Genomic DNA, 144,179 nt, shown 5'->3' on the forward strand with positions numbered 1-144,179 from the left:
AAGGAACTTCAGCGGAGACGGCAATGGCCGGATCCCCAAAGGAACTTCAGCGGAGACGGCAATGGCCGGTACCCCAAAGGAACTTCAGCGGAGACGGCAATGGCCGGATCCCAAAGGAACTTCAGCTGAGGTTGCAATGGCCGAATCCCCAAAGAACTTCAACTGAGAAGGCAATGGCCGGAACCCCAAAGGAACTTCAGCGGAGACGGCAATGGCCGGATCCCCAAAGGAACTTCAGCGGAAACGGCAATGGCCGGATCCCCAAAGGAACTTCAGCTGAGACGGCAATGGCCGGATCCCCAAAGGAACTTCAGCGGAGACGGCAATGGCCAGATCCCCAAAGGAACTTCAGCGGAGACGGCAATGGCCGGATCCCCAAAGGAACTTCAGCTGAGACGGCAATGGCCGGATCCCCAAAGGAACTTCAGCGGAGACGGCAATGGCCGGATCCCCAAAGGAACTTCAGCGGAAACGGCAATGGCCGGATCCCCAAAGGAACTTCAGCTGAGACGGCAATGGCCGGATCTCCAAAGGAACTTCAGCGGAAACGGCAATGGCCGGATCCCCAAAGGAACTTCAGCTGAGACGGCAATGGCCGGAACCCCAAAGGAACTTCAGCGGAGACGGCAATGGCCGGAACCCCAAAGGAACTTCAGCGGAGACGGCAATGGCCGGATCCCCAAAGGAACTTCAGCTGAGACGGCAATGGCCGGATCCCCAAAGGAACTTCAGCTGAGACGGCAATGGCCGGATCCCCAAAGGAACTTCAGCGGAGACGGCAATGGCCGGAACCCCAAAGGAACTTCAGCTGGGAGGGCAATGGCTGGATCCCCGAAGGAACTTCAGCTGAGAGGACACAGCTGAGAGCTCAGTTCTCTCATGTCCTAAGCGCCAAGAAACCAACCTGGTGAATGCTGCGCTATACAAGAAATTTTAACATAACATAACATAACAGAACTGCACTCTGAAGTTAATGATGGAATGGGAGGGTGTGAGACTGCAATACATTCCTCCTGACTGCCTTCTTCCAATGCGTGCTGCAGTGAGCGAAAAACAAACATGTTAAGGACCTTAACAACCTTACACTGCCATGCGTGAGCCCCCAAAGGCTCAAGATAACGCAGCCGTAAGACTGCTGGCTCAGGCAGCTGAATAGACAGACACAATAATCACAGCTGTGTGGAGGGGAAGCACTTTCTGTGGTAGCACACAACCTCTGCCCAATCAAAACATGCACTCCTGGCCACCGAGAGAGAGGGCCAAAGCCCCTGCTGAAAGCTCTTTTTTAGGTTGATCACATAAGGTCTGGCAAGAGCTGCGCTGTTAAGCCAGACTTAAAAAGTAGGATTGGTGAGAGGATGTAGCCTTAGGGCTAGAGCAGTCGACTTGGAAGCTGGGGAACCACGTTCGAGTCTCGGCAACGACGCTGAACATCCTGTGATTCTGGGCGAATCACTTAATCTCCCGGTGCCCAACAAAAATGAATGTGTCCTCATGTAACGCAACTGGTGCTCGTGTAAAGCGCTCTGATACCCGATGTCTCAGGTCTAGTTAGCGCTATATAAAACAATGGGGGAAAAAGATACAGAAGAAAAAGCATGAAAAGAAAGGACGGAGTAGAAAAACAATGTAAAGTATGCAAAGAAGTTTCTGTATCATGACCACGCTTTCTCATATTTGTGTGGACATTTCGTTTTTTTCTACATTTCTTTTCAATTTTTTGCACTGACAAGAAAATCATGAATCCAATCACCAACTGAAGGTGCAAACGACAATCCGCCTAGGGTTCAGAACCGAGCACCATTCTCCGACCCAGGGAGCCGGACTTTTTTAATGAAGAACCAAAGAAACCCAGGTGTAGGTTCACATGTGAAAGGGGACAGAGCATGTGCCACACCCACCACCTGCAACAGGAGAGCCTGGTTCCAATGTCCACACAGAGCCCTCTGGAGGGACCAAGGGACATCCTGTCTGCCCTCAACAGCAGAGTCACCAGCCTTCACTGAACAAGAGGTCCTAACACATCTCTTGTGGGGTACACACCACCACCATCAGTGTGCAAAAAATACACTCCATTCATTTGTGTTTCACAGATTTATTAAAAGAATAGTCTACATCAGTAGCATACACCATCTGTCTCCTTAGATAGATCCTACTTCCGGTGTCTCTTTATATTTGTTCAGTGTCTGCAGGGCCTTCACCAAGCCAAGGTTCACCTGCTTTGCTCACACAGTGGGAGGAGCCTCATTATATAGCCCAGTGCAGGCCCATCAGGCCTAGGTTACAAAAATATGCAAAAGAAAAAGTGAGATAAAGAAGAGTGTAAATTCCCACCAAGTGGAGTCTTCTATGTTCTCCTCAGCATCGACTCAAACATTGGACTCCGGCGACTCCGCCTGGACCTTACGGAGAGACTCCACGCGGGCCCCTTCCTCATTCACCCGTAAAGTTTGGTTAATGACGAACTCACTCTCCTGTCCGACTTCAGTCAGTCGTAAATCAAATTCGGTCACAGTCTTGTTGTCGGACATGCCTTCCATCAACTGCTTGCCGCCGTCCTGTGGACAACAAAACAATGTGAACAACAACTGCTCGACTTCCTGTGAGAGGAAACCAACATCACCCCCCTCGCATGAGAGGTAAGGTCTAAGGGAAAGGGGAGACCCACAAAAAACACATCCTGTGAGAAACAAGAGCCACACCTTGTACTTCCTGTGAGAGGAGACCCCCACCACTCACTTACTGTGAGACTAGATCCACACCACCCACTTCCTGTGAGACTAAACCAGGGTCGAACTGGGATAGAAATGAGGCCCAGGGTCCAAAAAAAGTGGCCCTCATCAGTGAACTAGATAGCTAAATAAGTGTAAACACATGTTGAATAAGAACTTTGCACGGTATGGAAGACTAAATGCAACAGTAAAAATTGCCCATGAGACCAGCCACAAAAACAGCCCACACTGACCTGTCAGACCGGCCCATCGAACACTGCCTGATAGCCCTATAGGCCAGTCCAACCTTGGACTAGACCCATACGCCCCATTTCCTGTGAGAGAGCACCCCCACATCACACATTTCCTGTGAGAGAAGACACACACTTTGTACTTCCTGTGAGAGAGGAGACCCCCACCACACACTTCCTGTGAGAGAAGACCCACACCACACACTTCCTGTGAGAGAAGACCCACACCTTGCTCTTTCTGTGAGAGAGGAGACCCACACCTCTCACTTTCTGTGAGAGAGGAGACCCACACCTCACACTCCCTGTGAGAGAAGACCCACACCTTGCACTTCCCATGAGAGGAGACCCACACCACACACTTCCTGTGAGAGAAGACCCACACCTTGCACTTCATGTGAGAGAGGAGACCCACACCTTGCACTTCCCATGAGAGGAGACCCACACCACACACTTCCTGTGAGAGAAGACCCACACCTTGCACTTCCTGTGAGAGGAGACCCACACCACACACTTCCTGTGAGAGAAGACCCACACCTTGCACTTCCCATGAGAGGAGACCCACACCACACACTTCCTGTGAGAGAAGACCCACACCTTGCACTTCATGTGAGAGAGGAGACCCACACCACACACTCCCTGTGAGAGAAGACCCACACCTTGCACTTCCTGTGAGAGGAGACCCACACCACACATTTCCTGTGAGAGAAGACCCACACCTTGCACTTCCCGTGAGAGGAGACCCACACCCCACACTTCCCGTGAGAGGAGACCCACACCACACACTTCCTGTGAGAAATTCGAGACCCACACCACACACTCCCTGTGAGAGAAGACCCACACCTTGCACTTCATGTGAGAGAGAAGACCCACACTACACACTTCCTGTGACAGAAGACCCACACCTTGCACTTCATGTGAGAGAGAAGACCCACACTACACACTTCCTGTGACAGAAGACCCACACCTTTCTCTTTCTGTGAGAGGAGACCCACACCACACACTTCCTGTGAGAGAGGAGACCCACACCTCACAATCCCTGTGAGAGAAGACCCACACCTTGCACTTCCTGTGAGAGGAGACCCACACCACACACTTCCTGTGAGAGAAGACCCACACCTTGCACTTCCCGTGAGAGGAGACCCACACCACACACTTCCTGTGAGAGAAGACCCACACCACCCCCCTCATATCATACACTTTGCACTTCCTGGGAAAGAGGAGACCCCCACAGCACACATCCTGTGGGAGACAAGATCCACACCTTATACTTCGTGTGAGAGGAGAATCTCACCACCCACTTCCTGTGAAACAACACCCACACCACCCACTTCCTGTGAGACTAAACCTGGGTCGATCTGGGATAGAAATGAGGCCCGGGGACCAAAATAAAAGTGGCCTACGTTAGTGAACTAGATAGCTTACTAAGTGTCCCAAATTTGCAAATGGGAGCAGCTTTGAACTGTTAAAGGCAGGCTGCATAAGAGGTTTGCAAGGTATGGAAGACCGAATGCAACGGTATAACAATTTGCCATGAGACCATAAAACATGCCCACGAACAGGCACAAAAACAGCCCACACTGACCTGTTCGACCAGCTCATCGAACACTGCCCGATAGCCCTATAGGCCAGTCCAACCTTAGACAAGTCCCATACGCCCCATTACCTGTGAGAGGAGACCCACACCACACACTTCCTGTGAGAGACGAGACCCACACCACACACTTCCTGTGAGAGAAGACCCACACCTGGCACTTCATGTGAGAGAGGAGACCCACACCTCACACTCCCTGTGAGAGAAGACCCACACCTTTCTCTTCCTGTGAGAGGAGACCCACACCACACATTTCCTGTGAGAGAAGACCCACACCTTGCACTTCCCGTGAGAGGAGACCCACACCACACACTCCCTGTGAGAGAAGACCCACACCTTGCACTTCATGTGAAAGGAGACCCACACCTCACACTAACTGTGAGAGAAGACCCACACCATGCACTTCATGTGAGAGAGGAGACCCACACCACACACTTCCTGTGACAGAAGACCCACACCTTTCTCTTTCTGTGAGAGGAGACCCACACCACACACTTCCTGTGAGAGAGGAGACCCACACCTCACAATCCCTGTGAGAGAAGACCCACACTTTGCACTTCCTGTGAGAGGAGACCCACACCACACACTTCCTGTGAGAGAAGACCCACACCACCCCCCTCATATCATACACTTTGCACTTCCTGGGAAAGAGGAGACCCCCACAGCACACATCCTGTGGGAGACAAGATCCACACCTTATACTTCGTGTGAGAGGAGAATCTCACCACCCACTTCCTGTGAAACAACACCCACACCACCCACTTCCTGTGAGACTAAACCTGGGTCGTTCTGGGATAGAAATGAGGCCCGGGGACCAAAATAAAAGTGGCCTACGTTAGTGAACTAGATAGCTTACTAAGTGACCCAAATTTGCAAATGGGAGCAGCCTTGAACTGTTAAAGGCAGGCTGCATAAGAGGTTTGCAAGGTATGGAAGACCGAATGCAACGGTATAACAATTTGCCATGAGACCATAAAACATGCCCACGAACAGCCACAAAAACAGCCCACACTGACCTGTTCGACCAGTTCATCGAACACTGCCCGATAGCCCTATAGGCCAGTCCAACCTTAGACAAGTCCCATACGCCCCATTACCTGTGAGAGCGCACACCCACACCACACACTTCCGGTGAGAGGAGAACCACACCTTGCACTTCCTGAGAGAGGAGATCCACACCACACACTTCCTGTGAGAGAGGAGACCCCCACCACCCACTTCCTCTGAGAGAAGACCCACACCTTGCACTTCCTGTGAGAGGAGAACCACACCCCACACTTCCGGTGAGAGAGGAGACCCACACCAAACACTTCCTGTGAGAGAGGAGACCCACACCACACACTTCCTGTGAGAGGAGACCCACACCACACACTTCCTGTGAGAGGAGACCCACACCACACACTTCATGTGAGAGAGAAGACCCCCACCTTGCACTTCCTGTGAGAGGAGACCCACACCACACACTTCCTGTGAGAGAGAAGACCCACACCACACACTTCCTGTGAGAGAGGAGACACACACCAAACACTTCCTGTGAGAAGACCCACACCTTGCACTTCCTGTGAGAGGAGACACACACCACACACTTCCTGTGTGAGAGGAGACCCACACCACACACTTCCTGTGAGAGAAGACCCACAACTTGCACTTCCTGTGAGAGGGAGACCCCCACCACACACTTCCTGTGAGAGAAGACCCACACCAGCACTTATGAGTGCGGAAAATTCACACATGCCTCGCGTGTCACCTACAACAAGCAAAATCACAGGCTCTCGCTCTCCCATCACAGAGTCCAGGAACTGGTGCCGAAGAGAACAAGCATTGGCAAAGCCAACAGAATCGGACTTACCAAGCTGGTGCACTGCTTCTTTTTATTATGTTTCTTCATTGCAAACATATATCAGAAACACAAAAAGTATGCCATCACCTAAGCGTTGCTGCCATATGTTTGCAATAAAAAATGTAAAACATACATATTCACCAATGCAGCTGTTTTATTAGTTATGTCTTTAAATAACAACCCTTTCAGATGCACCGCACATTTTGTTATTATTATTGTGAAGGAGACAAGAATAAAACATCACCCAACCCAAATCGCCACAATGCCACTTAAAATGCTACAATGTCACTTGCAATGCTACAATGTCACAAACACTTACAACAGGTACAATAAGTAGTCATAAATTAAATTAAATTACATTTAAAAGGCAGACATTAAACCATTTTTGCAATTTAGCAAATAAGGGCACTTTAATTCATGCCTCTCTCTGCCACTCAACTAACAGACATCCTCAACAACACGGACAAGGCCACGCCTCTCTCTCTGCGACACAACTAAAAGACAGCCTCAACAACACAGACAAAGGCCACGCCTCTCTCTGCGACACAACTAAAAGACAGCCTCAACAACACAGATAAGGCAACGACTCTCTCTGCGACTCAACTAAAAGACATCCTCAACAACACAGACAACGGCCACGCCTCTCTCTGCGACTCAACTAAAAGACATCCTCAACACCACAGACAAGGCCACGCCTCTCTCTGCGACTCAACTAAAAGACATCCTCAACAACACGGACAAGGCCATGCCTCTCTCTGCAACTCAACTAAAAGACATCCTCAATTACACAGACAAGGCCATGCCTCTCTCTGCCATGCAACCGAAAGACATCCTCAACAACACGGACAAAGCTATGCATCTCTCTGCCACTCAACTAAAAGATATCCTCTGCAACATAGACATGGCCATGCCTCTCTCTGCGACTCAAATAAAAGACATTGTCAACAACATGGACAAGGCCACGCCTCTCTCTGCGACTCAACTAAAAGACATCCTCAACACCACAGACAAGGCCACGCCTCTCTCTGCGACTCAACTAAAAGACATCCTCAACAACACAGACAAGGCCATGCCTCTCTCTGCAACTCAACTAAAAGACATTCTCATCAACACGGACAAGGCCATGCCTCTCTCTGCGACTCAACTAAAAGACATCCTCAACAACACAGACAAAGGCCACGCCTCTCTCTGCGACTCAACTAAAAGACATCCTCAACACCACAGACAATGCCATGCCTCTCTCTGCGACTCAACTAAAAGACATCCTCAATTACACGGACAAGAACATGCCTCTATCTGCCATGAAACTAAAAGACATCCTCAACAACACGGACAAGGCTATGCATCTCTCTGCCACTCAACTAAAATATATCCTCTGTAACATAGACAAGGCCATGCGACTCAAATAAAAGACATTATCAATAACACGGACAAGGCCACGCCTCTCTCTGCGACTCAACTAAGAGACGTCCTCAACAACACAGACAAGGCCATGCCTCTCTCTGCGACTCAACTAAAAGACATACTCAACACCACAGACAAGGCCATGCCCCTCTCTGTGACTCAACTAAAAGACATCCTCAACAACACGGACAAGGCCATGCCTCTCTCTGCGACTCAACTTAAAGACATCCTCAACAACACGGACAAGACCATGCCTCTCTCTGCGACTCAACTAAAGGACATCCACAGCAACAAAGACAAGGCCATGCATCTCACTGCGACTCAAATAAAAGACATTGTCAACAACACGGACAAGGCCACGTCTCTCTCTGCGAATCAACTAAAAGACATCCTCAACAGCACGGACAAGGCCAGCCTCTCTCTGCGACTCAACTAAGAGACATCCTCAACAACACAGGCAAGGCCACGCCTCTCTCTGCGACTCACCTAAAAGACCTCCTCAACAACACGGACAAGGCCATGCCTCTCTTTGCAACTCAACTAAAAGACATCCTCAACAACACGGACAAGGCCATGCCTCTCTCTGCAACTCAACTAAAAGACATCCTCAACAACACGGATAAGGCCATGCCTCTCTCTGCCACTCAACTAAAAGACTTTCTCAACAACACGGACATGGCCATGCCTCTCTCTGCAACTCAACTAAAAGACATCCTCAACAACACGGACAAGATTATGTCTCTGCCTCTCTCAGTGACTCCTACTGAGCTCAAGGGCCAGGTTCTTCATCTTATCCCCACGTCCCTGATTTATGTACTCTCACTTGCATGTCCAACCACTCAGACAGGAGCCCCACTACCAAAGGAAAACAGAACAAAAACCGAAGCCTTTTGCCTCCCCCCAATTACACTGTGGACCCAATGACTCGACTAGTAAACTGTGGTCCCCTCCTCACACCCGGGCCGCAAGGTGAAATAGATGCAAATCTTAAGCCTCCCTAATTGAGACCTCAGCTCCTCTTCACATCTTTTTTTTTGAAGAGTTAGTAGCCCACACATGGAACCTTGCAACCCGGATGTGAGGAGAGAGACCCAAGATGAAGCACGTCACCTTCGGGTGAGTGAGGGTTTTCGTCCTTTAAGAAAAGGTCTTCTTTCACCCCTTACTGAACTGATATTCTCAGATATTTTATTGTCATCTATTAGTTATCTCTAGGACGTATATATATATATATATATATTGTGTTTTAGAGAACATACTTTTTGTGAGGTTCTATATTGACAGGGAGTAGTACGCTCTCCTTTTGGGGCTTCTCCCTTAGATCTTTAGTAGTTCAATCTGTGAATCATAGAGAGAAGCCTTACCTAGTATGTCAGAGGTACAAGGACCCTCACTGTGGTGGTAAACATCACACATAACATACAATCAGCATGTGTGTGCTTATTAAATCTACAGACAATGACAATGAATGCTATTCCGTTTTTGGAATTGAATAAAGACAGCGCAGAAGCACTGAAGACATCTGGTCGCACTCCAGCTTTTGTGTTGGCTTATAACCCCTCGTTTGAACGCGCTTCCATGTCTTGCTCAGAGTCCCTTGGCTTTCTGGTCTTTGCTGTGAGCTGGACTTTCAGTTCTCAAGCATTACTTCCAAAGTATTAAAAGGACCCAATGTGTGAAACTCTCCTTGTTTCTTTACAAATTCGGGTCTTCTAACAAACATTTCCTCATGCACTGCCCATTGTTTGGCCACCATACTTTTTTTTTGCATCGTACCATGTTGTCATTCTTCTGATATCTCTCTTTCCTTGCTGCACAATCCTCGTTGGTCGACATTATGGATCCAGACGTTAACCAACGTAGAGCCCAAATTGTCCCTCTCTAAATGAAAAAGTCTGAAAGTTACTGCCTGCTGCACACACGCTTGGATTACTTATCCTGTTCATGCGCTCAGCAAGGCCATTCGCTTGCAGCGGTGAACACAAAGCAGTCCTGTAAGGTGCAATGGACTGTCTTTGAACAAATTCTTGCATTTCCGTAGAAACAAAGTGCACACCATTGTCCATTACAATGGTTCTAGGCACACCTCAATCTAAACTCTAGAACCACCTTGGTGCTGATGGAGCTGGTGCAACTAGTAACCATCCACTTGGAAGTGTAACCCCACTGTTGGGATCATGTACCTTCTAGGGCTCTGAAGCAAATCAAAAAGCCCCATGATGTTTGGTTACGTTATAATATATATATTTTATAGAGCACTATAATTACCTCAAAAGGTGTCTCAGCACTGGAGCAGTGCACAGAGAGAACAGACAGGCATGAAAGGAAATTTATTCCATGAAAAGTCAGGTCTTCAAGTATTTCCTGAAATCAAGTAATAGAGGGGCCTTTCAAAGAGTGCATGAAGCTCCTTCCAGAGTTTAGCTACCCTAACCGAGAAAGCTCTGCCGCCAGAGCAGGCCTGCCAAGTACTCTGTATAGTAAGCAATGAGGCCCAAGGGGATGAAAGACAGATCCTCAGATAATGTGGGTCCAAGTTGTGAACTGCTTTAAGCATATCACAAATATTTTTTTAAAACAACTGTTTTGTCAACTGGAAGCCAGAATAAAGTCCTCAAAGCCAACGAGGCAGAGCAGAAGTGTAAAGGCCCCAGTGCCAATCTGCCAGCCGCATTGGACCCTTTGCAGATTCTTAATCGAACCTTTGGTCATACCCCCACGTCAAGGGAGTTGCAGTACTCCAGGCGACTCAATACAATAGCGTGGATCACCACGCGGTGAACATTATTTGGAAGAAAATTCCCAATCTACCAGAGTATCTCCAAAAGGAAGAAGCAGGCTAGACCTACCTTTCTATCAAGAGCTCTGGCTCAAGGAAAACCTCTACATTTATTTTTCAAAGCCGAAGCAGCAACAGGCCGGATGGACCAAGATTATGGCCAGAAGTCCTCTGGAAATGGCCAGGTAGAGCGAGAATGTCTTAATCACAGCACCTCCATTTTGTCAGAGATGAACTTTAGAGAGTTGCATAGCAACCACTCTGGCACCATGATCATGCACTGGTAAAAGGACTCAAAGGTGGCTGAGACTAATCTGTCCATAGTAATAATGAGTTGCTTATCTTCCAAATAGTTCATGCACTGGAGATCAAAAGATTTTACCAACTGAACTAAGGGACAAATGTAAATATTGAATAGTGTGGGGCCTAGAGCTGACCCCTGATGGACCCCTTGGTGCAATGACTTATGCTCTGACACATGCAGAGGGAGATAGGCTACCTGGGACCTACCGACAAGGTAGGATTGGCAACAATGAAGCACCTCCCTCCAAATACCTAGCTCCTGCAGCTGGCTTAGCAAAATGGCATGAAACACCATATCAAATGCAGCAGACAGGTCCCATAACACCAGAGCTGATAGCTCAGCATGTTAGCCATGACTATTGCCAACAGAGCAGACTGTGCAGTGCAATGAACTGATAACAGATGGAACAAAGTCCAGAATCAGGCCCTATACAGGAAGGATGACAGGAATTGATTGACATATTTTTCCATTATCTTGACTGCAAGAGACAGCAAAGATATTGGTTAAAAAAAATTATCATGTAGATGGGTCAGCACTACTTTCCTTCGAAAAGGACATAATCAGAGCTTTTTTCCAGGCCTCAGGTACTATCGCTCGTCTAGGAACTACTACAAATATCCTGTAAGGGTTGCGTGAATGCCTGAGGAGCTTGCGGACGGAGGCCGTCTAAACATTTCTTGATTCAGGGTTCTTCAGAGATCCTCACAAGTGTTATTGGAGCTGCCATGACTACCTTAAACTTGCCACTACCCACAGACTGTATGCAGTCCTTGATCACAGTCTTAACCTGTCAGGATACAATTTTCCACCAAAACGACTCCCTTATGCTAGCTGAAAGGAAGACAAGGTTTATGCTGTCTTAAGGTATCTTCGTTTCACAACATGACATGTGATCTAGAGGACGGAGGCTCAATGAGAAGCTACCACCAGCTCTCAAATCAATGCAACATTCTTATATCCTCTACTATTCTGCACTCTAGATTCTATGTTTTACAATCTACATTCTATTTAGACAGAAACACATAGGACTTGACATACTTCCTGCCTAATACATACCACCGCATTCCACAACAGAAATAAAACACTGCACACATGACACCACAAATAAACACAAGACATATAGGGAATGAGGTATATTACATCCTCTGCACACAATTATCCCGACATGCAAAAGCACATTACATCGCAAACTCTTGAAACTTCTTGGGAACATATTTTATGTACTGTGACACACGAAGATGAGTAGGTTCATCCAACTCCCTACAAGCTCCTCTCACAACACTCATCAACCCGTATGTTCATTTGTCTTCTAGACAACAATTTTTACGTATTCCACCACTTACCATTCTCCAATTGCATCACCACAACCACCAACGTGGGAACTGAGAACTTAATCGTACCTTTAAGAATTATGCCTGTTACTTTGACTCTAGAAAAATTACCCACAGACACATGCAATTCCCTTTTCTTCTTTTCAACATATTTGGACTGAGACTGTTCCCTTTGTGCCAAGATCACCTGCAATGTTTTCTGTGGTCTAGAAAATGTACTCATCCAAGAACTTAACAACTTGGACAATGGCACTGCACCTCTCAAAAGAACAAAAGGAGACATTCCTGTGACGATACTGGGGGAAGTCCTTATGGGCCACAAACGTTTCCTCAGATCTTGCATGCAATCTAAACCATTGGTCAATGATATCTTGAAATTATCCTTAATAACTCTGTTGCCTCTTTCGACAAGACCATTATTCCTTGGATGATACAACAATGTTATAGTATGGCTCACCATCAAATCCCTCAAATCCAAAAGATGTAAATTAAGTTCCATTGGGTGTTAGAATGTCATCAGGTGTACTCTTTCTGGCAAACACAAACAAACTCCAAAAAATAAATTACGTTCATGCTATTGGCAACATTCACAAATTTGACTTCAGGTCAACGCGTACAGTCATTAACAATAATTATATATTTACTCCCTTGCCAAAAGGCAGAGGCACAATTAATTCCAAATTAAACTTGTTCCAGGCCTTCTCAGGAACAGGAACTGCATCCACAGGTCTGTGAACAGTGACTTGAGATTTACCACTTACGGCACATGACATGTACTCACAAACATAATGCTCCATACTCATTTTCAATAGATAGCTCATAGACATGTGTTGATACTTTGCAACCACGTCATCTATATCGTCATTATTAGCCCAACCTTGAGCCACACAAACTTTTCCACTCACAAGTTCCTCACTCCTGTTTATAACCTCCAACCACTCCTTTTCTGATATCACCCCTTCGGTGCATCTATCTACAGTGCACACTGAGACCTGATCTTGAAAATATTCATCATTCTCTACTTCTGAATGCTCTGCAGGAAAATGTGACAAGCAATCTGCAAGAATATTTATGTCCCCCAGGACATGCTTCACACTGAAATTATACCCTTGCAACCTGTACTGCTAGTTGGTAATCCTTGGAGCAGCCTTGCCAGCACCCTTGGCTGTAAACATTTTAATCAATGGTTTGTGGTCAACACACTATGGGCCCGATTCACAAAAGTAATCTGAGACAAAATCCTAACTTTACGACTTTCGGTATTCACAAAAGGCATTTAGTAGTAGTAAAGTTAGGATTCCTAACTTTACAACTACTAAACTGAGAAAAATCCTAACTTTATGACTTTTGGTATTCACAAAAGGTATATAATAGTACTAAAGTTAGGATTCTTAACTTTACTACTACTAAATGCCTTAAACTGGGGGACCACCTTAATCAAAATAAAAATTTAGCCTGGAACTGAGATTGCAACCCCCTGCCCGGCACACAGAGGTCTCCAAACACATACACAGGGACTATGAAACCACAACAAGCAATCTAAACTCTTGTTTGACCTGCTACTGTATTTCCTGACCCTGCACTGGGGCAGTGAGCCCCCACGGTTGTCCAAAAAAGCTACAAGAGACTATGACCCCTTTCACAGAGTAAAAAAAACAGGGTATAGACATAGGTCAATTCCTGTGGCCTACTACTATTGTGCACAACTGAAGGGTATGTGCAGCGGGGTTGGCTGCCCATGGGTGGCTGGAAGCGAAGCCTGGTCAAAAGTCAGGCCCTGCACCAGCCCTTGCTGCCTAAAGCCAAAAGATAAGTCCAGAGGTGATTGGCTGCCCATGGTGGGTTGAGTGAAAGGCCTTGTCAAAACCCAGGCTCTGTGGCCTATCAAGGCTGTTCAGCGGGGTTGGCCACCTGCTGAAGGCCGGTGGAGTCAACTGTTGGAAGTGGTGTATGATAAAAAAAAGGACAGAAGTTTAGAGGTTTTATGATTAGCTTTGGTCCTAACACCTCAATGTAGGTTTAAAGAACCTCTAATTCATTGGGAAAAAGCACAGTTAAAGAGTAGTTATGATTACAAAAGAATACCTAAATGCCACTGAAACCTGCCACTTAATTTTATATAGAGCAACCGTAACTCAGGTCCTAATCATGCAGCACTTTTTACCTTTGGTTGCACCAATGAATATACATATAGATGATGAAAGAATGTGCACGCCAGAGGTTACTGCATAAAGTGTTTATAAAGTTTCTTGCCCACACGTTCAAACTCTGAAGAGTCTTTCCTAAAGCGATTTCAAGAAGCGGTCAACACCAGATGGTTTTCAAGAGCTCTTTTCTTTATTAAACACACGAAGCAGACTTAACACCCAATGTGAAACTAAAAGAAAAACTGTATAGAAAAGTCAATATTATACACAATTCATGTTATGGTGGTCAATAATTTCCTACATCATTGCTTTACAATAAAAGTTGTATCCTGAATTGCAATATCAAACACCACATTGTCTTAATGTGGATGAAGAACTATCCATTCATGTAGGATAAGATATAAAGCTTTTGAAAGCTGGACCATAGAGATATATCCTTATTTAATTAGATGGTGTCATATTTGGGTAAGAAATTGTAATCAATACAGCAATTGGAGATGCTGTAACACGATATGACTGTATTTGATGTTACTATAGCCCACTAGAGCACTTTCCATACCTACCTGTTCTTAGTCAACCCAGGTGATCATTCATTAAATGTAGATTTCATTCTAATTAATTACTTTCTTGCACATATTGTTCATTAATCTCATTGGTTTGATACCATATATGTGATAAAAGAACATTCTATTAATGCACTCTTTTATCTTTCATATTTTGTTTATACACTGACACAGGAAATTGAGCATGATGAGATGAAATGAACTGTGCATAATATTGACTTTTAAGCATAGTTTTTCTTTTTTTTCACATCTCCTTCCTGTCATCACCTTGAGAAACATTCTGTGGAGTTGGAACGTGTGGGAAGCTTCATAAATAAAGTTGCCATGCAGTCATCTGTGGAGTGTGAATTCATTCTTCTTCTTCATGTAATTCACATGACAGGTTCCTTCACACGCTACGTACATGGATGGCGATACGTGTATGTGCTTGAGTCCCCAGAGAACTAGACTAAATGATGGATATCCTCAAAGGCATGTCTCATAAGGGTGCCTGGGCTCAATCAACACAGTTCTTGCAAGCCCTTGTAAGCTATTGCAAGCATGTGTGGAGCACAGACAAGTGAAATATTTGGGCAAGTGCCTTTTTATCATGGTCTAGTCTCACATGGATATCTCCTGCGGAGGACCAACAGGTGAAGTGTCTACGTAAGGTGCTCATCCAAGATTGATGAGCGTGTAGGCTAGGAGCAATGCCATGTTCAGGTTAGGGGCAGCACCTAGGAATCATAGTAAATACTTCCACCCAGCATAGGCTACAGTTAGCTAGGAGAGTGGGGATGTAGGAGAGTGGGGTCTGCAATCCTATGGTCACCCCAGATTTTTGCTTTTTGCTTCACTGGTTTACGACTTTCCCTGGCTGTGGGCCTGCTAATCAGACCCACAGCCTAGCTGTTCTCTCTCTAAATTGACATCCATGTACTTTAGGTGCATTTACCAATTGGTACTGGGCCACCTTATCAGTCCCTGTACAGTGTACCTTAGGTACCCAGGGCATAGGTGAATTCAAGGCCTACCAGGGTCTGAAGCATGTATTATGCCACCCCTGGCTGGCCATCTAAACAGACACAACTGGCTGCACGACAGCTGGGGCAAGGTGGTGTAATCACCCTTTGCTGTAGATGTAGTATACCTATATCTAACCCTAAAATGGACACATATATTCCTATCAGTCACTCCTATGGCAGGCCTTATCAATCCTGAAGGCAGAGTGCTTGGAATTACGTGAGATGGTGCTCTGGCATGAGCTGAGCCCGTCTGCAGCTTGCGGAACCAAGTCCTAATAGCTGTTCCATGATAACGCTATACCATATACTCTTAAGTGCATTATAATCCTCGCGGTTGAATGCTAACTTTAGTATAACATTATCAAAACATGTCGAGTAAGGTGTGATACGAATTGGAATACTACCCCCTCGCCAATTCTGGCGACGGGGGTAGTATTCCACCCTTCTAGAGGGACACGACATGTATGTAACTGCGAACCTCGGTTAAAGTTAACTCGAGCCTTGGCATCACAAAATGGATGCTGCCACCACAGACACAAGCCTGACCTCCTGCTGCTGGGAGTCATTCCAGCGAGAGGGGCTTGGACAAAGGGTTTCCTGCCTTGGGAGGTGCTAGAACCACCCCAGACAGGATTTTGTGTATTGGGTAGGACAGGCCTGAAAGGAATGAGACATGCCCGGGGCACACAAGGTGTCCTGTGCATACACCGGTTCAAACCAGTTGCTGGGGCATCCCTGCCCCAGCTCTGGCGGGAAGCCGGACAAAGGATTGGGGTGTAGCCACCCCCCTTCCTGGTCCCACCCAGGGGAGGGACCTAGTCACTAGTGCAGCCCCCTTTAGGAGAATAAAGGTAGGAGCTGGTCCCATTCCAAATTAGATTATCCTGAACAACTTGACCAGAAGAAACTCTGGACTTTGACGTTCTGCTCCACAGAAGACTGAAGAATCTCCCTTGTGGGCAAGGAGTGTCCACCCTGCAACTGCAGGCACCATCAAGCGTCCAGCGGCTTCACTTTGTCGTCTTCCCTCGAGGATCCAGACTTCAGAGCCCGATGAGACCCGGATTCCCAGACCTCTCTGACCTCAACTCACATCTGCAGCACAGCTGAGACCCGTGGGTGCGACGAGACACGTGGGACCGGCCATCTTGAAAGAAACTGCACTTCGCTTCCAGCACGACTTCCGAGGTAAACTCGACCAAGTGCTTTGGGGATTGAGAAGCCCCAGCCCCGAGCAGCTCCTGCACCGAAGATCAGCCCTCCAGCATCCAAGAGATCTGCTTGGGGCCCTTCTGGCTGTTTGCTGCTCGACACGTTGTCTGGTCACTTACCGGCTGGCTAGTGGCCTCCTAGACGACGATCCTTGAAATCTTCACTGCTGGTCTGGTTGCTCCAGACTGGCCCTTGCTCCCTTCCAAAAGAGGAGCACCCTGGACCCTCCTGGTCCACTCCAGACGCCGTTTCCACTCACCGCGTGGGTTGCCTTTGCCAAGGCCTGTTGACTCCAAATCCAGACCCGGCACCGCCGACAGCGAGAGCCTGCGTGGGACAGCTCATGCCCCCATCCTGGTCATCGAAGACACTTCCTGGTCCACGTGGCTGCAGAAACAAGCGTCCACTCTTCACCTGAACGCAACAACAGCATCTGGTTCCCTCCTGGTTCCACACCGGTCACTGGCTAGTGACTTTGAACACTGTCCCCTCTGCTTTCAGGTCCTCTTCTTCCTCGATCCACTCGTGGATCGCACCAGACATCTTCCTCCTGGTCGCCTGCAGCATCTTTTCTTCCAGGCTCCATAGACTTCAATGCAGAAACCCGACGCGACTTCGCACCTATGCACCCGCAGCCCGTGGGTGAGGTAACAAGAGCATTTCGGTGCTCAAGGGTAGATTGACTCTCCTAGTGTCCAGATTCACAGTCTTTTTAGTCCTAACTAGTCAGGATTGTCCGTACTCACCTTTTTCTTGAACTGTACTGTCCATTGAATTTCTCGCGTGTGAGTTCACACTCTGCACACGTGTCCCATGGGCCTCCTATTACTTACCTGAGGTTAGGATAGTGTAGTCCCAGCAAACCTACAGCCCCTGGACAGCTCCATTCCTTCTATCGATTTCCTTATACCATTTACTTAGTATATGGTTTGTCGTGCCCCTAGGGCACCATTGTAATTTTGTGCAACTTAACGTATTTTTCAGAAGAGATTGTCATGTGCTTAGCCCTCTGACCTCATAAAGAGTTCACAGGTGTTTGTTATTAATAAATATACTGTTTATTTTCATAACAACCTGTGTGGTGTCCTTTCATCTGGTATTGAAGGGGTTATATTGTGGTAAAACAGCTGGCTTCACATGCCAAAAGAGTTTAGCCTAAGACTGCTTCGTCCATGCTACCACTAGGATAGCTGGTCTATAAGGTTGACTTACAACCAATCACCATAAGGGTTGTTTGGACTGATACAAGGTGATCACTAGAACTAGTGAGTATCATATATCAGACCAACTTCTCACAGGGGAGAGTCTGCTTTTAAAGAAAGTTGAACCTCAAGATTGAGTGAATGTGGGATTTCCCCCTTAGACCAAACATTTATCTATCTGTCACACTCTCTCTCCTGTCGGCTGTGAAGGAAGGTGCTTACCAGTCCAATGTGGTTACACGACAGGTTGATGACCCGCAGCGTGGTGTTCTTCGACAGGACTTGTGAAAGGACAGTAGCGGTGGGCTCCGACAGCTCGTTACTGCCCAGGTTAAGCTCCACCAGGCTAGAGTTCTGCAGGAGGGCTTGACAGATCGCCTGGCCTCCTTCATCCCCAATGCGATTGAGCCGGAGGTTCAAGGAGGTCAGTGTGGTGTTTGTGGACAGGGCATGGCCAATGGCTTGCGCCCCATGGGCCCGGATCCTGTTGTCACACAGGTTCAGCTCTTCCAGCTTACTGCTGTTCATCAGTTTGCCCACAGCCCGGGCACCGCGATCACCGATGTGATTGTAGGAGAAGTCCAGCGTGGTGAGGCTTGGGTGATCTAGCAAGCTTTTAATGAGCACCCTCGCCTTTTCATCATCCACCTTACTCTTATGCAGCTTGAAGACCTAGACATAAGAACAAAAGTTTGTAAGAAGATTTAGTCAATGCATTTAGGGTTTAATGTCTCTACATCGGCAACTGGCTGCAGGCAACAAAATAAGTACTAGATATGAACACTCATCCCTTGTGTCCAACAACTCCACAAACACAGCTCTAAATGCAACACTATGCAAAGCCACCAGCAATGGTGGGCCAGGAAATGATGGTTGGCAGCCAGTCACTTCGGAGTGGGCTACTTGAGAAGTGCTGCAAGTGACAGAGATATTTGGAAATGATCTCTGAGCAGTCAGCCAGGGGTATGCCTGAACTCTCAACAGCATCAACAGACAGGGCCTGCTAAGGAAATACCAGGAAGTATGTGGGATGATTACCAAAGTGCATTTGTGGAAGAAGAAGGGATGAATTCAACTGAGAGGAAAGAGTGGATGAAGGAATATGAAAAGGACGATTTGCTCAAAAAAGTCAAGGGGTGGATTTTGGAAGGTTGGGGTGAGAATAAGCCGGATAAGGCAGAAGTGAGGAGTTTTTGGGAGGTGAGAAGTGAATTGCGTCTAGAGTAAGGATTTGTGATGAGAGGTCAACAAATTGTAACCCCGCTTGGTCTTAGGAAAAAATGTTTGGATTCATGTCATGAAGGAAATTTCGGAATTGTAAGGACTAAAAAAAGAGTAAAAGCTTCGCATTGGTGGCCTGGGGTTGATCCTGAGGTTGAGAGAAGAGTGAGGGATTGTTGGCAATGTGCGAATTCAGAGAAAAGTTGACATACTTTATTTTAATTGATGCCTATTGAGTGTCCAGAAATGGTTTGGGAAATGTAGTGAAGTTTTTGGGAAAGGTGTTTTTAAAAGAAGGTTTGCCTAAGAGGCTTCTGAGTGACAATTGAACTAATTTTAAAGCATCTAAAGAGGAGCAGTTTTTGCAGAGAAATGCTGGACAGCATGTAAAAACTTTGGTGTATTATCCAGCTGGAAATGGCGCTGTTGAGCGTTTTAATCGGGTGATCAAAGGAACTATTCAGATTGCATGTGAGAATAAGAGGAAATGGGAAGTTAAGAAAATGGTATGAGGTTACAGATTGACAGGAAACATCGTTTAAAAAGCGGTGTTTACACCGCATGACCTTTACCACGCAGCCATTACAACGCAAGTTATTACTACGACTTGCGCTGGATGGCGTTCTTGGTTAAGGAATAGTTTGATTTTCTATTCCAACACCTTCCCTACTGTTACGGGGCTGGAGTTAGAATAGAAAATTAAATTAATCCTCAATCCAGCGCACTCCAACGCAAGTCGTTGTAATGACTTGCGTTGTGAAAACCGCGTTGTAAAGTACCGCAATCAAAAAGATCACGTTGTACTGACGTACATCCCAGATTGACGCCATCTCTTTTACAGCACTACTAACTTAATTTTGAATTAAATCATAATTGAAATGGATTAAATTAAATAAAAAGAACTAATTTTTGAAGATCAAAATAAAATAAAATCCCCATGACGGCGCCATTGGGGAGATCGGTCTAGTCGTCAGAAGGACGCTAGACCGGTATTTAATATGGCCATGGTAACGCGCAGCGATATCGTGCAGCGGTCTTGCCGGAGTCACGCTGGAGTCCAGCCCGTCTGTGCCCGTCGGGGCCCGGACGGGCTCAGGGCCAGTCTCCCTGTGCAATCTGGTAAGCTCTGCTATTACTTATTCTCGGGCGGATTTACTTCGGCTGCGCCGTTTGGAATCTTCTTTTTGCACATACGCGCATAAAGGCACTGAACCCTTTACAGGCTGCGCACTATGTAACTCCCCTAACAAAGTGGCGGTAAGGAACACTTTACGATCTGCCTTATTGAATTGTAGATCCCTCCCAAGGCACTCATTGGAAATTAATCTCCTCATACAGGAATATGAGCTAGATATCCTGTTTATAACAGAGACTTGGCTTATGCAAGGCTCAGAATCAGACATTGTGAAAGCCCTTCCTCCTGGCTTCTTAATTTATTCACAGGACAGTTAGTGGGGTGGGGGGGGGGTGTTGCTATTCTCTATAGGGACTCGCTGGTATGCAGAGCTCAAAATGGTGAGGTGGAGGATTGTGAGAGCTGTAAGTTCTCCAGTCAAATCTCACCTACTGTAGCGATGTCCGGGATACTAGTCTACCGTCCTCCAGGAGGCATTCGGAATTTTGTGAGCTCCCTTATGCAAACCGTGACGGTTTTTGCCGCTTCGGCGACAAACTTTATCACATTGGGAGACTTTAATCTCCATTTCGACGACCAGGAAGATCGGTCGGCGGTTGACCTCCAATGTGACCTAAAAGCTTGCGAGGTCTATCTTATAAACGTGGAGGCCATCTATATCAAGGGTCATCTGCTTGATCCGATCTTTTCAAATATTAATGCTATGGAAGCCTCTTCCCCGATTCCCCTCCCGTGGAAGGACCATTTTTTGATTCCCTTCACTTGGCAAACAGAGAGGGATAGCACTTCTACCATCAGTCTATGTGCACCAGATAGATCCTGGTCTAGGCTGTCTGTGGAGAACCTGACGCTGAGATTGGAGGGCTCTCGCCTCCCCCTAGGAACGGACCCGGTACTGGCGGAAGCAGACTTTTGCAGATGGATGTCCAATGCACTTGACTCCGTCCTTCCTATAAGACCGGCAGGAAGGAGGGAGAAAAGAACGAGTTCCGCCCCCTGGTATACGCCAGAGTTGAGAGCCATGCGGAGGGGTTGCAAATAATTGGAGCGTGCTTGGAGGAGGAATTGGGAGGTAGCCAGTAATATGGAATATCGCGTGGCGATAAGGACTTACAAACTTGCCATCCGGCACGCGAAAACCCAGTTCCTCGAGAAGAGAATTAACAACTCTTCCTACTCCTCAAGAGAAACTTTTCTAGTGGTCAAGGAACTCCTGAGGGTCCCATCACCGCCTGCCTCTACAGACAATCTGGAAGAAAAATGCAAAGACCTAGCAGTTTACTTCCACACAAAAACTTGAAAAACTTCTGAATACCCTGCCTCAAATCAGCATAGGAGTAGAGTCCAACGAGGACGGAGGGGGACTCCTGGAGACCCTCGAGTCTTTCGAACTGGTACCTGTGGAGGAGGTTCTTAAGGTCTTGTTGACCGATAAGAGTGGCCCCCCCCGTGACTTAGTCCCCATGAGGATTCTCAAACTAGTTGCCCCCTCCACATTGTGGAACCGATAACCGAGGTTATCAACGCCTCGCTGGGATCCGGCGTGGTGCCACCTAATTGGAAGGGAGCTGTAGTAAAAGCTCTCCTAAAAAAGCCTAACCTCGATCCCCTCGATATGGCGAATTATAGACCCATTTCCCTACTCCCGGGACTCAGCAAAATCGCGGAAAAATTGGTAAATCTTCAGCTATCCAATTTCCTTGAGTCCAACGGTTTACTGAGAAGTTCTCAAACGGGTTTTTGCCCTGGCCAAGGCACCGACACCGCCTTGCTGGCAGTCGTTGAAGAAGCAAGAAGCATTTTGGATTCGGGAGGATCGGTGGCAGTGATCCTCCTGGACCTTAGTGCAGCTTTTGACACTGTCAACCATCGAGTGTTACTTCAACGGCTGTCAGACATCGGAGTGCGTGGGACTGCGCTGAAATGGCTGCGGTCATTTCTGTGCGACCGGACCTATCAGGTCTGGGAAGGCAGTGCACGTTCGGCATCCATCCACCTCCATTGTGGAGTGCCGCAGGGCTCCTCCTTGAGCCCCACATTATTCAATGTGTATATGGCCCCCTTGAAAGATGTGGTGGCTCCTTTTAACATCAAAATCGTGAGCTATGCCGACGACACCCAGTTGGTGTTTGCCCTTTCCCAGGCCACGGAAAATCCCCAGGTGCTGCACTCCTGTCTATCCAAAGTCCACACTTGGATGGGGGAATCTGCGCTAAAGCTGAACGGTTCTAAGACCGAAATCATGCTGATGGGGCAGAAGAGTCCCTCACTCCCCCCAACCGTTTGGCCTAGCTGTCTTGGGTCTCCGCCAAAACCCAAGACAGAGATTAAGAGCCTGGGAATCTGGTTGGAGCAAGATCTTTCCTTTAGGACCCAGGCTACTAAGATGGCAGGTGTCTGTTTTGGCCTCCTCCGATCCGTGCGTAAAGTGCTGCCTCTTCTTCCATTTCCATCGCGGAAGCTTCTGATCCAGGGGCTGATTATATCAAGATTGGACTTTAGCAATGCAATCTATTTGGGCGCCCCCTGAGGCCACTCTGAATAAATTACAACAAATTCAGAATGCGGCGGCACGAACGCTTAACAACATCCCCATGTCACGGTCGGTAAACCCGCACTGAGGGCTTTGCATTGGTTACCGGTGCGGGAAAGGGTGAAATTCAAATCTCTCTGCCTTGCACATAAAATCTTGCAGGGTAAAGGCCCCCCGTTTTGCAAAAACTGCTGACCCCTTACAAGGCCAGCAGGACACTTCGTTCAGATCAAAAACATCTTCTTAGTACCCCTAGGGTAAAAAGGGCCCGCTCAGGAGGCAGGAGGTTCTCCGTGAAGGTTGCGACTCTTTGGAACTCACTCCCTTTAAGTCTCCGCTCGGAGCCATGTCTCCTCCGTTTTCGAAAACATCTGAAAACATTTCTTTTCTGCTAATGGCTGCTCCTCTTCCCACATGAGCGTTACTTAGTCCTGATAAGCGCTGGGATGCTCCAGGGTAACCATGCGCTATACAAGACCGCCTTAATAATAATAATAATAATTTAAAGTTAAAAAAACTGACTTTTGTTATTCATTCACAGGTATTAAAAGTGATGGGCACAATTACAAATTGTTTAATTATATTTCAATATATGATGGCACATTGATTGATCAATTTATCAAATTAAAATATTAAATGTTTTATTTTTCGAAATAACGTAAAATTATATTTATTTGTATTAGTATCTATTTTAAATAATTTGATTAAACATTATTTTCTGTTTCTGTAAATGGGAACTACAGCGGACGGGCAGTCGAAGGCCTTACACTCGGCTACCACGCACTTCCAAGACGCATCAAAATTATTCACAAGCCCCGGCTTTTGCTGTAAAACGGTGAACAGGAGTTCTGTCTCATCTGTGAGTCCAAGGGCACTTATAAGAGCCAGCCGTCCTGTAAAAATGGATGTTTGTCTTAGGGCTGCTCTTAGCTCGATGTTCACATATGTTCGAGACCATTCACTTGGACACAAGCATCTGGGAATACCCAGAAATATTCCATGAGCCCAGTGTAAGGGTGCAGGAGTTGTAGAGTGATCATTTGAATATTTCAGGAGCCCAGTGTAAGGGAGCAGGAGTTGTAGAGTGATCATTTGAATATTTCAGGAGCCCAGTGGAAGGGTGCAGGAGTTGTGGCGTGAGCATTTGAATATTTCAGGAGCCCAGTGGAAGGGTGCAGGAGTTGTGGAGTCAACATTTGAATATTTCAGGAGCCCAGTGTACGGGTGCAGGAGTTGTGGAGTGAACATTTGAATATTCCAGGAGCCCAGTGGAAGGGTGCAGGAGTTGTGGAGTCAACATTTGAATATTCCAGGAGCCCAGTGTAAGGGTGCAGGAGTTGTGGCGTGAGCATTTGAATATTTCAGGAGCCCAGTGGTAGGGTGCAGGAGTTGTGGAGTGAACATTTGAATATTTTAGGAGCCCAGTGTAAGGGTGCAGGAGTTGTGGAGTCAACATTTGAATATTCCAGGAGCCCAGTGTAAGGGTGCAGGAGTTGTGGCGTGAGCATTTGAATATTTCAGGAGCCCAGTGGTAGGGTGCAGGAGTTGTGGAGTGACCTTTTGAATATTTCAGGAGCCCAGTGGTAGGGTGCAGGAGTTGTGGAGTGAACTTTTGAATATTTCAGGAGCCCAGTGTACGGGTGCAGGAGTTGTGGAGTGAACATTTGAATATTTCAGGAGCCCAGTGTACGGGTGCAGGAGTTGTAGAGTGATCATTTGAATATTTCAGGAGCCCAGTGTAAGGGAGCAGGAGTTGTAGAGTGATCATTTGAATATTTCAGGAGCCCAGTGGAAGGGTGCAGGAGTTGTGGCGTGAGCATTTGAATATTCCAGGAGCCCAGTGGAAGGGTGCAGGAGTTGTGGATTGAGCATTTGAATATTCCATGAGCCCAGTGTACGGGTGCAGGAGTTGTGGAGTGAACTTTTGAATATTTCAGGAGCCCAGTGTACGGGTGCAGGAGTTGTGGAGTGAACATTTGAATATTCCAGGAGCCCAGTGTACGGGTGCAGGAGTTGTGGAGTGAACATTTGAATATTTCAGGAGCCCAGTGTACGGGTGCAGGAGTTGTGGAGTGAACATTTGAATATTTCAGGAGCCCAGTGTACGGGTGCAGGAGTTGTGGAGTGAACATTTGAATATTTCAGGAGCCCAGTGGTAGGGTGCAGGAGTTGTGGAGTGAACTTTTGAATATTTCAGGAGCCCAGTGTACGGGTGCAGGAGTTGTGGAGTGAACATTTGAATATTTCAGGAGCCCAGTGGTAGGGTGCAGGAGTTGTGGAGTGAACTTTTGAATATTTCAGGAGCCCAGTGGTAGGGTGCAGGAGTTGTGGAGTGAACTTTTGAATATTTCAGGAGCCCAGTGTACGGGTGCAGGAGTTGTGGAGTGAACATTTGAATATTTCAGGAGCCCAGTGTAAGGGTGCAGGAGTTGTGGAGTGAACATTTGAATATTTCAGGAGCCCAGTGTACGGGTGCAGGAGTTGTGGAGTGAACATTTGAATATTTCAGGAGCCCAGTGTACGGGTGCAGGAGTTGTGGAGTGAACTTTTGAATATTTCTGGAGCCCAGTGTAAGGGTGCAGGAGTTGTGGAGTGAGCATTTGAATATTCCATGAGCCCAGTGTACGGGTGCAGGAGTTGTGGCGTGAGCATTTGAATATTTCAGGAGCCCAGTGTACGGGTGCAGGAGTTGTGGAGTGAACATTTGAATATTTCAGGAGCCCAGTGTACGGGTGCAGGAGTTGTGGAGTGAACATTTGAATATTTCAGGAGCCCAGTGTACGGGTGCAGGAGTTGTGGAGTGAACTTTTGAATATTTCTGGAGCCCAGTGTAAGGGTGCAGGAGTTGTGGAGTGAGCATTTGAATATTCCATGAGCCCAGTGTACGGGTGCAGGAGTTGTGGCGTGAGCATTTGAATATTTCAGGAGCCCAGTGGTAGGGTGCAGGAGTTGTGGAGTGAACTTTTGAATATTTCAGGAGCCCAGTGGTAGGGTGCAGGAGTTGTGGAGTGAACTTTTGAATATTTCAGGAGCCCAGTGTACGGGTGCAGGAGTTGTGGAGTGAGCATTTGAATATTTCAGGAGCCCAGTGGAAGGGTGCAGGAGTTGTGGCGTGAGCATTTGAATATTTCAGGAGCCCAGTGTACGGGTGCAGGAGTTGTGGAGTGAGCATTTGAATATTTCAGGAGCCCAGTGGAAGGGTGCAGGAGTTGTGGAGTGAGCATTTGAATATTTCAGGAGCCCAGTGTAAGGGTGCAGGAGTTGTAGAGTGATCATTTGAATATTTCAGGAGCCCAGTGTAAGGGTGCAGGAGTTGTGGCGTGAGCATTTGAATATTTCAGAAGCCCAGTGTACGGGTGCAGGAGTTTTGGACTGAACTTTTGAATATTTCAGGAGCCCAGTGTAAGGGTGCAGGAGTTGTGGCGTGAGCATTTGAATATTTCAGAAGCCCAGTGTACGGGTGCAGGAGTTTTGGACTGAACTTTTGAATATTTCAGGAGCCCAGTGTAAGGGTGCAGGAGTTGTGGCGTGAGCATTTGAATATTTCAGGAGCCCAGTGTAAGGGTGCAGGAGTTGTGGAGTGAACATTTGAATATTTCAGGAGCCCAGTGGAAGGGTGCAGGAGTTGTGGAGTGAACATTTAAATATTTCAAGAGCCCAGTGTAAGGGTGCAGGAGTTGTGGAGTGAACTTTTGAATATTTCAGGAGCCCAGTGGAAGGGTGCAGGAGTTGTGGAGTGAACATTTGAATATTTCAGGAGCCCAGTGGAAGGGTGCAGGAGTTGTGGCGTGAGCATTTGAATATTTCAGGAGCCCAGTGTACGGGTGCAGGAGTTGTGGAGTGAACATTTGGATATTTCAGGAGCCCAGTGTAAGGGTGCAGGAGTTGTAGAATGAACTTTTGAATATTTCAGGAGCCCAGTGGTAGGGTGCAGGAGTTGTGGAGTGAACATTTGAATATTCCAGGAGCCCAGTGTAAGGGAGCAGGAGTTGTGGAGTGAACATTTGAATATTTCAGGAGCCCAGTGTAAGGGTGCAGGAGTTGTGGAGTGAACATTTGAATATTTCAGGAGCCCAGTGTAAGGGTGCAGGAGTTGTGGAGTGAACATTTGAATATTTCAGGAGCGCAGTGGAAGGGTGCAGGAGTTGTGGAGTCAACATTTGAATATTTCAGGAGCCCAGTGGAAGGGTGCAGGAGTTGTGGAGTGAACATTTGAATATTTCAGAAGCCCAGTGGAAGGGTGCAGGAGTTGTGGAGAGAACATTTGAATATTTCAGGAGCCCAGTGGAAGGGTGCAGGAGTTGTGGAGTGAACATTTGAATATTTCATGAGCCCGGTGTAAGGGTGCAGGAGTTGTGGAGTGAACATTTAAATATTTCAAGAGCCCAGTGTAAGGGTGCAGGAGTTGTAGAGTGAACTTTTGAATATTTCAGGAGCCCCGTGTAAGGGTGCAGGAGTTGTGGAGTGAACATTTAAATATTTCAAGAGCCCAGTGTAGGGTGCAGGAGTTGTAGAGTGAACTTTTGAATATTTCAGGAGCCCAGTGTAAGGGTGCAGGAGTTGTGGCGTGAGCATTTGAATATTTCAGGAGCCCAGTGTACGGGTGCAGGAGTTGTGGAGTGAACATTTGGATATTTCAGGAGCCCAGTGTAAGGGTGCAGGAGTTGTAGAGTGAACATTTGAATATTTCAGGAGCCCAGTGTAAGGGAGCAGGAGTTGTAGAGTGAACATTTGAATATTTCAGGAGCCCAGTGTAAGGGTGCAGGAGTTGTAGAGTGAACATTTGAATATTTCAGGAGCCCAGTGTAAGGGTGCAGGAGTTGTAGAGTAAACATTTGAATATTTCAGGAGCCCAGTGGTAGGGTGCAGGAGTTGTGGAGTGAACATTTGAATATTCCATGAGCCCAGTGTAAGGGTGCAGGAGTTGTGTAATGAACATTTAAATATTTCAAGAGCCCAGTGTAAGGGTGCAGGAGTTGTAGAGTGAACTTTTGAATATTTCAGGAGCCCAGTGTAAGGGTGCAGGAGTTGTGGAGTGAACATTTAAATATTTCAAGAGCCCAGTGTAAGGGTGCAGGAGTTGTGGAGTGAACATTTGAATATTTCAGGAGCCCAGTGGAAGGGTGCAGGAGTTGTAGAGTGAACTTTTGAATATTTCAGGAGCCCAGTGGAAGGGTGCAGGAGTTGTGGAGTGAACATTTGAATATTTCAGGAGCCCAGTGTAAGGGTGCAGGAGTTGTGGAGTGAACATTTAAATATTTCAAGAGCCCAGTGTAAGGGTGCAGGAGTGGTAGAGTGAACATTTGAATATTTCAGGAGCCCAGTGTAAGGGTGCAGGAGTTGTGGAGTGAACATTTGAATATTCCATGAGCCCAGTGTAAGGGTGCAGGAGTTGTAGAGTGAACATTTGAATATTTCAGGAGCCCAGTGTAAGGGTGCAGGAGTGGTAGAGTGAACATTTGAATATTTCAGGAGCCCAGTGTAAGGGTGCAGGAGTTGTAGAGTGAACATTTGAATATTTCAGGAGCCCAGTGTAAGGGTGCAGGAGTTGTGGAATGAACATTTGAATATTTCAGGAGCCCAGTGTAAGGGTGCAGGAGCTGTGGATTGAGCATTTGAATATTTCAGGAGCCCAGTGTAAGGGAGCAGGAGTTGTGGATTGAGCATTTGAATATTCCATGAGCCCAGTGTAAGGGTGCAGGAGTTGTAGAGTGAACATTTGAATATTTCAGGAGCCCAGTGGAAGGGTGCAGGAGTTGTGGAGTGAACATTTGAATATTTCAGGAGCCCAGTGTAAGGGTGCAGGAGTTGTAGAGTGAACATTTGAATATTTCAGGAGCCCAGTGGAAGGGTGCAGGAGTTGTGGAGTGAACATTTGAATATTTCAGGAGCCCAGTGTAAGGGTGCAGGAGTTGTGGAGTGAACATTTGAATATTTCAGGTGCCCAGTGGAAGGGTGCAGGAGTTGTGGAGTCAACATTTGAATATTTTAGGAGCCCAGTGGAAGGGTGCAGGAGTTGTGGAGTGAACTTTTGATTATTTCAGGAGCCCAGTGTAGGGGAGCAGGAGTTGTGGCGTGAGCATTTGAATATTCCAGGAGCCCAGTGTAAGGGAGCAGGAGTTGTAGAGTGATCATTTGAATATTTCAGGAGCTCAGTGGAAGGGAGCAGGAGTTGTGGAGTGAACATTTGAATATTTCAGGAGCCCAGTGGAAGGGTGCAGGAGTTGTGGAGTCAACATTTGAATATTTCAGGAGCCCAGTGGAAGGGTGCAGGAGTTGTGGAGTGAACTTTTGAATATTTCAGGAGCCCAGTGTAAGGGTGCAGGGGTTGTGGAATGATCATATGAATATTTCAGGAGCCCAGTGTAAGGGAGCAGGAGTTGTGGAGTGAACATTTGAATATTCCAGGAGCCCAGTGTAAGGGAGCAGGAGTTGTGGAGTGAACATTTGAATATTTCAGGAGCCCAGTGGAAGGGAGCAGGAGTTGTGGAGTGAACATTTGAATATTTCAGGAGCCCAGTGGAAGGGTGCAGGAGTTGTGGAGTCAACATTTGAATATTTCAGGAGCCCAGTGGAAGGGTGCAGGAGTTGTGGAGTGAACTTTTGAATATTTCAGGAGCCCAGTGGAAGGGTGCAGGAGTTGTGGAGTCAACATTTGAATATTTCAGGAGCCCAGTGTAAGGGAGCAGGAGTTGTGGAGTCAACATTTGAATATTTCAGGAGCCCAGTGGAAGGGTGCAGGAGTTGTGGAGTGAACTTCTGAATATTTCAGGAGCCCAGTGTAAGGGAGCAGGAGTTGTGGAGTGAACATTTGAATATTCCAGGAGCCCAGTGTAAGGGAGCAGGAGTTGTAGAGTGATCATTTGAATATTTCAGGAGCCCAGTGGTAGGGTGCAGGAGTTGTGGAGTCAACATTTGAATATTTCAGGAGCCCAGTGTAAGGGTGCAGGAGTTGTGGAGAGAACATTTGAATATTTCAGGAGCCCAGTGGAAGGGTGCAGGAGTTGTGGAGTCAACATTTGAATATTTCAGGAGCCCAGTGGAAGGGTGCAGGAGTTGTGGAGTCAACATTTGAATATTTCAGGAGCCCAGTGGAAGGGTGCAGGAGTTGTGGAGTGAACTTTTGAATATTTCAGGAGCCCAGTGGAAGGGTGCAGGAGTTGTGGAGTCAACATTTGAATATTTCAGGAGCCCAGTGTAATGGAGCAGGAGTTGTGGAGTGAACATTTGAATATTCCAGGAGCCCAGTGTAAGGGTGCAGGAGTTGTAGAGTGAACATTTGAATATTTCAGGAGCCCAGTGGAAGGGTGCAGGAGTTGTGGAGTGAACATTTGAATATTTCAGGAGCCCAGTGTAAGGGAGCAGGAGTTGTGGAGTTCAGGAGCCCAGTGGAAGGGTGCAGGAGTTGTGGAGTGAACTTCTGAATATTTCAGGAGCCCAGTGTAAGGGAGCAGGAGTTGTGGAGTGAACATTTGAATATTCCAGGAGCCCAGTGTAAGGGAGCAGGAGTTGTAGAGTGATCATTTGAATATTTCAGGAGCCCAGTGGTAGGGTGCAGGAGTTGTGGAGTCAACATTTGAATATTTCAGGAGCCCAGTGTAAGGGTGCAGGAGTTGTGGAGAGAACATTTGAATATTTCAGGAGCCCAGTGGAAGGGTGCAGGAGTTGTGGAGTCAACATTTGAATATTTCAGGAGCCCAGTGGAAGGGTGCAGGAGTTGTGGAGTCAACATTTGAATATTTCAGGAGCCCAGTGGAAGGGTGCAGGAGTTGTGGAGTGAACTTTTGAATATTTCAGGAGCCCAGTGGAAGGGTGCAGGAGTTGTGGAGTCAACATTTGAATATTTCAGGAGCCCAGTGTAATGGAGCAGGAGTTGTGGAGTGAACATTTGAATATTCCAGGAGCCCAGTGTAAGGGTGCAGGAGTTGTAGAGTGAACATTTGAATATTTCAGGAGCCCAGTGGAAGGGTGCAGGAGTTGTGGAGTGAACTTTTGAATATTTCAGGAGCCCAGTGTAAGGGTGCAGGAGTTGTGGAGAGAACATTTGAATATTTCAGGAGCCCAGTGGAAGGGTGCAGGAGTTGTGGAGTGAACATTTGAATATTTCAGAAGCCCAGTGGAAGGGTGCAGGAGTTGTGGAGAGAACATTTGAATATTTCAGGAGCCCAGTGGAAGGGTGCAGGAGTTGTGGAGTGAACATTTGAATATTTCAGGAGCCCAGTGGAAGGGTGCAGGAGTTGTGGAGTGAACATTTGAATATTTCAGGAGCCCAGTGGAAGGGTGCAGGAGTTGTGGAGTCAACATTTGAATATTTTAGGAGCCCAGTGGAAGGGTGCAGGAGTTGTGGAGTGAACTTTTGATTATTTCAGGAGCCCAGTGTAAGGGAGCAGGAGTTGTGGAGTGAACATTTGAATATTTCAGGAGCCCAGTGTAAGGGAGCAGGAGTTGTGGCGTGAGCATTTGAATATTCCAGGAGCCCAGTGTAAGGGAGCAGGAGTTGTAGAGTGATCATTTGAATATTTCAGGAGCTCAGTGGAAGGGAGCAGGAGTTGTGGAGTGAACATTTGAATATTTCAGGAGCCCAGTGGAAGGGTGCAGGAGTTGTGGAGTCAACATTTGAATATTTCAGGAGCCCAGTGGAAGGGTGCAGGAGTTGTGGAGTGAACTTTTGAATATTTCAGGAGCCCAGTGTAAGGGTGCAGGGGTTGTGGAATGATCATATGAATATTTCAGGAGCCCAGTGGAAGGGAGCAGGAGTTGTGGAGTGAACATTTGAATATTCCAGGAGCCCAGTGTAAGGGAGCAGGAGTTGTGGAGTGAACATTTGAATATTTCAGGAGCCCAGTGGAAGGGAGCAGGAGTTGTGGAGTGAACATTTGAATATTTCAGGAGCCCAGTGGAAGGGTGCAGGAGTTGTGGAGTGAACTTTTGAATATTTCAGGAGCCCAGTGTAAGGGAGCAGGAGTTGTGGAGTGAACATTTGAATATTCCAGGAGCCCAGTGTAAGGGAGCAGGAGTTGTAGAGTGATCATTTGAAAATTTCAGGAGCCCAGTGGTAGGGTGCAGGAGTTGTGGAGTGAACATTTGAATATTTCAGGAGCCCAGTGGAAGGGTGCAGGAGTTGTGGAGTCAACATTTGAATATTTCAGGAGCCCAGTGGAAGGGTGCAGGAGTTGTGGAGTCAACATTTGAATATTTCAGGAGCCCAGTGGAAGGGTGCAGGAGTTGTGGAGTGAACTTTTGAATATTTCAGGAGCCCAGTGGAAGGGTGCAGGAGTTGTGGAGTCAACATTTGAATATTTCAGGAGCCCAGTGTAATGGAGCAGGAGTTGTGGAGTGAACATTTGAATATTCCAGGAGCCCAGTGTAAGGGTGCAGGAGTTGTGGCGTGAGCATTTGAATATTTCAGGAGCCCAGTGTAAGGGTGCAGGAGTTGTGGAGTGAACATTTGGATATTTCAGGAGCCCAGTGTAAGGGTGCAGGAGTTGTGGAGTGAGCATTTGAATATTTCAGGAGCCCAGTGTAAGGGTGCAGGACTTGTGGAGTCAACATTTAAATATTTCAGGAGCCCAGTGTAAGGGAGCAGGAGTTGTGGAGTGAACATTTGAATATTCCAGGAGCCCAGTGGAAGGGTGCAGGAGTTGTAGAGTGAGCATTGGGAAGGTCTAACGAGGACCTGAATGATGTCACAGCTTTGGAATGGGTTTGCAGCAGATAAAATGTCTCATTTTCAAATACATGTGAATGTTTATATAGGATACAGAAATACCTAGACTGCTTATGGTAAAGCTCTGCCAGATGACTTCCCAAAAAGAGAAGTGACTGGATACAGAAACTAGTGGAACATTAACAATACAATTGAGTTTATATACTGGTAGTTATGAATAAAAGGTGGGCATGTGTGCTGCTGCCTATTACCTCTAAAAGTTTACCTTAATACATAATTAATTTACCCCATTACCTTTATAACACTAGTACCTTATCTAACACTATATTGTGCCACATTATTTTGCCACACATTAAATAAAAAGGTAAACATAATGGGTCACATGTACGACCATTGATATTTGCGACTCGCAAATTGCATTAAATTCCGAGTCACAAACATCAATGTACAACAGTTGCAGAGACACTGTTTGAGATTCCCAATGGGGTCCCAAATTGCATGCCTCATGCATATTAATGAGGCTGTCGCAATTTGCGACCCCATTGGGAATGGCTGGCACTCCCAGGAATGCAGACCTTCATATCTGGGACTGCTTTTAGATAAAGCAGCCTTTTTTTTTAATGCATCTCGTTTTCCTTGAAGGAAAACGGGATGCATAACAAAAAAAAAAAGAAATGAAACGTTTTGGTTTCATTTTTTAAGGGCAGGTAGTGGTCCCTGCCCTGGGACCACTGCCTGCTCTTAAACAAATTTTGCGCACCCATTCACAAAGGGGAAGGTATCCCTTGGGGACCTCTTCCCGTTTGCAAGTGGTTTACCACCCTCTTGAAGAGCTCGCAAAACATTCTTACATAGGGTTCAGAGTCGCTATTAGGAAGAGACGCCTTTGAAACGCCCCTCCTAATAGCGAGTCACTAACCCTATTTTGCAAGTCGCTATTTCATTAGCGACTCGCAAAATAGGGTTGGCACATTGTGCTACCGTATTTTGCGGTCGCAAAAGGGCAAAATGCCCCTCTGCGATGGCATAAAACGGTCGTACATATGGCCCAAAAACTTTATTTATTCGAATTTAGCTTAATGTACGGCAGTTAAATGTAATGCACTTAAAATGAACACTACTACAATGAGGATAGGAATAGAATTAAAGAATTAAAGAAGAGGTCGGATAAGGATATGATATGTTTTAGAAAAATAATTCAACATGCTTATAATAAATTATATTTAAGTACATAAACAAGAAGAAGAACATTGATCATCAGGAGATGAGAGTATTTGTTAGGGACAGCATTCATGTTAAGGTATGCATTCCTAGTTTTCAAAAATGTAATTAAATAATCTAATTTCAAGCAATTTAATTATTACAATTAAATATTAAACAATGAGTAGTGTCAGTGATAGGATTTCCAGTATAATTGCTGCTTAGGGTACCATATTTATATTTGAGTTAATTAAATTTTTAGAATTAACAATTTTACTTTAGTTAGAATTAGAATTGATGTGAGCATATGGGTTAGGGGAAGGAATCCTTAAATGTTTAATTTATATTAAGTTACTAAAAAGGTAATTACAGCTTTGAATTCGGAAGCAGAACAGTTAATAATTATTTTGATATTGTTCAAATACAATATATTTATTAAGCTTACAATTAGCAAACCATCTATGGTGAGTGATTATTATTTTTTACTTAAAGTGGAACAAAAGAAATTCAATTCATACTAAAAAGTGTTAGTATTAGGCATTAGTTATGAGAGAAAGATTATGATGCAGAGATAAAGCGAAAATGGTTACATTAATATTAAATATAGCTTAAAGAGTAAGTAGGAGTGAATGGTGCTCAATGAGGCGATAGAACGTGATCTTGTCTGATGTACTTTATCTAACATGGGCAACACGATGAAGATACATCTATCGATAAGGATATCGGACATTATTAAAGTTGACACATTATATGATTTTTACAAGATTTTGCAAATAAGGTCAGTTTTTTTTAAATCTATAATGTGGCAAAAATAAGGACATGCACTTGTTCTAATTTACCTTCAAAGATTTGCACATTTTGAGCGCTCCGGCCAGTGAGAAACAATCCCGAGCGGTGAACTCAAAGAGGTTCCATTCGAAGTTCATGCCACAGCCCCTGACTCCGTAGACCAGATGCAGCTCTTCGAGGAACGAGAGAGCGCTGGCGATAGTCCCAAAATCAAAGTGGTCGATGGAGGGCATGTCCATAGCAATGTCGCTCTCCGACTCAGACAGCTCCTCCTCAGCTTCCTTCTTGTGGTTCATCTTCACGGGTGGCAGCAGCTGCCGGATGTCCAGCTTCCGGACGTGGTCCTTGCAGAGCGGAATGGCCTCTAGAATAAGATCAAGATCCGTCACATCTGGGATAAAGTTCTCAATGAGGTTCTCCAGGTAGCGCTCGAAGAACATTCTCTTCCAGCTGCCCCCATACTGGGGGAGGTCGCAGATCTGCCACTGCTTCAAGCAGCATCTCTTCCAGTAGCCCTCATCACTCACGAGGTTGGCGGTCACTTTGAGGGGCACGGTGGTGGGCAATTTCTCAAGCACCTTCACTTTATGCTTAGGCAGGAGCTCATCCAGAATCGGTTTGTCTGAGGACAGAGAAGAGGAATTAAATCTGCAACTCATGTCAATATATAAGTAAGAAATATGGTATAAAAATGGGATCAAAGCTGCCCACCATGTGATAGTCGGGCAGGTTCCATCATACCAAACCAATCCATGCTGAGAAGAATAAACTCCTTTAGATAGACTCATTGTTATTAAAAAACATTCTGAATCTATGTTTCACTAAATCAGTGTTTATTTAACAGTTAAAGGTAAATGAAACAAAATGTAGACAATTTCCTTCAACAATGGCCCACCACTGGACAGCAACTGTGTTCATATCAAGCCTTGTGGCATCTCTTATTCCCAGAATGTCCATTTAATTAACATGGTTATTCAAGAAATCCTCTGAGCTACTAATCTTTCATAGTACCAAAATACTGAGGGTTTTTGTACACTTGAAATTAGGTATATCCCCAGGACTGAGGGATCTATCCGAAATTCTGTAAGATGCCAAACAGTTCTGTCTGGGTGCTTCCTTCACTTCTGTCTTCTAAGCAGAAGAACCATGTGGCATGCCTTCTATCCCTAATGTGTGAATGTTGAACAGTATGGAGTGCCGCACTCACACAAAGAGCTGGAGGAAGGGGAACACCACACACCTCTGTATCCCCGGCTCGGTTTCTGATGCAGACATTGCGTAGGGTACCCACACCATCTCTATGTACCTTTGTTTTTAGAACTAAGAAATACATAGCAGAGGTGAGTTTTTGAGCCACTGACTGTAAAGGTCCATCGACTGTAACTGAGAAGAAATTATATCACTGCATCGCGAGGACAGTGTTGGTCTAGGTAGGCTGATTTGCCCCAACAGCTATCCAATCACAATGCACTTTTTATTCCTATAGATTGGTGTCACACAGTACAGCTTGTGGTTCCTTTCTGTCCCCATAATGTTTTTTCCTTTCCTTCAGGTTCCTGAGTAACCTGCAGTCACACTACCCATGAGGAGCTACGTGTTTACACAAAAAAGAAAGACCATAACAGTTATAGAGCTTTCTGCTGAATCAGCACAACTCTGGTGAACACTTTATCACTGATCCCTCATTTCAGGAGGGGTCTTCTTCACGCTTCAGCTACGAGCAACTGCTGTTGGTAACTAACCAACGTCAGAGGTCATGAAGCTCTCCAACGTCATGAAGCTGCTCAACGTCAGTGGTCTATATCAGTGCGGCTCAGCACAGAAGATTTACTTTACTCATGCCAAGACGAGGAAGCATCCACCTTCAGAGGTCTATGTTACTGCGGCTCGGTGGAGGGGATTTACCTCAATCAGCCTCAAAGGACACAAAGCAGCGCATCTTCAGAGGTCCATAGTAGAAAGGCCCGGTAGATTCAATTGACTCTAATCAAGCCAACAGATCAGGAAGAGTCCCACCTTCAGAGACCTACATCAGTGTGCCCCAGTAGGGAGAAATGACTCTAGTTAGGCCACAGGTCAAGAAGCTCCCAGCCTCAGAGACCTACGTCAGTGTGGCTCAGTTTAGAGAATTGACTCTGTCTGATAGAGACTTCTAGCCACAGATTCCTTACCTTAGAACATTTACCAGGTGTCAGACTGGATCTGGAGAAACTTGAGCAGTATCCCTGCGTGCCAGTAGGTGGCATTGAATGGCTCTGAGTCAGCAACATCCACAACAGAAGTGACATGCACGGTGCCTATCTAGGAGCAATCCCAGCGGGCTGACTTCAGTTCTTTCCTTTCCCTGCCAATAGTGCAGATCCATAAGAGCTACTGCAGTCATTTTTTGACCACGTTTGACATTTTGAAGTCTTCTTTTGAGCATTTGGCTCCCATTGTTCCTAGAATGTTCCCTAAAAGACTGTGGGTTTTAACCATGCAGTGCCTACCAGACTAATGTCTGTGATGGATCCCCAACTGGTTTGCTTGTGGTGCTCAGAGCTGACCCATAACTCTAGGGCCTGTCCCGACTGTGGCACTATGAATACGAAAGCAATTTGGGAGCAGGAGAGGAAGCTCCTGGCGGTCGACATCGGCTGACTTTGCACCGCTCCAAATTCCGGGCACGTTGAAGGTTCTGGACCCACTCTCAAAGTAATTCTCATCAGTCATCCTTGCGATCGAAGTCGTCGTCAGGTAAGTCCCACAAAAACAAGAAGGCCAAGAAGTCAAAGTGTTTTTTTTAGTTCACCGCACAGTCCAAGTCAATAGAAGAAGCGCAGGAACAATGCCACAAGTCTAGGCCCCACTTCCGCACTCCACCCGCAGAGCCTGTCTGGGTCCGCTCCGCTCGACATCTCACTGAATTTTACTGGGTCAGAGAGACCATGGCCCAACTTAAAGAGTTTTATAAAGCTATGCACCTCATATTTGAGTGACTGGACCCATCTAGGTAATGGAGGTGCCCTGATGGTTCAACCTCATTCCTGGAATTTGGTGAGACTAACTCTGAGACTGCTGGGCCTGATGGCCTCTTGAATCCTGTTTGTGAAGTATGCTTGTTGCCATCTGTAGTGGGATCTGGAGTTCTACTAGCCACAACATATGGGGAATCTCTCAGACCTGGTTGAGTTCAGTTTTCAAGGAAGGCTGCAAAAGACCTGCAGTGGTGGCTAATGGACCGCGATTGGGTCAACAGAAGACCCCGCTCCCTTCTGCACCGATAGCTGACAGTGGTGACCAATGCACCGTTTATGGGCTGGGGTGCCAATCTGGGAGGGGTGGAAATCAGAGGTCTCTTGTCTCCAGCGGAGAGTTAGCAACTCAACAAGTTTTGGGAGCAGAGGACGATTCCCTTGGCATTGAAAGTCTCCTTCCCTCCATCAAAGGGAGGCTGCTCCAGGTGTTTACGGACAACACTACTGCCATGTGGTACTGAAAAAAGCAGAACAGAGTGGGGTTGTGGACCCTGTGCAGAAGGCTCTGCACCTCCGGATATGGTTGGAATGTCAGGACATTTTTCCGGCCGTGCAGCAACTGGCAGTATCTCTAAACACAAGGGCGGACAAACTCAGTCATTGATGCCTCATGGACCATGACAGGCATCTACACCCAGAGGTGGCTCAAGGTATCTTCCAGTACTGGAGAGGACCTTGGCCGGATCTGTTCGCCACTACCAATAATGCACAATGTCAGCACTTCTGCACTCAGGAGTTTCCAAAGGACGCTCGATCGGCGATGCATTCCAACTAGACTGGAATACAGGACACTCCTATAAACCTTTCCGCTGAAACCTTTTCTCCCCCGCGTTCTCAAGAAGATCCGGGCCAACCAGGCCCAAGTGATCCTGGAGGCTCCTGAGTGGGCGAGAAGAGTATAGTATCCAGACCTACTGAGCATGTGTATCTGTCCTCCGATCAGGTTGCACTTTCCGAAGGATCTCCTGTTGCAGCACCAGGGCAGGGGTCTGCACCAGAACCTGAGCACACTTTCATGCATGGAGATTGAGCGGTGGCAGTTGAGGGTCTTCAACCTTCCTCCTGAGGTCTGTGACATCATCTTGACATCCAGGTGTCCATCAATAAAAACTGTATATGCCTGCTGTTGGGACAAGTTTGTAGTATGGTGCGCCGAGAAACACAATAACACCCCTGTCCGAAGTGTTATTGTTTGTTTTGTTCTTAACCCAGCAAGGCCTTGCTCCGGACACAGTTAAGGGGTAACTTTCCGCCATCTTGTTTTTTTTTAGGTTGCCAGACCCCAAGAGGGCAGTCCCCTTCTATATAGACATAGACAGTACCAAGGAACATTGGGTGGATGACCAACTTTTTGTCACGTTCACTGGATCGAAAAAGGGAAAAGCAGTGAGAAAACCATCTCCAAAAGGACTGTACTCTGTATTAAGCTCTCCTACGCACTGGCGAGGAAGTAATCTTTAAAGGGCTTGTGGGCTCACTCCACCCCAAATAAGGCAGAGTGTATTGCGTTAGCTCACCGAGTTCCTATCCAGGATATCGGTCAGGCTGCTACAAGGGCATCTTTGCACACATTTATGAAACACTATTGTCTCGACAATCAGGTCCATTGTGATGTTTCATTTTGCTTGTTCAGTCCTCCAAGACTTTTTGGTCTGAGCCAGTTCGCAGACCCACCTTAGTGTGCTAGTGCTTCAGTATTTATTTTAAGGTATGAAATCTGGAGCTAGAGGAGCAAGTTTCTTACAAACGGCTTATCTGGTAGAGACTCTGTCTAGCCACAGATTATTTACCACCCTCCCATCCATCTAAAAACATCCCTGTAGGCCCTTAGACTTTGCATACTGGACATTGACCTTCTGCTATGGCACTGTGCTTCTGGTATGGAAACAATCATGAACTGAAGTCATTGAACTGGGTCGGTGCCTATATAGGAACAATGCATGTCACTTTCAGTGCAGAGGATCCGTTTGATGTTGACGTGGAGTCGTTTGATGCCAATTACCGGCATGTAGGGGTACTGATCAAGATTTTACTAATCCAGTTGACACCTGGGGAGTATTCTAAGGTAAGGAATCTGCAGCTGGACAGAGCCCATACCAGATACAGCATTACTTGTTCAATTATGCCAAGAGCCAGGAAGGCTCCACCTTCAGAGGTCTGTCACTGAAGCTTGGTTGAGAGAATTGATTATAATCATCCCAGAATTCAGGAACTGCCCACTTATAGAGATCTACAACAGTGCGACTGTGAAGAGAATTAACTCTAATCAAGCCAAGAGACGAAGTTGAGTCCACTTTCAGGAGTCTATGTTACTGCTGCTTGGAAGACAGAATTAACTCAGCCTCTGTGTAGAGTCAGATTAGAATTTCCTCCTACTTCAAGACACTGGTGACATCACCACTGTTTTTAACTACCAGGGGCATTGTCCCTCCCTCCGACACTGATAATGCTTTCTCTCCCCAAACCACTCTTTATGAACACATGCTCTCCTGTCAGAGACTGCTGTCAAGTGCCAACAAGGAGAGGAAATAAGAGTGTCAGGGGAGAAAATGGAAAAAGTGTCAGAGTGGAGAAGTGTTAGCTTTAGTGCATTATCCTGTTACCCACTGTCCCTGTAAGAAGAAAAAAACATATTTTCGTAACATATATGAGTGGAAGCCCAGGTTCTCCAACTTTTTCTGTAATGAGAGCTACTTCTGATCAGTGAAAATCGTTGTGAGCTACTGAAGGCCAAGCCACGCAGGCAAGGTTTCCAGATACACCCTCGCCCAGATTCATTGACTTTAAACCTAATGTCCATGGAGCCCAATACTATGTTTGAACAAAGTACTGTGCCTAGGGGTACTATGATAGGCTGCCATGTGCATAAGTGAGAGCTTGGTCTATGGGGATGTACGAACATGTGTGTGAATGAATGGGATATATGTGTATTGCTGACTGTGTTGTATGTACTTGTAGCACAGGACATACCTTGCACCTTATGTGGCACTGTTACATATATAACACAAACATACAACCATTTTTATTCAAATGGCAAAATATTTGAGTGCAGAAGAATGTTCTGCAAAAATGTTCCTTTTAAGGAACATTTTTCGGCACTTGATGGAATATTTTTCTGCACTTTAAATTTCTTCTATATAAAAAAAATGGCTGTATTTTTCAGTTATAAATATGGCAGCTTGTCTACCAGCCACGGGGAGCAAGATGCCTGCCGTGTATAAATGCAAAACTTTGAAATGGGAAAAAATTCTCCCATATCAACGTTTTTTTACAAACAGCAGGGATATTACCCTCAGTGGCCTGTATATATGGTGCCATATTTTTAATGGAAAATACAATGATTTCTTTAAATGTGAGGAATTTAAAGTAAGGAAACCTGCTTCATTAAATATTAAGACGTAATTGGCTTAATTTAAAGTAGAGAAAAACATTAAGATCATGTTTCATAAAAACCTTTTTTCATCACTTTAAATTATTCCCATTTAAAAGAAAATTACAAATTTTCATATATATATATATATATATGGCATGGCGTTTACTAGCCACTAGCAGCTAGATTCCTGCTGTTTTTAAATGTTACCCTTTGAAAAGAGAGAACATTAAAATGAAGAGCTGAATTAATCAATGTTAACTCATCATTTTAATTGTATCTCATTGAAAAGCATTCAGAAATATCATTTTGCTCCCAGGCTCTAATATTGAGTTGTGAAATACTTTTGTTTAAGAGCAAATACTTCAGTGCTTCAGTTCTGAACCTCTGTGACCCACGTGGGTCATAAATCTGAGTACAGCAGTAGACTGATAATAATGTAAAATAAGCATAGCCTTTCCTAAACTTTAAAAGGAAAACACAGCACGTATTAATTGCATTTCATAGTTAAAAATGAACTCAAGGCTGGGAGCTACTCTGGAGGTTTCTGCGAGCTACTGGTTAGCTCGCGATAGACTGGTTGGAGACACCTGGTGTAGACACAATGAATAAAGTATTCTTACTCTCAAAGTTATTGACAATGTGCCGAAGGCACAGCTCGGTCAGCAGCGGTACGATAGCCAGCGACCACTCCGGATCCTCTGCAATGATGCGACGCATGCGGCGGGGGTCCGCAGCTGGGTTCATGGAATACGACTCTACTGGGGGAGCGATGCTTGCTGTGGGGGACATGATGGGCTCCGGCATGTTTGCAGCCTGCACCGATCCAAAGCCGCGCTGATCAGGGAGTAAAGACCTTCAAGGGATTCCGTCCTAGGGCAAGAAATTGAAAAAGTGAAGGATTTCAGAAGTACTATCAATCCATACTCCTAAAAGCAAACATCAGGAAATCCAATATGTTCCACAATGGAGGAAGAAACATTCTGTGCTGGCAGTGAAACTGTTGTACCCATTTTCAACGTTTTCTGATTTTCCAAGCTTCAATGTTGAAAAGTAGCACTCAATCCTCATTTCTGTAATGCAATTATTTTGTGCAATACTTTTAATATCGGTGAAGGCAATGTTAATGTACGCCATGATATATGCATGTATAGCAATGTAAATGCCGGTAAAAAGGATGTCGATGTACGCTATGGCAAAATGTACGCATAATAATAAGAATGTCTGTAAATATGATATCAATGACCGCCATGTTACATGTACACGTAATAACAAACTCGTATCATTGCAGTCGAATTCACCCGAGATGACCTCCTCATCAACCCCGAGACGAGGGAAACATAAATATCAGAAATTACATGTGTTTTTTTAATGCACTGTTCAGGTGGTAGCTGCCATTTTGGAATTGTAAATAAAAGAAATTGGCACAATATATCCGTTCATACGTCATCACCCTGTGCTGCCATAGCATCCTTGATGATTGCACGTCATCACACTCTTTTTGCACTATTATTATTATTTATTTATTTTTGCTGCTGCTCTACAGTATTGGCAAAGCCAATACGTTGAAAAGGCTTCGCCAAGCTAGTATCCTTCTGAGTTTAATACACGGAGTATCATTATATTGGATAACAGTAGTCGTACATACAGAATCTACAATCGGCAAACAATGGTATCTTTAAACACTATGTAGAAATCAATACATCTTTAAGCTCAATAGAATTCAAGGATGTAACGCTCATTTTGTATTGGGTGGGAGGGAGCGTCTAACTGTGTGTAAGAGTCTAAGAGCTTAGTTGTAAGAACAGTTGAAATCTATGCTGTCAGTGTGGGGCTCTCGGTTTCAAAATGACTGTGGGACAAGCTGTTGCCAACGTGTGGTGTGTGTGTTTGTGTGTCTGTGTACGCACGCGTGTGTGTGTGTTGTCTGCTGCTCTTTTTTGGGGCCTACCCATCATAAGTTACCGGTAGTGTGCAGCTAAGGCGCCGAGAGATCCGTTTGGGGATGATTCGTTGCACTATACAAGTTCTAATAATATAAATAATAATGACCTGCGTGACCGCGCACTAGCGAGCCGCAGTCCAGGCCAGGGACTCGCATAGGACAGCATTCTTTAGTGGCAGCTGCAGCACAAGGAAGCACACTCTGAGTCCGGCAGCTGAGGTCCATCTGGTCAGCTGAATCTGTTCTGGACTCCCGCATGCCGCCTGATTACTCAAAGGAGGATGCAGGAACAAACTGGTGCAGCAAACACTAGCGGTGCGAGCAGCTCTGAGCACCTGCCGAAACTTTAAGAAAGCATATCTGCTGCCTGCTCTCAACGCGGGCCCGCCTCTGTCTGTTTCGGAGCATGCCATTGGGCAGAAATCATTCATTGCAGCCGACCCTACCTGACACATGGTTTACTAAATCTCATGCCTGCAGCGGTGAGGGCGAATGGTGCTAAGAAGGCCTGTTGCCGAGCCAGCCCCCTGGCTGCAACCAGCGCGGACCACGTTTTGCTCATTGCTAATTATAGCAGCGCTCCTAGCTTGACAGCTGAGGAGGGGCTATGATATGTGACTTTGCAATTCATTGCGGAGATGCGGACCACCACACTGAAATGCATTAGTCTAAAGCCTGATGCGTGGTACTTGGCAGGGCTGAGAGCCACCTGTGTCCCCTTTAATAGATGGTTGTATTTAGGTTCCTAAATAGGCCCGGGTCTACATGCTTTACAAAAAAGTTTAATGGTTTTATTGTACCCCAAGATCTGTATAAAATACCGGCAAAAACTTATGTACATTGAGACTGTCTTCAGACATGACTCTTTTGATGTTCTCCTGGCTGCTGCATTTAATTAAACCAACTTGTTCCTGTTTTGCCAAAAGCCTTTTGTTTTTTCCATTTTTTCAAGGTACATTCATATCCGAGCAACATTTTGGCAAGCCAGCAATGAGAGATTGGTTTAAAGAGTCCGACTGCTGCCAAAGGATAAGGACCCCTGCCCAATCTGATTCACATCTATGCAACAAGACCGGTGAGCAGACGCCATCAGTGTTCAAAAGTTCTGCTGAATCCGCGGGGCATAGGTCCATCCGGAGGCCGCTGTCACAGGGTAAGAGACTACATATGATCCTTAGTCCCAGCATGTGGTGAGTGGTAAACTAGGAAAAGGGTTTAAATCACTTTTTTCCTAGTCAGCATGCTAGTGAAGGTAGTTTGTAGTTTAGTTCGCTTGGACACCTGAGCGTTACACAGATGGCACGCCCTGAGTGTGATATAGGGTCACTTATTTATTCTCGCTTGGGCTGCTGAGTGTTACACAGATGGTCTTATTTATTTCGCTTGGACCGTTGAGCATTACGCAGATGGTACACATAGGCCCTAGGTGTGATATAGGGTGTATTACAGAAGTTAGGAACATTTGCCCCTTGCTGAATAAGGTGTAGCTTGTGTTTGGCCAGGGAAGGCCGATAATTGTCAGGTTGTTCCTCTTTCTATGCACAGATCGTTGCTATTTTTGTCCCGGAGCGGATACTGATGGACTATCAAGCTCACTGACAGTGTACCACACAGAGTATCCCCTCGCCTTGGCCACTAGGTGCTAGGAGAGGGCTAAGATTTTTGACAAAATAATAATTCTTTGTGTCAGTTTATTGTCTTCTAGTTTCTTTAAGGTTTTTCCATTCATGCATTGTTGATGTGGTGATGCTATTAGATTTTGCAATTGTAAATTATGCTTAAATGTTATGTCCTGTTGGTAAGTTTATGCGTTTATGAAATAATAATAATTCTTTCCCACAAATCAGAATTCCATATTTTGCTGCTAAAAATCCACTTGTGCTGTTCTGAACTAACCATTGCGCCTTCTTAGAGGTTGTTAATATCTAATTGCATTTGTCCTTGTCAATTGTTAAGTATTTTTGTGATGCTTCCTTTTTCTTAAATACAGCTCATAACCAGCAGATTGTTGCCGGTACAACCCAGTGTACACAGATTCTCCACAATCAGAGTAGCATTTGTAATGATTTAAAACTCGAGAAAGTCAAACGCTCATAAACTCCGTAACAAGTCTCCTAAATCCATCAGGGAGACACCACTAGATACATGGAAGCGAAGTTCCTTACGTAGGCTCGGAAGCAGTGAGTGGCATGCCCATACCAAGGCATATGCATTTCCATGGCCTGAGGGGGGGCATTCAATACTAACATACAAGAACACACATACATACTAGATATGCAGGTCAAAAGAGGGCTACACAAGAGGACCTACTAGGACCATGGGCCATCTTTGAGGTGGCCCCGTCCTGCAAGGCCATCCACGAGTCTGCAAGCGAGGCATCCGCACCCACCGCCGCACCATACACCGGCAGGGAAGGGCTCTCTCTGATGTCTGCCATCCCAGCTGCCCCTGCGCTAGGTTACACCCATCCCCTGGTCAGAGGGGCCAGTGGGCCTACACCGGGCGGCGAGCCACCAGACCTAGGGTAGGGAGACCTCCAGACCAACCAACTCAGCTGAAGCCAGTCCCCTCCCAGTCAGAGGGAGGTTCATAGCAGTTCTGGAGAAGGATACCACCCAGAGGAGGGGAATATAGGGGTACCAGAACTCCAAGGTCTGACGCTGAAGGGGGAGCCATAGCATATGTTCTCCCAGGGTATGCTCAGGCTGCGGGGGAAGCATCAGGGAGTGAGCTTGAGGTGAAGAACAGCAGGCAGCACTGAGTGCAGAATGCAGCCCAGGTGGGAGTTAGAGGAGAGGCGCAAGTTGAGAATAGAGAGAGTAAGAGCTCTTGCAAGGGAAGGTCAATGGGAAGGGAGAACAACGCAACCTCCTCCGAAGGAAGCCAGCACTAGGTCCCGGGCTCCACTGGAGGATGAGCCAGGGGAAGACTTAGAAGAGAGTCCCGAACAGAAATCCACACTCCACCTAGTCTTTGGCAAAGGAGAGGATCCAATCAAGAAAAAACAAATTAGGATAGCCGAACTGAAACACAATTAAAACATGGTTGAACAGACAAACTAACACCTAGATAGAGTCCACAAGCCAAAAGGGTGCCGCATATTGTTCTAGTAGCAAATGCATTTGCCCGAGGCGCAGCAGTGCCCGATTCCTGGAAGGGGGAGGAGATTATCCCTGTTTTTTTTAAACAAATTTTATTAGGTTATTTTGCATTATGAGGGGCACAAGCTCTACAATGACCTCTCTCTCTCTCTCTCTCTCTATATATATATATATATGTATATATATATATATATATATATATATATATATATATATATATATATATATATATATATATATATATATATATATATATATATATACAAGGATAATAGTTGCATCAGTAACCATTTACATGCTAATTAACAGAGCCTGCCGAACTTCCAGGCATAAGAACAATACAAACATCTTGCAGACAGTTTTCGATCTCCATGGTAAAGCACATGATACACCGGATGGAAAGTAGACACTATATCGGAGCAGCAACATTACATAATGATATAACACAGAGTGATGCACATCGGGGATCAGAGGGTGCCACTCATGGATCAATCTCGGGCAGGGGGGGCAAATCAATTCCCCGGTACGTCGCCCACCGTGTCCAAATCTTACGATGCTTCATGGGGCAGCCCTGGGCCTCAAAGACAACAATCTCGGCCCCCATAAAGTTATCTAACTCATTCTTCCATTTGCCTATGGTCGAGGGAGATGTCGCTTTCCACCTTTGTGCGATATCCCTTTTTGCGATAGTAAGGGCCAGGAATAGCAGGTGCTGTTTATATTGGTTTCCCCCAATATCGTCAGTGGAATGCAGTAGGAAGAGCTGTGGGTCAAGTGGGAGTACCCATCCCAGCACTTCATTAAGACATGACCGAACCCTGTTTCAAAAGGGCTGCAGAGATTTGCAGCTACAAACTGTATGCAGGAACGACCACTCCTCCCTGCCGTATCTCAAACATGTAGGGGACTGGATGACGCCCATTCGCCATAGCCGCACCCTAGTGTAATATAGTCTATGCAAATATTTGAACTGGATAAGCCGGTAGCGTGCGAAGACTGCCACACCACTCGGGCTGGCGATCGCTCTGGCCCAGTCATCATTGGTTAATTCTGGAATGTCTTGTCGAGGGTGGTGGTAGTGTGCGTCGTCAGTGTTTGATTTATCTGTCTGATCTTGTGTAAACTAAGGTCACCCATCAGCAAGCGGCCCTCCAGGGGCTGGACCTCGGGGAGGATCTCTAAGTTGCGGATCTGAGGTGTGAGTGTGTGATGGAGCTGTAAGAATTTGTAGAATTGCTACTTATGAAGGTCAAAATCAGTCTGTAGTTGTTGGAATGATTTTAATGTGGTGCCCCGTACTACGTTCCTGAGGGTCAAAATCCCCACCAGGTCCCATCCCCGGAACCCTTCCAATGTGGTCGCTGATTGGAGGTGTGTACCCTGCCAGAGGGGGTTCTGCTGAGTGAGTTTCCCCTGCCACCCCATTTGTCTGGCCTTGGCCCTCCACAGGTGTATTACCACTCTGCCTAACGGCGGTAAATGCTCTAGACGTGTGGAGCTATACAATAAATGAAGAAGAGGGACTTGCTCCGTTGTGGCGTGCTCTATGGTGTATGCCGGATCTGTGGGGGAGATATACCACCATTCGTTTATGACAAGGATGTGAGACGCAACATAATAGGAGTAAGTATCAGCCGCCGCAATCCCCATACAGTATGTGGATAGCACACGTGTGGAGTGCCATACGAACCGCTCCGCCGCCCCAAGGGAATTTGTTCTGTATGGCATTCACTTGCGCATACCATGCGGAGGAGGATACGGAAAATGTTGGAGTCGTATAGGATTTGAGGTAAATAGACCATCTTGAAGATGGCCGAACGCCCTTAAAGGGAGAGAGGAAGAGAGGACCATATTGCTATTTCAATCTTAAGGCCAGTTAACAATTGTTGGACCTGGGCCTCTTGGCAGGGTCATCCCTAAACTTTTTGCCTTCCTCCAATACTCTCTCTGACCTGTTTTTGTTGGTTTAATGACTCTGGGCACTTTGCCACTGCTGACCAGTGCCAAAGTGCATATGCTCTCCCTGTGAAAAGTGTACATATGATTGATGTCCATGATTGGTTCATTGGATTTACTGTTAGTCCCTAGTAAAGTGCACCAGGAGTGCCAGGGCTTGTGAATGCCAACACTGCTAGTGGGCCTGCAGCGCTGGTTGCGCCACCCACAGAAGCAGCCTTAAAATGTGTCTAGGGTCTGCCATTGCAGAACCTGCGTGCAGTCTGGTACTGTCACCCTGGCTGGGCAAGTGCACACACTTGCCAGCCCCTGAACCTTCCCTTAACTTCATATTAGCCACCCCTATAGTAGGCCTGAGGGCAGGGTGCATTGTAGTGTAAGGTAGAACATGCCCTGATGTGTGTGGCATGTTCTAATAGTGAATTACTGCCAAATTCGTTTTTCACTATTGTAAGGCTACCTGTTCCCTTCTAGGCCAGATGGGCTGCTGGAATTATTACACTCTATAATCCCAGCAGGCTCAGGGAACATGGTAGAAATTCGTGTTTAGTATGCCTGAACTCAGAATAATAAAATAACTGTTGGACTTTGGCCCTTAGGGCAGGTTCACCCCTAGACTTTTTGCTTGAAATGGTGACCTGGAGATGGTGATTTTGGGATTCTGCGCACTTTCACTGTGTCCCAGGGGAAAGTGCGTGCGCACTCTGAGTGCATGTGCTGAGCTAGGCCTGCCCGCCCATAGGAATGCATGGGGAATGTATGTGTCCCTGGTAGTTCCTGATGCGTGGGGTGTACAGGCTTGAGTCTGGTATGTGTGAACTCGTGAGAGTGAATGCTGCGCAACGGTATGTGCGGCTTGTATGTGTCTAGTAGCGAAGCGCCATTTCTAGACATGGCTGTACGTGTGCTGTGAGGGTGCTGGCGTGTGATTGGCTGGAGCTGGCTGGCATGCCAGGCTCCAGGAAGTCTGGATGGGTCTGCCCGGTGGTGAGTGGGAGATTAGCATGAGTGATGTGTGGGAGGAGTGTACCTGTGTCCTGGATGGGCTGGGTTTTCCCCACACAATGCTGGCTCCGCCCCCCTGTGGTGTGTCTAATGACCCAAGCCCTGCCAGTGAATAGAGAGGGTGGTTGAGGTAAACAGAGTACTCAAGAACCAGCTGCGACTGGTTCCGCCCCCACTCTGCACCCTCAAACAAAGGAATGCACTGTATAAAAATGGGGCTGTGTCCCCACTGAAGTTGTTCTCTTCCAGGATCCTGAGGGGGCTGTTGCTGCTGCTGGGCCAGAGGACCGCCACTTGGGCTGTCTCCCTGCCTGGAGACCCAGTGTGCTGGCTCTGGGCCCAGCCTTGCCCCCCCTGCCTGCCCAAGGACTTGTTTGCTGGGGCTCTGTCCTTGCCCCTGGGAGCGCTTTATCCTGTTTGTAGCGCTAGGAGCGCGCTTTATGCCCTCTAGCGCTTGGAAGCGCTTCGTTTTTGATTATAGCGCTTGGAGCGCTGTGATTGTCTGTCTAGCGCTTGAGAGCGCTGAATTCGTCCTAGCGCTGCAGTTTGTGCTCACAAAGCGCTTGGGAGCGCTTTTGTCAGGCAGGTGCCCACCCTGCATTTTGCTGCTCTAGCGGCTGCCCACGCCGCATATTTGCGTGATTTATTTATCATCGGGAGCTCACCCCGTGTTTAAATCACCGCCGCAGCCCAGGAACCCTGCCAGGCCGCCGCGCTGCCGACGGCGACCCGGAAGTCCCGCCTCCATTTTACCAGCGCCGCGCTGCTATTGGTGCAGCGCGACCCGGAAGTCAGGCAAGCCTTGGTGGGACGGCAGGAAGCAGACGGGAGCCCACCCCGCGCTCCTGCACCGGAGAGGAGAAGACCGGCCGACTCCTTCCCCCGCTTCCCCCGGTCTGGGGAAGCCAAGCTCCGACCGAGGGAGAGCCCCAGAGTGCCGCCAGGAGGCAGTAGGAGGAGCCCGCAGCAAAGAGGACGTCCCGGCTGCCTCACAGAGCCCCTGCAGCACGAGGAGTCCAGAGAGAGCCAACAGCCGGTGAGTGTGGCCACAGAGAGGGAGGGAGGGGCACCGGGACACAGTGTCCGCCCCCCTCCCCAGTAGCGCGCTCCCGTGCTCGCGGTGTGGAGCCTAGTGAAAGGCTCCCTGGGCATTGTTTGTACCCGGAGGGGGGACTCCAGCATCTGGGGCCACATTCGTGTAGAGCCTTCAAGGCTCCTGGCAGCATCTTTGTTTATGCAAGTCCACGAGGGACTTGCACAAGCCGCCCCTTTTGTTTGTCCAGAGCCACGGAGGCTCAGGGGCAGAGTGGAAGAAGGAGCCCAGAGAGGCCCCACCCTGGCCCATTCAATTTAAGAGCCTAGAGAGGCTCTAGGGGGCCACATTTATTTCTTAGGGCCCGGAGAGAGGCTCCAGGCGCCAAAGTGGTTGTGAAGGGCCCAGAGAGGCTCTTGAGCCCCCACTGTTGTTTTTGAGCCCTGGCAGGCTCAGACATTGTTGCACCAGTTGCCCAGCACTTTGTGGGCAACTGCTCCGTTTAGGCCCCCCCTGACATTGGACACAGGGCGTCCTAGCCCCAACAAGGCCAGAGGGCCTAGGGACAGTCACAGGTGGTGACTTACGTGAGTTTGGCGCAATTGTACTTTCTATGCACCTCTGAATGTATTGTTTATGCGTCATGTGCCTTTACACCTCTGAATGAATGTTATGCATTGCATCATGTGTTTTCCTCTTACACCCCTACAGGTATTGTGATACATAGGTGGTTGTTTTCTCCCTAGTACAGGTGGTGCTAGTGAGATCCTGGTTACCAGTAATTACTGGTTGTGCGCTCTATTGTTATATTGTGTGCTATTTTGTGCTAAAGTACATTTATATTTTACCTTCTAAGTGCTACTTCTGATCCCTGACAGTGGTCCAGGTGGCCCTGTCTTGTACATATCCCCTGTAAATTCTGCCCGTGCCTCTGGCACATTGTAAAGTGTGTGTTTTATCTAATGTGTTTTGGTGTAATACAAAGGCTATTTTTATATAACCTTGTGTGGAGTTTCCTTTGTGGTGGGCCTTTGGTTGTTGTTGCTGGGGTGCGTGCGCAAATACTTAACCTACATCGCCTCCAAGTTTAGCCTTGCTGCTCGCGCCACGTTACCTAGAGGGTGAGTAGGGGTTATCTTGGCGTGTAACTCCCTTGCCCTGACTTGGGTGTGGTGGTCTCTGACTGACTTTGGCGAAAGCCCTGGCCAGCCGGGGATCCCATTTCCAACATTGGCGGCAAGCGGTGAGGATAAGGATTTGTGTTTGCCTTGTACCTTAGTAGCAGCTGGCTGCACCACAAAACTCTGCATTTTAGATGACAACATTTTGGGGATTGTTTTTGGAAGTTCCATTATTTTCTTCTCCTGAAGAGTGTCATTTGATTGTGTTCAGTACATTTGTCCCCCGCCCTGCTTCCAGAGTTTGGTACCTGTGTCGCTTTTGGTCAGGTTGAGAAGTCAGGGGTGGTAGAAACTGCCTTACCGATCCGAGGGGAGGGTGTGTGTGGATGAATGGTGTGTTTTCCTGGACACATGAGTATGAGTTCTCTTTGATAGGAGATTGTTGAAATTTTGGAATTGTGTCCTCTTACTTCAGATTGTTAAGTCCCCTGTGTTGCACGTGTCTGTGAGCATCTTGCCAAGATGGAGTCTGCTTTTAATGTCTGGGGTCTGTTTTTGCATGAACTGAGAGAGTTTTGCGAAGAGAGAGACATTGAAGTGAATGAGTCAGACACCCAGTCCCAACTTAGGGGTAACCTGATCCAATGGCAGAAGGATGACTGGGAGCGTGAGCACAGTGCGGAGAGGGCCCGGGTCTCACACCATGAGGGTGGTGGGTCAGAGGGGAGCCCTGAAGAGTCTGAGGAGGAAGAAGATGATAGCACAGGGACGCCAGCAGATAGTGAGGACCCCATAGATAGGGAGTCCCTTGCTGGGTCCAGTTTAGGAGGCAGCGCCTCATCCCTTTCCCTGTCCCCAGAGGAGCTGGAAGATAGGAGGAGAGAAAGGGAGCACCAGCTGGCTTTAGAAAAGCTCAGGTTGGAGCATGCCCAGGCTATGGCACAGCTGGGCATTAGAAAGCAACAGCTGGAGGTTAAGAAGCAACAGCTGGAGACCGAGAGGGTCTTAGCGCAGGACAGGATAGAGGAGGCTGAGAGGGCCGCCACCAGAGGCAAAGTAGCTCTGGAGGGTAGACTATCCCCTGCGCGCAGTGTTGAGTGTCTGGATCCCCCAGGGAGGGTTGGGTCCAGTGGTGGCAGCTATTTAAATCTCAGTCTAGAAAGTCCCAGTTCCCAGAGTATGGTTCCTGTTTCCCCAGAGGAGGAGAATAGGTTGAGGTTTAGGAACCTTAGGAAACCGTCTCATCAGTCTTGGGAAGACTTTGAGGATGACTGTTGTGAAGCCCTGTGTGATTGGGTACGGGAGCCCACGAAGTGTGATTGGGACCTATTGTTCGATATGGTTCTCAGAGAGCAGTTGCTCAGTTGTTGTTCACCAGGGTTGCGCCAACACCTGTTAGGGTGTGGATTGTCTGAACCATGTGAGCTGGCAGAGGAAGCAGACCGCTGGGAAGGGACCAGAGGTTCTGTAGAGTCATTGGTGAGTGACTCCAAAAGTAGTGGGTCAGGGATCTTCCAGCCCAGCGTGGTGGAAGAGGCTCAGTGTAGCCCAGCTAGGTCCCTGGTTAGTGAGAAGGGTGTAGGGGCTGACTGCCTGGCTCAGTGGAGCAGGAGTCAGTGGGTGGCTGAGAGCCCCCAGAGGCCCGAAGCCCTGTCTCAGAACCTGGGTGGTTTCTTGAGGGAACACCAGGTTGGGGACCCAGGCTGTCCTGTTAGCCCATTTGAGGAGGATCTCCTAGTGAGTAGAGGACCTGGAGTGTCTGTAACCAGAGCTCCTGTGGTTCTAGAGTCTGGCAGTACCGCTCCGGTAGGGAGGGTACAGGAGTCCAGAGTGAGGAGTGATTGGGGGAGTTCCCCAGTGGCTGGACCAGTGGGTCAGGGACTACCCAGTTGGGCTAGGTTCCCGTGTAGTGACCATGGTGACACCACTTCTGGTCTGGGGGATCTTCGCGCACTGTCAGGTGGACAGGGAGCGGGAGATCTGCGCCAGACAGACAGTCACACGACACATGGGCCATGTGTCAGCCTCAGGGGGATTGCGTGTGAATCCCCAGAAGTCCTGGAGTGCCAGGCAATTGTTCCACCGAAGGTTCTAGACCAGAGGTTGGGAGGCCAGGTTCAGGATCAGCCTGACCTGAAGGGTAGGATGACTGTAACCAGTGTCCTGACCGGTTCTTCTTCCAGAGGAACTTCTCCAGGTGGGAGAGGGCAGACCTCTGGAAGGGGGTGCAGAGGGTGGGAGAGCCCACCTCTGACCCCGGTGCAACCTGAGTGGATAAGTCCTGGGTTGGAATGGCGTTCTAGGGGTACCCCTCGCAGAGGGAGGAAGAACCCTAGGAGAAGAGGTAGGGGGAGGAGAGCCTTCCCTGAGACTCCTGGTCCGCCTGAGGTTGTAGGCCCTAGGCTGGAGTACCAGTGGCAGTCTAGTCCTGTCTTGCAGACAGGAAGAGTGGAAAATGGCTCCTATGTGCCAGGGGTTTCTACCCCCCGCTCTGCGAATTGGCATGGACCAGTGGCACCTGGGTGGCCCAGGGCCTGGTCCTGGCCGCGGACAACTTGGGAGTACCAGTGGGGTAGCCCAGTTGGTCCAGACAGTGTGTTTAGAAGGAATCCCATGGGTTCACCGTGGCGTAGAACAGGAGGGTGTCCCTGCAGTTGTGGGCCCGCGTCCGTGTTCTATCGCCCCAAGCAGGGAAGTCCATCACGGTGGTGATTGGTCTCCCCTGCGTTTTGGCTGGAAGGGGGTTATGTTGGACTTTGGCCCTTAGGGCAGGTTCACCCCTAGACTTTTTGCTTGAAATGGTGACCTGGAGATGGTGATTTTGGGATTCTGCGCACTTTCACTGTGTCCCAGGGGAAAGTGCGTGCGCACTCTGAGTGCATGTGCTGAGCTAGGCCTGCCCGCCCATAGGAATGCATGGGGAATGTATGTGTCCCTGGTAGTTCCTGATGCGTGGGGTGTACAGGCTTGAGTCTGGTATGTGTGAACTCGTGAGAGTGAATGCTGCGCAACGGTATGTGCGGCTTGTATGTGTCTAGTAGCGAAGCGCCATTTCTAGACATGGCTGTACGTGTGCTGTGAGGGTGCTGGCGTGTGATTGGCTGGAGCTGGCTGGCATGCCAGGCTCCAGGAAGTCTGGATGGGTCTGCCCGGTGGTGAGTGGGAGATTAGCATGAGTGATGTGTGGGAGGAGTGTACCTGTGTCCTGGATGGGCTGGGTTTTCCCCACACAATGCTGGCTCCGCCCCCCTGTGGTGTGTCTAATGACCCAAGCCCTGCCAGTGAATAGAGAGGGTGGTTGAGGTAAACAGAGTACTCAAGAACCAGCTGCGACTGGTTCCGCCCCCACTCTGCACCCTCAAACAAAGGAATGCACTGTATAAAAATGGGGCTGTGTCCCCACTGAAGTTGTTCTCTTCCAGGATCCTGAGGGGGCTGTTGCTGCTGCTGGGCCAGAGGACCGCCACTTGGGCTGTCTCCCTGCCTGGAGACCCAGTGTGCTGGCTCTGGGCCCAGCCTTGCCCCCCCTGCCTGCCCAAGGACTTGTTTGCTGGGGCTCTGTCCTTGCCCCTGGGAGCGCTTTATCCTGTTTGTAGCGCTAGGAGCGCGCTTTATGCCCTCTAGCGCTTGGAAGCGCTTCGTTTTTGATTATAGCGCTTGGAGCGCTGTGATTGTCTGTCTAGCGCTTGAGAGCGCTGAATTCGTCCTAGCGCTGCAGTTTGTGCTCACAAAGCGCTTGGGAGCGCTTTTGTCAGGCAGGTGCCCACCCTGCATTTTGCTGCTCTAGCGGCTGCCCACGCCGCATATTTGCGTGATTTATTTATCATCGGGAGCTCACCCCGTGTTTAAATCACCGCCGCAGCCCAGGAACCCTGCCAGGCCGCCGCGCTGCCGACGGCGACCCGGAAGTCCCGCCTCCATTTTACCAGCGCCGCGCTGCTATTGGTGCAGCGCGACCCGGAAGTCAGGCAAGCCTTGGTGGGACGGCAGGAAGCAGACGGGAGCCCACCCCGCGCTCCTGCACCGGAGAGGAGAAGACCGGCCGACTCCTTCCCCCGCTTCCCCCGGTCTGGGGAAGCCAAGCTCCGACCGAGGGAGAGCCCCAGAGTGCCGCCAGGAGGCAGTAGGAGGAGCCCGCAGCAAAGAGGACGTCCCGGCTGCCTCACAGAGCCCCTGCAGCACGAGGAGTCCAGAGAGAGCCAACAGCCGGTGAGTGTGGCCACAGAGAGGGAGGGAGGGGCACCGGGACACAGTGTCCGCCCCCCTCCCCAGTAGCGCGCTCCCGTGCTCGCGGTGTGGAGCCTAGTGAAAGGCTCCCTGGGCATTGTTTGTACCCGGAGGGGGGACTCCAGCATCTGGGGCCACATTCGTGTAGAGCCTTCAAGGCTCCTGGCAGCATCTTTGTTTATGCAAGTCCACGAGGGACTTGCACAAGCCGCCCCTTTTGTTTGTCCAGAGCCACGGAGGCTCAGGGGCAGAGTGGAAGAAGGAGCCCAGAGAGGCCCCACCCTGGCCCATTCAATTTAAGAGCCTAGAGAGGCTCTAGGGGGCCACATTTATTTCTTAGGGCCCGGAGAGAGGCTTCAGGCGCCAAAGTGGTTGTGAAGGGCCCAGAGAGGCTCTTGAGCCCCCACTGTTGTTTTTGAGCCCTGGCAGGCTCAGACATTGTTGCACCAGTTGCCCAGCACTTTGTGGGCAACTGCTCCGTTTAGGCCCCCCCTGACATTGGACACAGGGCGTCCTAGCCCCAACAAGGCCAGAGGGCCTAGGGACAGTCACAGGTGGTGACTTACGTGAGTTTGGCGCAATTGTACTTTCTATGCACCTCTGAATGTATTGTTTATGCGTCATGTGCCTTTACACCTCTGAATGAATGTTATGCATTGCATCATGTGTTTTCCTCTTACACCCCTACAGGTATTGTGATACATAGGTGGTTGTTTTCTCCCTAGTACAGGTGGTGCTAGTGAGATCCTGGTTACCAGTAATTACTGGTTGTGCGCTCTATTGTTATATTGTGTGCTATTTTGTGCTAAAGTACATTTATATTTTACCTTCTAAGTGCTACTTCTGATCCCTGACAGTGGTCCAGGTGGCCCTGTCTTGTACATATCCCCTGTAAATTCTGCCCGTGCCTCTGGCACATTGTAAAGTGTGTGTTTTATCTAATGTGTTTTGGTGTAATACAAAGGCTATTTTTATATAACCTTGTGTGGAGTTTCCTTTGTGGTGGGCCTTTGGTTGTTGTTGCTGGGGTGCGTGCGCAAATACTTAACCTACATCGCCTCCAAGTTTAGCCTTGCTGCTCGCGCCACGTTACCTAGAGGGTGAGTAGGGGTTATCTTGGCGTGTAACTCCCTTGCCCTGACTTGGGTGTGGTGGTCTCTGACTGACTTTGGCGAAAGCCCTGGCCAGCCGGGGATCCCATTTCCAACAATAACTCTTTTAGTAAAGTTTATTTTAATATCCTGTGTTTGCAAATGCTACTTTTAGAAAGTTAGCATTTGCTTGCCTAGCCATTTCAGCCCGCCTCTGCTTGGATGTGGATCTGACTGTCTGGTGTGTGTGAGTGACAGGGCTGGGAGTTGACAGGTAGTGATTAGCAGGAGGACCCCTTAATGGGTGGTGGGAGTTTCCCCTGAATGATGCATCAGGCTGTGCTCTGCCACCACAATGCTGGCTCCGCCCTCCTGGGGAGCGACTGATGACTCAGCCTGCACCTGGCCCAGGAAGGACCGAAGCTTGTCAACAAAGTACTCAGGCCACTCCTGCCCTCTCAATGCCGGCTCCGCCCCCCTGGGGAGCGGCTGATGTGCCTGCCCTCACACTGAATACAGAAGTCATAAGTACCCACAACAAGTACTCAGAGACTGAAGCAGTTATGCAAAGGCCCCCCTGGCCAGTGAGAACAAAAGAAACTGTGTATAAAAGTAGGAGCCCTGCTCCTTGTAAATTAGATCCAGTTTGCGCAAAGAAGAAGCTCTGCCTGAAGAGAAGGACCCTGGAAGCTGCATGGAGAAGTACTGACTCTGACCCCAAGAGACTGGCCTGTGGTGGGTGCCTTGCTGCTGAAGGAGAGCAGGAGAAGAAAGACTGAAAGACTTTGCTTTTATTCAACTTGTGCCAAACTCTGCTAAAGATCTCCAAGGGCTTGCCTGTGAACTTGCCCCCTGACCAGCGCCCCGGGAACAGTGGGCGCTACCCTGGAAGAGAACGCTGCTGTGTGTCGTGCAACTGCCTGCACCACTACTGAGGAGAAGCGGAGAGCGCCGTGAGAGAATCACTGTGCCCTCTGAGAGGCCCTTGGCACCCCCGTCCCGCCGAGCATCGCAACTGCTATCTGGCAGGCCCCAGCTGACACCGCAAAGACCAGCCTCGCTGGCCCAAGCACCGTATCTGTCGCCTGCCTAACTGCGGTCTGCACCGCAAGAACGGACCTCGCCTTGTGCCAGCCTGCTTCGCAGGAGAAGAAGTTGCCCTGAAGCCCCAGCCGCCGCCGTTCGTAAGCTGCAGCGGCGTGGGGAGAGAAGGACTACCCGCTGTGCGCTCAGAGGCTGTGTTCGCGCCTCACACTGCTGCCCGGGGCCCTGCCCCCTCTTGCCAGGCCGGGAACACCTCGCCGGAAGATCTGACCCCCACCGCAACGCCGCCCTCCTGAGCCGAGCCGCCGCTCGGGTCGACAGAGGAAGACACCGCGACGTGGGACCTGAGATCAGCCCCGGCATCGTCCGCCCCGGATTCCCGCCTTCAAGGACTAAAAGGTACTGTGTTGCTGAGGTGCGCCGCGCTCTGGACACGGAGTCCGTGAGGCGCGCACCCCTCGTCCCCTGCTGGCCCCCGCTCTGTGCGCTCTGAACTGCGAGACTTCGGGAAGCCGTCCCGCAGCCCAGTTCGAGACGCACTGCCAGCGGAACGCCTCTCAGCCTACGAGGTGCCCTAACGCCCCCAAGGGGAGCCGGTACTCTGCTAACCTTGCCCCATCCTTGAAGGGCCCCTTCCCCGAGATTGCCGCACTTTCCGCTCTTTGGCTGCCAAACCCTGTGCGCTGAGAATTGTGCGCTTGTGACGGTGACTGGGAGGCCGGTACGCCTCCTCTCGGCCATCGGAGTGAACGCCGCGCACCCCTGCTCACGCGGAAGGCGTGAGGGTTGATAGGGACTTGCAGCAAAAGCCGGATAAAGCGCCCAGAAGCCCTAGGGAGCGCTGTACTTTCCTGGAACGGGGTAGAAGACCCCAAAGATCGCCTTCAGGAGCTGTGGCACCCTTTTTGAGGGGTAAAGACTATTTTTTTATTACAAGCTAAATAAGAACTGTGACATTATTGAAAGTAACTGGAACCTGCCTACAAGAAAGTAACCAAGACTGTATTTACAAGCCTGCTTGAAACTTATATAAAAGATATATATTTTTACAAATACAGTTTGGTGTCATTGTGTGGTGGGTTGGTGGTGATGGTGTAATGTTGCAAATGTTTAACCTTACATGCCCCAGAGATTAGCCTAAGACTGCTTAAGCCACACTACCTAGAGGGTAAGCAGAGGTTGTCTTGAAGGTAACCCTCAGCCCTGACGAGGAAGAGAGAGGCCCTGATTGTCGCCAGTGTTGCACTGCGCCAACCAGAGACTCCCCCTTCCTACATTGGACGCAGCGGTGAGGATAGCGAATTTACATTTGCAGTGTTCATGCCTTGACTATTGACCATTGCACAGTGATGACAGTCCAGTAACTAAGCCACAGACTTTGTTTTTTTTTGGATTTATGATTTGCGAGAAGAGATCTCCATGTGTTTTTGAAGTCATGCCTGTGTCAGTGAAAATGGAAGAGGCAACATCCATTTCTTCTATTGACTGTGATTGGGAGAAACTAGAAAACTACACCAGGAAACAGCTCAAGAGGTTCTGCAAAAATTTGAACATTTCCATGACCGGACTCTCCAGAAGGGAGCAGTTCCAAAAGGCGCTGAGGGCCTGGGTCAAGGCAAGGAATGCCCCTGGAAAGGATTTTGAATTTGAGCATGCAGAACAGCAGCTGGAGGGACCCCTGACTCCAGAGTGGAGGGGTGCAACCTCCCCATTGGGTAGCAGTGTTTCTGGCCGAGGTCTGTCGCCAGAGGAGCTGGCGGACAGACGGGCAACCCGAGATCATGAATTGAAGTTGGCAGAGCTGGAAATAAATGGGCAACTGGAGCTAGAATCTAGGAAGTTAGCCCTGGAAGTAATGAAAATGGAGCTTGCGCATGACTTAAGAATGAGGAAACTTGACTTGGAGCTCGAGGCGCTTGAGGCCAGGAGGGCTTCAGCCCAGCAACAAGAAATGTGTGTAGCTCAGAGATTGAGCTTTGCTGAGTTGGAGGTGGAGTCCAGCTCAGATGGTGGCAGCAACATTCAGGTATCTAGTGCAGACAGCATAGCGCGCGCACCTAGAGGTATGGCACCTGACTTGGAGGGGGTTAACATACACCAGGAGGTTCAAGGGCATGAGGTAGCTCCAGTAGTGCGCAGCGTCCCTGAAGGGAATAGGGTAGCTGGCGTAGGAGTTCATGGTCCTAGTGGTGGGAGGGATTCCCCCATGGTTGAGGTCCTGGTGGGTGAGTGTAAGGACCGCCCAGAAGAGTGTGGGTTGTGTGACAGAGACAGTTCGCTACTGTCTGGCCAGTCTCAGAAGAATGGTGTGGAGTATGTGTGTGAGGCGCTGGATGGTGAGGTGAAGGATAATTTGGTTAACCCTACTAGGGGGCTGTGTAATCCAATTGTGGGAGAGCATACTTTAAGTCCCAGTTTTCAAGAGCTATGCCAACACCTGTTTGAGAGTGAGTTCTCTGGCCCCAGGGAGCTCACATTGGAGGCAGACCTTGTGGTGGATTCCCGAGGGTCTGGAGAGGCATTGGGGTGTGATCCTGTGGGGAGTGTCTCAGGTATCTTCCAGCCCAGAGTGGTGGAAGTGGCGCAGAGTAGCCCAGCTAGGTCCTGTAGTAGTGAGATGGGTGTAGGGCCTCACGTCCTGTCCTTAAGGGGAAGGAGTGAGAATGGGTTTTGTCCCGGTAGTGCCCAACCTCAGTCTCAGAGCCTGGATGGTTCTTTAAGGGAACACCAGGTGGGGAGCCTAGGCTGTCCGGATGAGTCACCCGCTGAGGGGGATCCGCCAGTGGCTAGAGAACGTGGAGGCTCTGTAAACAGGGCTCCAGTAGTTCTGGTGACTGGCAGTACCACTCCAGTTGGGAGGGTGCAGAAGTCCAGAAAGAGGGGCGAGAGGGGGAAAGAGTCCCCAGTGGAAGAACCAGTGGGTCAGGGGCCAGCCAGCAGGGCTGCGTCCCCAGTGAATGACCAGGGGGACACCACTTCTGTCCTGGGGGATCTTCCCGCACTGTCAGAGGGACAGGGGTTGGGAGATCCGCGCCGGGCAGGCTGTTGCACGACACATGAGCTATGTGCCACCCTCAGGGGGGGCAGGCGTGCTCCCCGGAAAGTCCTGGTGCGCCAGGCAAGTGTTCAACTGCAGGGTTGGGTCCCTGAGTTGAGAAGCCAGGGTCAGGTGTTGTCTGACCTGGAGGGCAGGGCCACTGTAATCAGTGTCCTGGCCCATGTCACTTCTAGGGGTACCACTCCAGTTGGGAGTGGGCAGTACTGTGGAAGGGGGTGCAGAGGGAGGGAGTCCTCGCCTCTGACCCCGGTGCAGTTTGAGGGTTTAGACCCTAGGTTTAAGGGCCAGGTGCAGGGTGTCCCCCCTGACCTGGTGCCCCAGTTGCAGGATAGCACCCCTGAACTGGTGGGCGAATTGTGCAGGTCACCTGCCACAGGTGCCCTGACAATTCTGGAAGGGGGTACCACTCCAGGTGGGAGGGTACAGAGCCCCCAGGAGGAGGACCGGGTGTGGGAGAGGCCACCCCAGTCTTTAGTACAGCCGTCAGGTACAGACCTGAGGCTGGTGGGTCAGTGCCAGGATGACATACCTGACCTGACAGGAGGGAGAGTGGACAAAGGGTGCCAAGCACCTGGGGCTACTGCCCCCCACTCTCTAATGCCACAGAGGTTTGAGAGCCCTGAGAGGCATGAGGCCTGGGTCTCATCTCTGACTACTGTCAGTGGCCGCTATGACTTGATGTCTGTCTGTTGGGACACACCTGTGAGCAAGTTAAGGTTAGAGGCTGCACAGGTGGTGTCCACAGAGGAAGAGAAGGGTGCCCCATGGATTAGCTGGGTGGACCCTGAGAGTATGGACAGAGGATTTGAAATAGGTTCAGTTTGGCGTAGAACTGGAATGTGCCCCTGCTGTTGCGGGCCAGGTCTAGGTTCTATCGCCCTAAGCAGGGAAGCCCATCACAGTGGTGATTGGTCTACCCTGCGTTTTGGCTGGAAGGGGGTTGTGTTGGACCTGGGCCTCTTGGCAGGGTCATCCCTAAACTTTTTGCCTTCCTCCAATACTCTCTCTGACCTGTTTTTGTTGGTTTAATGACTCTGGGCACTTTGCCACTGCTGACCAGTGCCAAAGTGCATATGCTCTCCCTGTGAAAAGTGTACATATGATTGATGTCCATGATTGGTTCATTGGATTTACTGTTAGTCCCTAGTAAAGTGCACCAGGAGTGCCAGGGCTTGTGAATGCCAACACTGCTAGTGGGCCTGCAGCGCTGGTTGCGCCACCCACAGAAGCAGCCTTAAAATGTGTCTAGGGTCTGCCATTGCAGAACCTGCGTGCAGTCTGGTACTGTCACCCTGGCTGGGCAAGTGCACACACTTGCCAGCCCCTGAACCTTCCCTTAACTTCATATTAGCCACCCCTATAGTAGGCCTGAGGGCAGGGTGCATTGTAGTGTAAGGTAGAACATGCCCTGATGTGTGTGGCATGTTCTAATAGTGAATTACTGCCAAATTCGTTTTTCACTATTGTAAGGCTACCTGTTCCCTTCTAGGCCAGATGGGCTGCTGGAATTATTACACTCTATAATCCCAGCAGGCTCAGGGAACATGGTAGAAATTCGTGTTTAGTATGCCTGAACTCAGAATAATAAAATAACTCTTTTAGTAAAGTTTATTTTAATATCCTGTGTTTGCAAATGCTACTTTTAGAAAGTTAGCATTTGCTTGCCTAGCCATTTCAGCCCGCCTCTGCTTGGATGTGGATCTGACTGTCTGGTGTGTGTGAGTGACAGGGCTGGGAGTTGACAGGTAGTGATTAGCAGGAGGACCCCTTAATGGGTGGTGGGAGTTTCCCCTGAATGATGCATCAGGCTGTGCTCTGCCACCACAATGCTGGCTCCGCCCTCCTGGGGAGCGACTGATGACTCAGCCTGCACCTGGCCCAGGAAGGACCGAAGCTTGTCAACAAAGTACTCAGGCCACTCCTGCCCTCTCAATGCCGGCTCCGCCCCCCTGGGGAGCGGCTGATGTGCCTGCCCTCACACTGAATACAGAAGTCATAAGTACCCACAACAAGTACTCAGAGACTGAAGCAGTTATGCAAAGGCCCCCCTGGCCAGTGAGAACAAAAGAAACTGTGTATAAAAGTAGGAGCCCTGCTCCTTGTAAATTAGATCCAGTTTGCGCAAAGAAGAAGCTCTGCCTGAAGAGAAGGACCCTGGAAGCTGCATGGAGAAGTACTGACTCTGACCCCAAGAGACTGGCCTGTGGTGGGTGCCTTGCTGCTGAAGGAGAGCAGGAGAAGAAAGACTGAAAGACTTTGCTTTTATTCAACTTGTGCCAAACTCTGCTAAAGATCTCCAAGGGCTTGCCTGTGAACTTGCCCCCTGACCAGCGCCCCGGGAACAGTGGGCGCTACCCTGGAAGAGAACGCTGCTGTGTGTCGTGCAACTGCCTGCACCACTACTGAGGAGAAGCGGAGAGCGCCGTGAGAGAATCACTGTGCCCTCTGAGAGGCCCTTGGCACCCCCGTCCCGCCGAGCATCGCAACTGCTATCTGGCAGGCCCCAGCTGACACCGCAAAGACCAGCCTCGCTGGCCCAAGCACCGTATCTGTCGCCTGCCTAACTGCGGTCTGCACCGCAAGAACGGACCTCGCCTTGTGCCAGCCTGCTTCGCAGGAGAAGAAGTTGCCCTGAAGCCCCAGCCGCCGCCGTTCGTAAGCTGCAGCGGCGTGGGGAGAGAAGGACTACCCGCTGTGCGCTCAGAGGCTGTGTTCGCGCCTCACACTGCTGCCCGGGGCCCTGCCCCCTCTTGCCAGGCCGGGAACACCTCGCCGGAAGATCTGACCCCCACCGCAACGCCGCCCTCCTGAGCCGAGCCGCCGCTCGGGTCGACAGAGGAAGACACCGCGACGTGGGACCTGAGATCAGCCCCGGCATCGTCCGCCCCGGATTCCCGCCTTCAAGGACTAAAAGGTACTGTGTTGCTGAGGTGCGCCGCGCTCTGGACACGGAGTCCGTGAGGCGCGCACCCCTCGTCCCCTGCTGGCCCCCGCTCTGTGCGCTCTGAACTGCGAGACTTCGGGAAGCCGTCCCGCAGCCCAGTTCGAGACGCACTGCCAGCGGAACGCCTCTCAGCCTACGAGGTGCCCTAACGCCCCCAAGGGGAGCCGGTACTCTGCTAACCTTGCCCCATCCTTGAAGGGCCCCTTCCCCGAGATTGCCGCACTTTCCGCTCTTTGGCTGCCAAACCCTGTGCGCTGAGAATTGTGCGCTTGTGACGGTGACTGGGAGGCCGGTACGCCTCCTCTCGGCCATCGGAGTGAACGCCGCGCACCCCTGCTCACGCGGAAGGCGTGAGGGTTGATAGGGACTTGCAGCAAATGCCGGATAAAGCGCCCAGAAGCCCTAGGGAGCGCTGTACTTTCCTGGAACGGGGTAGAAGACCCCAAAGATCGCCTTCAGGAGCTGTGGCACCCTTTTTGAGGGGTAAAGACTATTTTTTTATTACAAGCTAAATAAGAACTGTGACATTATTGAAAGTAACTGGAACCTGCCTACAAGAAAGTAACCAAGACTGTATTTACAAGCCTGCTTGAAACTTATATAAAAGATATATATTTTTACAAATACAGTTTGGTGTCATTGTGTGGTGGGTTGGTGGTGATGGTGTAATGTTGCAAATGTTTAACCTTACATGCCCCAGAGATTAGCCTAAGACTGCTTAAGCCACACTACCTAGAGGGTAAGCAGAGGTTGTCTTGAAGGTAACCCTCAGCCCTGACGAGGAAGAGAGAGGCCCTGATTGTCGCCAGTGTTGCACTGCGCCAACCAGAGACTCCCCCTTCCTACAACAATGGTGTAATATTCTGCGTCCAAGAAACTTTGGGGCATGGGGAGATGTAAATGCCAAGGTATTTGAAAACATCTGTTGCTCGGGAGAGTTGTGAGGCCCATGACTCGCAGCCCTGATGTCCACATACTGGGAATAAGATAGATTTGGCGAGATTAGCGTGAAGGCCCGTGGTGCCTCCAAACACCTTAAGAATTTCCAATATACGGGGCCCAGAGTACCAAGGGTCTGTTATAAAAAAAAGAACGTCGTCGGCATACAACGCTATACGATCCGACCTTGATCGGGACCACTCGAACCCCTGTAGCACCGGGTCGCTTCTGACCCAGGCCACCAGAGGCTCGAATGCGAGACCGAACAGCGATGGGGACAAAGGGCAGCCCAGTCGGGTACCCCCCTGGATTGGGAAAGAACGGGTGCGATGTCTTGCGATACGAACCGTTGCCGTCAAGTCAGTATATAACAGGCGTATATATGTTAGGAAGCAGGGTCCAACATTGACTGCCTCAAGCAGCGGACAAAGATATACCCAGCTCAGAGAGTCAAAGCAGGGCTCGACAAATCATAAAAAATGCTCTAGACCTGCAGGTCTAGTAAACTACAAAATCTCCTCGACCTAACTTAAATGAACTTGACCTCAAACTCTGAAAACTGAGCAAATGTGACAAGTTAACAAGATTTAAAAGCATTTTTATTGCTCATTTACTTTGTGAGCAATAAAGATGCCTTTAAATCTTCCTATCTTGTCACATTTCCTCTGCTTTCAGAGGCAGAGGTCAAGTGTCAAGTTTGTATTCCTACTCGCCAGAAAGGGCGAGTAGGACCTAAAAATATCTCGTCCTTTATCAATCTCACTCGCAAATGCGAGCGGTCGAGTGAATTTGTCGAGCCCTGCAAAGGCTTTATCGATATCAGCTAAGAGTAGGGCAGCTGGTCGACCCAGTGTGGGAGCAGCCGCGATGACGCTATGGACTCGCCTGATATTATATCTGGTGGCTCTTTGTGGCATGAAGCCGGACTGATCGGGGTGAATCAGATCCTCAACACATTGCCGAAGGCGATCGGCCAGGACTTTCCCTAGCAAATTTAGGTTCAAAATTAATGAGGGAGATGGGGGCGATACGAAGAGGGGTCATCTGGAGGTCGGCCAGGTTTCAAAAAGAGCACAATTTCAGCATGATGCCAGTCTTCTGGCAGACAGGTTAGGTCTGCAGCCACCTAGATGGTCGCCAATAAATGGGGTCCCAGGAGATGCATATGGGGCCGAAGAAATTCCATAGGAAACCCATTGGGGCCCGGGGCGCGACTAGGATGTAGTGCGTTGAGGGCTCCAGTCAATTCCTCCAACGTGATTGGAGTCTCAAATTGATCTCGGAAAGAGTCGGGGAGTCGTCTGGGAGGAGGATGAGATGGCGTTGACTTGCTTGGTCATGGAGAGTGTTGAATCAAGGATGAATCCCAGGTTGCGTGCATGGTCGGTGGGTGTCGGTCCTGCTCCCAGGGCCGTCAGGAGTCATCCCAGGCAGGGGGGGTGGAGCCGAGGATGAGGACCTCGGTCTTGTCCGAGTTCTGATTCAAACAGCTGTTCTTCATCCAATCGGCGACGGCTTTCATTCCTTCGTGGAGGTTGGTTTTGGTGAGGGAGAGGATCAGCTGTGTGTTGTCGGTATAGGAGATAATGTTGAGGTTGTGTAGTCGGGTGACGTGGGCGAGCGGGGTGTTGGACAGGCCGCATGTTCGAGCTGTCCCCCCTCCCCGCAATGGGACCAGGACCCTGGCTCTCCCTGCATCCCCAGCCAGAGTCCACAAACGACCACCCGAAGTACCCTGCAATCCCTCCACTACAAGACACCAGCTCCGGACCCAGCTGGCCCGGGTCACCATCTACCCCACGACATCGACCCGGCCGCCATCTTGGGGCACTGCAGCACGAGGCCGCGTGGCCTCAACTCGACCCTAATCCCGGGCCCGGCCGGTCCCGACATCGAGGCCCCACCATCCTCCCAGGAGGCAGAGTGATCACTTGGCGAGTCAATGGGAGAAGGAATCGTCAACGGCTCTCCTCCGCCAGGTGTCGATCACCCCAGGCCGCCTGGGCGCTGGCTCCACCCCCCTGCTGGGTGTCTGGACTCCCTCATCCCGGACCTCCCGGCCCCCAGGCGCGAGGGTCCGGACATCAAAGGGGACCAGACCTATAACTGGGGCAGGGCCAGACCAGGAAGGCAGTTGTATCCTGGAGTCGAGAGACCCGAGAAGAACTCATCCGTGACTTGGCCTGCTGGCGCTGCCGCGGCCCTCTGCCTCGTGAAACCATCGTCTTGGCCTGCTGGCGCTGCCGCGGCCCTCTGCCTCGTGAAACCATCGTCTTGGCCTGCTGGCGCTGCCGCGGCCCTCTGCCTCGTGAAACCATCGTCTTGGCCTGCTGGCGCTGCCGCGGCCCTCTGCCTCGTGAAACCATCGTCTTGGCCTGCTGGCGCTGCCGCGGCCCTCTGCCTCGTGAAACCATCGTCTTGGCCTGCTGGCGCTGCCGCGGCCCTCTGCCTCGTGAAACCATCGACTTGGCCTGCTGGCGCTGCCGCGGCCCTCTGCTTTATGAGACTATCACCTTGGCCTGCTGGCGCTGCCGCGGCCCGATCCACAGACCCTCCAGCTCGAGGATTGTGAGCTCGCCTTTTACCACAACCTGTACCGATCCGGTACCAAGACTGTCCCGCTACCCCCTTTCCCTACAGAGACTAGAAGTGAGAGGACCCCCGGGTCCAAAGTATCCTGTATCGCTGATATCCTTGCCTTAAGAACCTTATATAAAGCCTTGAACTCGACTTGGTGTGGTGCCTGTTTGTGGGGAGGGAGGGTACTTGTCTGTACGATCGCCGGAGACGGTCCCCCTCGGGGATCTCTCCCTCGGTATCCGGCCGACCCTCAGGGTCCCCGTCTAACACGGGGCCATGTAGATGTTGATCTTGAATGTTGATGTTGAATTAAGCACTATTTGGACGGTTAGTCCTGCACGAGTACTGCAGTACCACAAATTAAAAACATAGAGCATTCTGATTGGCCAAAGGAGGGGGGGGAATATCCATTCTGCCATCTTAGTAACGCAGAACTGACACTGTCCCATGGTCCAGAGTGATCTGATTGGCTGGCTGTAAGATTGAGGAAAATGTTGCAGCCGTCATTACAGGACAATGGGTACTGTGTCGCCTCAGCCCTTCTTTTGAAGGGGAGCAGGGGATCCCAAGGTACTGACGTTAAGGTCAAATGGAAAAATTTAAAACAAGCACTGGCAAGCCAATAGGTCTGGCATTGGCTACCTGCCTTTTGCTAATTTTTGTTTTGTTGTGTCATGATTTTTGCAAAACATTATTGTCCAGGCATCTGCCCGGTCTTCATCACTCTAAAAGAAAAGAAAAAACATTGTCTAAAGGCAAAAATGTATTTTTTGTCTCGAAAAACCAAACATTATCATAGCGATCCCAGGCACTGAAGGGAACTCTTTTGTTTGCGATTGTGCTCCTGGAGAAAGGGCAGTATGATGTAACTCACAATGTAGCCAGCCAATGGCTGAAGTGGGCGGAGGCTTTGCCGCTAGATGCATGCGGGAGCACATGAAAGAAAAATGTGGAAGACACAACCACAGACTAATGGATGAAGTCTGGCTGAAAACCCCCATGAGTAACATACGTTTAGTAAAATCAAAAGGTCTTGGTTAACTCACCAAAAAAAGCCAATTGATTTGGAAAAAAGGAAAGAAAGAAAGAAAGACAAGAAAGGAAGGAAGAGGAGAGAAAAGAGAATGTAGGAGAAAAAATAAGAAAGAAAAAGGGGGAGGAAAACAAAGAAGGGGAAGAAAAAGAAAGAAAGGGAAGAAGAAAGAAGAAAAACAAAAAAGAAAGGAAGAAAAAGAAAGAAGGAATGAAAAAAGAAAGGAAAATTGCAAGAAAGGAGAGGAGGGTGAGGAAAGAAAGAAGGAAAAAAACAAGAAAAGAAAAAGTGAAGAAAATGAGGAAAAAGGATGTATAAAAGAAAGAAGACAGAGGGCAAGAAAGAGGCAGGGAAAGATAGCAAGAGAGAAAGCAAGGAAAGAAAGAAGGAAAAACAAGGAAAAAAGGGAGGACAAAGTGAGAAAGAATGTACGAAAGAGAGAAAAAAGGAAAGAAAGAAAGAAAGAAAGAAGAAAAGCAGATAACAAATAACCATATGATTAACTGTAGGTCTCGAGGCACCACGTGCCTGGCATATGCTTGCCTGGATTTAAAGAGAGATGACGCTACTAATGCTTTTGCTTAACAAGAAGAGACTAAAAAGGGATAGAATAGAAGTGGGTGGTGAACAGTGATAATAACATATTTGAGAAATTAACATCTGTTTATGATTCCTTTATTAATAGTGTACGTTTCGGCCTGATGTGCTGAGCCAAGAGAAAAGATGGCGGTTGGAACGTAACACAAGTTGAGTCTGCGCACTGAAGTTTTTAAGTGACCTGCTGACTGGATCATTGACAGGCTGCCAAGAACCAAGGAAGATGTAGATTTATATAAAATTTGTATCCAATCTGTTTTGTGAATGTGTGTGAAAGGAAATGTTTCTGAAAACAATAAATACATTAAATGGGAAGGGTTTGCTAAACAAAGAATTAGTTAAGAAATCAAGAATGACAGCATGAGGTGATGACAACTCCTATGCACCTGCCCAATCAGAATCCGTGACTTACAACTTTGAGGGTGGGACATGCAGAATTAAAGAGTAAAACTTGAGTGACTTAAAGTTAAGGCTTTGAGAGACGTCAATGCTGAGTGAGGAGTGGGAGAGAGCCGCTGCTGAGAAGAACAGACTGGGAAGATTAAATACTGAAAGACAGCCTGATTAGATTAAAGATTTGCGGAACAGTATTGAGGAGGGTGAGAGTGTAAGAGAGGGATGCGTTTTTGAATGAGTTATTAGATAAAATGTATTAAATCTTCCCTGGAGTCTGTGATTATTTAATTGAAAGTTATAAGATAGATTAATGAATTTGTTAATACCACCAACAACTACTCGACTAATGGTCCATTGACCAAAAGAAGAGTGTTGATCTGTGAAGGTTAGTTAGACATTGACTAATTCAGATCAAAGGGAAATAAAACTTGACCCCCTGCGACACAGTAAGGAAACTTGAATGTGTTTATAGGCCCATTTTGAGTAATTTGTTGATTGGGAAATGTTCATCCTGGCCTTTCGCTGGATCAGATTTTCTGGTATCAGAGTGATGGTTATTATCAATTAGTTTGGTGATTATTGATCATAGATTACTGACTATTGTTCTGACTAATAGACTATATGTTTAACACTAAGAGTTAGTGTTGCGTTCTATGTTGTTCGGAAGCACAGGTACAGAGATATCTGGGAATCCCGGGAATGGAATTTAGAATAGTGCGGTAAATGGAAATCACACTGCAGAAGGTTACTCATCTGTTGTCATAATACTGAGAAGCTACTCAGGGCTGGCAGTAGTATATTAGGGACTATAGGGTATAAGAGTAGAGTGAGAATGACAGCAGGGGGCCCGTCTGTGAAACTTGGGCCTTTCCCAAAGGTTGAGTATCCCTAGAGGAGTAGCAGGCCATCCCCGAGCTTAAGTGAAGGGTAAACAGTGGTTTTTACTCGCAGTGACAGGAAGGAATTTTCTCTTTGTAGTGCGTGGTTTAGTGGAGCAGACAGAGTAGCACTGTTTTTACGTTGTTACTAACAGGAATTTTATAACGATAGACGTAAAATACATTGTTGCATTACCTTGTTGAGCGACGGTCAGTAGCAGGAGCCGTACTGACGTCACAGAGAGCTGCGCTAGAATTGGTTGAAGCAGCAGGAGTGAGAAAACTGTAGATTGTAAAGGGAGGGTCAGTAGAAGGAGTAATACTGATGTCACAAGAGCCACGCTGGCATTGGTCAGACAAGTGGGTGTGTTGAAAGGTCTGATTGGTCAATAGACTGGTAGCGTGCTGGTATTGAGTGGAGAAGGAAATACGTAGGAAGCTCTGATTGGTTTGTTGGTGTGAGTCATGCAGGCATTGGACGAGTGTTGGATAATAGGTTTAATGAAAACACGGAAGAGTTTCTGGATTTTTATCAAGTAAATTAAATAAGAGGACGAAGAAAAAATTAGGTTGATTAATAAGATCAAGAATTTCCTTAAGAAGGACAAGTGCATAATGACTAGGGAGGATGTCAGGCTCTGTGCCTAGTGGGAGACAGGATGTAAGCCTGATGCATCTGCGGATACAGAAAAATCCCTTAGGATAAGAAAGCTTTGAAGATGCCAAGATGTAACACAGGCCACGTGCCTTTCAACTTGACCATCAGTGCAAGGACAGACCTGACGAGTAATTATTTTTGTGCTAAAAAAAAAGAACATTTAAATTGTACTTGCAACTCGTTTCTTTAGTGTTCACCGCTAAATTTGGTAGAGTGAATTTATGCAAAGTGCAGGATTTAAACAGGGTCGTCGGGTCTCTACACGCTCACTCACTCACTCACTCACTCCCATGTGGATCGTCCGGCATTTTCTTTTAACAAGTTAGTGCTCGCTGGGAGTGACGAGCAATGACAAAAGCACGTGACTGGTTACATGTTATGTAGAGTACACACAGAGCCATCTGGCAACCCTATATGTGGCACGTGCTATAGAATTCAGACTTGTAAATATATCTGTGTGGTTGCATTCATTTTTTAGTAAAGCACACATTGGGGTGGAGTGGTTTCTCTTTCACCTCTCTTTATCAGGCTGCTCTGAAGAAACACCCTTTGTGTAAAGTGATGCTTTTCACAGTAGGATGCAACGGTGCAGACTCCAAGCTGGACCGCCCACAACATGGGCACAGTGACGTGCGAGAGCTTACTAAGGTAGCAATGGAGACACACATAGGACAGGCCTGGCCGAGAGACATGCTCACCTTGAAAGACAGAAACCCCTCATCCTGGCTATCGCCCATAAACCAGTCCTCAGGAAAAGGAATCTGCATCTAAACAAAATGGCTCTTGGAGTTCCTAGCATGGTCCCTCGCTCCTCACGTCAGTGTCGGGGTCTCTCTGAGGGGGGTCTCCTCTCTGCAGCTAAAGGAAGGCAGCCGGTGCACTCTCCTGTCTGTGGAGCTCTCCTCACACCCCATCTTGTGTCATGCACATGGATCCCACGTCACTTTGGTAAGGAGTCCAGTGAGACAAACTCAAATGGTGAACATCAGAAGACATCTGCTTGGGAAACAACGTTTACATTGCAGATTTTACTCCGCGATGCAAACACAACGTGGTCGTTACAACGACCCCATTGTCACAACGCACATCGTTACAACGACTTGCGCTAGATGGTGCTCTAGGATAAGGAATAATGGGGCATATGTATGTAATTTACATTTTTGCGATTCTCAAATAGCGATTTGTAAGGAATCGCTATTTGAGAATTACAAAATGGAATGTATGTAATAAATTGCAATTTTTTTGCAAATCTCTAAAAATCCTTAATTGTGATTAGCAAATTGCGAATCGCAATTAAGGAATGAGTGTCCCATTCATTCCTATGGGCCAATAGGCCCATAGGAATGAATGGGGATACATTCTCAAATTACGATTTTCTATGAGAAAATAGCAATTTGAGAATCGCAATTCCAAGGGTGCCAGGGTGTCCAAAGGACCCCTGTTGCACCCCTGGAATGTGCATGTATGTACATGTGGCGCACAGACATGCCCTAAGGGCATGTCTGTGTGCCACATGGCACTTTGAATAAAAATAAAATGCACTTTAATAGGAAATTGCAAAATACCATCTACTTGGAGTAGGCGGTATTTTGCGATTCCTTAGGCCAAATCGCAATTTGTGAGGCACCCCTACATAGCATTTAAGGAATTGCAAAATTGTGATTCCTTAAATGCTTGAGCAAAATAAGGAATTGCAATTTTTGCAATTCCTTATTTTGCTATGTGGCCCATACATACCAAAACGCCATTTGCGATTTGCAAACGCCGGAATTCCCAGAATTCCGGCGTTTACGAATCGCAAACGGCTTCCTACATATGCCCCAATATGATTTACTATTCCAACACTTTCCCTAGTGTTGCCCACACTGGAGTTGGAAAACTAAATCATAGTATTCCTAAGTCCAGCGCGCCATCTAGCGCAAGCCATTGTAAAGAGATATATTCCATCTGCTTCAGCATTTCTAGACTCTCCTTTTCAATGTTTGCATTATTTATCCTGTATATTCACCATGGGATTGCGGCTTCATTCAAGCGCTACCTAAATCCCGATCTATAGGCCCAGCCATACCGTTGAGCCTCCAGCCAGATTTGATCCGCTGTCCCTACCGTAGGGGTGACCAGCAATGCCTCGGCAGCAGGCAGACCATTTGTCTGATTCTAGGGCCTATTAAAAAGTACCTAATAGAGGGGGGGGCGGAGCTTGCAGGCAACGAGGATGGCCGCTTGATTCCCGAGCTCCGCCAGCGCCACCAACAATCCTCAATTATCCTGCTCTAAAACAATTTATTGGTCTCCCTTCCCGCACCGCAGTGCATCGGAAGTGCCGGGGATCCCTCCGACCCAGCGGCGCAGGAGAATCGCGGGCGCACTCGGAGGCGGACAATGTGTGTCCAGAAGAGAGGTGGAAGGCCACAGACCGCGGCCTCAAGTAGATCCTGGGCCCGGAGAGCGTCACAGTGCGTGCGGCTGAGGGAGGAGAGCCCGTCCCCTGGGTGCCAAGTGCCGTGACCAGAGCGGCGAAAATACCGGCCGGGGACAGACCTCCCATTGCGGACCCTTGTGGAAGGTGGGTGAACCCGCGCTGAGGTAACGGAGCTGCGAGGAGACGGCAGGAGGGGGCTGTTCGGGGAAGGCGCCATCTTGAACCCCCCGGAGTAGTGCACCGGAGCGGCGCCTTTGCTGTGCCGGGTAGGACAGGGGCGAGGCCGTGACATTGCGACAGCCAGCTGGTGTCCCGAGGTGCTTAAGGTTGGCGAGATAGAGGCGGCTCTCCTCCCCCTTTTTTGGGAGCCCGAGGCCTCGGTGGCTCCATTTGCGGGACATCGCTGCTGCCGGACCCTGCCTGTTGCCTCGTGTGCAGGGGCCTAGTCTACATTCTCCGGACGACCTTTCCCACAGGCTGGATCCCACGCTAAGCTGGGGGCCGCGCAACTGACTCGGGCGGACGGAGCCTATAGCTGGAGGATATGTGCACTGGTGCATAGAGGCCATCCCAAACTCGGGCCGGCTTCGTGGGCCGCCCTCTCCACACTCCATCAAATCCTATTGGGAGAGGAGGGTGTGAGTTTCTGCCGCGTTGCCACTGGCGCCAGACCGGGAGGGCAGGGACGTACAATGTGCTAAACCACGAGCCCATAATCGACCGGGAGGCGGCCTCCCTTATTACCCCCCACCCCCCTCCTGGGAAGAGTCTATCCCCGGCAGAGAACGGCTATCATTGACTACTGTGTACCATGGGGAAGGGTGATAAAACGCAAAGTAGACTCCCTTTTTCGCAGCGGCGGCTGCCGGCGCAGAGCCCTCCCACCCAGCGCAACGAGGATGCGAGAACGGAAGAGGTCCAGGTGGAGGACTCGAACCTCAAAACGATGCTTCGTTCAATGGAGCAGAGTATCCAATCAAGTATAACAGCGCTGGGATCCAAGATGGATGCCATGTCTTACAGGAAGGACCGCATGGCGGAACGCCTGGATAAACATGCGGAGAAACATGACATGGCTGAAAGGAGAATCACGGAGGTGGAGGAGGCGCAAACGGAACTGGACACGGCTCACAGGCGAGTGGAGACCCTCATGAGATCACTACAGGACAAGACGGAGGATTTGGAGGCGCGGTCTTGTCGCTGTAATCTCCGTTTCACAGGCCTGCCGGAGTCCACTCAGACTGGAAAGATGGAGCTTTTCGTTGAGCGGCTGCTCATCACGCTCCTGGGGGACGAGGTGTTCTCGGCAATGTTCGTGGTGGAACGGGCGCATCGAACTCTGGGCCCACAGCCCAAACCGGGGTTGCCCCCACGGCCAATCATAGCGAAGCTACTCAACTATAGAGACAGGGACACCGCACTCAGCCTCGCACGGGCCAAGGGGGACCTGCAATTTGAGGGCTCGGCTATCTCCATATTCCCGGACTTCACGGCCAGAGTACAGGAAGCACGTAAGCATTTCGCTCCCCACAAGAAGCGCCTCAGGGAAATGGGCTTAGACTACGCAATGCTGTACCCGGCCAAACTGCGAGTCAACAGGCAGGGCCACTCGCACATCTTCATGGACCCAGCGGAACTGCAAAGGGCTTTAAAAACCTGGGCAAAGGAGAAGAAGAATGGCAAGGCGGACCAACAGCCGGATGCCGACAAGAGCCAACTGGATGAGCAAGAGTGATCTTGGGGTTACTGCCAGTTGGAGTGGCGGAGCCGCAGGGGTTCCTGATAAGGGCTGGGACTCATCACCCGGGGGTGGGGATTGGAAACGAGAGGACGGCCCACGGTCAGCCATGGACGCTTCAACAGATAAGTGAAGGTTGGGGTCTGGGAGGGTGGAGCCGGCCGTTCTGTAGAATAAACAGTAACAGACTGATAGACATAAGGCACCTGGCTCCCCATTAGCGATCTGGCGAAGATGAAGCCTGCTCTGTTGCTAGGGAAGGAGAGACAAACATTGAACATCCGCAGAGTATAATGACGTGGTATACGACAATGCTTTGATTCAGTAGGGGTGGTGAATGGCGGGGGGGGGGAGGGGTCATGCCTCCGGGAAGGGAGGTTGGTACAGCGGAAGCGCTGACCTGCGACCTTTGCCCCCGAGCACACTGCTTCTGGGAGTGTTGAGAATGATGTTGGGGTGGGATGGGTGGGTTGGGGACCGGCAAGGCCAAATTGGGGTGGGTCTGCTGTGGGAGGAGGGTGTCATGTTCACGGCGCATAGGAGCCGGAGCCACAACAACGCGACCAAAACAAACAAGAACTACAATTCCGGGAGGTCGGAACCGGAAGGAACTACAAGTCCCGTGATGCGTTGCGTGACGCGTGCGCACTTCAGGAGTCATTATATAAACAATGGCGGCACCCGCGGAACCCGTCGAATCTTGCAGTAGCGGACTCTAGAGCCACAGAATCGCCGTAAGGTAAGGGAAATCAACCCTTTTTGCATATTAGAGTATCGGAGCCCAGTGCAGTTTTGTCAAGAGCTAATTGTGCGGCCGCAGTACTCAGCGTTCCCAGGAGTGCAGGCTGGCCGGAGCCCTATTGATTGAGGACGGTCTGACCTTCCTTGCCGTAACGAACACGAAGCGAGGGCATTATTCACAGTGTGCCTCCAAGTCTAAAAGTGCTCCGTGAGGAGGGGCATTTCATGCTCAGGGGAGCCAGTGACATTAACTTCTTACCCTGTAAAGAAAGACAAGTAACAGAATTAGAAGGAGGAAAAGAGACTCCCCTGCCTTTGGCATCCTTACCTTGTTGTTACTCACTCTGGCTGACTGTACCCTGTGTTGGTGAGTGTCGGGACCGGCACTCGTGCAGGGGACGGTTAAGACGGCTGGCTAGACCGTCAGGGGATAGGCAAAGGCTCGAGTGGTATTGTTGGCCACTAGTTAGCACGGTGCCCTACGTTGGGGAGTGTCAGGACGGGCACTCATGCGGAGGACGGTCTGAGAGCCTACTACACTCTAAGGGTGGTGTTAACCCTTGGTGTACTACTCTGATTCTAATTTACTAAACCCATGAACCATATGAGTAACTCATAAAGTTCTTATCCACATACCTTAAGTCTCAGTGGCATTTGTTCTGCGCCTTGGGTCAGGTTTGGAGTTAGAGTCACTTACCCAAACCGCGAGAGCAGTCAGGGATTACAAAAGATTCGACCTTATTACATCATAATCAGCCACCCGGTTGGGTTGGTGAACATGGCTGACATGGACGACGTGTTAGCCGCCCTCCAAGCAGTACAGAATGAGCTAGCGGCATCCAGGTTGGAAACCGCGGACATACGGGCCAGGATGGAACACCTCCAGAGGAACCCGTTTGATGCGGGTACACCACTGGTGGCACAGCCAGCTGCGGTGGTGGTTGAACTGCCGGTTTCTATACCGCTTGAAACACCCGAACGTTACAGCGGTGATCCAAGCACAGTGCAAGTCTTTCTAACGCAAGTAGCCCTGCATTTCTCATGCAAGCCCAGGTCTTTTCCCACGAATCAGGCGAGAGTCGCCTTTCTGATTTCGTATCTGGCCGGAAACGCAGCACAGTGGGCAGTGCCACTAGTGAGCCGAGACGACCCTCTTATACACGATTGGGACACTTTCCAGGAAGAATTCATAAAAGTATTTGATAGGAGAGCAGATTCCTATACGGCGGATAGAGAGCTGCTAGAATTGCGCCAAGGCAACAACGGGCTGGTGCAGTACATGAACTCGTTCCGACGGCTGGTGTCGGAAAACAAGTGGCCTACGGAAAAAAGGGCAACGCTCTTCCACCAAGGCCTAAGTGAAGAACTAAAGGACGTGATAGCCCAAATCGACCCCCAACCGGCCACGTGTGAGGATCTCATCAGCTTAGTCCTTCGCCTCGACCACAGACTAGGGGAACGACGAGGGGATCACAAGAAAAAAGATAAAGCCCTACCCGTTCACGGGCCTTCTGGGGCCGTGGACACACCCCCTACCGCACGTCTAGAGCCCATGGATGTAGGGGCAATACGGGCCAGTTTAACATCCACGGAACAGGAATCACGCCGCAAACAAGGCCTGTGCCTTTATTGTGGCAAGAAAGGCCACTTCGTAAGGGAGTGTCCGGCCAAGCCATAAACAGGTCGCTTCAAGGGCCCCAGGATGTCAACCGCCGCTGTTGACAACCCCGCGGAAAACTAACGGACTCCAGGAAAAGAGAAGGGGATTCCAGGAGTCGTTGTCTAATCCCTTCCGTAAAGTTGAGAACACCGCCAAGTCAAAGACATTTGTTCATAACCATACACCTCCGTGTTAGAGAGGAGTGGTTCCCAGTAGAAGCCATGGTGGACTCCGGTGCCACGGGTCTCTTCATGGATGTAGAGAAGGCCAAGGATCTATACGTTGAGCTTACATCCAAGGACGTGACTGAGGATGTCTTTGCGGTAGATGGGCGACGTCTTGCCTCTGGGCCCATCAGTCAACGCACAGGGTGTGAAAAAGTAAATTTTACCATGTCATATGTGCCTACGTGTTCCCCATCTTATGTTATATGTGCATGATCGATATGCATGTATTCCCTTCTGATCGATTAAAGATGCAATTACAGTTGTGTCCATCTCTAGTATGCCAGTTTCCAGTCTTCGTGAATACAACGAATATTAGGCCTATGTAAAGCTACGTTGCCACGTTTTACAGTGTGCACGTTAATTCATTGAATTATCCCCGTTTCTAGGCCTCAAAAGGGCCCGGACTCAGATTCAGCTCCTGTCTCCTGAACCCTCTCCGAGGAGCGATACAGCCCCCACCTGTATCCCTGACCCTTCACTTACTTCATGCCTCGCAGTGCCCGGCCCGGCCTGGCTCTGCCTCCCAGTCTGCCAACAGTATGTTATGTTTCTAGTTATCAGTCCAGCCCTCCTTCTCTGCATTCCTAAGCTACTGAATCACATCAATAGTTTCCGTCATGGTCTAGCCTTTATGTCTCCATGTAAGAGAAATACTGTATTAATATTCATAGAATATTCCTCGCACACGCACTACATATAGAATTATGCATGCACCAGTCTTAGTGTCTGTTAGCCTTTGCCCTGATAACTTTTGGATTCTATCAACATGTACTCTAAACACCAGATACTAGATATGCCTAGGTACATGTCGCTCTGACCCTCCAGACTTTCGTCTCCTCTTCTAGTGCAGAAGTCATAGCCCCCAGTTCTCCCTGGTAACACGTCATTGCCAGTTTGCGCGCACCACTAGGTTAGAGGTCCCAGCTGCTCAGGTAGCCCCCTCCATGTTTCCGCCCCGTCTATGACATATTCTGTTACGTTTACATCACATGTCTATGTATACGCCCTGTACACGCCTTCTTGTTACATCATTTTGCCCTTATCTTTCGCGACTGCTACAAACCACGCCTACTGCTACGCCCCCTGTATTGAATGTAATGTATTTGTTTAACTATAAATATTGTGCACTGTTATTAAAAGTTACTCTTATGCTCCCAGATCCTGCCCCCGGCAGCTGCCATCCTATTCCCATGCAGGCTGTCCTGTTCCTGTCCTTTTATGATTAATTAAAGCCTGTATACTCCAGCTACCTCGTATCTTGACTCTTATTTATTGAGCTAACCGTTTATTGATTATAGTCAAAAATAGATCAGGTAATTAATTATTTATTTACCACATAATGGCGCCCGAACAGGAACTTGCCCTTCCCCACGCGCCGGAGAAGCCACGCAGGCCCCCTGATCCTCTGCAGCCGTGACGGAACCATACCGGCCACGTGCAGATATTTCTGCTTCAAGTATCCCTCAGGCCCACGGAGGAGACGGAGGTTGCGGTCCAGCGTCCAGACGAGGCGGTGGAGGAACGCGGCGAGTCCCGACCAGAGCCCAAGCCGAGAGTCCAAGGTCCGAGGTATCCGGAGGCCCACCTGTAACTGAAGTCCGAAGTTCGTCCGTCCGTCGTCGTAGCAGTCCAGTCCAGTCCGAGGCCTTCCGTTCTTGCTGCCCGGTGAGTACCGTTGCTGGGGTAGTATCTAGACAGGGTCAAAGTAATTTGTCTCTGGTCCGTGGGTTTGGGTACACAGATCCAACACGAAGTGTCCACCTAGGTGGATGCGGGTCCTGACGTGTCTCTTTATGAGACCGGTAAGTTTCGTACTGTTTTAGCAGTGCATCTAGTCATTCCAGTAAGTTCTGTTCTGTTCTCGAGAAATTCATGTGTTCTGTTCTCAGTATTCCAGGTGATATTCTGTCCGAACTGTTAAATGTCAATTCATGTGTTTTCAGTGTCGTGGTATGAGTGATTTGTTTTTCAAGTTATTATTGTGTTTATTGTGTATTGTATTGTGTCCAGATTCCAGTCTAAGTCATGCCTCTGTTCTCGAAATTACGTCAGTTAAAAACCAGAAAAGGTCTGCTCGAAGAAGCAGTTCCTGTCCCGCCTAGGGACAGTCCAGGTCATTTTATGTATCATAAACATGGCATAAGTGCCATATTATATCTAGACTTATGGGTCGAGTATACTAAAGATCTAGAAGAGAAATATAGATGGCCTGTATCAGGTACATGGGATGCCGAGTGCATCATGCGAGTAGAAGAAGCATTATGGAAAAAGAAATCCAGACAGTCCCAGAAAGATGCCATCGAGTTATGGCGCAAAGAATCTCATAAAAGAACCGAAAAAGAAATCAGAAAGTTAGAATTAAGTAGGGAATCCTCAGAAAGAGCCCAAGAAAGGGAATTAATCGAAATAGGTGAACGAGTAAAAGCCGAACAGTCAAACAGACAGAGAAATGCCCTTAATAAGGGTATGTATCCTCTTCTTGCCGAGGGCTTGCCAAAAGCAACCCCGGAAGCACCATGTAATTTCCCGCCGCCATTAGTTCCGATTAAGCTACGTCACAAACCGACCGCAGCTGATATTTTTCTCTCGTCCTATTTGGACGACACGGTCCCAGAATATGCAAATCCTGTTCCGCCAGCTCCTGTAAATAATGTAATGCCTGTTCCTCCAGCCACCGGGGCACCCGTTGCAGTACCTGTTACGGTACCCCCGGTCCAGCCCACAGTACAAGTACCCGCTACATCAGTCACTCTCCCAGCACGAATAGTACCAGTCGACGATTCTAGTTTAGGAGCCGCGGGGGGAGGTCCTCCTGGTACCCCGCCGCCACACAAACGTGTAACGTTAGTCGAGTTACATGAACGTGCGTTACAGCGTACGCCCAAACATCAGTCCGTTGCAGATATCAAACGAGCTCTCACCGAATGCCGTTATGATCCAGTCCCAGGCGATGATAATATGGTTATGTATTCATTGCGTGTAAGACGGGTGACCGAATATTTAGACACCCTACCGAATATGAAAGAATATCTAGACAGAATATATCGTTTCATCCGTACAGGGGATGATCCAGAAAGTATTGGCGAGATCATGTCTCTAAGGAAAGCTGAGACCCAGCTCATGCTTTTAAAGTTTCTAATTAATTGTTTAATAAGGGAACAAGATTGTCCGACTAAAGATCCGACCGAAATGAGAGTCCTGACAAAGTGGAGTGATAATATAGCCGAGGGAAGACACAGGACACTAAGTAGTATAGAGAGTATGTACAAGAAGATCCGTAGGGAAATAATAAAGTTACATGAGAAACGCAAAGGAGCACAAGTAAGCGAGAAAGAAGACAACTCTTCTACTGAAGAGGTAGACGACAAGAATACCGCCAGAATAGCGTATGTAGGTAGAACTAGACTTCCTGACCGACATTCACGTCTAGATCACAAGAAAGTTTTTCCTCCTCCAGCACCAGAACAAGGTTCTCTTGAGCAAGTATTTCAAGCTACCGATCACATTCTGAAATCACGAATCGGTTATAGTGAACTTAGTACCATGCATGAACAAGAACTAGCCCGATCAGCAGTCCGATGGATTACTGATTCTACCACTTTTCCAGACGAAATAGTGGCACAAATGTTTCTGAAACGGCCCCCAGCCGAGCAGCGACTGGTGGGTATGTATATGATCCAGCACCTCATTACATTGTATGAGGGTCAGCATTCTGATCCAGGTCCGTTACATGATGTTCTGAACGAGTTACTCCAGTATAAATGGAAAGGTTTAGGTACCGATTTAATTAGTGTTATTCTAGAACAGCGCCACAAATATAGAACGTTTCTTAATCCGCATTTTGTTCACGTCTCACCTCCAGAAAGTAAACCATTTTACATAGATAGACAGCATCCATTACGAGAAGTACACCCAGTTAGGACAGCGGGTGGTGAAATGCAACGAGTATTTGTTTACACCCCTATCACAAAGATGGAACTCTTAGAGATGAAGAAATTAATTCCCTGTCACGACAAAGATCCAGCAGGGTTCCATCGAGAATTAAAAGACATGCTCCGTATGGGAGAATACACGTATCCAGATATCATTAAAATGCTAAAAGTCCTGTTGCCCGCAGGGGTATATGAAAAACTCAAGGAAAAAGAATGGGAGGTGGGAGAGAAAAAGATAGATTGGATAGCTCTAGAAGCTGAAGACAATTCACGAGTACCAGGTACCGGTCTTGGGGACAAATGTAAAGAATTGCCCGAGTTATTGATACAGGTCTTGCCAAGGTTACTAGCCACGAAAAAGGAAGATTGGGATGCAATCTCAGCATGTAAACAGAAACAGGATGAAGACACTAGTGATTTTTATTCCAGATTTGAAAAATGCTTTATTATTAACAGTGGTTTGAAGACAGGTAGCGAGTCATACCCTCATCTTTTTGTTACTAAACTAGTCGAGAATTCAAGTCCACAAGTTAAAAATCGAGTTTTGAAAGTCGAAAGTACCTGGCAAGCTAGTACCCCGTCACAAATGCTTCAGATGCTCCAGTATCACCAGAATAGAATCAGGGAAGAGCAAGAACACGAAAGGAGACGTATGAAAGACACGAAAATGAAAGTACTAGTTGCACAATCTGTTCCACAAGACAGTCAGAAGAGGGGTCCGAATCAAGCCAGTCATCCTGCAGCTCCCGTTAAAGGGACATGCAATTATTGTAAACAGCCAGGTCATTTTATAAACGAGTGTGCAGTTCTGAAACACAACATAGCTACGGGTAAAACTAAAGAAAGACCACGTCCGCCTAGGCAAGAACAAGTTTCACAGACTTCTCAGTCACCACAGAATGCACAACAGACAGTTCCAGCTCCGCAGCCTATCGCTGCAACACAGCATGTTACACAGCAGATGTACCAGTATGCCCAGACAGAGTATCCAGAGTATCAACAGTATTCATGAAACAGCCTAGAGAGGGAGGTAGGCTTGCCTCTCATCGAGATACCTGTAGATCAAGAGGGTCCCTATGTACACAGTCAAGTATTAGGGAAAGACAGAAAGTTTTTGATTGATACAGGGGCAAGTAGGACTACTATCAGTCATGACGAGGTTCCAGGGGCTCCGCTCTCAGGCTCTAGAAATGTTTCCCTTGGATTTTCAGGAAAGCCTATTGTGAACGAGATTTCAAAACCAGTTTCCCTAGAAGTTGGTCCATTGTCCCGAACTACTGATTTGTTACTCACGAAAGCATGTCCAGAAAATTTATTAGGCATTAAAACATTGAAAGAATTAGGTGCAGTTATTTGCTGTTCCCCAGAAGGAATCCGATTGTTTTTAAGAGACTTTAAAGGTCACTATGTATTACGTGATTTTGATCCAAGATTGTCAAATGTACCGCAGCATTTATGGGCGCAAGGTCCAACTGATGTAGGTTTTATGCAAATCACACCTCATCGTGTGACTCTCAAGCAAGGTATAGTCTTGCCACGAATCAGACAGTACAGATTGCCACCTGAGGCTGTAGCAGCCTTATCCAAAATTATTGATGAGCTCATCGCTCAAGGAGTGGTTGTAGAAACTGACTCCAATGTATGTAATTCTCCTATCATTCCAGTCATGAAACGTACTGATCCAAATGCACCTCCAGTATATCGATTAGTGATTGACCTTCGCGAACTTAATAAATGTATCATACCCCAGTATCCAGTAGTCCCAGATATTTCATCCCTATTGACAGCCATTGATTCTGAAGCTACATTTTCACTGTCATAGACCTCAAGAATGCATTTTTCAGTGTCCCCATTCATCCAGACAGCCAGTACCTTTTCGGTTTTTGTTTAAATGGAAGGAGCTATAAATTCACACGAGCTCCTCAAGGTTTCACAGAAAGTCCTAGTATTTACAGTCAAGCACTTAAGAGACAACTAGACAACATTCACATGCCAACTGACACTGCCCTGCTCCAGTATGTCGATGATCTACTGATCACAGCCCGTTCTGAACGTGACTGCGAGCGTGCGTCACTTACAGTCCTGTATTTTCTGGCCGAGCAGGGGCACAAGGTGTCCCCTTCCAAATTACAATTCTGTGTCCAGCAAGTGATCTACTTAGGCCACTTACTGTCCAAGTGGGGTAGGCAGTTGACACCAGACCGTATCCAGTTGATAGCGAGTCTTCCACAGCCCAAGACACAGAAGGAGGTACGAGCTTTTATTGGCCTCACTTCTTACTGCAGACAATGGATTCCTCAGTATGCATTTCTAGCCAAGCCACTGATACAGTTAACGACACAGGAGGCAGCCGTATCGACTGTCCTCCCTTGGACCCAGGAACATACACTTGTTTTTAATGAATTAAAGAAAGCCTTATGCCAAGCACCTGTTCTAGCTACACCGAACTACAGTAAGCCTTTTACACTTTTTGTCACAGAACGTGATGGTACTGCATTATCTGTTCTCACACAAGATCAAGCAGGACAGTACAAGCCCTGTGCTTATTTTTCGAGCACATTAGATCCAGTAGCCCAGGCTCTGCCTGCGTGCCTCAAGTCAGTTGCAGCTACAGCTCTAGCTATCAGACAAAGTGATTCCATAGTATTAGGACACTCCCTGACAGTACAAGTTCCACACTCTGTGGAAGTTCTTTTAAACCGAACACAGACTCAGCACTTGACAATTGCACGTTTAACAGGTTATGAACTGACACTGTTCCAGCCACACATAGAAATCAGACGCTGCAACGTTTTAAATCCAGCTACACTGTTACCGTCAGTTACTTCAAATCCTGCCACACATAACTGTGTGGATGTCATTAACACTATGACTAAGCCAAGACAAGACCTGACAGACATTGCATTACCTAATCCCGACCTTACACTTTATGTGGATGGTTCATGTATGAGAACTAGTACAGGAGAACTAGTAGCCGCGTATGCAGTGACTACTGACACCGAAGTTATAGAAACACATCGTATTGACACCTTGTCTGCTCAAGCAGCAGAGCTAGTTGCTCTGACCCAAGCCTGCATACGTGCCAAGGACCTGAAAGTAAACATATATACAGATTCACGTTACGCATTCGGGGTTGTACACGACTTCGGAGTGCTCTGGCAGGAGAGAGGTTTCATGACTTCTCATGGAACCAAGATTCAGCATGGTCTCCTCATTCAAGCTCTGTTAGATGCAATACATTTACCGACAGCTATTGCTATCATGAAGTGCAAGGCACATACGAAAGTTACTGACATCATTTCCCAAGGTAACGATCTAGCAGATCGAACAGCCAAGCTTACAGCTCAGACACCAGACATTCCAGTTAACACGGCACAGACATCCACTCCAGAACAGACTACTTGTATGACAGTTAAGGACCCTACGCAAGATGTCATAGACATACAGTTACATGCTACTCCTGAAGAAATCAAGAAATGGTCCGAACAAGGAGGGGTCCAGACAGATCAGGGATGGGTGACGAAGGGAAAAGCCACATGGTTTCTCCCCGACTCTATGGTTCAAGTCATTATTAATACCGCACATAGTCCAGCACATCTAGGAGAAAAAGCTATGTTAGACAGTATCCATAACCTTTGGTTCAACAAGCACTTACGAGCTGCAGCCAAGCAGAAAGTCCGTACCTGTATGATATGTTGCCAGTTCAATCCAGGTAAAAGTGTCCCGGTGGAACAAGGTGGATTCCAACCTCCTGACCACCCTTTTGAAGTCCTCCAGATGGATTATATTCAGATGGAGCGATGTCGAGGTTTCAAGTATGTCCTCGTAGTTGTATGCGCTTTGTCCAGGTGGACAGAAGCATATCCAGTTCCAGATTATACAGCAGCGACCACTGCCAAGCAGTTGGTTCGTGAATTCTTCCCCCGTTATGGACTCCCTAGGGTCGTGTATTCTGATAACGGCCAGCCATTCTCATCTGAGTTGATGAAACATGTTTCCCTTCTGTTAGGGTACCAGTGGAAGTTCCATTGTGTGCGCCATCCTGAAGCAGCCGGTCTCGTAGAGAGACATAATCAAACTCTGAAAGTCCGTATTGCGAAAGTTTGTAAAGAGAAAGGTGTAGACTGGCTAGTTGCCCTGCCAGTTGCTCTATTCTACATGCGGATGGTCGCACATTCCAGATCAGGTCTGTCCCCGTACGAGGTCGTATTCGGCCGCCCCCCAAACATGTGGGGTACACCTAGACCCCGCAGTATTACAGATGTTTCCAGTAATATGTTGACAGATTACCTAGCTTCCTTGATGTCTGCCCTACACTCTTGTCGTTCACAGGTTGCCGCCGCATTTCCAGACAACACCGAGGTGAAACCGCATGAGGTCATTCCAGGCGACCTCGTATTGGTCAGGAACTTTGATCGTTCAAGTCCGCTGGAGCCCCGTTGGAAGGAGCCTCGGATGGTATTACTTACAACAAGGACTGCCGTGAAGTTGGAGGGCCGCAAGGGATGGGTCCATCTGTCCCACATCAAGAAATTCCATGGACTTCGTAAAAAGACATTCGAAAAGGACTGTTCCATTTCTAAAGACTGCCTGAAACCAGAACTTAAATCTGAATTAAAAGTTCCTCTGTTAGAGAAAACTCCGCAGCAGGAGTATAAGTTAAAACTCCGGTCTAGTAAAATAAGTCAGCCAGTTTAATTGTCTAAGTCCCTCTCGGGTGAAACGGTTAGACAGGTATCTGACATGTATGAGATAGACCCCCATAGTGAGAGAGTTAGTCAAAACTCTATCAGATGTATCGTTTTTCTAAGTTTCTTATTGTTTCTAAGTTTGATGGTTACCTGCACAAGTTATGCATTGCATTTATGTTTTCCAAGTTCACATGTAAATATGTTTTCTAATGCTACAGTAGAGCACACATTTAGTGATCTGCCTCCTCACGAGCTATCCTATCGTCTTGCTATGCGTAATAATACATTCATCCGAATGTTACACTATTCACACCAGACCAGCAATGCCACTAATTGTTGGGTGTGTGGTCGACTCCCCCCTTTCCAGACACCGAAGGGAGTTCTGCCACTCTTTCCTTATCCGTTTTCACATAATGGTTCGTGTGGAGCATGGTCCACGTTAACGTCATCCTCCAATGATATGTCCCTTCTGAACAGAACATGTTTTCCAGACAAGCAAGGTCTCCCCCATAGAACAGGGTTAGATCTAGAAAATGAAGTTTATAATTTAGGTAATTATTCTTCGAATTTTATGGTCCTGAATGTTCAGTCCGATACTACTCCAGATTTACCTGCTATTTCAGTACTACCAGTCAAAGGCGAATTATGTGTCAGAAAGAATGGTTCCGCACATGTAGGACATAGTGATTGTACTACTACTATCGAGTATAGTGACAGTGGGAAATCTATTTTCAAAGCTTCACGTCATTCTTATTTTGTTTGTGGTCAGACCGCATATATTCGTCTGCCCCTCGATTGGGATGGAACATGTTACATTGCCTTCCTACTGCCACCAGTTTTTCTAGCCCCATCTGATTATCACAGAAACACACATCTAGTACACGTCAGACATAGACGGGAGATCGAGTCCCCAATTGTCGATCAAACTGAAACTACTCTAGAACAGTATCAAGACTTCAATAAAGGTTTCTTCTTCTTTATAGGCCCTGTCCAGAATAGTAAGTTAATACGTAGGTTAACCAGAACCCTCGAAGCAGTAGTGAATGAGACTACTTCTGCTCTAGGTAACTTAACTGAAGAGCAATCTGCTATGAGATTTGTCGTGCTCCAAAATCGTCTCGTTCTTGACGTCATACTGGCCGATAGAGGAGGAGCATGTAGAGTCATCGGATCTAGCTGCTGCATTTTCATTCCTAATAACGCGCCGTCTGTTTATTCAGCTATAACCAGACTTCATAAAATTGCCCATCAGTTACACCAGAATCCAGGCACCTGGACATGGTCCGGTTGGCTCTGGAGTATCATATCTGCCTGGGGATGGAAAGTATTGTCATTCCTAGGTATTGCAGTAATGATCATATTCAGTTGCTGCCTCTGTATACAATGTGGTAGGTAATAATGGGGTAAACCCTTACCTCATCGACCTGGGTCAGTACAATGTTATAAAAAGGGGGTGGTCGATTACAAAACAGTTAAACACATCATTACTTAAACAAAAAAGTAGTACACCCACCAAGTACGTGTCATTTAAATTGCATTTAATCCAACTGTTCGTAGTAATTTACTGCAATTACACATATACTATATTTCATATTCATACAATACATGGTAAATTATATATGATTATTCAATTAGTGCTCGGTGATTGTCAGATAGGAAAGGGATTTTAAAGGGGGGTAGGGTGTGTTTGGAAAAGAATGAGGGACAAAGAAAAGGAATTGTGTCCTATAAACAATTCTGTCCTATTCACAGAACATTTCCAGTCATATTACAGATCACAGTTGTTCCCAAAAAATACACTATACACAGGAGCTAAGTTTAGCAAGTTTGGTAGGGCGTGTATGTGTTGAGAATGTTGTCGACGTTTCTTGAAGAGCAAATAGTCTCTTACAAATGTCGTGGATGCCGATACTAGGACCGTGCCTGCTGCCGATTGAGTCACTGTGATTCAATCGGCAGCAGGCACGCAGACGGTGTAACTCACCTACACGTCGAACTCCACCGCCCTTTGGATGTAGGACGCTTGCCTCACCCCTGGACAGACCGGTCCTAGTATCGGCATCCACGACATTTGTAAGAGACTATTTGCTCTTCAAAGAACGGGCTAACTCAAGAACAACGCTACAGGCGCGATTCCCAACTCTGAAGGGAACATCACCCGAACGCCTGGGCATGTGCTCAATGTCACTGTTTTTAACTGTCCTGAGGAAGACCCCAAACTGAGGACCCACCCGCCCTTAACTTGGGGGTCGAAACGTCGACAACATTCTCAACACATACACGCCCTACCAAACTTGCTAAACTTAGCTCCTGTGTATAGTGTATTTTTTGGGAACAACTGTGATCTGTAATATGACTGGAAATGTTCTGTGAATAGGACAGAATTGTTTATAGGACACAATTCCTTTTCTTTGTCCCTCATTCTTTTCCAAACACACCCTACCCCCCTTTAAAATCCCTTTCCTATCTGACAATCACCGAGCACTAATTGAATAATCATATATAATTTACCATGTATTGTATGAATATGAAATATAGTATATGTGTAATTGCAGTAAATTACTACGAACAGTTGGATTAAATGCAATTTAAATGACACGTACTTGGTGTCTGTATACAATGTGGCCCTGCGATTTGCGGCATGTGCGCTACCTCTTGTATTCCTAGTCCTAAATCCCGTTCCAAGACAATTCGAGACGAGCAAATGATGCTATATGAAATGATAGATGGTATCATGAATATTGATGTTTCCTGATGGAAACGTAGGGCACAAGGAGGGAATGTGGAAAAGTAAATTTTACCATGTCATATGTGCCTACGTGTTCCCCATCTTATGTTATATGTGCATGATCGATATGCATGTATTCCCTTCTGATCGATTAAAGATGCAATTACAGTTGTGTCCATCTCTAGTATGCCAGTTTCCAGTCTTCGTGAATACAACGAATATTAGGCCTATGTAAAGCTACGTTGCCACGTTTTACAGTGTGCACGTTAATTCATTGAATTATCCCCGTTTCTAGGCCTCAAAAGGGCCCGGACTCAGATTCAGCTCCTGTCTCCTGAACCCTCTCCGAGGAGCGATACAGCCCCCACCTGTATCCCTGACCCTTCACTTACTTCATGCCTCGCAGTGCCCGGCCCGGCCTGGCTCTGCCTCCCAGTCTGCCAAGAGTATGTTATGTTTCTAGTTATCAGTCCAGCCCTCCTTCTCTGCATTCCTAAGCTACTGAATCACATCAATAGTTTCCGTCATGGTCTAGCCTTTATGTCTCCATGTAAGAGAAATACTGTATTAATATTCATAGAATATTCCTCGCACACGCACTACATATAGAATTATGCATGCACCAGTCTTAGTGTCTGTTAGCCTTTGCCCTGATAACTTTTGGATTCTATCAACATGTACTCTAAACACCAGATACTAGATATGCCTAGGTACATGTCGCTCTGACCCTCCAGACTTTCGTCTCCTCTTCTAGTGCAGAAGTCATAGCCCCCAGTTCTCCCTGGTAACACGTCATTGCCAGTTTGCGCGCACCACTAGGTTAGAGGTCCCAGCTGCTCAGGTAGCCCCCTCCATGTTTCCGCCCCGTCTATGACATATTCTGTTACGTTTACATCACATGTCTATGTATACGCCCTGTACATGCCTTCTTGTTACATCATTTTGCCCTTATCTTTCGCGACTGCTACAAACCACGCCTACTGCTACGCCCCCTGTATTGAATGTAATGTATTTGTTTAACTATAAATATTGTGCACTGTTATTAAAAGTTACCCTTATGCTCCCAGATCCTGCCCCCGGCAGCTGCCATCCTATTCCCATGCAGGCTGTCCTGTTCCTGTCCTTTTATGATTAATTAAAGCCTGTATACTCCAGCTACCTCGTATCTTGACTCTTATTTATTGAGCTAACCGTTTATTGATTATAGTCAAAAATAGATCAGGTAATTAATTATTTATTTACCAGTCTTTCTAACGCAAGTAGCCCTGCATTTCTCATGCAAGCCCAGGTCTTTTCCCACGAATCAGGCGAGAGTCGCCTTTCTGATTTCGTATCTGGCCGGAAACGCAGCACAGTGGGCAGTGCCGCTAGTGAGCCGAGACGACCCTCTTATACACGATTGGGACACTTTCCAGGAAGAATTCATAAAAGTATTTGATAGGAGAGCAGATTCCTATACGGCGGATAGAGAGCTGCTAGAATTGCGCCAAGGCAACAACGGGCTGGTGCAGTACATGAACTCGTTCCGACGGCTGGTGTCGGAAAACAAGTGGCCTACGGAAAAAAGGGCAACGCTCTTCCACCAAGGCCTAAGTGAAGAACTAAAGGACGTGATAGCCCAAATCGACCCCCAACCGGCCACGTGTGAGGATCTCATCAGCTTAGTCCTTCGCCTCGACCACAGACTAGGGGAACGACGAGGGGATCACAAGAAAAAAGATAAAGCCCTACCCGTTCACGGGCCTTCTGGGGCCGTGGACACACCCCCTACCGCACGTCTAGAGCCCATGGATGTAGGGGCAATACGGGCCAGTTTAACATCCACGGAAAAGGAATCACGCCGCAAACAAGGCCTGTGCCTTTATTGTGGCAAGAAAGGCCACTTCGTAAGGGAGTGTCCGGCCAAGCCATAAACAGGTCGCTTCAAGGGCCCCAGGATGTCAACCGCCGCTGTTGACAACCCCGCGGAAAACTAACAGACTCCAGGAAAAGAGAAGGGGATTCCAGGAGTCGTTGTCTAATCCCTTCCGTAAAGTTGAGAACACCGCCAAGTCAAAGACATTTGTTCATAACCATACACCTCCGTGTTAGAGAGGAGTGGTTCCCAGTAGAAGCCATGGTGGACTCCGGTGCCACGGGTCTCTTCATGGATGTAGAGAAGGCCAAGGATCTATACGTTGAGCTTACATCCAAGGACGTGACTGAGGATGTCTTTGCGGTAGATGGGCGACGTCTTGCCTCTGGGCCCATCAGTCAACGCACAGGGGACGTCCGAGTGAGATACGGAAAGGATCATTCGGAGGTCATAGATTTCAACATCATCCAGGCACCCCAGTACGGGGTGATACTGGGGTTACCGTGGCTCCAGAAACACAACCCCTCGATCAACTGGGCCTCTCTCGAAGTGAGCATGAAGTCCGATTATTGTGCCCGCAACTGCGGGATAACCGTTTCTACTCCAGAAGAGGAGTGCAAGGTACCGCATACCATAGCCATAGCGGCGGAGAAAAGCGTGGTACTCCCTGATGTCTACCGGGAGTACGCTGATGTATTCGATGACACGCAAGCCGAAGATCTACCACCGCATAGGATCTACGATTGCCAGATAGACTTGGTCCCTGGGGCAAGCATACCGAGTGGTAGGCTATACGCGTTGTCAGAACCGGAGAACCTACATCTGCGGGCGTACATAGACAACATGCTACGCCTCGGATTCATACGCCCATCGAAATCCCCGGCCGCTTCTCCCCTGTTTTTCATCCCCAAAGCCAACGGGGAGCTCCGCGCCTGTGTGGACTTCAGGGCCCTCAACGCCATAACAGTAAAAAAACGATATCCGTTGCCCCTTATCAACGTGTTGTTGGAGCAGGTAAAAACGGCCAAGGTGTACACCAAACTCGACTTAAAAGGGGCCTACCACCTTGTGCATATGAGAACAGGGGACGAATGGAAGACGGCGTTTAAGACAAGGTTTGGGCTGTACGAATACAGGGTCATGCCATACGGCCTTTGTAACGCCCCTGCGGCGTTTCAGTTCTTTCTGAACGATGTCTTAAGAGAACTACTGGACGTTTCTGTCGTAGTGTACATCGACGATATCTTGGTGTACGCCAACAATGAAACAGAACATGTACAGCATGTTTCAAGGGTTCTACAGATACTACGAGAACACCTGTTGTTTTGCAAGCTCAGCAAGTGTGACTTCCATGTCACATCCGTGGAATTCCTGGGAGTAATGTTGAGCCCTGACGGTCAGATGATGGCAGACCGAAAGATAAAAGCCATAAAAGATTGGCCATCGCCTCGGAACGTCAAAGAGGTACAAAGCCTTATTGGCTTTGCCAACTTTTATCGACGATTCATTGAAGGGTTTTCGGGACTGGTAGCCCCTATCACGCACTTATTGAGGAAATCGCAAACCTTTGTGTGGACCCCTGAAGCAGAGGTAGCGTTTTCTGCCCTGAAGAAGGCTTTTGGAACCGCACCGGTGTTGGCTCACCCGAACACGGACCTTCCCTTTATAGTAGAAGCGGATGCTTCGGACGTGGCCCTGGGAGCCATCCTGTCGCAACGACACCCGAGTACAGGGGTGCTCCATCCTGTTGCGTACATGTCCAGGAAGTTGAACGAGGCTGAGGGCAACTATCATATCGCCGAGAAAGAGCTTCTGGCTATCAAGGACGCCTTCTCGGAATGGAGACATCTGCTGATGGGGGCCAATCATGTTGTTTCTGTCTTCACGGACTACAGAAACCTCCAATTCATGACAGCAGCCCGGCACCTATCTCCTAGGCAAATGAGGTGGATGCTCTTCTTCTCTGGATTCAATTTTGTCATCACCTATAGACCCGGTGCAGAGAACCGCAAGGCTGATGCTCTTTCCCGCCAGTCATCAGAACCGATGAATCTCCCGGCGCCGGTTTCCTCCATCATCCAACCCGAAAAGGTAATTGGAGCGATACAACCCGACAGCTTCCTGAAAGGGGTGCAGAAGGGGGCATGTACGCATGGGTGGATAACTTGGCTACATCACCACCAGGAGTGGCGGATGTAGGATGGTATTCCCATGAACGGGAGTCGCATGCTGTTGCCAACCCTACAATTGAGGAAACAGGCGTTCCGATGGTGCCATGAATCGCCCAGTGCGGGCCATTTGGGGTTTGAGAAAACCGGGGAGTACATCCTGAGGAACTTCTGGTGGCCTAGCCTACGCCCGGACGTGGCAGGATGGGTCGCTTCCTGCGAAGTATGCGCCTCCATGAAGTCCGATCTTTGCAAACCTCAAGGGATGCTACAACCCCTTCCAACACCCTCAAGGCCATGGGATAACATTTCCTTGGATTTCATCGTGGGTCTGCCGGTGGATCAGGGGATGACGGCTATTTTGGTAGTGGTCGACTACCTTACCAAGATGGGACACTTCATAGCCTGTAAAGGGGTGCCATCGGCAGGGAGGCTGGCCTGTATACTGTTGAAAGACGTGGTGCGTATTCATGGATTACCCAGTGTGATTGTATCGGACAGGGGGTCGCAGTTCACGGCGAGGTTCTGGAAGGCCTGGTGCTCCTCCCTACACGTCAAGTCTGCACTGTCAACCAGCTACCACCCGCAGACGGAAGGCCAAACGGAGAGGCTCAACCAAACCCTCAAACAATACCTGCGATGCTTCATCAACCAGGGTAGTGAGGAATGGGTGGAACACCTATGGCTTGCTGAAACAGCATACAACAACGCCACGCACAGTTCCACAAAGGTGTCACCGTTCTACGGCAACTACGGGCACCATCCCAGGTTTCTGCCGTTGGCAAACCCGACGGGGAATCAAGGCTTGCCCGAAACGACCAGGAGAACCGCCCTATTGAAAGAACTAGTGAGGCGTACCCAAAAGAGTTTGGCAGAGGTCAAGGGCAGGTACAAGACGCAAGCGGATCGACACAGAAGGCCAGGACCTTTGTACTAGGTGGGGGATTACGTATGGGTTTCATCCCGCAACATGCATTTCAGGAAACACAGCTTGTTCCACCCTAAGTACATAGGCCCATTCCGTATTGAGAGATGCATCAGTCCGGTGAACATGAAACTTTCCTTGCCATCTACAATGCGGATTCATCCGGTGTTCCACGTTTCTCTACTCAAACCTTCGGTCTCCGGGAAACCCCCGGCTCCATTGGTGGATCACGTGGTGGAAGACCGCATGTACGAGGTGGAGAGTATCCGTGATTCGAAATGGAGAAGAGGCAAACTGTGGTATTTGGTAGCCTGGAAGGGGTACGGCCCCGAGGAGCAATCATGGGAACCAGTGGCGGGCATTTCTGCACAGAGGCTGGTTGCGGCATTCCACAGGAAGCATCCTGCTAAGCTGGGCCCGTCGGTGGGACCTGGGTGAGGTGGGATGTGTTGTCATGTTCACGGCGCATAGGAGCCGGAGCCGCAACAACGCGACCAAAACAAACAAGAACTACAATTCCGGGAGGTCGGAACCGGAAGGAACTACAAGTCCCGTGATGCGTTGCGCGACGCGTGCGCACTTCAGGAGTCATTATATAAACAATGGCGGCACCCACGGAACCCGTCGAATCTTGCAGTAGCGGACTCTAGAGCCACAGAATCGCCGTAAGGCAAGGGAAATCGAACATTTTTGCATATTAGAGTATCGGAGCCCAGTGCGGTTTCGGCAAGAGCTAATTGTGCGGCCGCAGTACTCAGCGTTCCCAGGAGTGCAGGCTGGCCGGAGCCCTATTGATTGAGGACGGTCCGACATTCCTTGCCGTAACAAACACGAAGCGAGGGCATTATTCAAAGTGTGCCTCCAAGTCTAAAAGTGCTCCGTGAGGAGGGGCATTTCATGCTCAGGGGAGCCAGTGACATTAACTTCTTACTCTGTAAAGAAAGACAAGTAACAGAATTAGAAGGAGGAAAAGAGACTCCCCTGCCTTTGGCATCCTTACCTTGTTGTTACTCACTCTGGCTGACTGTACCCCGTGTTGGTGAGTGTCGGGACCGGCACTCGTGCAGGGGACGGTTAAGACGGCTGGCTAGACCGTCAGGGGATAGGCAAAGGCTCGAGTGGTATTGTCGGCCACTAGTTAGCACGGTGCCCTCCGTTGGGGAGTGTCAGGATGGGCACTCATGCGGAGGACGGTTTGAGAGCCTACTACACTCTAAGGGTGGTGTTAACCCTTGGTGTACTACTCTGATTCTAATTTACTAAACCCATGAACCATATGAGTAACTCATAAAGTTCTTATCCACATACCTTAAGTCTCAGTGGCATTTGTTCTGCGCCTTGGGTCAGGTTTGGAGTTAGAGTCACGTACCCAATCCCGAGAGCAGTCAGGGATTACAGAGGGTGGGGTTCCGGGGAATGTTGTTGTTGCACTGTTGTTATATTTGACTGCCACCGCAACAAGAATTGGTTAAATGCTCTGTAACACTATGCGTAGAACTAGCGCACACATGCCATACACGCTGCCTGCTCATCTCCTGACTCGGTTTGTGAGGCTATTCCGTATTAGCTTGAATTATACAGCATCCTGTTTTGAAAATGGCTGAGGCTACTACGCAAACGGCGGAACATGCCACTGATTCCTTGAGGGCACTGACGTGGAACGTAAGGGGTCTTAATGACTATCGGAAACTACAGAAGGTCCTAAGCTATTTATGCAGACACCATATTAGTCTGGCACTCCTACAAGAGACTCACCTACCACTCACCAGCAAAATGCTCACGGCCAAGGGTGTAATTGGTTGTAGTGTGGCGGCGGGATTTACTACACACTCCAGGGGGGTGATCACTTGGGTCAATCCGCTCTCTAAGCTAAAACTGACATCCCTAGATGTAGACTCGGAGGGGCGCTATGCAATCTGTAAATGTCAGGGTAAGGGACACGATCTACTGGTGGTGAATGTATACGGCCCTAATTACGACTTCCCTGAATTTTACACTATGCTGGCCCAGAGATGTAGGACGTATAATTATTCCAAGATGCTTTGGGGGGGCGATTTCAACTTGGTATTTAATCCGGACCTGGATAGGTCGGAAGGGCCTCCCCGGAAACCAACGGCGGCTGCGCTAGTCATGCAGTCCGAACTGGTCAAACTAGACTTACTAGACGTATGGAGAAGCCGGCATCATTCGAGAGGAGGGTACACACACTACTCGGCCTATCATGAACTCCTTACCAGGATTGATTATTGGCTAGTTTCACAGCTGCTCATCCAAAGTGTCAGGGACTGTCTGATATTGCCGCGTACTCTATCGGATCACTCCCCTCTCCTCCTGATTCTGGAGACGCCAATTAAAAGAATCCCTCCATTTATGTGGCGCTTCCCCCCGTACTCTCTGCTGGACGAGGTCTTTAGGGGAGAACTGGCGAATGAAATCGTCAACTTTTTTTAGCTCAACGTGGGAACTGTAGACAGTTTCCAGACAGTGTGGGAGGCATTCAAGGTCTACATACGCGGAATAGCCATGTCCAAACACTCTAGTGTCCTGGAATCCATAAGGCAGAGACTGCAGCACCTAGAAACCCAGCTGTCAGTCTTGGAAGCGAGGCAGCGGGAAGAGCCAGAGGGGGAAGTCATAGAGCAAATTAAACAACTAGTCGCTGAATACAATGAAGAGGCGGACAGGGAGGTGCAACATATGGGTAAATGCGCTACTGCCCGCAGCTATGGTGAGGGGGAACGACCGGGCTCCCTCCTGGCCAAAATCGTACGCAATGAACGACGTCCGCTACTGGTCGGGGAACTGGTGTCGAGTTCAGGGAGGGTACTCACGGACGAGGAGGAGATCATTGGCGAATTCAGGCATTACTACTCCGGTCTTTACAAGTCCAGGTCTTCCGGAGTTGAGGAGGAAATAGATGACTACCTAAGCTATCTCACTATGCCCCTATCGTCCAACTCACAGAGGGAGTTCCTTATGATGCCCATTCAGAAGGAGGAGATCGCTGAGGCGCTAGAAGGGATGCGGTCCGGAAGTGCCCCTGGGGCAGACAGACTAACAATGGGCTTTTACAAGGCATTTAAAGAACAGCTGATACCGTTCCACTCAACCCTCTTTGACGACATATGCGTGGAAGGTAGTATGCCTGACTTTTTGCGGGAGGCCCTACTTATTACGCTTCTTAAACCTGGGAAGCCCCCCACCGAGTGCGGCTCCTACAGGCCGCTATCCCTGACAAACGTAGACGCAAAACTGTATGCCAAAGTGTTGGCAACGCGCCTGGCTCTGCTCGCTCCCGAGCTGGTCGCGCCAGAACAGGCTGGCTTTATCCCCAATAGGAATCTTACATACAACATACGCACGGTTTTGGGGACAATGCAACATGTGAGACCGGAGAACAAGGCCTTGGCCATCTTCCTCGACATGGAGAAGGCCTTCAACTCAGTGGAGTGGGCCTTTATGTCGAGAGTGCTCAGAAAGTATGGGTTGGGCGAACCCTTCCTACAGATGTTAGGTGCCTTATATTACAAACCTAAGGCCAGGTTGCGAATAGGTGACAGGGTCACGGACGGTTTTGACATAGGCAGGGGCACCAGACAAGGTTGCCCCCTTTCTCCTTTGCTATACGCCCTGGTGGCCGAACCCCTGGCGTGCGCGCTCCGAGAATACCACCGAAACGAAGGTATTAGTTTCCCTACGTATAAGATCTGTATTTCCACATATGCAGATGACACACTATTGTATATTCGGGACCCAGAGACAAACCTTTCTCCGGTGCTGAGGGAAGTGGTCCGGTTCGGAGCCCTTTCTGGGCTGAAGGTGAACTGGAACAAGTCGGTGGCGTTCCTGCTGACTCCAGTGACACGGCAATTCGACATGGAATATCCTTTACAGTGGTCCGAGGAACCGGTCAGATACTTGGGGATTCAACTACATCCCAATCCCGACATATTGGTACAGGAGAACTATGGAGTCGCCTACACTAGGTTGGTCGAGGATGTGGACAGGTGGTGGAGTCTCCCACTATCTCTAATGGGACGAATTGCCCTAATGAAAATGATAGTGCTGCCCAGATTTTTGTTCCTTTTTAGTAACATCCCGGTGATCCTGTCTAAAGCCTTCTTTAAAACGCTAACTCAGACTCTCATAAGACTGGCCTGGGGTGGTAAACAGCCCCGAGTTCAGTGGCGGGTTCTCATGCTTCCGTATGACCAGGGTGGATTGGGTGCTCCGGATTTGGAGAGATACTATCGAGTTGAACAAGCAGCACGCCTGCACACATGGATCCACGGGGATCGCAATATTCCACACGTGATACTGGAGCGTCTGTTTACGAACCCACTCCCTCCCCCGGCCACAGTCTTCGAGCCGGCCACTCGCCGTGTGGGTTTACTGGACTCTATCACGACAACGAACCATGCATGGCACGCATTGGTGAAAGAACAAGATTGCGTATTGCTGTACTCCCCTATCGCTCCGATAGAGTGGACCGACCGTATGGCTGGCACCGTTGCGTGAGAAAGGGGTCACGTGCGCTCTCAAACAGTTGGGTATTTCCACGATGGGAGACCTGTTTAGGGACGGAATGGTTAAATCCTGGGACCAGATCGCTCCCACCGGTGTAGCGGTGACGCTATTACAGCGCTTTCACTTTCACAGAGTTCGGGCTGCATTCAAGGAGCTTTTGGGTCCGGACATGGCTGAGCCCCCGGAAATTCCGGAACTAACGTATGTGATTAATACATCCTCATCGCGCAAACTGATCACTCATTTATTTAAAATAGGATTTCTCCACAGGGAACAGCAACTCTCAAAAGCCCGGATGGCATGGCAGCGCGATCTGCAAATACAAATATATGATGCAATGTGGAAATACTGCTGCCAAAATACTAGGAAGCTGTCGCTTAATGCCAGACATAGATTAATTCACTTTAAATTCTTACAACGTGCATATTACACCCCAGAACGCTTACATAGATATGGACTCCGCCCTACTTCCGAGTGTGAACGCTGTCATGCCCCTATAGCGGACTTTCTGCATCTGGCGTGGAATTGCCCTGGCATTAACAAGTTCTGGGAAGACATTTTCTTGGAACTAGGCCAGATATTGGATACAGAGCTCCCTGTGGACCCGGCGTTAGCACTGTTGGGACACTCCAAGATACTCCCAGTGGCGATACGTCGCCTGGCTGACATGGGCCTTCTCATGGCCCGGCGAGTAATTGCACTTTGCTGGATGCGTGGCCCCTTGCCGACGAAACGCAGATGGGTCAGAGACATGCTATACTGCTGTACCCAATCGCAGAACTATAGTGAGCTCCTCCCACCCGGTAACAGGCCTAAGAATTTTTGGGGTCTATATCAAACTTATCAATCCACCAAAGACAGCGCAGACACAGTTCAGGAGGAGCCGGATAATGTCGCGGAACTGCAGGAAGAGGTAGTTTGCCCCCGGTGATTAGACACTCATTACTCCACTGTCTTGGAGGGTGAGATGGGGGGAACTCTAACAGCCCTACACGAGGGACAGGTGGGGCGCCCCTGGGGTGGTGGGCATCGCCACACACACCTAAACATAGCTGCACACAGAACTAGAAGGTTGCCCGCGGGATCAGGGGCTTTTGGTGGTCGGGACGAGCGGGGGGGAGGTGGGCGCGTGACCAGCATTAGTACAGACATGATGGGATTGAGTAATACCCTACTTATTAATATGACAAACAACGAGCGGACAGGCAGTCTAGGGAGGGTGGGGAGGGGTTGATTGGGAACAGTTTAGGCATTGTTTCATGGGTAGAATCAATACTGGCGCACACTACATCTTGCGGGCCTCACGCCAACACGTACACTCAGTTTATCCCATCTCCGGGGAAAGGGGGCGGGGCGGGGGCGCAGGCACATTATGAAAACTGGAGTCGATTGTAAGCCCTATGATACACGCCGCCGGACCTCCGGGTTGTCGGCTTATTGGCTGTGGTTGCTCGACATATACAGTGTGTTCATGCTGCCCTAGTTTGCTGCCGGCCCCCTGGGTTGTAGGCGGATAGCTGTGTTTGATGATACCCAATAAAGGTTTTGAAAATTTAAAAAATAAATAAAAGAAAATTTGTGAAATAGCTAAATGGTGTTCATTGTTCACTAATAAACAAATAATTCTGAACAAAAAAAAAAAAGTACCTAATAGAGCTCTACTTCGCATGCAAAAATTGATGTTTCTTCCTTCGAGTGTGTGTTATCTCGAAGCTACTCTATGCATGAAAATGTGTGAACGTGACTTAAATCTTTCAACCGTGGCCTCTCCTTTTCCTTGAATGATCCTCTACTTGCTTCCCGCTCTCTGCGCGGTTCCTCTCTCGGAGGACTGCCTACTCTACAGCACGTGAGTCTTTCCTTTAATCTCTATTATTGTATTTCTGCAAACTGCCAACGCCTCAGCTCAATAGCCACCAGGCAATAGCTAATCTCCTCTAGCTCATCTACTAATCCCACGAACCGTCGTCAACTACTCACATACCTTGCCCTGCCCCCACCAATGAGGACACTCAACTCCAACAGATTGAATCCACCGCAAGGACCCTGGGGTCCATGCATGGACTGGCATCCATGGGAGAACAAGAAACATCCCAATAACCTGCAATAACCACTCAATTTACTACTGATCTTGGGATCCGGAGCAGCGTGCTGCGTAAAGTGCTTCAACGCCTCGTATGGGGTAGTAAGCGCCATCGAAATGCAATCGAATCATTCCTAGATAGAGTGAAGCAACGAGTGCCAGTGCTGCTTGGCCTCGTATTGCAGAAGTCTTCTAGCATTACATGGCCCTTTTATTTACACCAGAGACGCTGGGCATGGACTGGGGGTGCCGCGCACCATCTACCGTTAGATAAAGATGTCTACTGCACAGAAGACCAGGCTTGAGTGGGCAAGAGAGTAAGTCTGCCCTCACTCATTTGCAAACAGTTCAAACCTGGCTGATTCAATCCCCTGATCTTTCCTAATCTTCTTTCTCCTTATTCACCATCCATGACTGACCCACCATTCGCCATGAGCCTGTCGCTGGGAAATCTTTTTAGGTAGCCATCTGCATTATAAGACATGCCTACTAATAAAAATAATTATTATTATAATAACTGATTTTATCAACGTGGCAAGCGAGGATTGAAAGAGCCTTGACATGTCACTGCTTGCTCCACCGCAAATATGACTTCCCCTCCAAAGGGTTAGGTGAGCCTGGATGTCAGCAGCATCAACTGAGCACCCATCCATCTGTCTGTGGCTCCCTCTGTTTGTCTGTCCACTTGACCCGTCTATGTGTACATGTCTATTTGTTGTCTGGGTGTATGTGCATTGGGTGGGACTGCTTGTGTGTTGAATGTGTTCCTTCATGCATTGGTCTGTGTGCTGTGGTGGCTGCATTCACATATAAACATAGGTCTGGTGGCCTGCTTGCAGGGGCACGTGCTGGTCTATTGTTTTATGTGCTTATGCCGGTCTAGTATCTGTGTGCACAGAGGTACCTAGCTCTGGTGACCTGTGTGCATTGGCACATGTAGGTATGTTGTGCAGTGTGCTTATGCAGGTCTAGTGGTCTGTGTGCACAGATGTACATAGGTCTGGTGGCCTATTGCATGCATGTGCTTATGGTCTGTGTGCACAGATGTACATAGGTCTGGTGGACTGTGTGCATGGGCACATGTAGGTCTGCTGTTTTATGCGCTTATGCAGGTCTAGTGGTCTGTGTGCATAGATGTACATAGCTCTGGTGACCTGCGTGCATGGGCACATGTAGGTATATTGCTCTGTGTGCTTATTGTTATGTGTGCATCGGTACATGTGGATCTGTTGTTGTATGGGCTTATGCAGGACTATTGGTATGTGTGCATAGATGTACATAGGTCTGGTGGCCTGCGTGTATGTGCACATGTATTCTGTTGTTGTTGTGTTGGCTTATAAAGGTCTAGTGGTCTGTGTGCATAGATGTGCATAGGTCTGGTGGCCTACGTGTGTGGGCACATGTAGGTATGTTGTTTTATGTGCGTATGTGGGTCTAGTGCTCTGTGTGCACAGATTTACATAAGGCCGGTCGCCTACATGTGAGGGTGCTTGTAGATCTGTTGTTCTATGTGCTTATGTAGGCCTAGTGGTCGCAGTGCATGGATGCATGTTGGTCTGGCCTTCTGTATGCATACAGGACTGGTGGCATGTGTGCACAGCTGCATGTAGGTCTGGTGGCTTGAGTGCAACCAGTGCCCCAGACAGCATCACATCCTTCCGCCCTGTACTCCGGCCTACTTGGAGCGGTCCTGTAAGGTGCCTCGCGCCAGACTGTGGATGGAAAGTGACACTTGAAGCGCTTTAAATAAGTAAAGGACCACTCTGATGGCTATCACTGCAGGCCCTGTGTCTGCTCAGGCTACGGTTACAAGTTCCTGAAGCAGGCACTATGACAAAAGACCACATTCGGCTGGTACAAGTGTATCTAGGTCAAGGCTGCAGAGAAAACAAGACGCCTGCTGGCAGGGTGGACACATGCCAAGGAGGAATGCACCTCATCCTCATGGCACGTCACCTGGTCACATACATCGGCTCTGTATAAATGAATCCCTGACGCGCTGCCCTTGGCTGAGCTGGAGTCGATACTCACAGAAACTACAGCGTGTTTTGATAGAGTACACCAGACATGCTGGTCTGTCGCGGTCCACAAAGAGCTCAGAGGAATTGGGAAGGGAAGAATAGGAACAGTGACCTTTAATATAAAATGCTAAAGTGCATATATTTGCTCGACAACTTAGTACTAATTCATTATATGTTACTTAACTCAGATGATGCATGCTCCTTTTCAACTCAAATCTCACACACATATTTTGGAAGTATTTTCAGACAATTTGAGAAGAAAAAGCAACATAAAAACACAAGTATGTATCAGTAAATAGGTATAAAGGAGGGAACTCAAGTTGGATGCATTAGTTTACTAGTGCGGTTATCGCTCAGCCACAAGCCAGAGCAATAACAGTGTTCACTAGTCAAAGATGGCTGAACTATTAACATATCAATGTCCGTATCCTGTTGTTCACACACTGACAGAGGAACAGCAAGAGTGAAATCAGCAAACAAGTGGCGAAGGGCTGTCAGAGACCTCTTGGAAGAGTTTTTATAAGGGACAACGAAGTGTAAGGCCAACATGTTGCATTCTTAACTGCATTTATTATCCCACAGGCCTTATATCAATACGCCAGGATGCCGTTTGGTTTAGCTTTGGCTGCCTTGGTTTTCTAAAGAGTCATGTTTAATATTTTTAGGGATGTGGATAATTTTGTGAAATGTTTTCAAGATGACACTGATTTTTTCACCTAATGAGGAGGAACATCTGAAACATTTATTGGAAGTCTGTGAAAAGTTAAAGAGTAATGGTTTGACCCTTAAAGCACACAAATGTAAAATGTTCAAAGACACAGTAGAATATTTAGGACACACTCTTACAGGTGATGGAGATGTTCCGAAGAAAGACAATGTTGATGGTATTATAAATGCTCCTGTTCCAAAGAACAACTGTTTTCTTTTTCAGACATGTGTGAGTATTATAGTAAATGGTTACCAACTTTGCAACGAAAATGGAACCTTTAAGGAGGTTAAGACACAAAGCAGTAATTGAATGGAAGAAAGAACAAGATGCGTTTATAGCTATCAAAGAAGAAAACGTAAAAGCTCCCATTTTGAGACCTTTCTGTATGAACAAAGAGTGTGTTATCACAGTTGATGCCAGTTTGCATGGTATTGGAGGAGTTTTGTCGCACAGGTGTGGAAAAGATGGATGGAATGTGTGTTTTGCATCCCGCACGTTGAATAAAACAGAACGCAGATATGCTGTCATTGAAAAGGAACTATTAGCTTGTGTGTACGCAATTGAACATTTTCGGAATTATGTTTGGGGAAGTAAGTTCACGTTGAAGACAGATCACAAACCTCTGGTTAATATTTTACCACCGTACACATTGCGAGACTAACCTCTAGGTTACACGAATATTGTTTCAAAACTGAGTTTTTTCCTGGCAAAAATAACGTGACAGCGGATTTTATGTTGCGTCATCCTTGTCAAGAGGATTTTTTGGAGTGTCGATGAGTCTGAAATAGTTACCACCATTCAAGATGTTGTTTCTCGTGGTTTTGAGGGTATTCCTGAAGAAAAATGGAAGTTGTGCGAAAAGGAAGATTTATATGGCAGATGGTTAAAAAATAAATTTTGGAAGGTTGGCCCAGGAAGAAAGACATAAGTGAGGAGTTTATGCCTTTCTTAAAAGTTTCTGAAAGACTAGAATTGGATGGTGATCTCATGCATAAAGGCAGTAAATGTGTTGCCCCAACTGGAGTGGAAGATGTAATTTTGAAATTAGCTCACAAAAATCATCCTGGTATGTCTGCCATAAAACGTCTTATAAGGAATTATTTTTGCCTTTTGATATTTCTGGTCCTTTCATGTGTTTACTCTATGATTCACGGTATGCTTTGGTACTTGTGGATTATCATTCAAAGTGGCCAGAAGTCAAGTTTGTTTCACAATCGTCGACCAATATTGAGTTGGAGTTTTTTAAGGAAATGTTTGCGAGGGAAGGTTGTCCATCAATCCTCGTTACTGACAATGGAGTACAGCTCATTTCAAATGAGATGGAAGAGTTCCTTAAATGTCACAACATACGACACATTGCCACGTCACTTTCTGAACCGCATGAAAATGGCCAGGTTGAGCGCTTCAACCGGGTTTTGAAGGGCTACATTTCTGAATTCATTAAGTTGGGGGGATGAGTAGAATACTTTGCTAAGGGAAACATTGTGGTCATATCGCATTACCCCACATTCAGTCACTGAAGTTAGCCCTTTCCGTCTTTTTGAAAGGAAGGGATCATGCATCCAAAATATGTCCTTGGTGGTTTAAAGACAAATACAAGAAAAATGATAAAAATGATAATATGGTTTATAGTACTGCAGAAAGGATGAGAATAAAACAAGGTAGAACTAAAGTGTGGTATAACAATAAGTTGAAAACCAAAACTCATGATTTTAAAGTTGGATATTGGGTGAAAATCAGGAAACCTGGTCTCATTAGCAAATGTACAAATAGGTTTAGCAAAGCCATGACGATTTCCAAAGTCTTTGCAAACAGTGTTATCACGTGTTAGAATTGGGGGTCTCTGGTTGGCGCAGGTAGGTACTTGCGACAAGCAGGGACCCTCTCCTCTAAGTCAGGGCAAAGGATTACTCCCAGGAAATAACCCCTGCTCACCCTCTAGGTAGTGTGGCGCAAGCAGTCAAGGGTAATCTCTGGAGCACATATGGTTAAGCATTTGAAGTATCCCCCACAATGACCATCAACCCACCACACAGGGACACAAGACTGTCGGTTTAGTAAAAATATATTCTTTATATATACTCTTAAGCAGGCTTGAACATACAGACTTTAAAGGTTCTCAACAATGGTTCCAGTTACTCTTTAAAATGTTGCCACAGTTCTTGAATGTCATGGACAGTACTTAGAATGCTTTCACTCACTCTAAAAACGTCTTCCCCGTACTTCAAAATGGGTCAAGTCACTTTACCAATGATGCCACAATGTTCAACAGTAAGGTATGGGCCTTAGTTGCCAAGTTCGGGGCCTAGAAAGGGTTGAATACTTCCACAGCCGGCTCACTGGGCTTCAGGCACCGTTACGATGGCTATTGCGGTGTACCCTTAAGGTTTGGGCCCTCTGGAACGCTCCTGTGCGCTCCGTACGATCGCCGGCAAAAGGCCCTACTAAACCTCATGCATCCCGCGTGAGATGCGTACGCTGCAGGCGAACCCAAACAAGGGGTACGAGTTGTACTAAGCTGGTGCGACTCGTACCTTTTCACAATTGCCAGCCGGGTGGGCGCGCAGCTCAAGGCGTACCAGGGGCCTCAGGTCAAAACAGGTAGTGCGATGCGAGACTCGCACAGGGCACAAGTCGAGGCGTTTCAAGATGCCTTTGTTACAACCTAGCGGTGCGAGTCGTAGGTTTCAATGCGACTCGTACCGCGTTAACAGGTACCGCCGTGCCAAATTGCACGCGCCTCGCGGACAGTTCAGTCTGGGGCGTGGTGAAACGTACGGGGCGTACCAGGGTGCGTTGGTCCTCACAGGGGGTACGAGTCGTTGGCTGCAAGCGCGACTCGCTGGCGCACAGTTCGAGGCGCTCTGGGCACAGTACCTTGTCTTGTAGATCGGGGTGGACGGCTCTCGGCTGAGGTCCGACGTTGCGGTGCTTTCCTGGAGGGCGGGGTGGCGCGGAGGCCACGGGGTCGCTTCTCCGTTGGTTGGCGGTGCTCTGGGGAACACAGGCTAACGAGTGCAGAGTTCTGGGGTCCTGAAGGGGGGGTCGGGCCTGACGGCGATTCTCAGTGCAGCGGGGCGCACTTCAGCAGGCTCACGGCGGGGAAGCGAACCAGGCAGACGTCCTTCCTTACGGTGCGCTCTCCGGCTCGGGGGCCACAGGGTCGCGGTGCTTGGACCGGACAGGTCCTTTCTTGCTGCGTGGGCTACGGCTCGGCGTTGGGCGGCAGATACAGTGCTCGGACCAGGCGGGGCTGGACTTTACTTTGCGGCTGCAGCTCTTGGCCAGGTCACAGGTCACTTTGCTCGGCAGGACCAGGGGTGCACAGATTCTTCAGGGGGCGCGCTTGCACAGCGCACTCAGCTTCTCTTTGTGGGCACTGCAGGACAGGCAACACCCTCAGCAGTTCCTCCTTCAGGGAGGGGGGTAGCGCCCAATGTTCCTGGGGCGCAGTTCAGGGGGCAGGCTCACACGCAAGCCCTTGGAGATTGTTCACAGCAGAGGCACAAGTTCAAATACAAAGTCTTTCTCAGTCTTCTCTCCTTCATGCAGCAAGGCACCCACCACAGGCCAGTCTCTCAGGATTAGAGACAGTAGTCCTCCATGCAGCTTTTCCAGGTCCTTCTCTTCAGGCAGAGTTTCTTCTTGGCGTAAACAGGATCTGATTTCTTAGGAGCAGGGCTCCTACTTTTATAGGATATTTCTTTTGTTCTTGCAGGCCAGGGGGGCCTTTGCCTAATCCAGTCAGTCTCTGAGCACTTTGTTTTCTAGGCTCTGGTTTCTTCTTTCAGAGGGTGGGGCAGGGACAGCAGACGCTCCGCAGGAGGTGGAGCCAGCATTGTGATGACAAGTACAGTCAGGAGCACTTTGTTGACAGTCTTTCCTCTTCCTGGACCAGGTGTCGGGCAGAGTCATCAGTCGCTCCCCAGGGGGCGGAGCCAGCATTGTGGTGGCAGAGCACAGCCCTATTCAGAGTCAATGGGCACTCCCACCACCCACTTTGGTGTAATCCCTCTATTCACCACCTGTCATCCCCAGCCCTGTCACTCAAACAACCCAGTCAGCAGATACACATCCTGGCAGAGGCGGGCTGAAATAGTTAGGCAAGCTAATGCTAACTTTCTAAAAGTAGCATTTGCAAACACAGGATATTAAAATAAACTTTACTAAAAGAAGTATTTTATTATTCTGAGTTCAGGCATACTAAACTTGACTTTCTACCATGTTCCCTGAGCCTTCTGGGATTATAGAGTGTAATAATTCCAGCAGCCCATTCTGGCCTATGAGAACAGGTAGCCTTACAATAGTGAAAAACTAAAATGGCTGTAATTCACTATTAGGACATGCCACACACATCGGGGCTTGTCCTACCTTATGCTTACAATGCACCCTGCCCTTGGGCCTACCATAGGGATGACTAATATGAAGTTAAGGGAAGGTTTAGGGACTGGCAAGTAGGTGTACTTGTGCAGTTAGCATGACAGTTCCAGACTGCACACAGGTTCTGCAATGGCAGACCTCGACACATTTTACTAGGCCGCTTCTGTGGTTGGCACAACCAGTGCTGCAGGCCCACCAGCAGCATTTGTATTTACAAGCCCTGGCACTCCTGGTGCACTTTACTGGGGACTGACAGTAAACCAAATAAACCAATCATGGAAACCAATCACATATAGAAATTTACAGTAGGGAGAGCATATGCACTTTAGCACTGGTCAGCAGTGGTAAAGTGCCCAGAGTCATTAAACCAACAAAAACAGGTCAGAGAGAATATTGGAGGAAGGCAAAAAGTTCAGGGATGACCCTGCCAAGAGGGCCAAGTCCAACATCACGCAAGATGGAAAATTGTGGAATGTAAAACAAGTTGCAAAATGTCCTGGTAATTTCTATGGCTCTTGTGATGTTGATTCTCGTGTGAGTCTGGAGAATCCTGCCCACAGTTGTAACCAGGATATGGCCACCAGTTCATGTTTCGGACAGTCAAATGTTTCTGATGCAACTAATTGTTATAATGATTCTGTTGCTTCAAGTGTAAAGGATCCCTGTCGCAAAAGACAGTTTCCATTGAAATTGCATGATTTTGTACTAGATTTTGTACAAGAAACTTTATTTTTGTTTTCTTTGTGTTTCTCCTTTTTGTTCACACTCTCATCTTTTATTTCATTGTTTTATATGAGGGAAATGTGTTACATTCTGGCATATACCTCGTTCTGCTGTCAACTCAATCCTTAATGCTTTTCATTTTATGTTCTATATTCCAATTCTAATTATAACACTGTTGTTGGTCAGCTGAAGAGTCGGTTGTACTGGACCTTTGCATTGACCAGTTCTGTCAAGTTGCTGTGCTGCAAATAAAAGTTCTACTTGGAAAAATACCTGGTTTATCCTATTTGTTACACTACATCAAAAGGGAACATAATCTAATTCTTAGACCCTTTAGAGTCAAGGAGTTCAGTGCCCTGGGCATGTTCTGATAGGAAAACCTTTTGTCAGGAAATACATCACGAAGCAAATCGAAGACAGTTTAAAACTAACTGCGATTGTGCTAGTTTCCTGTGTGCAATAGCTCTTAAATATCATTGCTATGCATGGCTCTCCGCGAGAGTCCCTAAGGTGAACATCAGACCGCCTCGACAACAACGCACACAACAGCAAAGCGCTCTTCAACATTGTGAAGGAACTCTCCAACCCCAGCTCCAAAGACATCCCACCATCGCAAGACCTGTGCAACTCCCTGGCCTACTTCTTCCACCGCAAGATTGCAGACATCCATGACAGCTTCGACAGCTTCAACAACCAGGCCACCACTGCAGCCAACGACACCCCATACCCAACGGCCACCACCCATGGCGACCCCCTTCTCACCTGGACCAACATCAACGACACCATCAAAACCATGAGCACCATCCACTCCGGCTCCCCATCAGACCCCTGCCCTCACCACGTATTCAACAAAGCCAGCTCCACCATCACACCCCACCTCCACAAAGCCATCAACATCTCCTTTGAGACCGCGACCTTCCCGGAGAACTGGAAGCACGCCGAGATCAGCGCCCTGCTCAAGAAACCCAAAGCAGACCCCAAGGACCTCAAGAACTTCCGGCCCATCTCCCTGCTCCCATTCCCGACGAAGGTCATCGAGAAAACTGTGAACAAACAGCTGACCCGCTACCACGAGGAGAACAATTTCTGAGAGGGGAACAGGTGCGACTTCGGCACGTTGATGCACAACCCCAGCGGGTGCAGGAGGTCGACCGTAGTATGGAGGTGGGAGATGACTGTCTAGGGCCAGCACGCCTTCAACAACCAGTCATCGAGATAGGGGAAGACTGGAACACCTGATCTACGCAGATACGTGAATAAACATGTGAATAAATCTTTCTACTTTTCTACGAGACTATAGAATAGTGTCCATATACCACAACAATCTGCCATTCAATATCCATGGCATCTACTGGAACACCTGATCTGCGCAGATAAGTGAATAAACATGTGAATAAATCTTTCTATTTTTTTTCTACGAGACTGTAGAATAGTGCCCATATACCACAACAATCTGCGTTTCAATATTCATGGCATCTATTAAAGACATAGTGTACATTTTACAGATGAAGGAAACCGAGTCTTCCTCATGAACTTTAGACTCTTCATTGGTACTTACTTGTAAGTACTAAAATCTCTCAATAAACACAAGGGCTCTTTGTAGAGCCACCCAACATCTATGCACATAAGCTTGATATATATCTCAAAAATACATGCTTTGTTTTTTTCAGCGACCAAATGCGCGGATCCTACGTGCATCTCGCGACTTTTTTTGTAAACATTTTTTTTTACTTTTCTTGCCCTACGGGTCCCTATGTCACCCAATCAGCAGGCCTAGGGGGTCAGGGTGTGTCTAACCTGCCCCTGTTCATATTTTGCCAACATATTTCACAGACTTCTTCACCCTCGCTTCTACCGAGACACAAAATGGCTGCCAACAGTTCCTGGTTTTGAATGTTTACAACTGCTTGACAGCCAATTAGAATTCAGCACGTGATCGGGACGGTGCGCTTATCCTACGAGGCCAATCCTCGCATAATCTGCGGATCCACCGCGCCCATAGATATATAAATGACTTTAACTGCAATTTTCTCAAAAACTACTGAACAAAATGACACCAGATAGGCGAAAGGCACAAGTCGAAACTGAAGACTACCTCTTTGCCAAATTTGGTGTAATTCCGTTCAGCCATTCGAGCTGTAGCCGTGGCTAAAGGTCCTATGGGAAATTGCATGGGGAAAACACGTTTTGGGACCCCCTTTTTTCTCAGCCCCAGCTTCACAAATCACCGCCAAACTTTCAGGGAAGGAGCGGAACTGAGCTGGCCAAAAGTTTGGAAAATTTCAAGAAGATTCATCAATCCACGCCAAAGTTATTGGCAATAAAATTTTGTGGTTTTCCTATGGATAATAGGTCCTAACTATAACTATCTACTGGTGACTGCCAGTAGATAATATATATATATATATATATATATATATATATATATATATATATATATATATATATATATATGTGTGAGTAGACAGATAGATAGATAGATAGATAGATAGATAGATAGATAGATATCCAGATACTTATAATATATATGTGGTGTAAGCATGAGAGAGATAGAGAGAGGCAGGGAGAGAGGGAACTCTGGGTAAGGATTTGTTTAATCCCTATATTGTTTTTATCAATGGAGGAAAAACCTGGGAAAATCAAGGAAACAATCTTGAACAATTGACTGGGACGTAGCACATTAAGGGCAAGATGTACAACGCTTCCAATGTGCGAGCTGCAAATTGCGTCATTTGTGAATCACAAATTGGAATTCACAGCAGTATCTCAGACACTGTTTGCGATCCCTAATGTGTTACAAAGTGCCTGCTTCATTAGTATCTATGAGGCAGGTGTAATTTGCGACCCCATTGGGAATGGCTTGCACTTCCAGGAAGGGTGGCCTGCTGGGATCAGCATAACACCATGTCTGTGACTGCTTTTCAAAAAAAGCAGTTTTTTTCAATTCAGACTGTTTTCCTTAAAGGAAAAGGGGAAACATTAAAAATATATATATACAATGTTACTGTTTCATTTTTTTAAGAGAAGGCAGTGGTCCATGGGACTCCTGTCTACATCCCAACTGTATCCCAACTTCCTGCATAATGAGGAATCTGAATGCGGCAGCGGCAGCTCACCCATTGGAGCGTGGGGGCGTCGCCCCACTGCATTCTCACGGTGCGAGAAGGCAGAAACATAAACGGTAAAAACTACCATTTATGTTTCTGCATTCTCGCATTGCGAGAAAGCAGAAGTGCCTCTGTGCCTCGTTGGGGGCGGGCGGGTGGACGGACCTGCTCGAGGGCAGGGGGAGTGAGTGGCTTACCCACTGTTGTGGGTACGGACTGTTTGGTCGGTCCTGGAGCTGACCAACCAGTCAGCACCCACAGCAGTGGGTAAGCCACTCCCCCCCTGCCCTCGAGCAGGACCGCTCACTCTGCCTTTTTCTCTATGCAGAGAAAATGTCCCGGCTGCTGCGCCTACCAGCGTTGTAATTGGCTTGCGTTGCGTAGGGGAGGGAAGCTGGCTAGTTTGGAATACGGTGCTGGACACTAACGTTTGGAGCCCTGAGGAAGTCAATGGTCCCAATGACCAGAGGAAACACGTGTTGGCTGCATCGTTTCATATTTTGGATGTATGATTTGGAATACAACTGAAGAAATTGGATATTGAATGGATTGGTGAAAACCATAAAAGACTTTTGTGATATTGAACGAGTGCTCGGATGGACACTTTACACATTTCTACATAATGCCTGGAGTTGCCCATCTCTCACTGGCTAATGGACTGACACGTTCGCAGCACTAAATCAAATACTTAAAAGAACAGATGATCCCTCCCCACTACTAGGTATCCTTGGGTGGGTTGCTGACACAGAACCTAAAAGCCGCAAACTACATGCCATTTTATTAATGTATGCTAAACGTCAGGTGGCTATGAAATGGGGGCGCAGAACTCTGCCTAAGGTTACGGACTGGTTGTCGGATACCACTTACGGTCATACGCAGCTTGGCACGTATTGGGAACTAATGCCGCCCGCCTCCCGGCCACGAGATATCTGGGAGCCATTCCTGCAGTGGATGCGCGATAGGGGGTCTCCGGACCATGTAACGGATAGACCTGGGCTGTAGACCACAGGAAGTTTAGGGAGATGTACCTCCCTGGCGCTGCTTGATGATGGACGCCGCCTTAGGTGCTGTTTATAGCCCTGCCCATTGGAGATGGGATTGGATTGGGGCTAAGCCCGCTCTGGACACACCCCACTGTTGTATGATATATGCCTTGGTGGTCATCTATGTTTATATGTTTGCAATGTGTCAACCTACGCCGCCCTGACCCCACAGGAACTGATGTCTACGTGACTGATTTACATTACTGCTTACTTGTCTAGGAAGGTACAGATGTGTTTTCTCAAAAGTGCTGACTGTCGCCTAGTTGGATGTTACGTTAACTAAAACTGTATCCTTTTGAAATGTACTGCAGTTGCTCATATTGTGATTTTCTCATTGTCAATATGTATGGTATACTGTTAACACTGCTGTGTATTACTCATGCAAATTTTAATAAACAAAATTTTAAAAAAGTATCAGGATTCACATCGGTGTGTTTGACCCCCTGGCTACAGCCGGAATTCTGCGCCTGTGCGGCACATTCCGATCGCGGGCGTGGTCATGACGGCTCCCGGTCGTCATCAGCACACGCCCATCGTAACTGATGATGACCGGGAGCCGTCATCAGCACCGAAGGGGTTAACTGCAGTGAAACAGTATTTAATAACTAGCATGTGGTGTGCTATCTGTGTGTAGTGTTGTTGAATTATGCGACTCGCAGCTCAGGCCTGCCCCTGAATGAAAAGCCATCAGCACAGCAGGCAAGGCAAGCAATGAAGGCGATACTAAACAGCTCATAGAGCACCGCCTGTGCACGTATTAAAAAAATCAACAATGTTGTTGATGTTGTGGCAAAGTATGTAGATTGTCTGTGTGATGTGGCATCAAAGGAAAGGTACCTGGGCTAATTCCTTCACCAAAGTAGTTTAAAAGTCTGTGTTTCAGTCTTAACAAATGAATTAAGTCTGAATAAAACTACCGAAAGCAGGCACTTAGGTCCAAATTCAAGCAATAAATACAAACCATTTGTCAGCACATAAATACCGGGCCTGGTAACAAATGGAAGGACATATGGATTCGGGCTGTAGTCTGCACTGTGTAAACACTGAGAAAGGAAATCCATTATATGAAATGAATCTCTTTATTGGTGTCATCATAACTAAAGTTTGTTTTAAAGAGAAGGAAGGCTTTAACCATTCAGTTTAATTCATATGTAATTACAACATGTTAACATTTTGCTCGAACTATGACGTACATTTTAATTTTGCAATACCCACGTGTTCGCTTGTTATTACGTAATCATTATTGTAGGAAGATTTTCAGCTTTACGTGCCAACCAGATGCAGTGCAGAGAGTGACAACCATGTGTCCAGGTAGGATAATTGCAGACCTTGCTTGTCGCATTGTACAATTTGAATTTATAAACTAAACTAACAGTTGAACAATTTTCATTGACTAATATATGGAGTATCTTTATGTATTACAATATTCTAAGTTTCATTTTCACAATTGCTTTATAAACATTTTTGGTTTCTCAAATTTGCTTGAAAATGCACCATTTGCCCTCTGGAAAAAAAAAATTCTTACAGGACGTACCCCCAAACCCATTTTATGACAGTCTGTCGAGCTCACTCGCTTGCCAAGAGGCACTCAATACAGACTTTTACGCCTCACCACTTTCAAATGTCACCAGCTGCCACTGGAATGTGGTGGTGGCTTGGTTGAGCTAATAGGTTACTGAATCTGAAAATAGGGTTTGTAAATAGGGCAGACCTATGTTGCAGTCACAAAAGGGAAATCGGAATGCAAAAAACAGAAGTACATCTGGCCCTAAGTCAAGCATTATTGACTGCCTGTTTGGATCACATGACCTAAACTACATAAAGTTATAAGCCAGGATACCAACGATGCCAGGTTACACAATTCTAGCACTCAACAGATGAATTATAAACCAATGCATTCAAGCCTGGGGAAAAATTCACATAGGAAAAAAAAGTCAGGTGAGGTCTGGGGGGCAGGCAGAGAGAAGGAAAGAAGAAAAGTGCAGTGAGGGGGCTGACAGGAAGGAAGAAGGGGTGGGAAGAGAGCAGGGTACAGAAGGAGATTGAGAAAGAGAGGATGACCAGGCATGGTGAGGGTGGACATAATGAGAAGAGGTGTATGTGGAGAAAGCAGAGCCCAAGTGGGTGCGCTTTCAGCACTGTCTTTTTAGGTATCAGCACATTGTAAGATGGTTAAAGGTGGGAGAGCACTGAAAGCTGAAAACAGGCTTCAGCCAGATGACTGGCTGAGCTCAAAGTTCTCTTGGACCCTCGAGAGCAAAACGTGTGAAGCTTTCTCGTGGCTTTTGATCTCAACCCACGCTCTAACTTCAAGTTTATCTCAGTGACCTTTGATATAAACAAGCATTTGCAATGCAATCGGTCTCGCCTTTGGGACCTTATATGTATTTAGCTATGCAGCACATTAGCCCGGGTGCTGAAACATCTTCTGTTCTTTAACATGGAGGGAAAGTAAGCACCAAACTGCGTGACACGCCAGGTATGGGAACACATGGAGAGAAATATTGCCTTTCAGCGGGAAATGGTATAGTCCAAAGCTCTGTTTTTAATATAAAATCAGGGCCTTCGTGGTCATATCACTGAAAAGACAAGATTTGAAAAAAATATTGTCTACGGGTGCTCGTGGAAGACAATTTCTATGCACTAGAATCTAGAGAATGCTAAAGTGAGACTGGTATTTTACTGATCTCTGCTGGTCGTTTTCTATCAAGAAAGTTAAATAGAGGCACGTGCCAGAAAAATTTAAAAAACAGAAAGTCCCTCAGCAGAAAGAAATTCTGGCATTTTACTGACTTCTATCCAGACATTTAAATAGAGGCAGCTGTACAGAAAAAAGTCCCTAAGTGGAAGGAAAATGGCCTAGGGCTGATCCCCAGAGCCCAAAAAGTACATACACAGCACATATAAGTATATACCAAAGTATATACAAGAGGTCTCGAATGCTCAACCTAAAAATGAGTAAGAAATACATCCCTATCGAGTGTATGAATCACACAATGTTAAACTGTTATTATTATTATTATTATTATTATAAACTGCAAAACTTAGGCTTAGTCCTGGCCTACTTGGTTAACCAAATTGTGTGATTCTAAGAATATATTTTATTTCACTGGGCCTCCTTTTTCTTCATTATAACATATCAGAGCAGCTTGAAATCCACGAGTTCAGGGTGCGCGCTGTACAAAAACCTGTCATGTAAAGAGAATCTAGACCACATATACGGCTCACATGACAAGCGACTTACATCTTTCACTGGTGGCGTTGCCTTCAAGGGTGGGTATGAAGGTTTCATATTTAAAAATGATTACTTTTATGATATACACCTAGGGTGACCAGACCGTGCGGCTCAAAAACCAGGACATTTCGCAAAAAATAGAGGAAGGACTACAAATGTACATCAATAAAGTGGCAGAGAATGACAGCCCTCCTCCTCATAGAAACACAGAAAATAAAAATGTCATTTTTAAAACCAGCATCATACCTGTAAATTAATTTGCTTAATCATAACAGCTGCTTAGTAGCCCTGCTTTGGAACACCTAAAAAAAAAGTGCCTCTCACTGTTTTCAGTTTACCCTAAAAAAACAGGGAAGTGAGCTACTTTTACTGAAATCTGCTCGGACAATTGTTGAAACCCTATGTATATCTCAATGAACAGATATAATCTGATGCACTGAAATGAGACCCCCTCCCACCTGTTAAAGAAATGCCATTTTTAATTTTAAAGTGAGTTTATCGTATTTGTTATATTGTGAAAGAGTTTGAGGGCTCCTGCGTGGGCTCCAGCTCTCCCTGGTTATTTGTTGCATCCCCCAGGGCCAGGTGTGAATTTATTAATGCCCACTGACGAACTTTAAAGTAAAACTACAACTCCCAGAATGCACCGGGCGCGGCTGAGAAGCCGGCCTCACGCACGGCAGCCACGAGGAGGCCGCCGGGCCCGGAGCAGGAGAGGGGAGGGACGGGCGGAGGGGGTCGGCGACGGTGGAGGGAGGGAAGGAGCGGGTCAGGCGGGGGGGAAGCAAATGGAGGATCTCTCACCCGGCTCCAGGCTCTTCCGTTGACGGCCGTCGTTATGGAGACCGAGCCGGAAGTCGTCGCCGGAAGTGCTCTGCGGAGCCGGTTGCCATGGACGCTCAGCGGCGGCTCTCTTGTGGCTGGCAGACGGAACTGTGGGGACCCGCCTCGCTAAAACATTGAGCTGCCATGTTGTGGTTGGCAAAGCGGGTTCCAGCCAATCACCGCCGAGATAGGAAAGCACGGTCCTCGTCCTGCCCCGTTCCCTGGAAAGAAAGCATCAGCGCGCTGGAATGCTGGCGGCGACGGCACATGCTCTGTCCTCACATCGTGGCAAGCACGTGCTCAGATAGACATGGCTGCCAAGGTTGCAGATTGCAATGTGTGTCATTTTCATAATTCCTGTGAAATTATGAGCAAAATCAAGCAGTGAAGACTAGGAAAACATATAAATATAAATAAAACATATAAATAAAACATATAAATAACAGCAACTGCACCCATTTCAGCAACAAGACTCTGTAAGAAGGTGTTTAAACTGTTGGCAATAACCAGAAACTGAAGCACCTAGTGCCCTTCTAAGCCGACCATACTGTTAAACAAAATGGGGACTGTGATATGCACCACTCACTGACTGCGTGCCGCACCACTGCAACAAAAGAAGGTTTCTCTAAATTTTAGCAAAGGGAGTTATTGTAGTAGGGTCAGATTATGTGTTGCGAAACCGGCGCAATGTGCCTGCCACTTGCTCACCTCAAGTACAGAATAACAAAAAGAGTGGGGGGAAAGAAAAGAAGGCGATGAGGACTGTTTTCCAGATTGGGTCTCATCACTTGAAAGCACACATCATCGGTCGCTGGGGTACTGAATGTATCCGAGGCGCAGACTCCACTACCGACATTTTGAGCAGGTGTTCCTCTTAATTTCTTCTGTTCTGACAAACGTTACATTTTATTAAGAGCACTGATCGTTTCACGAGTTCACATGTTATAAGTAATGTTTAATGTTAAACTTACTTGGATTTGAGGCAGTCTGGTACATGATCTCACAGCTTCCAGCAGCACCCGGCCCGAGTCACTGACCCCTAATACGGCGGGATCATGAATATACCACACTGCATTCTGCACAGAGCTGCAGGCCGAAAGTGCACTGGCGAACAGTATTCTCTGCAGTGATTCAGGGCGGCAGCAGGCACACAACGGCGGGTCAGCAGCAGCCAACGTAGAGGGGTCGGTTGAGCTTCAGAGAGGCGGAGGCAGGCCCGTGGTGGTGCGAGCGGTGGTGTGCTCATCACTTCAGCTGCACCAGATTTTTATAATAATAATCTGCTCCTGCCTCTTGTCATGAGTGATCCAACCAGTTAACGCCGGTGTGCATTATTGAGGGGGCACCATTGACAAAATAATGAATGCAGACTGGCAGTCAGTGGCAAATGAAAGAAAAAACTGATGCACTCGCCCTGCCGCGCTCTCCGAGAGTTACGGATACAGTGTTTGTTGCAATCACGTGACCTCACCATGTCACGTGATTGCCGTGGTAGCCCCAGCCGGTCGCAGCAGCTGGGCTAATTATGAATGCTCATTGCTGCAGTGAGGGCAACAATGAACCACCAGTTCGGCGCGATGCTTCTGACCTGAGTAGACTTTCACACTACTATAATCACACACTCTGCCAGAGCAGTATCATGCAGTACGCGCTGCCTGCTCATCGGGAGTTCCCCGGTCGGCCAGGGTATCGACTTCCTTTGCACCGGCGGTGGTGTCAAGGAGGCAATACAAATGCGCGACTTTACATTTTCTTGCTGTGATGCGGATCACTGCACAAAAATGCGTTAGCATTACGCCTGATGCATGACACTTGGCAGGCTGAATAGATAAGGTTCATTGTGACAAGCACGTGCATGAATAGATAGGGTTCATTTGACAAGCACGTCATAAATAGATAGGATTCATTGTGACAAGCACGTGCATAAATAGATAGGGTTCATTGTGAAAAGCACATGCATAAATAGATAGGGTTCATTGTGACAAGCACATGCATAAATAGATAGGATTAATTGTGACAAGCACATGCATAAATAGATAGGGTTCATTGTGACAAGCACATGCATAAATAGATAGGATTCATTGTGACAAGCACATGCATAAATAGATAGGGTTCATTTTGACAAGCACGTGCATAAATAGATAGGATTCATTGTGACAAGCACGTCATAAATAGATAGGGTTCATTGTGACAAGCACATGCATAAATAGATAGGGTCCATTGTGACAAGCACATGCATAAATAGATAGGGTTCATTGTGACAAGCACGCGCATGAATACATAGGGCTCATTGTGGCAAGCACGTGCATGAATAGATAGGGTTCATTGTGGCAAGCACGTGCATGAATAGATAGGGTTCATTGTGACAAGCACGTGCATAAATAGATAGGGTTCATTGTGGCAAGCACGTGCATAAATAGATAGGGTTCATTGTGACAAGCACGCGCATGAATAGATAGGGCTCATTGTGGCAAGCACGTGCATGAATAGATAGGGTTCATTGTGACAAGCACGTGCATAAATAGATAGGGTTCATTGTGACAAGCACGCGCATGAATAGATAGGGCTCATTGTGACAAGCACGTGCATAGATAGAGTTCATTGTGACAAGCACGTACATAAATAGATAGGGTTCATTGTGACAAGCACGTCATAAATAGATAGGGTTCATTGTGACAAGCACATGCATAAATAGAAAGGGTTCATTGTGGCAAGCACGTGCATAAATAGATAGGGTTCATTGTGACAAGCACGTACATAAATAGATAGGGTTCATTGTGACAAGCACGTCATAAATAGATAGGGTTCATTGTGACAAGCACATGCATAAATAGAAAGGGTTCATTGTGGCAAGCACGTGCATAAATAGATAGGATTCATTGTGAAAAGCACGCGCATGAATAGATAGGGCTCATTGTGGCAAGCACGTGCATGAATAGATAGGGTTCATTGTGACAAGCACGTGCATAAATAGATAGGGTTCATTGTGACAAGCACACGCATGAATAGATAGGGCTCATTGTGACAAGCACGTGCATAGATAGAGTTCATTGTGACAAGCACGTGCTTAGATATGGTTCCTTGTGACAAGCACGTGCATAAATAAATAGGGTTCATTGTGACAAGCACGTGCATAGAAAAGGTTCATTGTGACAAGCACGTGCTTAGATATGGTTCCTTGTGACAAGCCCATGCATGAATAGATAGGGTTCATTGTGACAATCATGTGCATAGATAGGGTTCATTGTGACAAGCACGTGCATAAATAGATAGGGTTCATTGTGACAAGCATGTGCATAGATAGGGTTCATTGTGGCAAGCACGTGCATAAATAAATAGGGTTCATTGTGACAAGCATGTGCATAGATAGGGTTCATTGTTACAAGCACGTGCATAAATAGATAGGGTTCATTGTGACAAGCACGTGCATAGATAGGGTTCATTGTGACAAGCAGGTGCTTAGATATGGTTCCTTGTGACAAGTTGGTGCATGAATAGATAGGGTTCATTGTGACAAGCATGTGCATAGATAGGGTTCATTGTGACAAGCACGTGCATAAATAGATAGGGTTCATTGTGACAAGCATGTGCATAGATAGGGTTCATTGTGGCAAGCAGGTGCATAAATAGAAAGGGTTCATTGTGACAAGCACGCGCATGAATAGATAGGGTTCATTGTGGCAAGCATGTGCATAAATAGATAGGGTTCATTGTGGCAAGCACGTGCATAAATAGAAAGGGTTCATTGTGGCAAGAACGTGCAGAAATAGATAGGGTTCATTGTGGCAAGCACGTGCATAAATAGAAAGGGTTCATTGTGACAAGCACGTGCATAAATAGATAGGGTTCATTGTGACAAGCACATGCATAAATAGATAGGGTTCATTGTGACAAGCATGTGCATGAATAGATAGGGTTTATTGTGACAAGCACGTGCATAGATAGGGTTCATTGTGACAAGCACGTGCATAAATAGATAGGGTTCATTGTGACAAGCATGTGCATAGATAGGGTTCATTGTGGCAAGCACGTGCATAAATAGAAAGGGTTCATTGTGACAAGCACGCGCATGAATAGATAGGGTTCATTGTGGCAAGCACGTGCATAAATAGGTAGGGTTCATTGTGGCAAGCACGTGCATAAATAGAAAGGGTTCATTGTGGCAAGAACATGCAGAAATAGATAGGGTTCATTGTGGCAAGCACGTGCATAAATAGAAAGGGTTCATTGTGACAAGCACGTGCATAAATAGATAGGGTTCATTGTGATAAGCACGTGCATAAATAGATAGGGTTCATTGTGACAAGCACGTGCATAAATAGGTAGGATTCATTGTGGCAAGGACGTGCATAAATAGGGTTCATTGTGACAAGCACGTGCATAAATAGAAAGGGTTCATTGTGGCAAGCATGTGCATAAATAGACAGGGTTCATTTTGACAAGCACGTGCATAAATAGATAGGGTTCATTGTGACAAGCATGTGCAGAAATAGGGTTCATTGTGACAAGCACGTGCATAAATAGAAAGGGTTCATTGTGGCAAGCACGTGCATAAATAGACAGGGTTCATTGTGACAAGCACGTGCATAAATAGAAAGGGTTCATTGTGACAAGCACGTGCATAAATAGAAAGGGTTCATTGTGACAAGCACGTGCATAAATAGATAGGGTTCATTGTGACAAGCACGTGCATAAATAGATAGGGTTCATTGTGACAAGCATGTGCATAGATAGGGTTCATTGTGGCAAGCAGGTGCATAAATAGAAAGGGTTCATTGTGACAAGCACGCGCATGAATAGATAGGGTTCATTGTGGCAAGCACGTGCATAAATAGATAGGGTTCATTGTGGCAAGCACGTGCATAAATAGAAAGGGTTCATTGTGGCAAGAACGTGCAGAAATAGATAGGGTTCATTGTGGCAAGCACGTGCATAAATAGAAAGGGTTCATTGTGACAAGCACGTGCATAAATAGATAGGGTTCATTGTGACAAGCACATGCATAAATAGATAGGGTTCATTGTGACAAGCACGTGCATGAATAGATAGGGTTCATTGTGACAAGCACGTGCATAGATAGGGTTCATTGTGACAAGCACGTGCATAAATAGATAGGGTTCATTGTGACAAGCATGTGCATAGATAGGGTTCATTGTGGCAAGCACGTGCATAAATAGAAAGGGTTCATTGTGACAAGCACGCGCATGAATAGATAGGGTTCATTGTGGCAAGCACGTGCATAAATAGGTAGGGTTCATTGTGGCAAGCACATGCATAAATAGAAAGGGTTAATTGTGGCAAGAACATGCAGAAATAGATAGGGTTCATTGTGGCAAGCACGTGCATAAATAGAAAGGGTTCATTGTGACAAGCACGTGCATAAATAGATAGGGTTCATTGTGACAAGCACGTGCATAAATAGATAGGGTTCATTGTGACAAGCACGTGCATGAATAGATAGGGTTCATTGTGACAAGCATGTGCATAAATAGATAGGGTTCATTGTGACAAGCACGTGCATAAATAGGTAGGATTCATTGTGGCAAGCACGTGCATAAATAGGGTTCATTGTGACAAGCACGTGCATAAATAGAAAGGGTTCATTGTGGCAAGCACGTGCATAAATAGACAGGGTTCATTTTGACAAGCACGTGCATAAATAGAAAGGGTTCATTGTGACAAGCACGTGCATAAATAGAAAGGGTTCATTGTGACAAGCACGTGCATAAATAGATAGGGTTCATTGTGACAAGCATGTGCAGAAATAGGGTTCATTGTGACAAGCACGTGCATAAATAGAAAGGGTTCATTGTGGCAAGCACGTGCATAAATAGACAGGGTTCATTGTGACAAGCACGTGCATAAATAGAAAGGGTTCATTGTGACAAGCACGTGCATAAATAGAAAGGGTTCATTGTGACAAGCACGTGCATAAATAGATAGGGTTCATTGTGACAAGCACGTGCATAAATAGATAGGATTCATTGTGACAAGCAGGTGCATTAATAGATAGGGTTCATTGTGACAAGCACGTGCATAAATAGATAGGGTTCATTGTGACAAGCACGTGCATAAATAGATAGGGTTCGTTGTGACCAGCACGTGCTTAGATAGGGTTCATTGTGACCAGCACGTGCATAAATAGATAGGGTTCATTGTGACAAGCACGTGCATAAATAGATAGGGTTCATTGTGACAAGCACGTGCAGAAATAGATAGGGTTCATTGTGACAAGCACGTACATAAATAGATAGGGTTCATTGTGACAAGCACGTGCAGAAATAGATAGGGTTCATTGTGACAAGCACATACATAAATATATAGGGTTCATTGTGGCAAGCACATGCATAAATAGACAGGGTTCATTGTGACAAGCACGTGCATAAATAGACCGGGTTCATTGTGACAAGCACGTGCATGAATAGAAAGGGTTCATTGTGGCAAGCAGGTGCATAGATAGGGTTCATTGTGACAAGCACGTGCATAAATAGACAGGGTTCATTGTGACAAGCACGTGCATAAATAGATAGGGTTCATTGTGACAAGCATGTGCATAAATAGATAGGGTTCATTGTGAGAAGCACCTGCATAAATAGATAGGGTTCATTATGGCAAGCACATGCATAAATAGATAGGGTTCATTGTGACAAGCACGTGCATAAATAGAAAGGGTTCATTGTGAGAAGCACCTGCATAAATAGAACATGCATAAATAGATAGGGTTCATTGTGGCATGCACGTGCATAAATAGATAGGGTTCATTGTGACAAGCACGTGCATAAATAGATAGGGTTCATTGTGACAAGCACGTACATAAGTAAATAGGGTTCATTGTGGCAAGCATGTGCATAAATAGACAGGGTTCATTGTGACAAGCACGTGCATAAATAGATAGGGTTCATTGTGACAAGCACGTGCATAAATAGATAGGGTTCATTGTGACAAGCACGTGCATAAATAGATAGGGTTCATTGTGACAAGCACTTGCATAAATAGATAGGGTTCATTGTGACGAGCCCGTGCATAAAAAGATAGGATTCATTGTGACAAGCACGTGCATAAATAGATAGGGTTCATTGTGACAAGCACGTGCATAAATAGATAGGGTTTATTGTGACAAGCACGTACATAAATAGATATGGTTCATTGTGGCAAGCACGTGCATAAATAGACAGGGTTCATTGTGACAAGCACGTGCATAAATAGATAGGGTTCATTGTGACAAGCATGTGCATAGATAGGGTTCATTGTGGCAAGCAGGTGCATAAATAGAAAGGGTTCATTGTGACAAGCACGCGCATGAATAGATAGGGTTCATTGTGGCAAGCACGTGCATAAATAGATAGGGTTCGTTGTGGCAAGCACGTGCATAAATAGAAAGGGTTCATTGTGGCAAGAACGTGCAGAAATAGATAGGGTTCATTGTGGCAAGCACGTGCATAAATAGAAAGGGTTCATTGTGACAAGCACGTGCATAAATAGATAGGGTTCATTGAGACAAGCACATGCATAAATAGATAGGGTTCATTGTGACAAGCACGTGCATGAATAGATAGGGTTCATTGTGGCAAGCACGTGCATAAATAGAAAGGGTTCATTGTGGCAAGAACGTGCAGAAATAGATAGGGTTCATTGTGGCAAGCACGTGCATAAATAGAAAGGGTTCATTGTGACAAGCACGTGCATAAATAGATAGGGTTCATTGTGACAAGCACATGCATAAATAGATAGGGTTCATTGTGACAAGCACGTGCATGAATAGATAGGGTTCATTGTGACAAGCACGTGCATAGATAGGGTTCATTGTGACAAGCACGTGCATAAATAGATAGGGTTCATTGTGACAAGCATGTGCATAGATAGGGTTCATTGTGGCAAGCACGTGCATAAATAGAAAGGGTTCATTGTGACAAGCACACGCATGAATAGATAGGGTTCATTGTGGCAAGCACGTGCATAAATAGGTAGGGTTCATTGTGGCAAGCACGTGCATAAATAGAAAGGGTTCATTGTGGTAAGAACATGCAGAAATAGATAGGGTTCATTGTGGCAAGCAGGTGCATAAATAGAAAGGGTTCATTGTGACAAGCACGTGCATTAATAGATAGGGTTCATTGTGACAAGCACGTGCATAAATAGATAGGATTCATTGTGACAAGCACGTGCATGAATAGATAGGGTTCATTGTGACAAGCACGTGCATAAATAGATAGGGTTCATTGTGACAAGCACGTTCATAAATAGATAGGGTTCATTGTGACAAGCACGTGCATAAATAGATAGGATTCATTGTGACAAGCACATGCATAAATAGATAAGGTTCATTGTGACGAGCACGTGCATAAATAGATAGGGTTCATTGTGACAAGCACGTGCATGATTAGATAGGGTTCAATGTGACAAGCACGTGCATAAATAGATAGTTTCCTAGAATGGATTCATTGTGGCAAGCTCAGCTTAGATAAGATTCATTGTGACAAGCAAGTACATAAATAGATAGGGTTCATTGTGGCAAGCACGTGCATGAATAGATAGGGTTCATTGTGACGAGCACGTGCATAAATAGATAGGGTTCATTGTGACAAGCACGTGCATGAATAGATAGGGTTCATTGTGACAAGCACGTGCATAAATAGATAGGATTCATTGTGACAAGCACGTGCATAAATAGATAGGATTCATTGTGACAAGCACGTGCATGAATAGATAGGGTTCATTGTGACGAGCACGTGCATAAATAGATAGGGTTCATTGTGACAAGCACGTGCATGAATAAATAGGGTTCATTGTGACAAGCACGTGCATAAATAGATAGGGTTCATTGTGACAAGCACGTGCATGAAAAGATAGGGTTCATTGTGACGAGCACGTGCATGAAAAGATAGGGTTCATTGTGACGAGCACGTGCATGAATAGATAGGGTTCATTGTGACGAGCACGTGCATAAATAGATAGGGTTCATTGTGACAAGCACGTGCATGAATAAATAGGGTTCATTGTGACAAGCACGTGCATAAATAGATAGGGTTCATTGTGACAAGCACGTGCATGAAAAGATAGGGTTCATTGTGACGAGCACGTGCATGAAAAGATAGGGTTCATTGTGACGAGCACGTGCATGAATAGATAGGGTTCATTGTGACGAGCACGTGCATGAATAGATAGGGTTCATTGTGACAAGCACGTGCATAAATAGATAGGGTTCATTGTGACAAGCACATGCATGAATAGATAGGGTTCATTGTGACAAGCACGTGCATGAATAGATAGGGTTCATTGTGACAAGCACGTGCATGAATAGATAGGATTCATTGTGACAAGCACGTGCATTGCATGAATAGATAGGGTTCATTGTGACAAGCACGTGCATAAATAGATAGGGTTCATTGTGACAAGCACATGCATAAATAGATAGGATTCATTGTGACAAGCACGTGCATAAATAGATAGGGTTCATTGTGACGAGCACGTGCATAAATAGATAGGGTTCATTGTGACAAGCACGTGCATAAATAGATAGGGTTCATTGTGACGAACACGTGCATGAATAGATAGGGTTCATTATGACGAGCACGTGCATAAATAGATAGGGTTCATTGTGGCAAGTAGGTGCATGAATAGATAGGATTCATTGTGACAAGCACGTGCATGAATAGATAGGGTTCATTGTGACAAGCACGTGCATGAATAGATAGGATTCATTGTGACAAGCACATGCATGAATAGATAGGGTTCATTGTGACAAGCACGTGCATGAATGGATAGGGTTCATTGTGACAAGCACGTGCATAAATAGATAGGGTTCATTGTGACAAGCACGTGCATAAATAGATAGGATTCATTGTGACAAGCACGTGCATGAATAGATAGGGTTCATTGTGACAAGCACGTGCATGAATGGATAGGGTTCATTGTGACAAGCACGTGCATAAATAGATAGGGTTCATTGTGACGAGGACGTGCATAAATAGATAGGGTTCATTGTGACAAGCACGTGCATGAATAGATAGGGTTCATTGTGACAAGCACGTGCATGAATAGATAGGGTTCATTGTGACAAGCACGTGCATAAATAGATAGTGTTCTTAGAATGGATTCATTGTGGCAAGCTCAGCTTAGATAAGATTAATTGTGACACGCACGTGCATAAATAGATAGGGTTCATTATGGCAAGCACGTGCATAAATAGATAGGGTTCATTGAGACAAGCACATGCATAAATAGATAGGGTTCATTGTGACAAGCATGTGCATGAATAGATAGGGTTCATTGTGGCAAGCACGTGCATAAATAGAAAGGGTTCATTGTGGCAAGAACGTGCAGAAATAGATAGGGTTCATTGTGGCAAGCACGTGCATAAATAGAAAGGGTTCATTGTGACAAGCACGTGCATAAATAGATAGGGTTCATTGTGACAAGCACATGCATAAATAGATAGGGTTCATTGTGACAAGCACGTGCATGAATAGATAGGGTTCATTGTGACAAGCACGTGCATAGATAGGGTTCATTGTGACAAGCACGTGCATAAATAGATAGGGTTCATTGTGACAAGCATGTGCATAGATAGGGTTCATTGTGGCAAGCACGTGCATAAATAGAAAGGGTTCATTGTGACAAGCACACGCATGAATAGATAGGGTTCATTGTGGCAAGCACGTGCATAAATAGGTAGGGTTCATTGTGGCAAGCACGTGCATAAATAGAAAGGGTTCATTGTGGTAAGAACATGCAGAAATAGATAGGGTTCATTGTGGCAAGCAGGTGCATAAATAGAAAGGGTTCATTGTGACAAGCACGTGCATAAATAGATAGGGTTCATTGTGACAAGCACGTGCATAAATAGATAGGATTCATTGTGACAAGCACGTGCATGAATAGATAGGGTTCATTGTGACAAGCACGTGCATAAATAGATAGGGTTCATTGTGACAAGCACGTTCATAAATAGATAGGGTTCATTGTGACAAGCACGTGCATAAATAGATAGGATTCATTGTGACAAGCACATGCATAAATAGATAAGGTTCATTGTGACGAGCACGTGCATAAATAGATAGGGTTCATTGTGACAAGCACGTGCATGATTAGATAGGGTTCATTGTGACAAGCACGTGCATAAATAGATAGTTTCCTAGAATGGATTCATTGTGGCAAGCTTAGCTTAGATAAGATTCATTGTGACAAGCAAGTACATAAATAGATAGGGTTCATTGTGGCAAGCACGTGCATGAATAGATAGGGTTCATTGTGACGAGCACGTGCATAAATAGATAGGGTTCATTGTGACAAGCACGTGCATGAATAGATAGGGTTCATTGTGACAAGCACGTGCATAAATAGATAGGATTCATTGTGACAAGCACGTGCATAAATGGATAGGATTCATTGTGACAAGCACGTGCATGAATAGATAGGGTTCATTGTGACGAGCACGTGCATAAATAGATAGGGTTCATTGTGACAAGCACGTGCATGAATAAATAGGGTTCATTGTGACAAGCACGTGCATAAATAGATAGGGTTCATTGTGACAAGCACGTGCATGAAAAGATAGGGTTCATTGTGACGAGCACGTGCATGAAAAGATAGGGTTCATTGTGACGAGCACGTGCATGAATAGATAGGGTTCATTGTGACGAGCACGTGCATGAATAGATAGGGTTCATTGTGACAAGCACGTGCATAAATAGATAGGGTTCATTGTGACAAGCACATGCATGAATAGATAGGGTTCATTGTGACAAGCATGTGCATGAATAGATAGGGTTCATTGTGACAAGCACGTGCATAAATAGATAGGATTCATTGTGACAAGCAGGTGCATGAATAGATAGGATTCATTGTGACAAGCACGTGCATTGCATGAATAGATAGGGTTCATTGTGACAAGCACGTGCATAAATAGATAGGGTTCATTGTGACAAGCACATGCATAAATAGATAGGATTCATTGTGACAAGCACGTGCATAAATAGATAGGGTTCATTGTGACGAGCACGTGCATAAATAGATAGGGTTCATTGTGACAAGCACATGCATAAATAGATAGGGTTCATTGTGACGAACACGTGCATGAATAGATAGGGTTCATTATGACGAGCACGTGCATAAATAGATAGGGTTCATTGTGGCAAGCAGGTGCATGAATAGATAGGATTCATTGTGACAAGCACGTGCATGAATAGATAGGGTTCATTGTGACAAGCACGTGCATGAATAGATAGGATTCATTGTGACAAGCACATGCATGAATAGATAGGGTTCATTGTGACAAGCACGTGCATGAATGGATAGGGTTCATTGTGACAAGCACGTGCATAAATAGATAGGGTTCATTGTGACAAGCACGTGCATAAATAGATAGGATTCATTGTGACAAGCACGTGCATGAATAGATAGGGTTCATTGTGACGAGCACGTGCATAAATAGATAGGGTTCATTGTGACAAGCACGTGCATGAATAGATAGGGTTCATTGTGACAAGCACGTGCATGAATAGATAGGGTTCATTGTGACAAGCACGTGCATAAATAGATAGTGTTCTTAGAATGGATTCATTGTGGCAAGCTCAGCTTAGATAAGATTAATTGTGACACGCACGTGCATAAATAGATAGGGTTCATTATGGCAAGCACGTGCATGAATAGATAGGGTTCATTGTGACGAGCACGTGCATAAATAGATAGGGTTCATTGTGACAAGCACGTGCATGAATAGATAGGGTTCATTGTGACAAGCACGTGCATAAATAGATAGGATTCATTGTGACAAGCACGTGCATGAATAGATAGGGTTCATTGTGACAAGCACGTGCATGAATAGACAGGGTTCATTGTGACAAGCACGTGCATAAATAATAATCCACATTTGTATAGCGCACAATCACCCGTTAGGGTCTCTAGGCGCTGGGGGGCCGTCGGGAAGATTAAGCAAGCTATTGCCCAGAGTCACATGGTGCTGGGCTAACCTGCCGCCGGAGTCGGGGATCGAACCCTGATCCCCAGATTCCAGCGTCAGTCGCCCTGGCCGCGGCGCCACACCTCTAGATTGGGTTCATTGTGACAAGCACGTGCATAAATAGATAGGGTTCATTGTGACAAGCACGTGCATAAATAGATAGGGTTCATTGTGACAAGCACGTGCATAAATAGATAGGATTCACTGTGACAAGCACGTGCATGAATAGATAGGGTTCATTGTGACAAGCACGTGCATAAATAGATAGTGTTCCTAGAATGGATTCATTGTGGCAAGCTCAGCTTAGATAAGATTCATTGTGACAAGCAAGTACATAAATAGATAGGGTTCATTGTGGCAAGCACGTGCATGAATAGATAGGGTTCATTGTGACGAGCACGTGCATAAATAGATAGGGTTGATTGTGACAAGCACGTGCATGTATAGATAGGGTTCATTGTGACAAGCACGTGCATAAATAGATAGGATTAATTGTGACAAGCACGTGCATAAATAGATAGGGTTCATTGTGGCAAGCACGTGCATAAATAGAAAGGGTTCATTGTGGCAAGAACATGCAGAAATAGATAGGGTTCATTGTGGCAAGCACGTGCATAAATAGAAAGGGTTCATTGTGACAAGCACGTGCATAAATAGATAGGGTTCATTGAGACAAGCACATGCATAAATAGATAGGGTTCATTGTGACAAGCACGTGCATGAATAGATAGGGTTCATTGTGGCAAGCACGTGCATAAATAGAAAGGGTTCATTGTGACAAGCACATGCATAAATAGATAGGGTTCATTGTGACAAGCACATGCATAAATAGATAGGGTTCATTGTGACAAGCACGTGCATGAATAGATAGGGTTCATTGTGACAAGCACGTGCATAGATAGGGTTCATTGTGACAAGCACGTGCATAAATAGATAGGGTTCATTGTGACAAGCATGTGCATAGATAGGGTTCATTGTGGCAAGCACGTGCATAAATAGAAAGGGTTCATTGTGACAAGCACGCGCATGAATAGATAGGGTTCATTGTGGCAAGCACGTGCATAAATAGGTAGGGTTCATTGTGGCAAGCACGTGCATAAATAGAAAGGGTTCATTGTGGCAAGAACATGCAGAAATAGATAGGGTTCATTGTGGCAAGCAGGTGCATAAATAGAAAGGGTTCATTGTGACAAGCACGTGCATAAATAGATAGGGTTCATTGTGACAAGCACGTGCATAAATAGATAGGATTCATTGTGACAAGCACGTGCATGAATAGATAGGGTTCATTGTGACAAGCACGTGCATAAATAGATAGGGTTCATTGTGACAAGCACGTTCATAAATAGATAGGGTTCATTGTGACAAGCACGTGCATAAATAGATAGGATTCATTGTGACAAGCACATGCATAAATAGATAAGTGTCATTGTGACGAGCACGTGCATAAATAGATAGGGTTCATTGTGACAAGCACGTGCATGATTAGATAGGGTTCATTGTGACAAGCACGTGCATAAATAGATAGTGTTCCTAGAATGGATTCATTGTGGCAAGCTCAGCTTAGATAAGATTCATTGTGACAAGCAAGTACATAAATAGATAGGGTTCATTGTGGCAAGCACGTGCATGAATAGATAGGGTTCATTGTGGCGAGCACGTGCATAAATAGTTAGGGTTCATTGTGACAAGCACGTGCATGAATAGATAGGGTTCATTGTGACAAGCACGTGCATAAATAGATAGGATTCATTGTGACAAGCACGTGCATAAATAGATAGGATTCATTGTGACATGCACGTGCATGAATAGATAGGGTTCATTGTGACGAGCACGTGCATAAATAGATAGGGTTCATTGTGACAAGCACGTGCATGAATAAATAGGGTTCATTGTGACAAGCACGTGCATAAATAGATAGGGTTCATTGTGACAAGCACGTGCATGAAAAGATAGGGTTCATTGTGACGAGCACGTGCATGAAAAGATAGGGTTCATTGTGACGAGCACGTGCATGAATAGATAGGGTTCATTGTGACGAGCACGTGCATGAATAGATAGGGTTCATTGTGACAAGCACGTGCATAAATAGATAGGGTTCATTGTGACAAGCACATGCATGAATAGATAGGGTTCATTGTGACAAGCACGTGCATGAATAGATAGGGTTCATTGTGACAAGCACGTGCATAAATAGATAGGATTCATTGTGACAAGCAGGTGCATGAATAGATAGGATTCATTGTGACAAGCATGTGCATTGCATGAATAGATAGGGTTCATTGTGACAAGCACGTGCATAAATAGATAGGGTTCATTGTGACAAGCACATGCATAAATAGATAGGATTCATTGTGACAAGCACGTGCATAAATAGATAGGATTCATTGTGACAAGCACATGCATAAATAGATAAGTGTCATTGTGACGAGCACGTGCATAAATAGATAGGGTTCATTGTGACAAGCACGTGCATGATTAGATAGGGTTCATTGTGACAAGCACGTGCATAAATAGATAGTGTTCCTAGAATGGATTCATTGTGGCAAGCTCAGCTTAGATAAGATTCATTGTGACAAGCAAGTACATAAATAGATAGGGTTCATTGTGGCAAGCACGTGCATGAATAGATAGGGTTCATTGTGACGAGCACGTGCATAAATAGTTAGGGTTCATTGTGACAAGCACGTGCATGAATAGATAGGGTTCATTGTGACAAGCACGTGCATAAATAGATAGGATTCATTGTGACAAGCACGTGCATAAATAGATAGGATTCATTGTGACATGCACGTGCATGAATAGATAGGGTTCATTGTGACGAGCACGTGCATAAATAGATAGGGTTCATTGTGACAAGCACGTGCATGAATAAATAGGGTTCATTGTGACAAGCACGTGCATAAATAGATAGGGTTCATTGTGACAAGCACGTGCATGAAAAGATAGGGTTCATTGTGACGAGCACGTGCATGAAAAGATAGGGTTCATTGTGACGAGCACGTGCATGAATAGATAGGGTTCATTGTGACGAGCACGTGCATGAATAGATAGGGTTCATTGTGACAAGCACGTGCATAAATAGATAGGGTTCATTGTGACAAGCACATGCATGAATAGATAGGGTTCATTGTGACAAGCACGTGCATGAATAGATAGGGTTCATTGTGACAAGCACGTGCATAAATAGATAGGATTCATTGTGACAAGCAGGTGCATGAATAGATAGGATTCATTGTGACAAGCATGTGCATTGCATGAATAGATAGGGTTCATTGTGACAAGCACGTGCATAAATAGATAGGGTTCATTGTGACAAGCACATGCATAAATAGATAGGATTCATTGTGACAAGCACGTGCATAAATAGATAGGGTTCATTGTGACGAGCACGTTGAGGTTCTTTGAAATCTGAACCTGTGTTTAAAATATCATTATTCTGCTATGATTTTGATATCAGAGAAACGAAAATGGCAAGTTTTATATGTGTGTGTATTTTCATCACAATACAATGATGCATGCAGGAGTTATTGGCAAATTCATTCTGAGCCCACAGGCACCCATGTTGTGAACAGCGTCCATTTTAGGTGTTGCCCTTTACATAGGCATATACATGAGCCAATGATTCTGGTAGAGCAAGTATGAAAGGACACGTACCCCTTAGCTTGAGTTCTTCCTGATTCCCATTTGACCTGAACAGGCTGAATCTGCCTACGTGATGTTGGCCTCACCAAACCAGTCCATGCCCTCTAGTCAATCTATATTAAAGATCTGAGCAACTTGTTGTGTACATTGGCCTGAGCAAGATAAGAAGGCCGAATACAGTAGCCATGCCTGTTTATGGTCCATAAGCACCCCTTATCCTACATTTCTATCTTCCACACCTGGCTCTGTTTCTCTGCTTCTGGGCTTTTACAATGGGGAGGTGACTGTTTATATGATGGGGAGGAAACCAGTTCTATTGTGAGCTTCTCCGGCCTGCACAGGAAAATATGTGAAGTTTGACATATGTTCATGATGGAAGATGGGTTGGTCAGTTTGGGCAAGTAGAATGGAATTCATAATTATAGCCTGCTTTGTTATGGTACCATGGGAGCGACCTACAATGATGTGTGTCACAGCAAGAATGTGAGCCTAGGGGCAAACTTTTTGTATAAAAGGCCTGCCTGAGAAAGCTCAGGCAGGCTCCCTCTTTCAATTGTAAAACTACGGTTGGACGACGAAGCCTCATAATTAATTATAATAAAGATGTCTTTTAATTTTACAGATTGCCTGTCAATTCCTTTGCTGCTTTATTATGCAAACTGCTGGATAGATCCCTGGTGGGGAGAGTGAGTCATTTTCTACTTTTCCTCAAATGGCGCCCAACGTGGGGCCTTATAATGGAGTGGTTATCTTCAGTAGTGTTTTGTCAAAGGATGGAAAAACTGCTGGGGAAGACAAGACAGAATTCTACCAAAAAGAGGTACTCTGGGCACAGGGTTTTCTGGGGGATTATCTGTCTCTGTGGCCCAGTATGTTTTTTTGATTTTTCTGACTTAAAACTCTCCTAAAGATGTCACTCCTGACTAAGGAACCCATTCTTTTTTTTGCTGTAAGTATTTTTTAACAGACTGTTAGTGCAGTGGGGAATTGACAGTTATAATTTGGACAAATATTTGTGTATATGCAAATTGCAATTTGTATAGGCAGTTAATGAAGAGATATTTTCTCCATCTGCTTTAATTGAAGAATAAGTGGGTCGCTCCCACTCCTTTTTTGGTTCTGAGTCCTTAGTTATTTATTGGTCGCGGAAATGTGACGCAGTCCTCAGTTATTTATTGGTCGCAGAAATGTGACGCAGTCCTTCGTAAGATTCTCGGTTCAGTTCGGTTTTGTAAGATTATCTGGTTACGATAATCATTCGGTTCAGTTCAGTTCAGTTCGGGTATCGATACATTTGGTTCGTTTGGTAGGCCTTTGGTTACTGTGGTTCAGATTATCGCCGGTTGCTTTAGTTGGATAATCTTCCTCAGTATTGGTTCCTTAGTATTATTTGAACACTGCAGTATTCAAAAACCGTGGGTCACGTACATTTGCGTGTATATCGTTGGAGATAGCCCCATGAAGTCTGAAACCCGACTAGTGAGCGCAGATGCCTGGTCGCGGTATTTTGTTTTGTATTAGTATTGACTAGGTTGCAACAAAGGATTCCCGGTTGGAGGATTCGCGTCTGATACCTCCGGTTGGAACTCCAATTTATGAGCTCTCTCTAAAGGTCTGTGAGGCTGTCCCTTTTGCAGCCTTCTGGAAATCTGTTGAAGAATTTAACAAAAAAAAAACGAAAAAAAATAGGAACAAAAAAGTTTTTGTTGTAAATATGGTTTACAACTAATATTGGCAGGTTATTTTTGAGCACAGTCTGTAGGCTGTTCCTTGTTTCTGTCCTAAGTGTTGACCTATGGGTTAAAATGTGTGTTTAAATGTCTATGTTGTTTGTAGGTTTTGTTGTACATTGCGACGGCGCTATGTACAAGAATGGCGCTATGTACAAGAAATGGTTAGAGAGCGCTGTTTTGTGTGGCCTGAGTGTTTGACTCCCCTTCTGTTTTGTGTCTGGAATGAGCTCAATGTATGTATGTGTATGGGTCACGTCCAATAGATGTAAATAAGGCTCCAAAGAAAAAAGTGAAAAAACGAAATTGCCTGTTCTTTAGACGCACGGTGTTAGATGTTCACAGCCAAGTCTTTTCAGCTGCAGTATATCTAATAAGAATGTTCATTCAGCCAACACCTCTTTAGTTAAACACGGGTGGTGGAATTTTGCAAATAGTCCTTTTTACATAAATATGGCGCAGTAATCTCACGCAGTCCCAGTTAGGCAGCTGCGCCTAAGCTTGTGTGTTAATATGTATCTAAATAATAGGCTAGGGATATAGTGAGCGTTTTACATGTAGAACAGTCACAAATAGCAATAATTAGGCTTCATTAGGAGAAAAAAATTATTAATTATGAAAAATAATAATTAAAAACAAGTGCTACAAAAATCGTTTTTTAATATTTGTGAAGCTTAACACTCATACTATGACCCCCTAGCATTAAAATGTTTGATTTAAGTTATGTTGTACCACGAAAATGACCAAACACTTCTGTGCGCAATTTCCCTTACCCTAGGCGCAAACAAGCTCATTTCTATAAGGTATAAATAATTATTTTCAAATGTATGACTCCTAAATTTGATATTAGACATTCTAGTAATACCCATTATGCAAAAAAAATTGTATGATATTTATTTCTTAGTATCCAGAATGCAAAAGTCGATTTTCAGATAAATAGACTGTTTTGAATGGTTACAGGGCCCCTTTTTAAAGCGTCACTTCAGTAAAATGCATACATTTAGGTCATAATATATGTTTGCAGGTTGTGCCTTCTTATGATTCAGTGAGTCAATGTGTCATAGAAATTGTTTTAAATATAGTGAAATATTGCAGGTTATGTGGAAGTGGTTAAACCTACTGGCTTTGTCAGCTTCAGTTACCACGAGCAGGGGACTGGCAGAACCTGTATAACGTGTTCCAGCAGTAGCGGCCGAGATGTTATCTTGCAAGGCTGTCTTGTTGACATTTGTGACCTTTTAATTAGGGCCTCGCCTGTGGAATGCAGCATGACATGGTTAAACATGCATCTGATGCTAACTTCAGCTGCCTCTTTGTATTTAAATCACTGCCCCTGCCACGGTCCTGACCTGAGGTCACTTGAATAGCCTGACTTGCTCCGATAAATTTAATTCCTGCTCATGTTCATAATTTAAAAGTGTCTTCTTAAAGCATTACAAATTTGACATTAGCTGGGATGGGGTTTCTGTTTTTGAACTAAAATGAGCAGAGGATGCAGGGCACATGTACAGCAAATGATGATTGCATTTTAGCCAAAGAATAAATAATAGCTCCAGCATGTTCCCACAAAACGCTTGTTGTTCGGTAAATTATGCCATCAACACATTTATCTCAAATTAGAAATACGGCAGGGCTGACACAGCATTGCATCCCGCTAATAATAATAAAAGGAACACTATTTAATTTGAAAAACTGCAGCCTCATTTGTCAGTACCCTGAAGGATTCTAGAGCCCACACGTGGTTTGCATAGCTCCCAGTTGCTTTCAAAATGCTGCACACAAGCGCTTTATGTGAGATGTAGTTGATTGTATATGATTTAAATCTGTAACCTTCATTCATTGCAGGCTGGTTTGTTCTCATTTGCCGCATTCACATTACATCTGCGTTAAAAGCGCACATCTGAGATAATAAACAAATAGGAAAGGTATTCCTCATGCAAAATTGTAGCACCTGCACTTCATGTCTTACAAATTAAGCACTGTGTAAAATGAGGGAACATGATTTAAAAAGGGCAAATGCAAAAGTGATTTCTTTAAAAAAAAATATCAAACATTCTGCTAAATGATCTGTAGAACTGGTATATGTGTGTCTCCATGCTAGGAACTAATTTTTTTTAGTTAAGTTTATTTGACAAAAAGAAAAACGAAGTGTTACATTGACTTTTAGATAGGCAATAAGTAGAAGCCCTTCCCCAAAATTCTGCAACTTAAAGGCCTTAGGCCTGAGTGAGAATGGGCGTTTTTGCAAGGTGCATGGACAAAAAGTTACAGGTAAATAATGAAAAGTTTTTGTATGTCACATTGTGTCATGTTTGATAAAAAGGGTTATAATTGATGTTGTATTATGAGAAATGTGTGTGTTGTGTATCTTTTCTGCTTCTTCCAATAGATAATTCATGGATTAATTCACAAGACACGTGAGTTGGCTGGTTGAAGAGAAATGTTTTTTTTGCGTAATTTCTTTAAAAAAAAAAAATGTGTGTTTATGTTTCATTTATACATTTGGTCCACTGAAACGCGTTATTTGACACAGCGACATAATATTTTTACAGCAGAGTATCAATTACCTGATGCCCTGCTGTCAAAAGTAGGGTATAGGATTTTAGACTTGACAATTGAGATTGGGCTGCAGGTTTATAGTATACAGTACATGTGCCATGGTATTATGCATGACCGCTTATTCATATATGCTGTTTGTTTGTCTGGGCTGTTTTTTTCCGTGTGCTTGATATACAGCAAGTATATCTTATGGCTTGAGATGGCTTGATATGTGTATTTTTTTATCCCCTGTGCTGTGAAGGAACACATATGACGATATGTGTTATTTCACAATAAATTGGATGAATATTGTATTAAGATAAATTTCACAGATATGGACCTCATACTGTGAGCGAGTAAGGCAGCAGTTTTTCTAGTGCATGCCTAAATTTGGCTGTAATGATATTTAAGAAAACTAAAATGATATACTGGATCAAAGTGTGCCATCCGTTGTTAGTCACTTAACTGCCCTTTTTCCTTAAGGACAGGCAGCTCTGCATTTATGTATCCTTGATTGGGCCTAAGGATGGAATTATAGATCCGTGACTAAAGGTGGCCTAATTTCGATATCGCATTTTTTTGATCGCATTTTTTGATTAGCCTATGGATTCATTTTTTTCTTTCCCTGAAGAGACAACTGAACATTAGTTGGAATTACCGTGTAGGGTATAGATTGTCAGCGGTAGAGTTAAATTTCTGTAACATTGGTCTTTCATGTATCCCTGTGCTCTTGGTGCTGCGTCACACGCCTTAGGCCACCCAGGCAAACTCTTGTCCTTCCTATAGATTTTTCTTTTTGCTTCTTACCTGACCAATGTTGCATCATGTTTAGTTATTGAAGATTTTAGTTGTGTTCTACGTCCATTTTCCCTTCTCCATCTTCCTTTCACCAGTCAGCCCATTTATTATTATGGGTGTATTGTTCATGTTCACACTTCTAGACTGCAGTGATGTATTAGGAACCCCCCTTATGCTACATACTATCCCCTTTTGTGTGACCAGACTGGTTCTCAAGAATTTTCTTTAGGCCTACTTCAAATGTCTTTTCAGTCTGACTGTCAGGATAGTGATAGCCTGGTTGATTGACCCAATACAAGTTTTCCATCTCAATAGGAGATACCCCCAGTTTTGTTTCTGCTGCCTCAAATTTTTTTAATTAGATGTGTTCTAATCATGCAGATACCAGGAATCTCTAGTTCTTGTCCTTTTGACTGCACAGTTGATCAGTAGCCTTTGTATTACATAGCGCACCTGATGCACATTGTTTTAAAACGGGACTTTTCTTCATGTCCTTGATAATGTGCATTATGTCATTTCTCTATTTGAGATGTTCTAGATAAGGAGTTTAGGAACACCTAGGCTTCATCATTAAGGAGAATATGTATTTACCCCATTAAATAATGTATCCCATTAGATAATGCCACTGTGTGAGGGCATCCATTTAGGTTCCCATGACGTATTGCCACTCCTTTGCAGATTACAGGCCACTTGCTTGCAGTCCTCTTGCCAAAAAAAACCAACCCATGAACTGTTTTTATATCTGACTTGAAGGAAACTAACAATTGTGTTACACTTCCTATATCACTAGGTTCTGCGGGAATCTTCCAGAGTCAAAAAGGAAGAATGTTACCCTGCAGACCGGTGATCAAGAAAAAGTCTGGTCCCCATCAGTAAACATGGCAGACGACTACAGACTTCTTGGCCTTGCAATTCCTGACAGCAATCAGCAGCGTGACAGCAATCAGCAGCGTGAACAGCAATCAGCAGCATGGGCAGCGGTCATCAGCATGGACAGCGATCATCAGCGTGCCTTCAGTGGTACCTCCTAAGCAAGCCATTTGTTTCATCAGAAGGCGTTGTAAAAAGAGAAAAAAAAAGGAGCTGATTTTCTGTTTTGCCTCAGAAGTTCAGTGCAAAGATGCGGAGGATCCCTGCTTCTGATGGCAGAACTGTCATCTACTTTGTTCAACTTGTTCAAACTGTCATGTGCTTGAACCTCTGACAGCGCGCGGTCCCCTGACCCCCCTTGGCCTGAGTTTTTGGCCTTTCCCCACACACACCTCTTTTTCTTTGCTCCAGCGGAAAGGCAGTGCACCTGAGAATATGAGTTTGGAAAAAGGCACTACATTCTGGTGCCCGTGAGAGAGCAGCTTGAGCGTCCTCTGACACTAAATAATGAGTGTTGGAGTCTGAAAGTGCTGCTGATCTTGCTGGCTTGTTTTTCAGTAGTGCTTGGATCTGCATGAAATGCTTTGTGCCCTTGATCAATGAAGGGCGCATCATCTGTAGTATCTGCCACGAAGAAGAGACACTGGTGCACTGCCTTGAGACATTGAGACTTTGTAATTGAGCTATGAGTGTTTGCCAAGAGGGCACTCCAACGGATACTGAGTCATGAAGAGCCTGAATGGAGAGGCCCAACGCGAAGAAGACACTGGAAGCGGATTTGATGGACAATAGAAGCCTACCAGTAGAGGCTTTGACGGACTCTGGGTATTTTCTGTGAGCTTGTCTAGAATTGGAGTTTGGAAACTAATTTTTGCAGCTTTGCTAGCATTATTTTAAAGTACTATTCCCTTGAGTTGAAGCAGAATAACGTCCATTTTCTGTGAAAGAGTACCCCCTTTTCACCTCAGAGCATTAATGAGAGTCACCACTGTTTCACTTGAACATATGATGAATTACAGAAATGCATAAGAATACCTAAAATGTACTAGATAATTTTAGGATTTACGTTTGCTTAGGGTTGTGGAAAATTATGATTCATTTGTAATAGCGGTCACTGCTTTGTTTATATGTTCCTAATGACGTGTTTTCCAGTGTGTTTTAAACATGGCGTTGTCTTTTATGGGTAGGATTGTTTTTTTTTTTTCTCTGCCCAATTCACATCTGCACCCACCTCCCACACCTATGTCTTTCTTCTACTTCTTTGCATCTTTCCAGATGTTTCCCGAACACGGATAGTTAGGAGATCAGAGTTTACTGATAATTCCTTTTGTATCGTTTTCATCAACACCAGTTAGTAGTTGGACATCACTTATTGTTGGGTATGTGGCCTTGTACCACATACTACAGATAGAGGCACTCCCTATTTTTGTCCTGCCATATATGGCCTTTGTTCTACTACGTGTGTAGGGAGACCTGTCCCGAGAAAGATGCTAGGTAATAGGATTATGCTTCAGTAACATCTTGAGGATTTTTATAAAATATAGACCTGGACCCAGACTAGCGTGAGTATAGGTTATTGCCTATGTAAGGGCAAAAGGGGCGTCTGAGGTTCTTTGAAATCTGAACCTGTGTTTAAAATATCATTATTCTGCTATGATTTTGATATCAGAGAAACGAAAATGGCAAGTTTTATATGTGTGTGTATTTTCATCACAATACAATGATGCATGCAGGAGTTATAGTGGAGTAGTGTGGCTCTCTGGTTAGAGGCGGCAGGCCTGAGAGCAGAAGTCAGCCCGGGACCAGGGTTCAATTCCCGACGCGGCAGGGTCGTGGACCTTGGTCAGCGGACTCGATAATTCTCGCTTCGGTGCTTACTCTAATCAGGGGTTCCACTCGGCAACTCTGGGCATTAGCTTGCCTAATCTCCACAACGGCCCCACCAATTCCGGGGATGCCTGGCTCCACCTTGGGGACTCCCAGCAAGGGACCATCCCACAGGGAAAGCCAGGACGGGTTCCCCAGAGTTATACAGCGCCGGGACGCCCCGTTGCTGGGGCAGCTGTGCGCTTTACAAGTATACTACATTTACATTTTATTGGCAAATTCATTCTGAGCCCACAGGCACCCATGTTGTGAACAGCGTCCATTTTAGGTGTTGCCCTTTACATAGGCATATACATGAGCCAATGATTCTGGTAGAGCAAGTATGAAAGGACACGTACCCCTTAGCTTGAGTTCTTCCTGATTCCCATTTGACCTGAACAGGCTGAATCTGCCTACGTGATGTTGGCCTCACCAAACCAGTCCATGCCCTCTAGTCAATCTATATTAAAGATCTGAGCAACTTGTTGTGTACATTGGCCTGAGCAAGATTAGAAGGCCGAATACAGTAGCCATGCCTGTTTATGACCCACAAGCACCCCTTATCCTACATTTCTATCTTCCACACCTGGCTCTGTTTCTCTGCTTCTGGGCTTTTACAATGGGGAGGTGACTGTTTATATGATGGGGAGGAAACCAGTTCTATTGTGAGCTTCTCCGGCCTGCACAGGAAAATATGTGAAGTTTGACATATGTTCATGATGGAAGATGGGTTGGTCAGTTTGGGCAAGTAGAATGGAATTCATAATTATAGCCTGCTTTGTTATGGTACCATGGGAGCGACCTACAATGATGTGTGTCACAGCAAGAATGTGAGCCTAGGGGCAAACTTTTTGTATAAAAGGCCTGCCTGAGAAAGCTCAGGCAGGCTCCCTCTTTCAATTGTAAAACTACGGTTGGACGACGAAGCCTCATAATTAATTATAATAAAGATGTCTTTTAATTTTACAGATTGCCTGTCAATTCCTTTGCTGCTTTATTATGCAAACTGCTGGATAGATCCCTGGTGGGGAGAGTGAGTCATTTTCTACTTTTCCTCAACGTGCATAAATAGATAGGGTTCATTGTGACAAGCACGTGCATAAATAGATAGGGTTCATTGTGACGAACACGTGCATGAATAGATAGGGTTCATTATGACGAGCACGTGCATAAATAGATAGGGTTCATTGTGGCAAGCAGGTGCATGAATAGATAGGATTCATTGTGACAAGCACGTGCATGAATAGATAGGGTTCATTGTGACAAGCACGTGCATGAATAGATAGGATTCATTGTGACAAGCACATGCATGAATAGATAGGGTTCATTGTGACAAGCACGTGCATGAATAGATAGGGTTCATTGTGACAAGCACGTGCATAAATAGATAGGGTTCATTGTGACAAGCACGTGCATAAATAGATAGGATTCATTGTGACAAGCACGTGCATGAATAGATAGGGTTCATTGTGACGAGCACGTGCATAAATAGATAGGGTTCATTGTGACAAGCACGTGCATGAATAGATAGGGTTCATTGTGACAAGCACGTGCATGAATAGATAGGGTTCATTGTGACAAGCACGTGCATAAATAGATAGTGTTCTTAGAATGGATTCATTGTGGCAAGCTCAGCTTAGATAAGATTCATTGTGACAGGCACGTGCATAAATAGATAGGGTTCATTATGGCAAGCACGTGCATGAATAGATAGGGTTCATTGTGACAAGCACGTGCATAAATAGATAGGATTCATTGTGACAAGCACGTGCATGTATAGATAGGGTTCATTGTGACAAGCACGTGCATGAATAGATAGGGTTCATTGTGACAAGCACGTGCATAAATAGATTGGGTTCATTGTGACAAGCACGTGCATAAATAGATAGGGTTCATTGTGACAAGCACGTGCATAAATAGATAGGGTTCATTGTGACAAGCACGTGCATAAATAGATAGGATTCATTGTGACAAGCACGTGCATGAATAGATAGGGTTCATTGTGACAAGCACGTGCATAAATAGATAGTGTTCCTAGAATGGATTCATTGTGGCAAGCTCAGCTTAGATAAGATTCATTGTGACAAGCAAGTACATAAATAGATAGGGTTCATTGTGGCAAGCACGTGCATGAATAGATAGGGTTCATTGTGACGAGCACGTGCATAAATAGATAGGGTTCATTGTGACAAGCACGTGCATGTATAGATAGGGTTCATTGTGACAAGCACGTGCATAAATAGATAGGATTCATTGTGACAAGCACGTGCATAAATAGATAGGATTCATTGTGACAAGCACGTGCATGAATAGATAGGGTTCATTGTGACGAGCACGTACATAAATAGATAGGGTTCATTGTGACAAGCACGTGCATGAATAAATAGGGTTCATTGTGACAAGCACGTGCATAAATAGATAGGGTTCATTGTGACAAGCACGTGCATAAATAGATAGGGTTCATTGTGACAAGCACATGCATGAAAAGATAGGATTCATTGTGACGAGCACGTGCATGAATAGATAGGGTTCATTGTGACGAGCACGTGCATGAATAGATAGGGTTCGTTGTGACCAGCACGTGCTTAGATAGGGTTCATTGTGACCAGCACGTGCATAAATAGATAGGGTTCATTGTGACAAGCACGTGCATAAATAGATAGGGTTCATTGTGACAAGCACGTGCAGAAATCGATAGGGTTCATTGTGACAAGCACGTACATAAATAGATAGGGTTCATTGTGACAAGCACGTGCAGAAATAGATAGGGTTCATTGTGACAAGCACATACATAAATATATAGGGTTCATTGTGGCAAGCACATGCATAAATAGACAGGGTTCATTGTGACAAGCACGTGCATAAATAGACCGGGTTCATTGTGACAAGCACGTGCATGAATAGAAAGGGTTCATTGTGGCAAGCATGTGCATAGATAGGGTTCATTGTGACAAGCACGTGCAGAAATAGACAGGGTTCATTGTGACAAGCACGTGCATAAATAGATAGGGTTCATTGTGACAAGCACGTGCATAAATAGTAAGCATGAGCGCAAAATCCGCTCCGATCGCGGATTTTGCGGATTTTCGGTAAATTCGCGATCCGCGAACTCTCGCGAATTTACCGAAAATCCGCAATCCGCGAGCGGCGGATT

The 144,179-nt window shown here is 46.8% G+C and overlaps 1 protein-coding gene across 1 annotated transcript; it reads right to left on the reverse strand.

Annotated features, from left to right (window-relative positions):
* Window positions 1–2,079: 2,079 nt before the first annotated feature.
* DRC5 (dynein regulatory complex subunit 5) lies at window positions 2,080–116,712 on the reverse strand. Its single transcript, XM_078646692.1, has 5 exons — window positions 116,597–116,712; window positions 41,895–42,144; window positions 34,935–35,506; window positions 18,562–19,011; window positions 2,080–2,558 (listed from the first exon to the last, which is right to left on the reverse strand). The coding sequence occupies exons 2-5, from the start codon at window positions 42,076–42,078 to the stop codon at window positions 2,370–2,372; spliced, it is 1,395 nt and encodes a 464-aa protein (XP_078502818.1). The 5' UTR covers window positions 42,079–42,144; window positions 116,597–116,712; the 3' UTR covers window positions 2,080–2,369.
* Between the last annotated feature and the right edge of the window lie 27,467 nt (window positions 116,713–144,179).

Source organism: Lissotriton helveticus, chromosome 6 (assembly GCF_964261635.1).
Source record: "Lissotriton helveticus chromosome 6, aLisHel1.1, whole genome shotgun sequence".
Taxonomy (NCBI): domain Eukaryota; kingdom Metazoa; phylum Chordata; class Amphibia; order Caudata; family Salamandridae; genus Lissotriton; species Lissotriton helveticus.

What these genes read in the sequence shown, in the direction of transcription:
- DRC5 (XM_078646692.1), bottom strand. Translation starts at nt 42,078, where the DNA reads ATGCCGGAGCCCATCATGTCCCCCACAGCAAGCATCGCTCCCCCAGTA. An exon ending in CATTGTCAATAACTTTGAGA is followed by an intron (nt 35,507 to 41,894) that starts GTAAGAATACTT and finishes CTCTGTCCTCAG; the next exon opens with ACAAACCGATTCTGGATGAG. An exon ending in AAATGTGCAAATCTTTGAAG is followed by an intron (nt 19,012 to 34,934) that starts GTAAATTAGAAC and finishes TCTTATGTCTAG; the next exon opens with GTCTTCAAGCTGCATAAGAG.